Source organism: Cryptomeria japonica, chromosome 2 (genome assembly GCF_030272615.1).
Source record: "Cryptomeria japonica chromosome 2, Sugi_1.0, whole genome shotgun sequence".
NCBI lineage: Eukaryota > Viridiplantae > Streptophyta > Pinopsida > Cupressales > Cupressaceae > Cryptomeria > Cryptomeria japonica.
Genome location: NC_081406.1, coordinates 324,053,033 through 324,197,211, shown reverse-complemented (window position 1 = coordinate 324,197,211; position 144,179 = coordinate 324,053,033). Strand labels below are relative to the sequence as shown.

Below are 144,179 nucleotides of genomic sequence, written 5' to 3'. Positions count from 1 at the left end.
TAAAACCACCCACCAAAGTTGAGCCGACCTTATCTCCATTCTAGATGCTTTATGATGTGTCAAAACACACATCAACACATTTTCCTCCCTTTTACAACTCATTTATGTGTCCGATACATTTTATATTTCCTATTTTAGGAGTCCAAACTTCGGGAGGCCATAACTTGTGAACCGTGTGTCCGATTGATGAACTGTTGGAAGCATCAGAAAGCTCGCAAATTTCTCTATCACCTCATAAATTTATATGACATTTACACCCTTTTTAGGGCATTTAAGAGCCTTTAAATTCCTCAAAATTAAATTTAAACCTTTCATCGCACCCTTAAAAAAACAAAACTTTAATATCTTCAAAACCAACTACGATCTTGTGACAAAAATTTACCGACATGCTTATCTAGCCAAGTAGAATCTTTGGGGATAATTTCACACCATTTCATGTTGAAATGAAAACTTACTATAAATAGTAACCTCAAGTAAATGTAAAGTTGAGGCACCATTTTCATAACAATCTGCCACTTGTCAAACACATTGCAAGAGAAAAGGGAGTATCAACACAATAATTTAATTACTAGGGGTCATGAGGCCCATAGACTCTGAACACCATTTGAACTTATATGTGCTCACAACTTTAGTTAAAGAATATGCAGCTTTAGTTAACTAGCTTGACGTTGCCATCTTCAACCATATCTATGACAAAATGATACTGAACATCAATGTGTTTGGTCCACGCAAGAAATGTTGGGTTCTTAGCTAGGCAAATTACACTTTGACTATCACAATAAACTGTCACTGCACTTCGTTTTATTCCAATATCTAAACATATTTTTTAAGCCAAATGGATTCTTTACAAGCATGAGTAGCTTCCATGTACTTTGCTTCTATAGTGGATAGAGCAACCATAGCCTCTCACTTATTCATCCAGCTAATTGCACCACCAAATAAAGTAAAGACATAAGCACTGGTGGATCTTATTCTATCAATATCACCTACCCAATTTGAATCCACATAACAGTGAATATCAAGGGAAATTATGTCTCCAAGCAAATTACCATGATAACATAAGGAATACTCTGAGGTACCCTTCAAATATCTGAAGACTCTTTTGACTGCATCCTAATGAACTCTATCGGGATTAGACATATATTTGGAAAGAACTCCCACTACTTTAGCAATGTCTGGTCTAGTACAGACCATAGCATACATCAAACTTCCAACTGTACTCTAGTAAGGCACTCTACTCATATCAGCCAACTCTAATGGAGATGTAGGACAATCTGAAATAGATGATTTCATTCCAACTATGAAGGGAACACATAATGGTATACAATCTTGCATGTTGAGCTTCTGTAATACTGAATTCACATACTTACTCTGGCCTAGCTATAGCTTTATGTTCACTCTATCTCTTATAATTTTCATCCAAGAATGTGTTTTTCTACACCAAGATCTTTCATTTAAAATTTAGCATCAAGCTGAGACTTTAGTTTTGAAATCATACCTTTCCCTTTACCAATGAAAAACATATCATCATATAATGCAATGTATAAGAAATGATCACCATCAGATTTATAATAAACACAGTGATCTGATTTAGAATGCTCAAATCCCAAACTCAACACATATGTATCAATTTTGTGGTACCACATCCTAGGACTCTGTTTGATTCCATACAAAGATTTCTTAAATTTATAAACCAAATTACATTTACCTTTCACCACATAGTGCTCTGGTTGTGTCATATAAATATCCTCCAAATCACCATGAAGGAAATCAATTTTCACATGCATTTGCTCAACCTCTAAATCATAAGTAGCAACAATAGAAAGCAAAAATCTAACGGATGTCATTTTTGCAACAGGAGAAAATATCTCACCATAATCAACACCCTCAACTTGAGAGTAGCCTTTTGCAAGCAACCTTGCTTTATACTTCTCCATGCTTCCATTTAAACCAATGTTTTTCTTGAACACCCATTTACAACCAACAGGTTTATGTCCTTCAGGAAATGGTACAAGATCCCACGTATCATTCTTTTTCAAAGTTGTTATTTCTTCTTCCATAGCAATCTTTGAGGATCCTACATCATTTATACCTAATGTCTCTTCTATCGATGTAGGTTCATCCATATTACTATTCAAAGCAAAAATACATCTCCAATCATCAGGTGAATACCTTTCAGGTGGCTATCTATGTCGTGTAGACCTTCGAACAAGCTAAGTCAGAGGTTCTTCCTCTTCTTCTAAAGATTCAGAGTCAGATGAGCTTTCCTCAACTTGTTGCCTATCAAGTGGTCTTGATTCAACTCTTTCAGACATAGAAGGGAATTGAATCACATCTTCTTATTTAGTATGTTCTAGCTGCACTGTAACAGAAGGAGACTTAACTTCTCTGAAAATAACACTTCTACTATGAATTATCTTTTGTGCAACGTGGTCCCAAATCTTGTATCCTTTCACACCATAACTCTAGCCAATGAAGATACATTTCACAACCTTGTTTTCCAACATGTGCATATGCCTCACAACCAAAAACTCTAATATGTCTCAATGAAGGCTTGTGACCTGACCATTCTTCCATAGGCATTTTATTAACAAGAGCTGATGTAGAAGACTTGTTAATCAAGTAGCAAGTGGTGGTGACAACTTCAACCCAAAACTTTTGTTCTAGACCAGCACCACTCGACATACTCCTAGCCTTCTCAATCAATGCCTATTCATTCTTTCTACAACTCCATTATGTTGTGAAGAATACTGAGTTGTTTTATGTCTATTAATGCCATAGTCTTTACAAAATCTATCAAAATCATTAGAACAAAATTCACTACCATTGTCAGTCCTCAAACATTTAATTTAATTTTTTCTAGTCTGTAACTCAACCATTGCTTTAAATTGTTTAAATGATAGAAAACTTTAGATTTACTCTTTAGATAGTATACCCATATCCTTCTACTAAAATCATCAATAAATGAAACATAATATGTAGATTTTCCAATTGAAGGAACATCTACAAGACCAAACACATTAGAATGAATAAGATCCAAAACACCACAACATTTATGAGAACTCGAGTAAAACTAAACGCGATTTTGTTTTCCATAAATGCAATGCTCACAGAAATCAAAGTCTATATTACAATCATTCAAACCTTCAACAAGGTTTTTATTTTTCAAGGTCCTTAGACCCTTTTCTCCAATGTGGTTAAGCCTCTAGTGCCATAACCTATTCTTCTCTGTAGGTAATTTTTCTTCAGAATAAAGAGCATCCTTAGGTACCCAAAAGCCATGTCCATATGTTGAAGGTGAAACCGTCAAATTTTCTGACGAAATATCCACAAATTTACTTTTTACACAAGTTCTATTATGCTCAACAATGTATGATTCTAGCTTATACAAAGTGTCGAACCTGACACCTCTAGTAATCACCATAGAAACCTTAATCAGCTTACATACTGCATTAGAAAAGACTACCTGCACACCCACATCTTTCAATTTTCTCACAGAGAATAAATTTCATTTTAAACCAGGGATATGCATCACACCGTTGATATTTTATATTCTACCATCTGTAAAACTGATTCTAACTTTACTTCGACCAATAATGTCTAAATGTGAATCATCACCCAAGTACACCTTACCTCCATTAAATTCTTCATATTCATAAAACTAATCTCTATTGAAAGTCATGTGAAAAGATGCAACTGGCTCAATGAACAATGCATCATTACTTGCATGAGTAGCCAAAGTTGCAATGAATGCATCACCATATTCCTTCTCAGACTCAAATCAAAATTGAACTTCTTTTTTTTGTTCTTCTTTTCTTCTTTGCAGTCCTTACGGATGTGACCTGAATTACCGCAATTCCACTAAATGACTTTGGAATTTTCAGGAGATTTTGATCTCCCTCTGGATTTGGACTTGTTGTGCTTCTCATTCTTCTTGTCTTTTTCCTTACGTCTTCCACAAACAGTTAGGGCTTCCTTCAAATTGATGGATACCTTCCTCCACATCTCTTCACCAAGTAGGGCACCCACCATATCTTCAAACTTCAAAACAACAAAAGTACTGTCGATAGCCATAATACAAAAATCCCATGAATCGGGCAAAGAACAAAGCAAGATTTTACATTTCTTTTCTTCATCCATATTAACACCAACAAATACCAATTGAGCCACCAACATATTAAATTCTTCCAGGTGGTCTGCAATCCATCCACCTTCTTCCATTTTTAAGGAATACAATTTCTTCCTCAAGAAAATCTGATTTAATAAAGATTTAGCTTGATACATCTCACCAAGCTTAGTCCATAACTTCTTTGCAGTGTTCTCTTCATGGAAATTGATCAGAATAGAGTCTACCAAGAACAATCTGATTAGACCCTTAGCTTTTCGGTCAATAACACCATATTAAGAAGGTGCAGTAGGATCTGTAGGTCTTGAGAGATTCACATCAACAACATCCCACAAATATCGATCTATTAGCAGATCTTCCATCTTCAACTTCCACATCTCAAAATTACTTCCATTAAATTTCTCCACCTTTATTCTCCCTAACGAACTTGTCATTTGAAAATTCCTACAATAAGATAAAAAAAGTGTCTTCTGCACAAGCTCCCACTCAAATCTGGATTAGTTCAAAAAACCCAACAACCCACAATTGAAACCAAAGGTGATCAGGCTTCGATACCACTTGTAAGGAAGTTAAGTAGCAAAACAACTTCCTACACTAGCTTTAAGAGGAGGGTAATGCAAAAATTTAATAGATCGTTATAGTAGTTACAAAAAATTAATAGAAATAAACATAAAACTGTGCATACCATAACACAACAACACAATGATTTACGTGGGGAAAACCCTTTCGAGAGAAAAAACCCACACTCCAAATGTAGCTAAATATATTATTTAGCAATCAATAGAAAATTAAAATATAGTTGTAGAGAAAGCTCTTCACAAGAGTACCACTAATCAGTGACTCAAAGGTAACTCAATCACCATAGTACTCTTACGCACAACCTCTATCTCATGCATCTCATATATAGGAAATACAATACAAGAAATCATCAAACGGTATTACAAAACCATGAGCTAAAACCACCCAACAAAGTAGAGTCAACCTTATCTCCATTATAGATGCTTTATGACGTGTCAAAACACACAACAACATGTGTTTATACCTTTTACAACTCATTTATGTGTTTGATGCATTTTATATTTCCTATTTTAATAGTCCAAACTTTCAGAGGCCATAACTTGTGAACCATGTGTTTGATTGAAGAACTGTTTGAAGCGTCAGAAAGCTTGTAAAGTCTTATGTCACCTCGTAAACTGCTACACCATTTACACCCACTTTTCAAGGTATTTAGAAACCTCTAAAGTCCTCAAAATTAAATTTAAACCTTTCATCACACCCTTCAAAAACCAAAAACATATTTTCAAAACCAACTACGATCTTGAGACAAAAATTTATCGGCATGCATATCTAGCCAACCAAAAGATTTGGGGAAAATTTCACAAAATTTCATGTTCAAAGGAAAAAATACCATAAATAATATTATCAAGTAAATGCAAGGTTAAGACACCATTTTGCTAACATCATTATCAAAGAATTCAGCTTGCTCATTGGAGAAGAGGTGGACAAAGAAATTTCCTCCTTCTCTTCTAAAGAAGCACAAAAAGTGTTATGTGAGCCTCAGAGATTCCATCTCTTAGGTCAAAGTTATCATGAGTCATACCGAGGGACCTGATGAAGAACAAATGAAGGTTTCTCTTCAAAAGTTTGAATAGTTCATGAAGCTAGATAATAATGGAATGTCTGGCAACACTTAGTAATTTTAAGTTGTCGGTGCATTTTTCCATCTAGAATACGCACAAGTTCTAAGTCAAGTAGGACTCATTTTTTCCTTAGTCATTGTTTATTATAGCTTTCCTATATTAGCTCATTGCACCTCACCTGTATATATGAGGTTGCTCATTGTAATCTTTATCTTTAATTTTCTGCATCAAAACTTTGCCGATTTGAAAAGCAAAGTGAGACTTTGAGTTCATATTGTTATATTTGAAATTTGATCAAATTAGAAGGAACTGTTTGATAGTTCTGATACTTACTGTTAAGTACAAATGCCAAGCTAACAAGATGAGAGTGGGGGGGGGGGGGGTGAATCATACAAACTTAATCTTCCATAAAAACAACAGATTCAACCTCGGTAACATATACTACAACAATATAACCAAAAACTGCTAAACATGCAAACTCATAAGCATAAAACATCATAACACTCATAACACCAAATTTAACGTGGAAACCCAAATAGGGAAAAACCACTGTGGGATTTCAGACCCACTAAGAAATATACTCTTCTAGAGTATGCTCGGTTAAAAGCAAATCCTGTTAAAGATTACAAACACATTGCTAGATGTGACCCAGTTAAGGGATTTCCTTCAGATCTGTTAGGATCTTCACCTTGTTAGAAGTGACCTTGTTAAAGGATTTCAAACACTCAATCAGAATGTCACCTTGCTAGAGGGTTTTACAAATAAGACTGTTAAGTCCACTCGGTTAAGAGATTTTCTGTCACTTTACAAAATAACAGTAATAAAATCTATCTGCAACTTCACATCTAAAATGCTAAAGCAAATTCTTATTTGCTCAATACAATTTAGTCATAGGACTTATCTTGTCCATCTGCTGGGCTCTATACTTCATTATTCAAACATGTCTTCAAGCTTCAGTGCTCGGTAATCACTATGTAGCATCCCTGTGCATACACTTGCCCGCGTGCATTATTTATCAACAGTTCCTTATTTATAAACAATTTGCCAACCGCTTAATCTCCTTGATCACATTTCCCATGATCAATCATAGCCATCAGATCTTCAAACTTGACCAGGTTCAATGTATCTTTCGATTTGAAAACGTTTTACCCCGCCTTGGAACTTGCATACATTTCTTGGAACTTGTGCTAGGGTATTGCGGTTCAATTTGAGTTGTAGATCTTCCTGCCGATCTTCCTTTGCCATATATCCTTAACAACCTTTATACATGTTGTAACAATTATTTAATCATAACCAGCTCATCAGCTTCCTTCATTAAATAATACTTTTATTCATTTAATGCATTATGTTATTACTCGGTTGCAACTCGGTAAATACTAAACTTCACTCGGTAGACATTCTGCTTTCGTTAACCAATAGCGATAACCTTAGGGTTTACCGACTAGGTTCTTTAGGGTTTACCGACTAGGTTCTTTGCTCGATAACAGTGTAGTATTAACCTTACAATCAACAGCATATGTAGGATATCAAAATAATCTAAACATCATGATCTCATCATTGTCTAACTCGGTAATAGTTGCCCATTGAATAACTTGTTCCTCCCCTTATTCATCACATTCTTTCTGTGTCTTTTACCGACATCTTTATACTCACCAAATCATACTTCTTAAGATATGGCAACATCATACTGAATTAGAAAATCAATTTATTGACATCAATGATAAAATAATAATATTAAGACAATAAACATCCTTAATCAATTATATCCATAATCATCAACAACCTTCTCAATATCCTTATAGAAATGCCAACAATCTCCCTTTGTCTGTTATAATGCCAACACTGTTGGCATTCAGAATTTGTGTTGAATACATTGTGGTTTATGGTGAGTGTGTTCTTATGTCATTGTTGTTATAAAATATAGTTTTGATTAAGTAAAATCATTATGGAAAAATAGTATTAAAGAGTAAAACATATTTTTTCTTGTAAAATTTGTGTTACATTTTAGCGTTTGTGAAATAGAATTAGTACAAGAGATAGCTATTTGAAGACTTTGAGCTTCATTTTGTTATTTCAAGTAAATATTATCAAAATTGCAATTAAATACTAATACAAAGACTTTGTGCTTTGTCTTGTTATCTTAGTAAATACCATAGGTTACAGAAGTTATTTAAAGGTAGAAAGGATTATAGTGATTGTAAGACTTTGTGCTTGAAATCTATTTTCTCATCTCGGAGAAGCAGTGAAGGATTTTGCGCCTTTATAGAAACTTTGTTTCTCTTTATATGTATTTTTCATTAGAATACTTTAGAATTATTACATAGTAGTTTCAAAGTTGTATTATTCATCACAACTCCAAATTATAAATTATTTTCTAAAAAAGGAGAAAAGAATAACATTTGTTCTAAAAGAGAGAACAAGATGATGTACTGCCCAAGTTTAGATTAGGATTCATAGTTAGTGTTTTGATCTAAATAGAGGAGAGTAGTAAGCAAAAGGGGGAGTCTTCCCTTATAATTAGGAGATATTTAATCTTGCATATTGTGGTTGAAACCACAATTTTGTGAACTTCCCCAGTTTATAAAAATTTTACCCAACACTTTCCATGTGAATGAGACCTTTGTCTCTTTGGATTCCCATTCCCAAAACTAGACCTGAAAAAATATTCCATGTTATCATTTTTATTCTCTCTAAAATTTGGCAATTATTAGCTCTTGATTATCGATGTAATTATTCACAACTGTCAACCACAAAACTTTCTCATTTCTTTGGTTGTTGAAAAACTAGTATATTTATATTTTAAAAATATAGGTAAATTATGCTAAGAGATATCTTATAATAGAAGGAAATCTCACAATTGCAAGAATATTAGTAGTATATAAGAGTTTCAAAAATCTAGATAATAATATAGTTGCTTAAGTATGACACTCTTCCACTATCATTTGAATGTAACAGTTTCATATAGTTGGAGACAAGTGGCAAGGGTTCTATTTTATTTGGAGTAATAAAATAACACCTCCACAAAACCAAAGATGGCATATTTCATGCATTTGCTCGTCATTTGCATGTCAAATTGTTTCAAAATTGAATTTTTATTTATGAACATTTTGATGTCATTGTAGATGCCTCTCGACATAATTACATTGCATAAAAAAGTATCTCCCTTTCTTACAAATGGACTTTAAAAGATGACATTGTCATGCAATAAATGCGTAAAATATTCAAATTCTACGCCCTTAATGAGAGGAGGTAGCATACATGCTTGAAGAGCTATTTTGCCAAAGATTTGGAAGATTCGCTTGGGGATTTCTACAACTCACACAATTTAAACATCAATTACTATAGGTTGGGTCATTGCAAATCTTTCAAAATGGACAAAATTTGAAAAGGGGGGACAAGGTGTAAACAATTGGCTCAAATCCAGTAGTTACCAAGTACTTGTGTTAGCAACACTTATTAGTAGAAATCAGGAAACAACAACAAGAAAGGGAAACTTACTAATTATGTACAAGAAAGACCATTGAAAAATTATTTGAAGTATTTTAAATAGACCCCATTTACCAGGATCTAGAGGGTATTACCTTCTTCATGCTCCAATTAAAATGTATTACTTTATTTATAATTAGCAATATGGAAGGACCTCTCCATAAGGAGTCAAATTTTGCACACTAACCTAGCTTGGTGGTTATTTCCTTGTACTTTAGGACTAAGTCACCTTCCTTGAAGATAGGGTCAAATGTCTTTTTATCAAACCACTTTTCCATCACTTGCTGAAAAATTTTCATGGCATCTTTTAACATTTTCTCTTATTTCCTAGGGGATCAACAGTTCAGCTAGCCAAACCTCCATAGCTCCATTTTCTTCAATTTCATAATCTTTAAACAACTATGAAGTGGAAATTTCTATCAAAATTGGCATAACCACTTCCTTCCCCATATACTAACTAATATAAGGATGCTTTAAGGATTTTCTCTATAGTGGTTTGATTAGTCCAAAGGGCTTCCTTTAAGTGTTTGTGTCTTTCCCATTGGCAGTCATCACCTACTCGCTCAATCAACCTTATGAGGTTCTTGTTACTGAACTTAGCTCTATGGATAGTAATTGGATGAGGTCTTCAAGAATATACCATTCTTAAGTTCTGCCTCTAAAATATTAGAGCTAATAAAATCTCTCTTTTTATCTAATATTATAGTCCCTGGAGAACCAAACCTTTTAACAAGCTCTTCCAGGAAGCCAAGTATCATAATTTCAATTGCATCTTTCAAGGGGATAACTTCATACCTCCTTATAAAGTAGTTGGTAGAAATGAGTATCCATTTGTGACTTACATTGGACATGGGATTGATTATCCCGATGAAGTCTAGTCCCCATTGTGCAAATGAATCATCCACCATGATCAGATTGAGAGGCATGTAAGCATTCTTCCATTTGCCAACAAAGAATTGACATTGTCAGAACTTTCTTGCTAAATTGTGGCAATAAAAAAATAGTGTTAGAAAATAATATCCTGCACACATTATTTTTATTATGGTGGTTTTTGTTGGGAAATGGCCACCCAAATTTCCATTATGCATTCCATTTAGGATCTTATTAGCTTGGTCTTTTTCTACACACCAAGGTAATATACCATTAAAATTTCTCTTGGAGAGAACAACCTAAACTAGGTAATAATTGGCCCCTAAAAATATATAGGATCTTTTCTCATGTCAAGAGAGATGTTCTAGATATTGGTCGTTTTCCATGAAATAGACCCTATAGGAAACCCATGAATATAAAGTCTTGTATTGGCTCACTAACATTGCTTCTGGTGCACCATTTTCCTTTATCGAAACCTCTAGGCCTTAGGCCAAGTATTCATAAAGCCCTTTACCTTGAATTACTTTGGTTGGCCTAAATTCAATATCATATTTAAAGTGGTGATCCAATTAGCCCATTTTTTTGTTATATCTCCTTCCATGATGTATTCTTTGATGCTAGAGTGAGCCACATACACCATTATCTTATTTCCAACCACCAAATGCTTGAACTTGTAAAGCTCTTTTATGATTGCAAAATCTTGTTTCTCAACAAGGTTATACTTGGCTTCATATCTTTGTAAGGTTCTCAAATAGAAAGCTATAGGATATTTTCTTTTTCCATCTTCCTCCTTTTGCATCAACATGACCGCTATGCTATGCTCGCTACCATGGATATACATGATGAAATATTTAGAAAAGTATAGGTCAACCAACACTAGAGCTATAGAGATTGCATCTTTAAGCTTTTCAAAACAATTCCTATCTTCAGAGGTCCATTTGAAGACCTATTCCTTCTTTAGCATCAAGGTGATTGGTCCAACCAAATCGACACATTCATATATGAATTGGCTGAAAAAGTTAATCTTTCCTAAGAAATATTGAGCCCCCTTTTTGTTCACTAGTAAGGTTGATTCCTTGATTATTTTCACTCTATCAAAATCAATGGAAAACCCCTTTAGACACAACATAAACCAATAGCTTGCCTTACATAACTCCAAATACACATTTCTTAGGGTTTAAAGATACCCCAAAGTCTTGACATCTTTGAAAAAAATTCTCCAAATGATCAAAATGATCCTCCTTATACTTTGAGAATATTGTGAGTTCATATATGTATATAAGGACGATCAAATTGATTAAGCTCTAAAAAGCTACATCCATTGTCTGTTGAAAAGTGAAAAGTGGCCCCTATATTAGAGAGACCAAATGACATTTTAGCATATGCAAACGTTCCCCATTTGGTTGTAAATTTTGTTTTATGCTATTTTTGCTTTTTAATCCATACTTGGTTATATTTAGAGAAACCATCAAGCAGAGAAAAAATTATTCTCCCACAACTATTTGAAAGATTTGCTCCATTTGAGCGAGGGGATAATGGTCTTTCAAAGATGCTCGGTTCAAATCTTTGAAGTCCACACAAAGCTTGATTTCTCCATTATTTTCCTAATAAGAAGAAGGTTAAATACCCGATTTGAATGCTTGATAGGGTATATGATCTTTGAATCAATCATCTTTTTGAGTTATTGAGCCATGAGTTCTTGAGGTATTTTTCTTTATTTGGCAACTCTTCACTTTTCTTTTGTTCCAAGAGGGGTAATGGCCATGGCCCTAGATTCCTCAAGAAAGTTAATTTGGGTCTTAGGATAACTTCCTTATTCTTAGTTGACTTCTTCTTTGAGTGAGTGTAGTAGTCTTATTGGACATGGCGTGCCCTTAATGTAGGAGCATCATTAGCGAACATTGTTTCCTCTTCTTCCACCCAAGAGAAGAGCACATGATCTAAAGAAATCTCTTCATCTTGCTCTAAGGACATGCCCTGCACTTGAGCCATCAGATAGCCATTTTCTAACCCCAGAGACTTGTACCCACATGTGGTTGACTTGAGTGTAATCCCTTATCTCTGTTGCTCTACTACTCTTTGTTTTAAGTTACCCCTAGGATAATTCTAGGGTGTATGCATTTATTGCATGATAAACACCACGAGTTAGAATAATTCACCAAATTGTTTTGGATTGCGACCAATTCTCTATTTGGATAAAGGAGTGGGAACTAGGACAATCTAATTTGTGGGTTTTGTTTGATGATTCCACCTTTGACCTCCCTAATATTGGTTGTGCTGGTAGGGAGGCCTTCCACCTTGATAGCTTTCATAAGGAAGCTTCATGTGCATAGATTATTGCCTTTCAAGGTTAATGATCTCATTCAAGAAACTCCACAAAATGCTCTTCATTTCATCCATCTCCATGGCTAGAGATGATGAGGTAGGTACATTTGTTTGGGAAATGGGATATACATACATGGGGGAATTTTCCTATGAAGTTATTAAGATTACTTCTTGGGGTCGCATTGATAGCTCTGTGTTAGGAATTGCATGCAGAAAATATCAATTATATGCAGATAAATATTGAACAAAGGAATGAAAAATAGAGAAATAATAACAGCGAAGAGATAATCTTTAATGTGGTTCACCCAATCTTAGGCTACATCCATAAAACATAGAGTCCAATATTATTATCTAGTAAATCAAAACCAATTACAACCAACAATCCCCTTGCAACTCAATACTGCTACAAAATGCTACAAAATTTTGTACAAAAAACTCTAACCCTTAGCCTTTTTATCAAGACTTATGTTGGTTACAAAATTAGGGTTACAACATGTCAACCAATAGAAAAATAACACCTAACGCCTTTATAAAATAACAAGTCTTTTTGGCCTCGCGGGGTGCTTCCCCTCGACCTCGCCTTGTAGCGCGACAGGGAGCATGCTCGGGGCACTGCCCTTGGACCCTGCAAGGGGCACTACCCCGAAACCTCTGTCAAAAAATATGGGGGGAAACCACGTCGATAGAAGGGAAAATTTAACATTCGAGTCTGATTGGGCTCCTTATAACAACACTAGGAACATAGGCAAATGCGGTTGAGGTGGAAGTTTTCTCGCATCTATTAAATTATTCTCTACTCTTACTACTAACTTGTATGCATCTAGAAGCATTTGGCCTCAAGAGATTTGATCATCACAACTATATTCAAGTTGAAAGCGTTAAGATAGAAAATGATATCTATAGCCATTCCCACTATGGGTTTGGCCATTGTCAAAATTATTGTCCAGAGTTATTAAACTTGGTATTGAAATCAATGTTGGCCTCTTGTAGGGCCCTTTTGATTGTTATCTGTCATTGAAGGAGAGATGAATGATCACCCTTTTCATTGAATCTATCAAAGAATTTGTTGCCAAGTTGATCCCATGTGGTGATTGAGTTAGGTGGCAAGGACCATACCAATCACAAACTTTTCCCTTGAAATTCACAAACAAGTAACCTTAAAGCCACATTATGTGTGATGACATGATGTATGAGGCATACATCCACCACATCTTCTAAGTGCTCTATTAGAGTTTTAAAATACTCCCTAGTAAACATTGGGAGTTATTTTAGTACATTAGTGGGAATAGGATCCCACACATCCCGACGGGTTAGAGGAATTAATGGACTGCCACTATTCCATGCAACAAAGTTTCTCAATGCTACTAGAGCAACTGTAGATACTCGTGCTTGTGTTCAGCTAATTTTGTTTGCCCTTCTTCTAGTTATAACCAACAAAAGGTGGTAGAAACAAACCTAGATTTTGTGGTGTTTGTGACCTTGTAATGGGTCCTTGTCTCATGCACCTAGCTTTTGATCAGAAATGAAAGGTGTCCATTGGGTGTGCTAATTAAAAATCATTGATATATAAAGCTTTCTTTTAATGAGTTGTCTGAAAATTTCAAATGTGTGGGACTATGACCTATGAAACAACCTCTGAGATTTTAAAAGTTGTCTCTTCATAAATTGAGAGGTAAATGGAAAGGAAAAGAGATATATTGAAAGAAATAACACATAAAACTATTACAAGGCATTGCACCAAAACTTAATGAGCTTCACTTTTAATGTTGCATAATGTAACTCAAATGCATAAAAAATTTCACAAAGACTTGTTCAGAGAAAATGCATGATTTGATACTCTGAAAAATAACATAACCATGGAGCTAAAGATTATTGAAGCAAAATTAGAAACAATGGAAAGAAAATGATTCCATGATATTGAACACAAAACAACACATCATCTTCATTTTTGGTGGAGAATAGATTAGAAAGGCCTTTTAGACAATTTAAAATATTTAGAATCTTTCTCGCGAGGGGAACTTATTAAGGTTTTGTGAAAAATGTGTTGGAAAGATTAGGAGCCCATCATGAAGATGCAGACTTCAAGGGATCGACCAAGAAATAAACCAACCACAAGAGAATGTTGTAACATGAGCAAGAATGAACAATGAAGATCACAATGCAATTATTGAGATGAAATTGATATGATACAGTGTATAAAATAGCCTTTCTAATAAATACAAGGTGATGAGGTAGAAATGCAGCTACTTGCTTACAATATTAAATAATGAGCTATGACTCATGTCTATCTAGAATGAAACCTAAGATAACTAACATGAACAATATTAAAGTATTAAATGAATGCTACATGTGACATCTAAGTTATCTGAAGTAAACAATGTGAATAGGTGCTAACTATGAACCCGTTAGAATAGAACCTTATTCACACCAACAACCCCCCTTAAGTGCAACTTAGGGAGAAAAAATATTATGCAAATAATGCAAGACTAATATGAACATGAAATATATGGATCCCAACAACTAGGCCATGTTAGGTACCCATGCACAACTATCATGCAGCTAATCTCTCACAAACAGAGGAAATGAGAAAACCCCAAGGGACAAAACTCCTCTCCAAAAAAGAGCTATACAAAATATGTCTAATTGATATATCATGTAATATATGGAGGTCTCGCATCAATACCCCCCTAGAATTACATCCATTACAAGAATACAATACAATCACCCCTCTAATGAAGGGAAATATAGAGACACCACTGCCACCCCATGATGAAGTATCATCAAAACCATTGAAGAATGTCTAAAGACAAAAGAGAATCTAATGATGACAAACAAAATATCTCCCGTTGGGAAGAAATAAATCCAATGATGTATGTAGAATAAACTCCATGTCCATGATGAAATGAGAAGGAAGAAGTCTCAACAATGAAAGTTTTGAAGAAGAGTCAAGTGCCTCCTCGAGTGTCTCATCAAGACTAGGAAGTTCCCCAATCAAAGAAGAAACAATGGATGCAGAAGACTCAAGAACATCCTCCAATGTGAAATTTTCAAAGAGAAGTGATACCTCCTCAAGCATGTCCTCCAAATCTGAAGTAGAAGAATGAGAAGCCATGTTGGATAGACTTGAAATGAAACCATCCCAGAACCACAAATTTGAAAAACCAAATATCTCTTGTTGTGTTAAAGTCTTGGAATCCTTGTCAACTATCTATTTTGATGTAGAAGGTAATAGAGGAATCATGATTAGATCCACATGGTTCCCCATAAGAAGATCCATAAAGCCATTAAGAGGAAATCCATTACTCCCCACACTAGATGAAGGAGATAAAGGAACATAAGAGTCATCATCATCAATTAAGTCAAAGGTATACTCTCTATGTAGATGATCAATCCCACCCTCTGCAATGAGATCACCATTCTCTCAACGAATGTAAATTGCCTCTAAAGTGAACTAAACTGTGTTGCACTCCTATATAAGCTAATATATTGAAAGTAGGTTATGTGCAATCTCAAAAACATAAAAAACATTATGTACTAGGCCAATACCCAAATCAATATCACCTATTGAAACTGTAGACGTCTAAAACTGGTCAACGCTTGCGGAGTCATATTTTAACATTGGCGCATTGCCTTATTTTAGGGTTTTTGTGTTGCATTAACATTTCTCCTATGTCACACACTTGGTCTTTATCATTTGCGAGCATCGAGTCCTTCTTCTGCATTCTTCATTCGTCTCGCTTTCGAATTAGGTCTTGTCGATAACAATATTTGTCATGATTTTGGTTGATCTTATCCTGTCGCATCAATATGCGTGCTCATTTGTCATATTTTGGACATTGTCAATCCGAATTAGGGTTTTGTCCTCTTATCAATCTTATCATTTTGCGATCGATTTGTCATCGATCATTGTCATTTTCAATCTTGTCATCTTGCGATCGATTTGTCATCGATCGTGGTCATTTTCAATCTTGTCGTTTTGCAATCTATTTTGTCATTGATCATTGTCATTTTTGTCATTTTGCGATCGATTTGACATCGATTGTCGTCCTTCTCAATCATGTCAATTTGGATCAATTAGTCATTGTTCCTCGTCAATTGGTGCATTTATCAATCAAATCATTTATCAACATTGGTCTTTTATCAAGTCAGAATCATGATCAAATCGATTCTTCAATCAAGACCTAATTGTCATCCTTGCATTTCTAATTCATCTTCTAGGGTTTCATGATTTATTCATTTAACCTTGTTTGTCATTTCTCCCTCTAGGTTAAATAATTTATTTATTTATCCTAAGTCTTCTTGTCACAATTAAATGTTTATTTAATTGGCTAACTAATTCCTTCCTCTTTGTGAATTAATTAATAAATGAAAAATTGTTAATTAATTCACTTAATTCCTAATTTCCTCATTTTCTAATTTTCCTAATTCCTAATTTTCCAATTTTCTAATTTCCTAATTTCTAATTCATTTAATTTTCAATTCTCTCCTAATTTCATGGGAATGACATAGCAAATTTGTCATAATTTGTCATAATTGTCAATCAATCAATTTTGACATAGCAATTTGTCATAATTATCAATCAATCAATTTCACATAGAAAGTGTCAATTTGTCATAATTTGTCATTCTTGATTTGAAATTTCCTTTCAAATCTCTTCATGCTAATCTTGTCATCTCTCTAATTTGTCTATAAATTAGATGAATTTATTCAATCAAAGGGTCGAATCAATCACGCTTCTAGTACCCTTATGCTGTCGTCTTGCTTTCACATTATACTCATGCACTTGAAGGTGAGATCCACAAAACAAAGCTATTTGAAGGAGAAAGAGGGGCAATGGAGCCACATGAAGGAGACATCTGCATTTGGTTTGCTTAGTTTTCATTTTGAATGTCTTGTTTTCATGTTTTCATTGAGTGTAATTAGGATTGGTCATTGCAATTGAGTTTTCGTGATTGAACTAGGCTAATATTGATTTGCTTTGATGATTTCCACATTTCCTAGCTACAACAACCACATTAATAAGTTTATTGCTTGTAGTCAAGAGCCAATCGTATGGTGAGGCACAAAGAGAGAACCTAGAACCATGTAGTCAGATGAATTGACAATGTGTTTAGATGCTCCTGAATCAAGGATCCAACCAATGTTCCTAGGTGCATGAGTGGTAATCAAGACATGACCCTTTCCTCTATAGATAGGGGAAGTGTCCTCATGTTTGCTAGAAGGAGAAGAAGGTGAACTAGATGAAGAAGTAATGAAAATATTATGCTCCTTTAGTAGTTGTTTCAACTCATGATTTTCCTTCCTATAGCAATTTTTTTCACCATGCCCTTCTTTGTGACAAACACCACATGTTGGTCTCTTCTTCTTAGGTTTAACCTCTATGGAAGAGGGGTTGGGAGTCTCTTTAGATTATATCTTGGGCTTGTTCTTTTCCTTCCATTTACCTTTGTCTTGAGATGGAGTAGCAACTAATGCATGAGACTCAGTGACATCATCTTGATGAATTTTTCATTGTTCCCTAGTCAGCCTCTCACAAAAAGTCTCAAATGATGGCATAAAAAATTGTGTGCCCAACCCATCCATAGTGGAATAAAAGGAAGTGACAAAATATGAAAAGATATTTATCAATTTAAACAAAATAAAAAATATACAATCCTTAGCAAATTTCTCTTTCCCACACCCTCTTAACTGAGAATGAAAAGACTTGAACTTAACCAAATAGTCCTCAATAGAAGGAAATGTATCAAAGAAAGACATGCCAATTTTTCCTCTAGTTGCATAGCTACTAATTTCACTAATTGAACCAAGGAGACTCTATATTTGTCCCATATCTCTCTAGGTGTAGTGCACTCCTCAATATGGAAGAACAAGGAATCTGAAACATGCATAGCAATTAGGCCCATTGTGTTATCACATTTGTTCCAATGTGCAAAGTGCTCATACTCCTTGATAAAGGTAAGTTGTTTCTCATTCAATGTAGACCATAAAATTTTTGATCAACGTAAATGTTGCATCCTCACCTTCCATGTGCGATAGGTGTGAGGAGTGAGAACCTCAAATCTTGGTTGACCCATGTGAGCCACACCCAAAAAAAAAAAGACCAAAATGGAAAGACCAAAATAAATTGATCACAAAAAAGCTCTCTCAACCAAAAAAAAATAGGTTATGAGGCCGAATCAGAGCAACATGATCAAGCACAAAAATGGCGGCAGGTAGGTTAGATAGGCCAATGGCAGGAAATGGGGCTCGCTATGGACACAAAGCATGCGAGGTCGATGTCAATTGACTAGCGTTAGAAGCCTAATTTTAATCATCTCTAGCCATTATGATACTGACTCAAAGCAAGAACTCCACCAAATAATGAAATCATAGTCTTTGGAATGGATTGCACCAACTTCTATGTCTGCAACAATATCTTATGTATCACACTCTGTGCAGCTAAAGAGTTATCAGAAGTTCAGAATAATATTTGACCATTGCAAATAGGATTTGGCTCCATGACTGCAAAGGACGAATATAGAAGAGCTTCGAACCAAAAATGCCACAACCTGATGCCAAAGGTGTGTAAAATTTAAGGATCTAGCTAGAAAAGAAGAAAAGCAAACCTGCAGATAATAGCACAGAAGATAAAAACAGAGCAGCTACGAAAGGAAATTGTATTAACCATCTTGTCAATTACATTATGCAAAAATGCATATTAATACAGAGAACCATCACATTAGCAACGGAGGAAACAAATTCATAACAACTACTCCATGTTGAAATTACAGTGAAGGAGGCAAGTCGATAAAACCAATGCATTAGCATGTCATCTTGCAGAAAATGTTGGAGTGGATCAGACAAGGCAGAGTGAGAGCTCACAGTTGACACCGAGTGATTATCATGTCGATCTTGCTCTTTTTAGTTAGCTTATGCAAGGCAGAGCAGACTGCGCCCTTGACTATCATGCAACATGAGTTCTCTGTGGATTACGGTAGCGAACAAAGTGTTAAATGGTCAAACAAGAAGATTTGCGCTAACACCCCCCCTTAAGTCTAACTAAGGAGACAAGCCTAATGAAAGGAAAGAGGAAAGAAGGAAAACCCAGTGGGAACAAAACCCCCCTCAAAATAAACACTAACTCTACATGACACTTAATATGTTACAATGTCTTGCAACAAAAAAAAAGGTCTTGCAAAAAGTGGCTATTTGTGCCTTCACAAAGAAGAGAAAGAATGTCAATACAGAATGTAGCAAAACGAATGTTGTAGTAGGTTCCCCTGCAACAAATGATGCCTCTTCCTTTTGGAAGATAGAAACCTCGAGTTGTCAAATTGCTGAATTCCCACTCAAGTGAAATGTATGAAGGAATCAAGATGAATGGTTCTGAAAAATACTCATGTTTCTCCAATCCGATGCTGAACTGCGACTTTGCCATACAAGATTCCAGAACAGTGACCACTGAAATGTGAGATTTGTTCGGATATGAATCAGGATGAGTCAGGATAGTAGCATGGAGTGGTTGAGAGAAAACAAGAGAATCCAAACCAAAAGAAGATGCAACTTGATGTGAGTTGACATCAAAGAGAAGACATGTGTCCTCAAAATTGTCATCATGATTAGAGAGAGATTCAACAAACAAATGATAATGTCTGATAGGATGATATCTCGCTCATCAAGAGGATACAAATGAACCTGCTGAAAAGAATCTGAAGTAGCATTCGAAGAAGCCAAGATCTCTATCAAACTCGTAGGTGAAGGTGAAGGTACATCAACTATTTTTGTAGGTGGAGAAGGAGTAGCTTGCGATTTTGATGCATTCCCAAAAAAGAGTAGAAAGGCATTATGTGAGAAATGGGGACACCATTCATGCCCATGTTGATTGCTCCCACAATACCTGCATCTGCAACCCTTATACATATACATCATTCACTCCTTAAAAATATCTCCAAACAAATACAAAAACAAAACCTTCAATACAATGGTTATTCCAATCTAAAACAACTCTATCTTCAGTGCCTGCAAATAAAAGTGTTTAGTTTTTTTCTTCCTAACAACCTTGCTTTGATACCATGTAAAATTTAAAGATCTAGCTAGAAAAGAAGAAAAACAAACTTACAGATAACAACATAGAAGATAAAAACAGAGCAGCTATGAAAGGAAATTGTATTAACCATCTTGTCAATTACATTATGCAAAAATGCATATTAATATAGAGAACCATCGCATTAGCAACGGAGGAAACAAATTCATAACAACTACTCCATGCTGAAATTACAGTGAAGGAAGCGAGTTGATAAAACCAATGTTCATGGTAAAACCAATGCATTAGCATGTCATCTTGCAGAAAATGTTGGAGTGGATCAGACAAGACAGAGTGAGAACTCGCAGTTGACACCGAGTGATTATCATGTCGATCTTGCTCTTTTTAGTTAGCTTATGCAAGGCAGAGCAGACTGCGCCCTAGACTGCGCCCTTGACTATCATGCAACATGAGTTCTTCGTGGATTATGATAGCGAACAATATGTTAAATGGCCCAGGAAGATTTGCGCTAACAAAGTGAAGGTGCCTAAATAAGAAACGACTCGACAAAACTATGTACTACCAAAGAATGAACTCAGACCCACAACAAGGATCAATGAATTCAGACCAGATGTGAATTGCAGTTCCCAGCAGCATCAATCTTGATTTATACATGGATCGATAGAACAAGGCTAAAGTCAGTTATAAAGAACGCCTCAAACTAAGAAAATAGTAGACCACCTTTAGTTAATATTTGCCTCAAACAATAAATAGACAACCCATTGTCAATGTAATTGCTATGACATGATTCAAATAATCCCAACGACTCAAAATATTACTATGAGCTCTGACCATGTGCTATATATCGCTTCAAATATTAAATAGATACCCAATCCAATAATAATTAATCACTGCCAGATAGATTCCACGAGCAAAGCCAAAAAAAAAACCAAAAGGCCTCAATAAAAAATAATGCGATGTCGGCCTTGTGTGAAATAAGAAATCGTTGCCAATGTATAATATTTGCCACCAATCAACAATATGCTTTGGATATAAGCAAAAATACACTAGACCAAATACCGTAGATAATGAAGTCAACTAAAACGATATGGATTCCGTGCATACAAACTCACTACGAATGATGATGTAGCCTCAGCTAGTGCATGGATGCAATGATATCAAGTTGGTCTGAATAGGCGATTCAAGAAAATTTGAAAAAATTCAAACGTTGAAATGCTTGATATCGACCACCGTATGAAAGATGCCCAGTAATTAGACCAATTTCTACAAAAAGGAGCTAGATGGAGCCATTTTTCCTACGAATTCGTCTGGGGTAGGGTATAGTTTTTCACCTCTAATGGATCTCTATTAAATGCTCAATTTATCGATATGGGATGGAATTTTGTTTGACAGAGGTCTAATATCATGTTGGAAAGATTAAGAGTCCATCATGAAGCTATAGACTTTAAGGGATCGATCAAGAAACAAACCAACCACTAGATATTGTTGCAACATGAGCAAGAATGAACAATGGAGATCACAATGCAATAATTGAAATGAAATTGATATGATACGATGTACAAATGAGCCTTGCTTATAAGGACAAGGTGATGATGTAGAAATGCAACTACCTATTTACAATATTAAATAATGAGCTATGACTCATATCTATCTAGAATGATACCTAAGATAACTAACATGAACAATATTAAATGAAAGTTACATGTGACATCTAAGCTATCCTAAATAAATTTAACAATGTGAATAGGTGCTAACAATGAACTAATTAGGATATAACCTTATTCACACCAACAAATCAAAGTACTACTATTCCCTACTATATATATTAACTACAAACTCCTAGAAATCACAAATACAAAATTCTACAATTCTCAATTTGTGAACCCCTTAGAAAAAGAAAAAGAAACAATATATAGAGCCATTCTACAGTAGCTCAATGGGTATCCCAGGTAGCAAAAACCCAGTGGAACCTCCAACATGAAATCCCATAATAAAGTTCGTTGTAATAGACTAATTGTCTCATGATTAAAAATTTGAGATATGGAATGTGCAGGATGAGGGCCATTGCAAAAGAAACAAAAGTGCAACATACCAAGGCTTTGATCATTTAGTTGCTAGAGAAGAGTGGCTTGATTATGTGTGTTCCTTTTCTCTCCTCCTTGTAGTTGCTTTGTGTGTTGGTTCAACCTACAAAGCTACCACGTGTTTCTATGGCGTTGCTTGAAGGGAATTTAGGGATTCTATTGAAAGAAAAGAGTGAGGAGCTACCACATGTTTCTCTCTCGAAATACTTAACTTGGATGATAAAACAAAAAGGGACGTTTGACAATAAAACCTACACTACAAGAGGCTCGTCTTGCTTACAATTTCAACATTGTTTCTATCAATGCCACCTAATTTAAAAACTACAAAACATAGATTTAATCCACAATAACCATGGAGATTGATTTAGGCCTTACGAACAACATCATTTCAACAATAGAAAGAAATCAAAAAGTCTTTGACTAACAGCCATAAAGATAGAAAACATGCTTTTAACAAACATGACCCAAACCAAGGAATTTCCAAATTTTTCATCCAATAGTCTTCTTAATGAAGTCCACATAACATCTTTTTCTATATGCGATCTATTTGATTTGTTTCAAGCATTCAACAAAATATATTAGTACTCCTGAAAATCGACATCTAAAGCTTATTTTATTCTTCTTAAAATGCATTTTAAACGACTTCATTATATATAAACTATTAATGACAAAAATAAGGAATTAGTATAAATATTAAATGGATAAACTTAAGGACAAGGACTTAAGATTATCAAATTCTAGGCAATTTTTTAGCCCATTAGGTATTTTGCATTAATTTCCTTAAGCAATTTGCCACTCTTGAGAACTCCTTGGAAACCTTCATCGAATGTGTCCTCACAAGTATTCCAAAAGGTTTGAAAAAAGATGTGGGGCAAACCATTTGGTCGTGTGTCCTTATTTATTTTGAAGAAGAAACCATCTTTAACTTCCTCATTGGAAATGGGTTTTGAGAGAGAAAATCCATCATAGACCATCTCTAATTCTTAGAATAGCTCAAATCCATTATATTGAATGAGACCATCTAGCATGAGATCCTCCAAAAGTAGATTATGGAAGAACACAACTTTGTCCTTGGTTTCGTTCTAAACTTTATAAAGGACACCATTTCCACAAATTTCGTTAATTCTATTGGATGACTAGTGCTTGAAAGCAATCCTTTAGAAAAAATCTAGTATTATTTTCTTCCTCCTTCAACTAACGAGCTATGGATGTTTGCTTCAAAAAATCTTCTTCCTTAGAGTCAATGGAGTGGAGATTACATATAATTTTCTTTTCCTCATTCATTAACTCCTCATTTTGCTCCCTGTTTTGGATTTTTCTCTAAATAATATCTAGTTGCTCTCTAACTTCTAGTTTTTTCTCAAAAATATCACTAAAGGATCCCTTATTCCACTTTTTAATATTTATTTTTACATTACTTAGATTCTTAACTTACTTGAAAACATTGAACTCTTCCACCTTCATGCCCCACCATTTAATGGTTTTGGACAAAAGAAGAGGGTGTTACAACCACATTTATTTGAATCTAAAAGCAAAACCTTTCTTCTTTCCCAACCTATCTACGTAAACAACAATATGAGAGTAATTTGATTTTTTATGAATGAATTATGTTGAATCTTCTTAGCTATCCATAGAGCTATGGGATCAATATTTTTTTCATTTCCTTTCAATGAAGAATAAAATCTTCCATAACCATCCAACTTAGAGAAGGATACATATTTTTAGAATAAGACAGACATGACCACAAATTTTTTCTTGCACTTCTCACATTAGGTGTATATGCATTAGGGATAGCAACATGATTAGGGTCAACAACAACGAGCATGACTTTCAACATCAACGGGTTCCAAAGTGTGACAATGCCAATGTAAGCCCCACAAGCATCGACATCCTTATAATCACCATCCCTGAAAATTCTATTTTTGATTCTAATAACTTTCTCAATATGCATTTTAGTTTCTTGGACAAGCATGATGTCTAATTTTAGTTTCTTGGACAAGCATGATGTCAATAAGTTGTAAAGGTACTTGGCTTCCATTAACAATTTCTTTATTTTTTCTCTCTAAGTTCCTTGTGGCTTGATCTTCTACTTCGTTTTTGATTGGATCCACAATTTGCAATATATTTACTTTTGGTATTCCTTCCTTTGATATCAATAAATTCTTCTCTCAATCTCTTTGCTATCCTATAATCTATGTTAAGAGTCAATTGAAGAACTTTTACCAAATCCCAAGATACCAAGCTTCTCAACCCAAACGAGTTGGGCTAGGACACTACTTTTCTTTTAGTTTCAAAGGATCTTTCCTACCATTTTTCTAATTTGAATGAAGGGATTTTGATGTCATTTGTAAGATCAAGAAATATAAAAGACCAACACACACAACATTATCATATTTTCAAGTACCCTTGTTTGTGGGAGAACAACGGATCCAATCTTCCACCTTGCAATAAACTTGTAACAAAATATTTGCCAAAATACCCTCTAAAACTCAATGTAAATGAATGAATGAACGAATGAATGAAATAATTTTAATGATGTTCAGAGACCAAAGAACACAACATTAACACATTTTTCAAACTCCTTTTAATATCGACCCTACCATTTTATGAGGACCATGCCTACCTAAATAAGTCATTCACATTGTCCATCAATATTATTATCTTATATGCAGCACATTAAGGAAATCCAATTAATGTCATAAAGAGGGTGGTGATGGCCGTTCGAGGGGAGGTAAGAGAGGTTCACCTAACACACTCCTCCAAAGATGTAAAACAGATTAGACGGAGACGTCAACGATGCGCAATGGAGCTTTAAGAATTGCCGCCTTTTCGCCAGTGTATGTGAATGCGGTGCACAAATTTGATATACGTGTTGGTTGCCTACTATGCTCATCAGCATGCCAGAATTGGTTACGCTGCTACCCCAATTTGGCTTGAATTTTGTCTCATTCATGCCATCATCGCACATGATTCTCAGTGATTAACATTCAAACGCGTTTCGCACCCCCTCAATTTGGCTAGCTTTTCATGCTGTAAAATCGATTACATTGATGGCAGGTAAGCCCACTAAATGTTAACTCCATTAATTACTCTCTTACGTTATTGGAATCAATCAGGAACTGAACTTGGTTTCTGGAGATGTTTAGCTATGATGGGTAAAATGGTTTCTTTCTTCTTCAAATTTTGAATATTTAGTCTGTTTATATTCAAATGTCCAATTTGATTTTGTCATGTCTCTGAGTTTCACCGGAGGAAGTCCAATTTCGGTGAATTACAAAATTGTATTAGTTTTTTGTTGATTCTTGAAATAAAATTGGATTTAACCGTGCACCCCATCTCCGTCTCCGTAAGAATTTCTGTTTATTTCAGCTTTATGATTCAATTTTTAAAGATTACCCTGCAAACGATAAATTGCATTGCTATACGAAAGGATTTTTTTTTGAACTGGGGAGTTTGAAAGTGAAACTCATGATTCGCAGCTTATATTATGCATTTGCTACGAGGAGTGAAACAAAAGGCGAGGAACGACCAATGACAGCCACTACAGCCATGTGTTTATCCAGTTTAATTGATCCAAATTCAAAGATTAGCATCATGGTTCAAAAAAATACCATCCGTGCCCAAAGGCCTAAGGTTTATAATGCATTACAAACAGTGCAAGCACCATGTAAGGTGGAAAATCCTCAATGCACTGCTGAAATAGCTGGAATAAGTCCTGGAAACTCTCTTGAAGCCTTTCAAGTTATTCGTTCCGGGAACCCTTCTGCTCGACGCCGCCGACTCAGTATGTCTAGACAGAAATATGGAGATAGAAAGATGTATCCAGTGCCAAATAGATTGAGGCAATCTGCCTGTGTTGAAGCACATGGTTTGCAACATTGCATGTCAGAATATGTGAATGACGGTCATAATCAAGGATTGCTTAGTCATGAACAGGTCATTTACTTCGCCAAGAAAATCAGAGTTGGAGTTCTATTGGAGGACTGCAAAAAGAGGTGCAGATTTTTAATGTTTAATTTACATTTTCAATATCATAATAACATTGTTCTGCACTCATAAGCTCAAAACATGATGCCAAGACTCAAAATCAATGATATGTAGGGAAGAACTGATTCTAGGCCATTGTTGAATTTCCATCTCAATCATTTATCCTGCAAATTGAATCTTTCAAGAATGCAGTGTTGCTTTTGAGCCTTTGATTCTCTTTGTCAGAGTATTCTATTCTGCTTGTGACGAATGTCTGTCAAAATATTTTTATAGAAGCAAGAATATGCCTAGGTTCCTAAACCATTCAACACCTTCTAAGTGTGCATTCTAATTTCCTTCATGATGCATATTGTCTACATCTAAAAGTGTAAGCCTCATTTTTAAACAGAAAATAGATAAATTTGTCAGTTTCACATCTACATCCTTGTTTATTTTGGTATCAGATACCTTCCAGCTTGGAGTGGTTGCATATCCCATAATATAGAAGGTTAATTGGTTTTGATTATAATTTTTCATAATTAGAAATGTCATTGCTTTGATTTACCAAACTGAAAACAAGAATCTAGGACGTTATATAACATTTACTAGATTTCCTTTCAGTAGAAATGTTCATAAATCTTCCTGATAAGTTATGGGCAAAAGCACAGAGACAATACAAAGAAATGTTTAAATACAATCCCTGTGAAGGATTATTTATTATTATTATTTTTTATTGGAGTCTGTGAAGGATTGTTGATTGTGTTAAGTTCTGATTATTTCCAGGTTGCAGGAAAAATTAGGATATGAACCCTCATATATACAATGGGCTGCTTATACGAATCTCTCTCCAAAAGAGCTCAATGCAAGTCTCTTTGAATCAGCGAGAGCAATAGATAAATTGGTTAGGGTTAACACCCCTCTGGTGATTTCAGTTGCAAACAAGTACAAAAACATGGGTATTGATATCAAAGAATTGACTCAGGTACTGACTTTCAACCATGTAAAAAGGATTTCAAAATGAATATAGTGAATTCCAAAAGCCATTGCTAACAACTTTATTTTGGGAATAAATAATTTACACATTCTATCTCCGTATCTTATTTTTCAGGAAGGTGTGATTGGACTTGTCCGTGGCCTAAGAAAGTTCGATTACACTAAGGGAGTCAAGCTATCAACATTTGTGTATTGGTGGATTCGCCTGGTAATTTATTTACTCTTTACTCCCTCCTTACATATTATATAGGCTCATACGAATGTACTCTTTTAGCATTTGCTGTTACTTTCTAAACCCAACTTAATACTGAAGTTCTCTTTAGGCATTGATATTGACTCATGCTAGAACATATGCTAGAGCTTAGAAGTCTGTCCTTGTTGAAATTTTTATTCATTTGAACAAGAAAGGTTGATTTGGTAAGGGGTATGTGTTTTCTTTGGAGTGATATGCAACCTAAGACAGAGAGATTGTTTTGAAAACAATTTTTGCCCATGCTTGGCTAGGGAAAAATAGAATCGGGGAGGATAATTGGTAGGGAGATAGAAGAATACACAGATGTATGCACCAATGTCCAAACAATATATGAACAATATGACTACTTTATATTGATGTTCATTACATTTGACTGCTGTACTTTATTTATTAATTTGAATTATCAATCTATCTAAATTCTTAGAGTTCATAAATTAATCAATTTATCATCCTACAAGCAATCACATATGAGATTAGTAAGGAAACATGTTAGGGAGTGGCAGTAGACCAGTTCCCACAATGTAAGTAGACCACCCCAAGTTGGATGGACTTGAGGTCTTACCACTTGTGGACCAAGGGGTTGAATTGTCTTGATTAGATGTTCTACGCCCTTGGGCTTAGTTATGGTAAACAGTCTTTGAGTGTCCTAGCATGCTTTCCCCTCCAATCCCTAATATGGTTGGTTGTTGGAAGTGAAACTATAAAATGGATCCAAATAGGTGATGTTGTTTATCAGTTCATTAATGTTAATTACTTATAAGTTCAATAGCTATTATATGATTTAGTTATAGAATACTATTTGTAAACAAATTGTATTGTTGGAATTGTAACTTTTGGGGAAAAATCAGGTATACCCCAATAGGGGACTGTTAATTTTTATGTATCAGAATTAACAACTGCAGAGAAACACAGTAATCTCTCTGATATTACCTTTTATTATAAATAAACTGATTATTTATTCTTGTCCTCACAATATGTATATCTCAGCATATATATTGTACTCAGAATATATATATATATATATATATATATATATACAGCTTATATAATGCTATCGCAATCTTTATCTGATCATGCCTGGCACATTAATCACCCAGATTGCAATATATAATCACACTGATCTTCATGTAGCATAAACACGCAGAGGTCTACACGCACAGTTATATATATATATCTGCCCCAATAAATGTTATACTCACTGCTGTATGTTACCCGCACTGCTCTCTATTATGCACTTGATTATCATATACACACCCTCTATCTAGCCATTAATAATCCTGATCAAGGGTATATAAATATAAGTCATTGTCAATGAAATGACACGACTTTCAATTTGGAAGGAACATGACCATAACCTGAAGGTTGCGATTCTCTTAACAACCCATAAACATTATCGCATAGACTTAACAACTGGTTAAGATATGAGGGAAAATGTTTTTAGTAAGACAGCAATTAGTTAAACAAAGAGCTATTAACAGAAACATAATAGATAAAGAAAAGATGAAGTCGCTGATATAGGGCAGCGATCATAAATAAATAACTGTTAAATAGGACTGCGACAGTTACGAGAAAGATATCTCCTGTCGCTACAACATCAACACTCCCTCTTAGCTAGGGAGGTATCTTTCCATATACATACTTGTCATGGAGTCTCTCAACATGACATCCACAATGGCTACTCCCATTTGTGGAAAAGAGTTCATCATGGAGTCACTCAACGTGATGTCCATCATGGCTACTCCCATGTGTGGAAGGGAACAAGTGCACAAATGCCTATCACGGAGTCACTCAACGTGATGTCGTCATCGAGTCTCTCAACATGACGTCCACCATAGCTACTCCCAGAGGGTGGATAAACACAAGCACAAGAGAATCATCACGGAATCTCTCAACGTGATGTTGTCATGGAGTCACTCAACATGACATCCACCATGGCTACTCCGAGAGGGTGGAAAGAACCACATCTCAGTCTTCGAGATGGACAAGGGCTTTCACCTCAAATTTCTCCGTCTTAGAGAAAGATGCATTAACAAGGGCATTCACCTTAAATTTCTTCGTCTCAGAGAAAAATGCATTAACAAGGGCTTTCACCTCAAATTTCTCCGTCTCAAAGAAAAATGCATTAACAAGGGCTTTCACCTCAAATTTCTCCGTTGCAAAGAAAAAATGCTTTAATAACAGATAACACAAATTACTGATGCTTAGCCTCCCTCTCAGCAAGGGCTTCAAGTACTAGTATCAACCTTCTCGTCCAAAGCTGCCTCTGTTGGTTTGTTAGACTCCCTCTGAATGTTAATTCCTCTTCTTCGAAGAACCTGATCGATTTTAGAATAAGAAACCTTTTGAATCAACTTTAGAGCTTGGCTCCTTCTGAGATTTCCCCATGACAATTTCCGCAGTAGAAGCAAGTTGTGTAGGTCTTAATTTGCAATCTCGAGCAAAGTGACCATACTTGTCACACTTGAAACACTAAATGTGAGAGAAATCCTTCTTCTTTGGATCTGGGGCAAAATGTGATTCTCTGTCTCTATTCCTTTTTCTTCTTTTACCTCTTTCTCTAGAAGTATGTGTAGCAAGAACTTGATTTTCTACATCATGATGGTTTCACCCAACTCCTCTTGTTGCCAACTTGGACTCTTCTTGAATACAATCAGCTCGAGGATGATCATGTTGATTTTATACTTTCAGATTAATGCAAAATCTTAGAAATCAGAATTTAGTTTCTAATTAATTTGTTTGTTGTTAAATTTTAGAGATTTCTAGATCTAGGCATAGCATAGAAATGAACAAATAAGAACAAAACACAATTACCTTGGGAAAACTTCCTAGGAGGAAAAACCCAGCCAAAAAAGATCCTCAGATCTGATTATGGATTATATTCATATAACAGTTACAACAATTATCTCAAGTTCTTGAAGATGTCTGAAGTGTTTACACTTAGGGCTGATGGAATCAACAACATGTCTGCACTTTTATCTGCCCCTTAGACACACCAACCAACACTCAGACTCAAGCCCTATATCTGCACTCTTGATGTATCTTAGGTCTGCATTTATGCTTGAAACTGATCCGTAACCCTAGCACTTTAATTCTGGAACAACTTGGCCTCCTTTGTGACAGTATGAACTTGATGTTTGCTTCTTCAAATGGCAGGGATGATTCACATAAGTTCCTTCACCAATCTTTGCATTAATCAGATGTGTACTTCGCTTCATTTGGCATATATGAATTTCACATTATCAGCAGATATATATTTCACATAAGGATGCATGTGTTGTTTTTCTAATGGAGTGAAGATGCCATTTATTTATATGGAGTGCAAGAGACTAATTGAGTCGGCTTTTAACTTAATTGGTGGTTTTAATTATTAATATTTCCCTTTTATCGAAATGCCATGTTAGGATAGGGTTGGCCCTATTTGTGGGAGCACGCTACCTTGTATGTGGCGTGGGGTTTTATTATGTAGCATGGGGTTTAATGGAGTGCCGTGAGGTATAGGGCCCAGCCCTACACGTTGGAGAAAGGGGCTGGCCCCCTTGGGCGGATTCCAATATTGCCCAAGGCAATTGGAATCCGCCATTTCCCTAATTACAATCAACACTCCCTCTTAATTAGGGAGAAAGATAATCTTACAACCAGGTTACAAGATTAGGGCCCAACCCTAAGTAATGCATACAATGTTTAAATTGTAATCCGAACTTAGCTGTCAACTTCAAATACTCCTGAGGGAGGATCACAACAAGTAGCCACAAATAGTAGCCCATAGTATCCATCTTGTACTGCCTGTGGAGGGTGAAAAACTTTAACATGCACACTTGCAATTCATGAATATATACACAATTACTCATGCACATCATGGAGTCATTCCATGCCATCGATCACTCATATCCATCATTCATTTTCTTTACCTCAGTCTTCTCCCAAAGAAGAATGTGACATCATAATCTTCCATCTTGCACCCAAGCATAGAGTGGAGTTACATAATCATGGTTCTCCATAAGCATAAAATGAAAACATAGTCCTCCATCTTGCACACAAGCATAGAATGGAATCTAATAAACATAATCCTCCATCTTGCACACAAGCAAGGAATGGAATAACCATAATCAGAATATTGTAGTCTTCCATCTTGCACACAAGCATAGAATGGAACTACATAACAGTCTTCCAGCTCGCACACAAGCATAGACTGGATCCACCTTACATTGCCCACAGAGGGTGGAGACAATCTTTTCTACCATCTTACATTGCCCGCAGAGGATGGTAACAATTACTCTTCTCCCCGAGAATATTACACTACCACCTTACATTGCCCGTAGAGGGTGGTTGATACAACACAATGTATCACTGAGGTTGAGACTCCCTCTCAACCAAGGCGGTGTTCTCCACAACTCCAAGTCTATCTTTTGAAGTACTCAAGCTTCAAGAGACTTGGTGAGAAGATCTGCAACACAGGATTGTCCTGCCATAAAACACTGAATTGTCTGGTATCTCTATAGAACCCCGATAATAAATCAAAACAGCATAACAAGAAATTTGAGAAACCACATTGCTTCTCTTGATGCAACACTTGCAACAATTTATTTAGCTTCAGCAATACTCAATGCAATTGAGGACTGTCCCTGTAGGTCCAAGAGATCGCAGCGGGTGAATGCTTGAAGTGTTTTCCTTGTCCGTAACACTTTTTGACCAATCTGAACCTAAGTAGCTTCAACCCATAATCAATTGTGTCTTGCAAATATCAAAATATGCTTGGCTGCAACAATATGCTTGGCTGCAACAATATGCTTAGCTTTTGATTAGCTGAAGCACTCACCAATCAACCTGCCTCTATTCAGATGAATCTGCAAGATCATAGTTGGCTGCAGACATACTCAACTTCTTCAAGTTAGTTTCCATATAAGCTTACAATCCATAGTTCTAACATAACAATAGAAAACTTGACTTGGAATAATTTCATTAGATCCTTGCCATAATTCTAACCTAGAAGTAATGCATTTTAGGTTTAGATCTTCCATCTCAATTCTAAGCTAATTCTTTCTTATATTAAATCATGAGACTATCTTTATCAGTCAGAGTTAGGTCATCCACATAAGGAATCAGAATTAGCATTTCAAGTACTTTGAGGAATAGGTTAGAGTCTTTACAAAACCCTAGGCTTATCAAGTACTCTTTCATACCAAGAGTTTTATTTAAGATCATAGAGCTCCCTCTTAATCCTCAATATCACACTGATAGCCAGGCATCATAGATCATAAGTATTCATAAACAAGGATGAGAAATGCCAACTTCACCTTTTATGAGTTGGACCCATGGAGCAATTATGATCAGGACATATCCTCAACTTCTTCTAATTGAGTGTGAAGATCCTTATGCCTTATTTCAAAGCTCCCTTTGAAGCCACATTAATCCAAGCTTATGGATTTCAGATGTCAGTATGGCCTTGGCCCTCGACATACATCACCTATTATATGAGGTTATATAAAAATGACCTTGGGTGAGGATCACAACATTCATGATAAGTTAGATGCATCCTTTTAACAATATAACCATTGATACATAGAATGTTGAGACAATACTTATGTGACACAAATTAAAGGAGCCAGCCAGTAACACACAACTTTGAAAACTTGTACATCACCATACAGGTTATAACAAAAATCTAATTTTCATAAAGAAACTCACAAGGTTTAAGTCATGATCATTTTCTGCCTCACCAGGGTTTCCACAGATTTGAGAGTACATGCATACAACCATTAGTATGACCTAATAGAGTCTACAATTAGCTCACAAAAGTACGATAGTTATCAACTAGAATAATTCTAATTCAGCAATTGAGGATATAGTGTATATTATTAATTTCACACTTCATGATAGCAAATACTCAACTAAAGAGTCAGTTTTATGTAACTATTATAGAATCATTCAATTGATAGTCAAAACTCAATCAGATCATAGGTGAGGAAGTACTACTAGAATGTTTACAAGGAGAGTGAAGTATACTTACCAATGAAGATACTAACCAAGCAATGATAGTGAGAGCCTATACTTCCATGAATCAATAGCAATTAGTAAGCTGCAGTATATATAATCAAAATAATTCTGATAAAGGATTTCAGATCAAACCCCTAGACATCCAACAGCAAATACATCAAAGGAATTAATCTTCGGATCAAACATTGTGAAGAATAAATTCCTAGCTCACTTATTTATGACATTTATTTAATGAATACTTCATTTACTCAAGTAGCAGCGATACTTATGTAGCTGGCTTATTTTCCCTTACGCACATAGATAAAGACATACACAAATTAAACGAAGTTCAAAACAGAGAGGAAATATTCAAGTTCACAATGTCTTTACAAATATATGAAGTTCAACTTTTCTTCTTTGTTTTGATCTCACTCATTGGAACAATTAAGCACTAGATATTTAATGTGGGCATACATTCCATATTTAATTTTAGTATTTAATTGATTAGGCACGTACACAAAATTTCCCTTACTAGGCTTAGGCCTGTTTTAACCATAATTAATCTATTTCAAAATACTTATGACTTCAACTAAATTGATTAGAAAACAAAATCTATCTTAACATGAATCAAATTTGTGATATTCCATAGTTCAATTAGTTTATCATCCATAATTCTTAATGCAAGTGTCAACCTACGTTACCACTTCAGTTCTAAGGAAGAAGGGGATGACTATGTTACCAAAGCGTTTAGAGACCAAAATACAATAGGCTTCCTCAAGGTTTATGGTTCCAAGCCCTTACCTTATCTTGGGAATCATCCTATTGATTGGATTTAGACTGCCCCTCTTTGAAAACAACTCCATTCCCAACTTTCTTAAATACTGATAGTAGTAACAAGCATTAGGCTATAAGTATACTAACTTGTCATGTATTATGAAATTAAGTATATCTGTCATACATATTGCAGTCCATATTAATATTAAATTCTGCATAAGAACATTATCAGGTATCATATATTAAGCATCCATATTAAGCACATCCCCATGCATACCACCTAGAACAAAGATGTTACTGCCTGTAACTTAATAACAGTTCTGACCTGATCCGATCCGTGGTGATATCACTGGATGCCTTGATTCCTTTCCTTTATGTCTCTCAATATGAGGGAGAGGTCACACCTCCTCATCATGTATGCTCTTTGGCAAGAGACACACCCTTTCACCATTAGCACCATTTGAAAGTGTGCAACTCTTCATTATTTCTGCCCTTTGAAAGGGACACAACCTTTCACAATCAAATCTGCAACTCTTATTTAAATCAGATCTTAACCACTACATAAGTATGCAGCCCAAACGAAATAATAAGCCCTTAACAATAACCTTAATTAACCAAGAATCCTCTTATAATATTTGGTTTAACAAGGACTAAATAAAAGACTCGTTCATTTAACATTTAATGTTTTCATTGTCATCAAAGTCGTCTTATTGAGAGATCCTTATATTTACTAACCTGTCACCAAAGAAGGAAGGAACAAGAGACTAAAATTACATGATTAAATCTGATCACTGGTTAGTACGAACCTAGCTCTGATACCATGTTGATTTTATACTTTCAGATTAATGTAAAATCTTAGAAATCAGAATTTAGTTTCTAATTAATTTGTTTGTTGTTAAATTTTAGAGATTTCTAGATCTAGGCATAGCATAGAAATGAACAAATAAGAACAAAACACAATTACCCTGGGAAAACCTCCTAGGAGGAAAAACCCAGCCAGAAAAGATCCTTAGATTTGATTATGGATTATATTCATATAACAGTTGCAACACTTATCTCAAGTTCTTGAAGATGTCTGAAGTGTTTGCACTTAGGGCTGATGGAATCAACAATAGGTCTGCACTTTTATCTGCCCCTTAGACACACCAACCAACACTCAGACTCAAGCCCTAGATCTGCACTCTTGATGTATCTTAGGTCTGCATTTATGCTTGAAACTGATCCGTAACCCTAGCACTTTAATTCTGGAACAGCTTGGCCTCCTTTGTGATAGTATGAACTTGATGTTTGCTTCTTCAAATGGCAGGGATGATTCACATAAGTTCCTTCACCAATCTTCGCATTAATCAGATGTGTACTTCGCTTCATTTGGCATATATGAATTTCGCATTATCAGCAGATATATGTTTCGTATAAGGATGCATGTGTTGTTTTTCTAATGGAGTGAAGATGCCATTTATTTATATGGAGTGCAAGAGACTAATTGAGTCGGCTTTTAACTTAATTGGTGGTTTTAATTATTAATATTTCCCTTTTATCGAAATGCCGTGTTAGGATAGGGTTGGCCCTATTTGTGGGAGCACGCTACCTTGTATGTGGCGCGGGGTTTAATGGAGTGCCGTGAGGTATAGGGCCCAACCCTAGACGTTGGAGAAAGGGGCTGGCCCCCTTGGGCGGATTCCAATATTGCCCAAGGCAATTGGAATCCGCCATTTCCCTAATTACAATCAATAGATCAAACTTGGGCAACTTAGATCTCCCATTGATGCTTTGGATGAAGGGCTCCCAAGATTGAGGAAAACCATTTAGTGCCAACATAACAAGATTTCTGTTTGCAATTATGTCCCCAATAGTGCTCAACCGATCTCTCAAATCAGCAATCTTCATAAAGAATGAGATGACTGAATCTTCTTTATCCATTTTAACATGGTGAAGTTGTTGTCTCAAAGCAAGGGCTCTGCTGGTGTTGTTGATCTCATACATGCCTTTTAGAATATCAAACATTTCTTTAGCTGACTTCAAATTAGAGATGATCGGTACTAGGTGATTCATCATAGATTCTATCATGATCTCTCTAGCCTTTGTGCCATTTTTCTTCCATTAGATTTTCTCAGTATCATCGAAAGGCTCAGGCATATCATTTTCCATGAAATCAAGAAGATCATTCTCCTCTAACACAATGAGTACTTTGGGTTTCCAAGAGTTGAAGTTTGAGGTTCCATCAAGCCTATCTTCTACCTTGACACCGTTCACCATCTTTGAGACTTGGATAAAACTCGCTTAGATGAGAAGCGTAGATGAATTCTCTGTTGTTTAAACAATTCTGATCAAGATTTTGGTTAAACCTGCTCTGAAACCATGTTAATTTTTATGTATCAGAATTAACAACTGTAGAGAAACAGAGTAATTTCTCTGATATTACTCTTTTATCATAAATAAACTGATTATTTATTCTTGTCCTCACAATATGTATATCTCAGCATATATATTGTACTCAGAATATATATCTATCTATCTATCTATATATATATATATATAATCGCAGGATAGATATATATACAGCCTATATAACTCTATCACAATCTTTATCTGATCATGCCTGGCACATTAATCACCCAGATCGCAATATATAATCACACCGATCTTCACGTAGCATAAACACCCAGAGGTCTACACGCACACACGCACACACACACACACACACACGCACACACACACATATATATATATCTGCCCCAATATATGTTATACTCACTGCTGTATGTTACCCGCACTGCTCTCTATTATGCACTTGATTATCATATATGCAAACTCTATCTAGCCATTAATAATCCCGATCAATAATATATATATAAGTCATAGTCAATGAAATGACACGACTTTCAATTTGGAAGGAACACGACCATAACCTGAAGGTTGCGATTCTCTTAACAACCGATAAACATAATCGCATAGACTTAACAACTGGTTAAGATATGATGGAAAATGTTTTTAGTAAGACAGCGATTAGTTAAACAAAGAGCTACTAACAAAAACATAATAGTTAGAGAAAAGATGAAGTTGCTGATATAGGGCAGCGATCATAAATAAATAACTGTTATTAAGGACTGTGATAGTAGTTAGGAGAAAGATATCTTCTGTCACTACAACATCAACAGGGACATTACAGTGTCTCCACTTGTGCTATAGTGGGTGGCCCTTTTTCTTTTCAGATTTACCTTTGAAGATCTTATCACTATCTAGACCTCTGGACCTTGGACCTATGGTAAACACAACCTGTCTCTTTGCCGCTGGAAGTCGGGTTTGATCCTGCTACTGACCTTAACAAGATGTCTCCTATTTGGATTCGTTTGCCACGTCTCCCATTAGAGTTTTGGGATGATGAAATCTTCAAATGGGTTGGCAACTCCCTTGGGCACTTTGTCTCCATTGACAATGTTACTAAAGCTAAATCCAGATTAGTATTTGCTTTTTTTTTGTTAATATCGACATTAACAAAACCCTTCCTAATTTTATCATTCTTCAGTCAAAGTTAGGAAAGTGGACCCAACCTATTGTGTATGAAAATGCTCCAGTTTATTGCCAGAACCACTCTTAATTTGGTCATTTGATCTTTGACTGTAAGGCCCATAAAAAATAGAATCCTAAACAACAAAGAACCTCTTCATCCGCAATCAAATGAGTGGGTGACTACCCCTTCAAAGAGGATCTTCTCAACATCATCCGCTTTCTTGCTAAACAAACCCCTCAATCCACTTTGGCTAATGGAGCCCCCCCAGTTTTGTAACTAGTTCTAGTTCTTGTTCCCCCTTTGGTCACAAACGTTCAACCCTATGATTCTCAAAAGTTGGCTGATGCCACTACCCCCATATCTACTCTGGTTCAAGATCCATTCCCCCCACCCATTATGGGTGACTTGGAAGTTGGTGAAATTGCTAGCCCACCTTTTGTTGGCCACTTATAGAAGAACATTGGTTCCTCTTCTTCTGTGGTTTAGTCCCCAAGCAAAGAACTTTTGCTATCCCCTTGTGCTAACTCTAGCCTTCCCACCAATGATGAGGGGTGGACAATTCCAAAAAATAAAACAAGAAACAAGAAGATAGATGTGGGTCTTGACTCTAAAGTTGGAAGACCCTCTCAATGACAAACATGACAGAAGGAGATAGCAAAAGAAATTACTAGTGGAAGGCAGAAGACCTTGGAGTCCTCCTCTATCAAGAATTGTAAATGAAATTCCTCTCATGGAATATCTGAGGCCTGAATAGCCCTCAAAAACAGTTCTCTTTAAAGAATTGCATCCTTGAGAATAAAGTTGATATCCTCCTAATCCAAGAAGTTAAAATGACTCAAACTACTTTCTTGCCAATTGCTAGCTATATTTGGCCCTCGGCCAAATTTCTTGTAAGTGATGCCCATGGTGAACCCTTCTTTCCCTCTCTGTTAACAATTTGGTAATCAATTTTACTAGTCCCCTTTGTTTCTAGTTCTTGGTCAATCTCTATGCTCCTAACACTCACAATGCTAGAAAAGCTATTGGGAATGATCTCTCATAGATTTTGGCTGATAAGGACTCATTTTGAATGATCACTGGTGACTTTAATACTCCCCTCTTCCCTTTTGAAAAGCTTGGGGGACTTATTGATTGTACAAACAACATGGTTGATTTGGCGGACTCCATCAACTTAATTGGTTTAATGGACATTGATGTTCAGGGGCAGCCCTTTACTTGGTCTAATAACAGAAAAGGTAACAATCTCATACAGGTTAAACTTGAGAGATTTATGGTTTCCCTTAATTGGGATATTGGTTGTAAGTCCAACTTGGTGGCCATGCCTAGGACAGTTTTGGACCACAATCCCTTGCTGTTCTCCTAGTCTGATAGTCCCCGTAGGGGGCCTTCCTTGTTTTGTTATGAAATCATGTGGGCTACCCACCCTGATTTTAGAGATTGCATTGTTAAATGGCGGGGTACCCCCATCCAAGGCACAACTATGTTCAAAATTGCCCAAAAATTGAACTTGATCAAATTAAAGTAAAAGGATGAAATAAATTATGTTTTGGTAACATTTTGGTTAAAATGAAGGATTTGGCCTCTAATCTTGCCAACATCCAGCTCAATATGGCCCTTGGGGACAATTCTGAGGAAACTCATTGTGCTGAATACTCCTTAAGGGTTAATTGGAAGGAGATCCTAAAACAAGAAGAAATTTTTTGGAAACAAAAATCAAGGGTTCAATGGCTGAAGGAAGGAGATAGGAACTTGACTTTCTTCCACAAATTTGCTATCAAACACAGGAAAAGAAAGACTATCTCGTACCTTACCAATGAGAATGGCATACATGTTACTAATGATGATCAAATTGGGTAGCTCGCCTCTAAATATTTTTCCAGGGCTTATGTTGAATAGACTCTTGCTTGTGACTTTGCCGTGGAAGAACAATTGTTAAACTGCTTACCCCCTAGCTGTCCTTGGAGAATAATGTCCTCCTCCTCTCTTTGATTTCTGAAGATGAGTCTGAATTACTACCTTCTCTATGGGGGCTAATAAGGCTTTGGGGTGGGGGCAAGCCTCGTAGTGCAACGGTAAGTTGCGATCCTTGTTGATAGGGAGGTTCAATGTTCGATCCCCTGCAAGTACCCTTGCCTTGGTCTGATCAATGAGGTATTGTCAGCGAAGCGCGGTAGACGAAGTAAAAAATGGGACATTAATGCCCGAAATCCTTGGTGCTGACTTGGCTTCCCCATGGAGTCCTCGTTCCTGGTGGTGTATGCTAAGCTAGTCGTTGTCAAGGAAGGTGCGTTGCAGATGTTGTACTGGTCGAACCATGTGGAGAGATAAGGAGTGGAGGTCGTGTGCTATCGGTGGATGGCTGTGGAGTGATAAGGAGGGGAGGCATAAGGTTGCAGAGTGATAAGGAGTGTTATTGTGGAGTGATAAGGTGCGGGGAGATATAAGGAGTTAAAGTGATGTGGAGTAAAGTTGGAGGTGTTAATACTTCATAATGCCAATGTAACCACGGGGAGGGGGTCCCCCAATGTGACCCTCACTGGTTAGAAACTCCAGTATAAAAAAAGACATTACTGATCGAAAAAAAATAAGGCTTCGGGGCCTGATGGTTTCTTTCTTGCCTTCTTTCAAGATTTTTGGGACACTGTTGATTATTATATCACCATGGCGGCCAATGACTTCTTTATAACTAGTAAAATCCTGAAAAAGCTCAATAACTCCTATATAGCTCTTGTCCCCAAGATACAAGATCCTATAAGATTGTCGGACTTCAGACCTATCAGCTTATGCAGTACAGTTTACAAGATTTTCTCTAAAATTTTGGTTAATAGGATCAAACATTTGCTTGAAAAAATGATCAATGTGAATCAAAAAGGTTTTGTCCCAGGGAGACAAATTCTTGTTGCTGCAATTTTTGCCCATGGAATCTTGTATTCGATTGATAGAAGCCTCCTCCCTGGTATGGCTCTCAAACTTGACATTTCAAAAGCATATGATGGAGTTAAGTGGGATTTCTTGTTTGAGTCTTGAGGAAATTAGGTTTTTGTGAACATTCTATTAGCCTGATATGTGTGTGACCATTGTCAAGTACTCTATTCTTGTAAATAGAATTCTAAGGGGATTCTTTGGGGCTGGGAGAGGTATCAAACAAGGGGATCCACTTTTCCACTCTCTATTTATTATGCTTGCAGAGGTTCTTGGAAAAAATATTTTAAACCTGGTTGATTTTGGAGCTCTTAAAGGTATCAAAGTTGCTTCCACCCTCACATCCCTTTTGATGTTGCTTCTGTTATTGAAGCTAGAAATTGGAAAAATGTCTAACCAACTATGCTGTTGTCTTTGGCCAATGTATTAATTATGAAAAAAGCAAGATCTACTTCAATACCACCCGTAGCTTGTAGAGGAAAATTCAAGACACAATGGGCTGTCAATGTGCTAACTGTTGAACATATGTTGTCATTGATGTCAAAGGAGTGTTGTCTTTGATGTCAAAGGTGTCGTAGATGTGCTAGTTATTTTGTTATTGATGCAATGGCATCCAAAAGAATGAAGAATGCATAATACTGCCATGTCATATTAGAGCATTTTGAGTTGCGGAAGTATGCTGGCTAGCCATGATGGTGGGATTAGTTGAGGTATATTTGTTGTATCATCTTGCATCTATTCGTGTCAGTGGAAGTGATCTGGAAGTGTATGAGGTAAACCTAGACAATGAGCTTGCTTTGGTAACTTGTTATGTTTTGCGTTCCTTCATAGTTTTGAGTTATGTTTTGCAATTTGAAAGGAGAGTATGCCCACACATGATTCAACATAATCTGGAGTCTCCGGAGTTTATCTTTTGCGGTCAGTGATTTTGAAGCAAAGAAACAGGACTCGGACTTAGACTCGGCAAGGCCGACTCAGACTTGGACTCGGGACTTGGAGTCAGACTCGGTTGGACTTGGGAAAGTGAAAAACTCAAGAAATTTAGAGATTTTTAAAGAATTAAAACTTGTTTCATGTACCCTTTATTGAATACACCTTAAAGACACAATAACATCATCAAACTCGGCTCATTTGATTACATATACAAGCATACATCAATCACATAAGCATAAACACAAATTGTAGCTGAAGGAAATAACAAACATAGATATATAAATATTGTCAAATGTATACAATATTACAAAACTCGTGGAATAAAAAATCCATGTCATCATCAAATGTTCCACACAAATACCAAAGGTAAATACAACTACAAGTGTATGGCTCAGAAGAGCGTGCACCCTTTGGCCCTGGCCCCTTGCGAAGGCGTCTAAGGTAGGTCCTGGATGATTCGACAACCATAGCCACTCCCCATGACACCATGCCATGCTCACCAACATCAAGAACATCTGTGTCACTATCAGTATCTGCCTCTGAATCTCCTGTCTCTGCTCATGCTCTCCGCTCCTCCTCTGCCATGGCTACAACCTCAGCCTCTATATCTACCTGGTCGATCCAATCAGTGTCATTATCACTAAAGACAGTCGCAGGATTTGTCTAAGTGGGCCCACTCTGCATCAGGGTCAACCTCATCTAGAATGATAGGAGAGATGTCAGCTAATGCATTCTTTCTCATTCTCAAGCGGAGGTTGTAGTGAACAAAGACGAGATCATTCATCTTCTCCACAGATAATCTATTGCGCCTCTTGGAGTGTATGTGCTCAAACATACTCCAATTGCGCTCACAACCAGATGCACTGCATGGTTGGCTCAAGATGCAAATGGTCAACTTCTGAATATTTGGTGTCATTGGGCCAAAAAAGCTCCACCAATTATTTGAGTTTGAAATGAGAAAAATAAATAAAATCAGTCTCACTCATAAACTCATTTAACAATATACAATAAAACTAAAATTAAGCCTTAAAATTTATTTTTCCCTGGCATCATAGTTGTCCTACTTTCTTTGGTGATAGGACGAGAGAAGGTCTCCCCTGATGCATTTGAGAACAACTGTAGCTTTCGAATAAGCTTTGTTTGTGTAGAACCAGCAGGTGCCATCTTCTCCATGATCGAGTATAGCCCATTAAGGACCTCCACATCAGCCTTGAAAGAAGGGATAAAATGGAATGTCGGATTCAGATAATAGGTTGCTGCATGGATGGGCCTATGAAGTTGATGATGCCATCTCCTATCAATGATCTCCCAAATGGAACCATACTTGCTTTCATCTCCTTCATAGACAAATTTGATGCCCTCCTTCGCCCTATCCATGCCCTCATAAATGTAGCTGATTGCGAGCTTTTCTCCATCCGCAACTCGCAACAAAACCACCAAGGGCTTAACAAACTACAAAATTGAAAATATTATGTAATTTAGAAAAATTAGCAAATAAGAGAATATGATGAATAAGTTATAAAACAAAAAGTTGAATTGTAGAATTTATAAAAAATTTACCTTCACTATCTCATCACAAGGGACCCAAAAGTCTCGCTCATCAAAAATGCAGTCTGCCATATCTTTCCCTGTAGGGGTGGCAGCATAGGATGAGGAAGACCACTCCTCACCAACAATCATACGTCTCAAGGATGACTTACAGCGAAGCATGGACTGCAATGTGATGAAGTTTGTGGCAAATCTTGTGATTCCTGGACGAGCTAACTCCTTCTGCTCTGTGTATTGTCTCATAAGAGCCAACACCCATGAACGATTATATACAAATTTGCACACATTTCTTGCCCTTTCTACACATCTCTTGACCCATGGGAGTTTTCCAATATCCTCCAACATGAGGTCAATGCAATGGGCAGCACATGGAGTCCAAACTATAGATGGGTGCCTCTCCATCAATAGTCTACCTGCAACAACATAATTTGTTGCATTGTAATTAATGAAGTTACAAAATAGTAATTAATTTGCAAACAAAATTAGTTTGTAATCAAAAGTTTACCTGCAGCAACATAATTTGCTGCATTGTCGGTCACCACCTGTACCATGTTCTCCTCACCCACCTCATCAATCACCTCCTCTATCTGCTCACATAGGTAGGTGGCATTCTTGCAATGGGCGGAGGCATCAATGGACTTGATGAAAACAGTGCCCCCTGAAATAAAAAAAAAAGCAAGATCAATGATCATTTAATAAATCATTAAATAAAAAATAAAAAATTAATGACTAAATGAAACTAAAATTAATCAATCATCTGCGGAAGAAACAAGAAAATTAAGGAGAGTTCTATTTCTCTTATCCGTCCAACCATCAGTCATGATGGTGCAACCTTTAGTGCTCCATATCTGGTGTTGTTCACCTAATTCCTTCTTCACATCATTCACCAATTGAGTCAAAATGGGTCCCCTCAAATCAGACTCAGAAGGGGCTTTGAACCTCGCCCCGCATATGGTAAGGGTATCAACCATTTCTTGCCAATAAGGAGACATGTCACAAATAAATTAAATGAGATAAGTTAAGTATGTACGAGTAAAAATAAAACGAAGAATCAAAGTATAAAAATTAAAGCAATCAAACATAAAACATTCACCTGGCTGTAAAGAATGGAACACTGCCATAGACCCAAAACCTGCCAACTGCCATTTTAGCGGCATCGTGGACCTCCTTGTTCCAACCCATGCTCTCAAGCGACTGTTGGGACCCAGGAGTAGTGCGAGGCACAAAGAAGGTATCCAACCTAGATTTACGAATCCTAGGTCCAATGCTAACACTCCCACTACAACTACTAGTGCTAGGAACATGAGAAGTGGCAGTGGCACTGCCACTTATAGAAGTAGAAGCGGAAGCACCAACACTAGCAGTAGCAAACTGAGTGGGACGATATGGAGGTAAGGAAGAAGGGCCTCCAACACAACCTAACTGTGTTCCTCTTCCTAAAGTTGCCTCTCTCCCAATTGCCGCTCGATCCTCCTTTTGCTTCTTTTTCCTTTCAATTTACTCAACCATTACATAACAATCACGTGTGACCTGAGGGAGTGCTTTTAGGCATGGTTTGGGATCATGTCCACGCACACCAGAAATATGGTATTATAGTCTATATATACCTCCATGAAATATTGTTTTGCAAAATGTACATTTTGTTTGCCCCTTTCCTTGCCCTGGAAAATCTTCGTGATATTTCCAAGCAGGGTCCTTTCTAATGGGGGGTCTAGAAGCTAAAGTAGACATTGTAGGATAGTTTTGTGAAACTTGAAGTTGAGGCAAATAAGAAAGTGAAGTTTGCTGCAATAAAACATTACAAATACAAAATGAAATTAATACATACATTCAAAAAAACTAAGGTAGGGTTTGTAAATTTAAAAAAAATAAAAATTGTAGGGTTTGTCAAACCCTATTTAAAAAAAAATAAAATTTACAAACCCTACATACAACCCTACATAGTACAATTACATACTACATACTACATACAAACATACAAAATATTTTGGAAGAAAATGTAAAACTTTTAAAATAAATGAATAGAAAATGGAATTTTTGCATACAAGAAACAAAAAAATCTTCAAAAAAACAATCTTACTTCTTACAACAAGCTTGAAATGAGCTGCAAACTCTTCCTATCCAACTCTTGATGCACCAAATCCAAACACAATGCAGCCCCAATGTGATAAATTGAAGAAAACTTGAGCTCCTCCTTGCTGGTTTTTCTTCTATGCACCCTTGTTTTTCTTCCCAACTCACTTTACTCCTATTTTTGCAAGTGAATGAAATGAAGTTCACTTTTAGGGGTTAGAGATAAATAACCAAAAAAAAGAAGTTGAAAAAGCTTTTTAAAATGTTTATTTTCGATTTGTTTTTGACCTTGCCGCCGACCGAGTTTGAGGCTCGGGACTCGCCAAGTTTGGCGAGTTTATGTCAAACTCGCCAGACTCGGCCAAGCCCGAGTCCAAGCTCCAAAGACTCGGCGAGCATGTCTCGGGCTCAAACTCGTCGAGTTTGGCGAGTTTCGGGCGATTTTTTTAATCTCTGGTTTGAAGTGACAAAGTGGTCACCATGTTTATTAATCTAGTGAGTTACTCTTCCAGCTTGCTAGAGGTTTGTAGCGTGTGCTCACTAAAGGTAGCGTGTGGATGACTGTTGGGACCAGCTAAGGCTATATTGGGAACTACATAGCGTGTTCTTTCTTTTGGAGTAGCTTGTGGGCTATTGGACTTGGCCTATTACACGTTTTTTTAAGGAAAAAGTTGTGGCTGTCTTGCGGAATGTAATGTCCCCTTCTCAGTGATGTTCATTCAGTGATCCAGTGGCCTATTCCGGAGACCTGTAGGCTATGTGGAAAGGAGAATTAGGGTTTCCTACTTTTGTGGAGTTTTGTACGAGCTTTCTAGGGTTTGTCAGGATGGAATTCTTCAGTTCTGTTTATGGTTTCCTTCTGGGTTTTTCATGAACTTCAGGGTGGCATAACATGCGTTTGATTCTACGGTGAAGTGTGAACTTACTATTTTTAGTAAGTTAGGGTTTGGCTGACTGGATGGTACAGTTTCACCGAGCTTTCCAAGCTCTTTCTTTGGGTGCGAAGATCATGTTTTTCGGAGTAGTATTTCATGACTTACTATTTTTAGTAAGTGGCAGTTGGAGCATTGCTATTTTGGCAGTCTTGGGTAGGGCTCTGATCCAGTTCAATTCAGTGGTTCTCATTGCTCAATTTCATCATTGATTTTGATGATAATCAGTATTGGAGTTATAAGTTATTTAATTAAATATTATTTCCTTATTCTAAGGTTTAATAGTTAATTATTTTATTACTAATTAATTTTATTGTGGGTGACTTATGGAAAAGATATATATATCTGTTGTTAATGGTATTATTTTCCTAATTCAGTAGCGTTAGTGAAAAAAGAGGCATATTTCATGTGTTTATTATATTTTTAAGTTGCAAACTATTCACCAAGGAAAAAGTTTGAACTTTTTGCCTAGGAAGGGGGTGCCAAAAACATGAGGGGTGTGGTGAAATGAAATGCAACGCCATGTTGAAGTACGATGAAATGTAATTTGATTTGAGGCAAATTTGGGTGCCATTTGCATTTGAATTTTAGAGGGAAAAATCTATAAATACAGGTGCTTGGCCTCTCATTTGGTTATCTTGAAGAAATCATATTGTTATGCTGCCGGAATGGTGAGTGAATTTGAGCTTTGGAGTTGTGGCTCCCTAGTTTAGCCAGTTTCGTACTTGAAACATAGTACCTAGCTGAGTGTTGGATTGTGGTGTAGTTTCAGTGTGCAATTTTCAGAGTTTCTGTGTGTGGTGGATTTCAGTGTTGCTGGTTTTTGGTGTGGCTGAAGCAAAGATTCGATCCTACCTCCCTGCCTGTGTGACCTATCATTCTGGGTATTGGCTCGAATTATTTTTGTGCTTTGGGTGATATGATTTGTAAGTTTTTAGCCCCTAGTTTGGAGTCTTTAATTTTATAATGCAAATGGTACATTTCCAGCTTAGGTGTACTTTCTGTGAGTGCATTAGGATGCATGCTATGCGTTTGGGGGCATATAGAAGCTCATTTCCAGTTTGTTCTTAGTCGCTTTATGCTTAGTGTCAATTTGGGTGTGTTGTGGGGTGTTTTGAGTGAGTTTGGAGCGAGTTGGGAGCATTTTGGTGTGGTTTTGTGTTGCTGGTTATGCATTTCCTGCCTGCTGTTATCTATATCAGATTTTTGAAAGTTGGTGTTTGAGCTGGTTTGGTGGTAGTTATCTTTTGTGATCAACATTGTTCTTGTATTCTATCTTTCCTCTCTTTTTGTAAGGTTGAATAGTAGTACTATCAACCACTTCTAGATTGGAAAGCATACCCCGTTGAAAATTGGAAGAGGCTGGCTTGCTGCCTACATTCGATATTTGTAATTTAGTCCTCCCGTTGCATAAGCGGTCGAGTGATATCTGTTTGTAATGGTCCTCACGCTGGATACGCGGTTGAGTGATATTTGTTTGTAATGATCCTCCCGCTGCACAAGCGGTTGAGTTGAGCTTTGTTATGTGTGTTCAGTCCTCTCGCTGAAATATTGTGGTAGAGTGATTCGTGCTTTGGAGTGTTTGTTCTCTTGGCTGGTTTACCGCCAAGTTTCTTTGTTTACCTGCTGGATAAGCGGGAAGGGCTGGCTTGCCGCCCATTATTGTATTCAGTACTTTAGCAATTTGCAACTAACGATCCCCTGCTACCATATGCTCTCACCCTCCCAGTTTGAGCTCTCGGTGATCAAAAGGTGTAGGGTTCCTTCTTGCTGGTTTTGGATTTCTTATTCTAACCCCAACGGGTGTGGTTGTGTGTGTAATCTTGTTAAAAAATCAAAAACAAATTAAGGGGAATATAACACGGAATTTTAATTATGTTTTAGGCTGACATATTAATGTAATTGTAATTGTAATGCATATATATTGTGTTCTAGGATTTGTCTTGGAATGTTGGAAAGCTATGCAATTAGGTCTTCAATGTAATTATCTGATATGTGTTTGATGTGCAAAGTTGAGGGTGCTATAATGTGAGTTGCATTTCCAATCATTGTGCAGTTTCATCAGAAGAGCATATGCAGTGTGGGAGAGTGTCTAAAGGTTGATTAGATCAAGTGCAGGTTGAGTTATCAGTCTGGAAGGTCCACGATTCATATCTTTGTATTCTGGTAGGAGTGGCATCTTACCTTTTGAGTTGCTGCTCAGATTTTTGTATAGGGGATTGGTATCCTCAGTAGGTTGATGCCTACAAACACAATTGGGGATTTGTGTCTTCGGTAGGTTGGTGCCTACTTCATGTTGAAAGTGATCTATTATTTTTGTGAGGTTAGATTTGGGTACTAGATCCAAGCAGCTATTCTCATAGTGGTTTTTCCCATCTTGAGTTTCTACATAAATCTGGCGTTTCTTGTGTGGATGTGTGTTTTTATGTGTTGTTTAAATTGGTACATCATTAAGGAGATTTATAAGAGCTGCTTTGATGTTTTAATGTCCATGCTTGAAAAGTTATTAATGTCATTTAATGTTTAATTAAGTGCAATTTTGGGATATATTGATTCACCCCCCATCTCATTATATTGTGTGGCCTTCACTGTCCTCCCTGGAATCTACTTGGGCCTCCCTCTCACTATGAAATAAGTTCCTCCCTAATTCTATTTTGGAACACCTATAGAAGAAACTTCCTGGTTGGAAGGGTAAGATCTTGAGTAATGCAGGCAAACACCAACTCCTTGTTGCCTCCCTCCAATTTATCCCTATCTACTTCCTTTCTCTATTCAAAATTACTATTTATATTGCTGAAAATTTTGAAAAAATACAGAGAGATTTTCTTTGGTCCAGAATTGATAAAAGAAAAAGATTGTTTTTGATTAGTTGGGATAAAGTCCGCTTCCCAAAATACTAAGGTGGGTTGTGTATACGGAAAATCCATCTCCTAAATAGAGCCCTCTTATCCAAGATTGGTTGGGATCTAAACTTGAACAACAAAGATTGGTGTGCCATAATGAGCACCGAATATCTTAACCATACTGGGTTGCACAGTGTTCTTTCTGAACCAAGGTTCCCTAGTGGCTCTTGCATTTGGTATAATATCCTCAAATCTCGTGGTTTGATCTTGATGGGTCTCAAATTGAAGGTTGGTGATAGTAGTGCCATCAGCTTCTAGGAAGACTCCTGGCTCAGTGACTTGCCTCTTCTCTCCCATTCAACTTTTAGGGAACTTCATGGTCTGGTGAGGGGCTTCATTGGGGGCATAGTCTTTGACTACTTGTTGAATGATAAAAATTGGAAAAATACTTAGAATTGCTCCCAAAATCAAGACTACATAATCCAAAAAGGCATTCTACTGCAGCAAGAACTTCAAAAAATTAGCTTCCCTCTATTCCTTAGATTGGACTGCTTCTTTTGGTCCAAAAATTCCAAAGGGATCTTCTTTGTCAAATCTGCTTACAGACTGTTGTTGAATGGCAACAATGAGAATGTCTTATGGAGAAATCTATAGAACAACCAACTTATCCCCAAAAATATTTTTTTCTGGTGGACAACAATGCATAAGAAAATCCTCACCCAAGATAACCTTATCAAGTGAGGTTTCCAAATGCCGAATAGATGTGTTCTTTGCAAGAATGATGAGGAAACTATCCCACACCTTCTGCTACATTGCTTTTTCTTTCATGCTATTTGGGGTCCTGTGTTGCAAAAACTCCAGATAAGTTGGTCCATGAATCATGTTTTGCATGCTTTCATTGAGAAATGGGTTTGCCCTTTCCCACACCCTCTCATTAAAGAACTTTGGATACAAATTCCCACACTATTGTTGGTTCTTGTGGAAGGAAAGAAATAGTTGGATCTTCAAGGGTATTGAAAGAGGCTCAGAAGAGGTGTTTGTTGTCTTCTCTAAGCTATTATTGGAATATATTTGTGCAAGCTCTTGGTCTTGTCTAGATTCCACCTCTCTAGCTTTAGAAGCCAGCATTGCTTCTAAATGGTTTTTACCTCCAACCTTCTACAAATTTGACATTACTAAGAAGATGGCTCGTTTCAAAACTAAATGGAAGCCACCGCCTATCAACTTTGATGGTGTGATGAAGGGTAACTCAGGCCTCGCTAGTGGTGGTGGCATGTTGTGTTCCCCTTCTGGAGCTGTAGTGGTTGGTTATGTTGGTGGACTGGGTATAACCATGAACAATGTGGTAGAAGGTATGGCTCTCCTCTGGGGAATCAAGATTGCCCTCTCCATTGGGATCAAATACCTTCTCATTGAGGGTGATTCCAAGCAAATCATTGATGCGGTGAAAAGGATACAACCACCCTGCCTGGGCTATGGAAGACATTATCAATGGCATTCAAAAACTCCTTATGGGTCTGGATGAGTTTGAGCTTGTCCACATAAATCTAGAAGGAAATAGGGTCACAGATGGTACAACCAATTTAGGGATTGGTCAAATGACTCTAAGGCGCTGGAGAAGTGTCAATTGCTTCCTAGAATAAGTGAGAAACCTTTTTTCCATAGAGTGGAATATACCCATTGTTAACAATGATGATTAATTATGTCCATATTTGGGGGGTCTGGTTCATCCTTCTTCACCTCAGTGCCTTGAGGTTTGATTTGGGTTGGGTCTGTGTATTTTTGATGCCCTTCTAGTTGGTTGTGGGAGCTGGTCTGAAATGTTTGATCAATCTTTATGGATGCTAATTCATTATGTTGTCAAAGTGGCATCAACAAGGAAGTGCTTGGTGCAACTCTGTGAGGCCTGTGGCATACGTGGTTCTATATCGACATGGTGTCGACTAGGTGGGGCCCGTGTGCTACTATATGGGGTCGACAATTAACTTGGACTTGTGCTGATGTGGTGGCAACTCTCTGGGGCCTTCGGCTGACTTGGATTTGTTTCATGTGGACGACTAAGATGACACCTAACTAAGCATGACCTTGTTACCACATGTGGGCTTCCTTTGGTACTAATTGCATGTGTACTTGGTATTCCCATTTGAGGATTTTGGATATCCTTTATCTTTACTTCCGTAAGGCCTTTTTTCTTAAATGATTGTTTGATTGTGACTATTGGCGTGTGGAGATCTCTCTCCTTGTGCACGATATGTACTGTAGGTTATTGGAATCGTGTTTTGTTATTAATTTGGATGGTTGGCACACATCTCAAATTAATTATCTCCCCCTTATGGTGTTATTAATTAATTAATTAATTGTGTTTTGTTATTAATTTGGATTTGTTTTGTTATTAATTTGGATGGTTGGCACCAGTTATTGGGATAATAAAAGGGTGAGTGTTAGTGGGGTTTCCTTTGAGATTAGTGAGGAAATTATTGCTCAGGCCATAGGGATGTCCACCAAAGGTCGTGTTGGTGCGTGTTTTATGGCACACCGAACACAGAATAAAGAATGCCCAAAAGATACTCTATCCTCTCTTGAATAAAATCACCCCATATGCTAAGATTGCAAAGAAGATCATATGGTGATTCCAATGTTTTTACTGCGAACTAGCGACTTTAATGTTGGATGTAGCTCGTTTGGTGATGTATGCTGGTAATCCAAGGGGAACTTTGGGAATTTCATTTACAATGAAGACTTTCAACTATGGAAACTCTTTATATTTGGGATATTCGATTTTGGATTTCAAAAAAAAGGAAAAAGGAAAAGGATTAAGGAATTCTATACTATTCCTAGGAATTTAAGAGACAGTAGTGATTGGGTGAATCTAAACCATGCTTTAGTTCGCCAACTTAAACAAGTAAATAAAGTGAGTGCAATCTTCAAGGGTTGTGCTTAGAATTTTCATACCATGAATAATACCATGAAAATGAACAATACTTATCCGAAGGTAGAAGTTAACATCCACAAAATGTGCTCAGGCTAACTTTTCATAATGAACAAAAATCATCTGTTCATCAAAAGCATGAGCAATGATTTCGCCAACCAATATTGTCAAATCTTGCATTCATTTAACAACTTTATAAAGCAAATTCTATTCTATGTTGAAGAAAATATGAAACCATGCAACTATGAGATAACATAGAGATTCAAAGTAATGCAAGTGAATTTTATTATCATAATAGTCTTAAGCAACAATTTCACCAATCTCTCCCATACAAATGAGAGAAGAGGGGTTTATATAGAGTTTTTGAAAATGAATGAAAGGCCCAAATCAAACAGAGATCAACGGACGAGATCAAAACACAAATACCCTGAATAAGGTTTACAATAGTTATCCAACAAGAGCAAATAAAAGAAAGACATGTGTCACAAGGAGATTTCTTCTAGAAGAATGCATCCCTCATCCCCTTTCTATGGTGGCATATTCGATGAACCTACACACAAGAGGATTAACCTCTTCCATTGTGACATGTGGCAGCATGTTTATCTTGAATTCAATCACATCCAAGTCATCAACATAGGTGGCAAAAGCATTCTCCCAAACCAATTCTTGTTTTTGGAAGGCATTCTGGATGGAAAAGAAGGTGGCTACCTTAGTCAAATTCTGCTTAAGGATCGGTTCTGTGAAAGTGAAGAAATTCTCTTGAGCTTTGGCCTTCAGATTTTCCATGTTCATTGCTAGTATCCTTTCATTAGGTGCCACAATTTGCCATGTCTTGAATTCTAGATAGTAACAAAGAAGTTTGCCGATATGCTAATATCAATTCTTCCTTGAACGTGACAACTTCATTATTGATGTTTGCCATCCATTCCTTAGTTTCTTTAGTTGTCACCTCCATCTCTTCAAACTCTTCAATTGTTTCCTGTGGAAGAGCCAAAGGCAGGGGAACTGTTGCATTTCCTTGAGCAATAGGATTGATCAAGTGTTGGAGATAATTTCTCAGTTGCTCATTCTCATTCTTTAATTCTTCTTTCTTTTCTACTTCTCTCTTTAATCTTTCCTTGATTGTCTTTGAAGTCAACATGACCATGGTTCGTGTTACCAACCCTCTTCCACTTTGAAGTGATTTTAGATTCTGGTTGTGCTCCCTTGCTAGCGAACTTCATTCAAACTTTCCTTGAAAGTCCTCCTTGAGTGGTCACCTATTGCCTGAAAGATACAAAGAAATTAAGTTAACTTTTCTTTCAGCATGTGAATTCTATGTTTGATGAGATTTTTTATTCTTGATTTTAAACTTTGTTGTCTCAACTTTTCACCTTCAGCCTGTCATAAATTTGAAATTCTATGAAGAAATCAGACTATAAATGAAAGAATATGCTCAACACTTAGAAAAATTTGTGAAAATCAGCCCTGGAAATAGAAAATTGATAAAAAAATTAGTCCACAACTTGAACATTGGACTGATAATTATACTTTAGCTTCAAAAATTGGTGGAAAATCTGCTTCTATTTCTGAAAGAAGATGAAATCTTTCCAAAAGTCAATCCAATTCCTTCACAAAATCAAGGAATTCTCATGTTATTGCTCTTCAAATGCTCTCTTTCCTTAGTAAATTTGAGAATTTTGATGAAATCTCCCAAATTGCTTTAAGGAATCGCCTTAATCTTTGTACTCAAGCGTAGAAATTGGCTTGAAATCCACCTAGAAGTTGCCTTGTACTTGTAATTTATTTCAAAATTTGCTCAGAAGTTTAGGAAAAATTGTTTCTTAAGCTTCAACTTTCAGTCTTGAGAAGTAAATTGTGAGAAAATGAAATGCCGATGCTCATGCTTATAAAGAAGGCGAACTCGTGTTTTCTCCTAGGAGTTTTTCTTATTGGCGAACTTCATCTTGATTTGAATTTTTTCCAATCCATCAACACAATGCCAAATTTTTGAATTTTGTTTTCTCCAAGGTATCAATACTTAACCAATATTTTGAGTTTTTCTCCCCGAGGTATCAACACTTAACCAATTTTCTTATCCTCTCCTTGGGCAGACTTGCTACTTGGACAAGGAATTTCCATCATGTTGGACGAACTTTATCATGCTTCAAGACATTTTCTACAAGTGATGGGCAGACTTTACCTTGGATTAAGATTTTCTCATCTAAGATGGGTGGACTTCATATTGCTCTCGGATTTTTCTTCTCATGTCTTGGCAGACTTGGGCTTGGTCTAGGATTTTTTCTTTTCATCCCTTTGCGGACTTTAGCATGTTTCAAGACATTTTCTCAAGTGATGGGTGGACTTTGCTATGTCTTGAGACATTTTCTACAAATGATGGGCAGACTTCATCATGTCTTGAAACATTTTCTTCATGTGGAGAGTGGACTTTGCCATGTCTTGAGACATTTTCTCGGTTTGGGTGGACTTTGCCTTGGTTCAAGACATTTTCTCAAGGTTTGAGTGGACTTCATCATGTTTTAAGACATTTTCTCAAGGTTTGGGTGGACTTTGCCTTGGTTCAAGACATTTTCTCAAGGTTTGAGCGGACTTCATCATGTTTCAAGACATTTTCTCAAGGTTTGGGTGGACTTTGCCTTGGTTCAAGACATTTTATCAAGGTTTGTGCGGACTTTCCCTTGGTTCAAGACATTTTCTCACCTTGAGATGGTGGAGTTCAGCTTGTTCTAAGACATTTTATCTTTGCCATGGACACTTAGTAAAATTTCCTGCCCATCACCATGTTTATTTGGAACTTTTTGGATCAACGCCTTGTCTAGAGAATTTTCTTGATTTTTTACCTTGAAAATACAAAACTTTCATTTAAAAACAAGAACCTCATTTCTATGACCGGAATGATCTAATCCCAGGTTAACTTTCCAAAAAGCTGGTAAAAAGCAAAAAAGCAAGCAAAAAAGCAAGCAAAAAAGCTACTTCCCGTTTGGTCCTAAAGCGCCAAAAATGAAAAAGCAAAAAGCAAAAAAGCAAAATCCCACAAAAATAGGAAGTTGTCAGAATTGGCCTTAAGCAGTTGCATTTTTCGTCCTTTGGCTTGCCTTAGCACTTCTGTGATGTCAAAATGCCCATTTGATCATGATTGGTCCAATTGACTTGAGGACTTAAGAAAAACTCTTTGAAAAACCCCTAACTCTAGACTTGCAAAGATTGGCAACTCAAAACACTACCCTAAAAAGCGAAAACAAGGGGGTCCTCATTTGCAATGGGGCGATGTGTGAAAATGTCACAACAGGTCACAAATAGAAAAAACGCAACAAATGTAATGTCCCCAATTTTAACAAAGTGACTTAATTAAGTTAATTAATTAAGTGGTCCTAAATTTTAAATAATATTGTAAGGACTTATTTAATTAATTAATTTAATTACTAAATAAAGGGGCCCAAATTAATAAAATAATAAACTTTTGGTGTCGTCCGTTTGTAACCCTTGGGGAAACTTCCTGGAGCCCATTTATAAGGCCGAGTTTGGCATAGTTGTAGGTATGGTGAATTTGATGTTTTCTTTATATTTGCGAATTCCGCTTGGAGTTCCGTTTTGTTGCAGTTTCGGAGGTGCAAGATCCTCCCTATTTTGTATTTGCAGTTTCGGTGGGAGTCACTCCTCACCCTATTCTGCTCGTGGTCCGAATTTGTAATGCCTTCATTTGAAGACACATTTGTAATCGAGTCCTAGATGAAATATATGATTCTAGAGCTTTCATTTTGTGCACTAAACTAATATAAATATATATATTCAAAGTGGTATTTGTGTGGACCTCTGTAGTGCTTCCGGAGATTTGTTGTGTGCAATACGTGGTACGGTACATATTGCATGTGGTCTGGAGAAGTAACACCATACGGAGGTGAAGTAGACTTCACCGTACGTGTAAGGCGTCGCCACCGTACGGGTGAAGTAGTGTCCCTCTCGCCGTACGGGGAGTGTAGCCACCGTACGAGCTTGTGTAGTCACCGTATTGATTGTTTCCGTACGAGCAACACGATTGGAGTTTGATGTACGGGGTGAGAATCTACGTAGGGAAGGCCGTCGGGACATTGCAGTGGTATCAGAGCCAAAATCCTGCCAGTTTGTGGAATGCTTGGGATGACTACAAAAATGGAAGAAAGGGATATAATGAAATTGCTGCCAATAAAATCACCAAGTGGTATAACAAATATCAAAAGAGGAAGAATCTTTTGACATTTCAAGAATATCTAGTTCTGTTAGGAAAAAATATACCTGTGCATGAGGAGGTTATCAAAATCTTTGATGAATACTCAAGTGAACCTGAGGAGATCAAGGTTACCGAATCCTTTGATAGGTACTATGTAAGGAAAAGCAAAGAGGAGTTGGATCCTGAGTGAGGAACTCAATCAAAACCAAAGAAAGATGACACCCCAGCGACAGGAGGATATGGACAAGCTAGAGACAACAGTTTCCCCTTCAAGTGGAGAACATATAAACTTTCATGACAACTACAAGGATGAAGATGTATGTATGAATTTTGTCAAGCCAACAGTGGTTAATCAACTTCATGGAGATGCGAACTCTAGCAATGATCCCTTGCAGGAGCAATCTCCATAGTTGGTTGAATATGGACTTTACCCTTTGGTTGGGCATGAGGTGTGCATGATTGTCATCTCTCCTTGTGAGTGGCATCTATATGAAGAAAGGAAGTTGGATTTTGACAAGTTATTCCTCAACTCCGAGCAGGGCAATATTTATATCAGAGTGGAGGAGCGCAAGCTGGTTGGGGATTTGCAGGTGGTGCTCGCAGTCATGGTGCGGCGTCAAGCTCTTAGCGGATACGGCTTTTAGCATCCGTGCATGGTTTGGGATCCAGGAGCCTGTCAGTTGGCAGATAGTTACAGATTGCTTGAGGGCAAGCAATCTTTGGGCCGGGAGGACTGTAATGTCCCCAATTTTAATAAAGTGACTTAATTAATTAAGTGGTCCTAAATTTTAAATAATATCATAAGGACTTATTCAATTAATTAATCTAATTACTAAATAAAGGGGCCCAAATCAATAAAATAATAAACTTCTGGTGTCGGCCGTTTGTAACCCTTCGGGAAACTTCCCGGAGCCCATTTATAAGGCCGGCTTTTGCGTAGTTGTAGGCATGGTAAATTTGATGTTTTCTTTCTATTTGCGAATTTCGCTTGGAGTTTTGTTTTGTTGCAGTTTCAGAGGTGCAAGATCCTCCCTATTCTATATTTGCAGTTTTGGTGGGAGTCACTCCTCACCCTATTTTGCTCGTGGTCCGAATCTATAATGCCTTCATTTGAAGACACATTTGTAATCTAGTCCTAGATGAAATATATGATTCCAGAGCTTTCATTTTGTGCACTAAACTAATATAAATATATATTCAAGGTGGTATTTGCATGGACCTCTGTAGTGCTTCCAGAGATTTGTTGTGTGTAGTACGTGGTACGGTACATATTGCGTGTGGTCTGGAGAAGTAACACCGTACGGGTAAGGTATTGTCCCTGTACGCGTGAAGTAGTGTCCCTCTCGCTGTACGGGTGGAGTGCAGCCACCGTACGGGCTTGTGTAGTCACCATACAGACTGTTTCCTTACGACCAACACAAATGGAGTTTGACGTACGGGGTGAGAATCTATGAAGGGAAGGCCGTCGGGGGGGCCCAAATTAATAAAATAATAAACTTTTGGTGTCGGCCGTTTGTAACCCTTCGGGAAACTTCCCGGAGCCCATTTATAAGGCCGAGTTTGGCATAGTTGTAGGTATGGTGAATTTGATGTTTTCTTTGTGTTTGCGAATTCCAGTTGGAGTTCTGTTCTGTTGCAGTTTCGGAGGTGCAAGATCCTCCCTATTTTGTGTTTGCAATTTCGGTGGGAGTACGCCCTCACCCTATTTTGCTGGTGGTTCGAATCTGGAATGCCTTCATTTGAAGATACATTTGTAATCGAGTTCTAGATGAAATACATGTCCCCAAAGTTTTTCTGTGCACTAAACTAATATAAATATATATATATTCGAAGAGTATATTGCGTGTATCTCTGTATTCAACATCAAATTCGAAAGTGCTTCCAGAAAGATTGCTACACAGGCAGAAGAGTGACTGTATGGAGTACGGTGCATACCATGCGTGGCCGGGAGTGGTAACCGTACGGTACTCAGTACGGAGGTGCCGGTAAGACTTCACCATACGGGTGAAGTATTGGAACCCACTCACCGTACGGGTGGAGTGTAGCCACCGTACGGACTTGTATGCCGAGAGTAGTCACCATAGGGATTGTTTTTCGTACGGAGTAGCATAGCTTGGGGTTTGTCGTATGATACGGTATAGCACCGTACATTGAGTTCTTAGCTACCATACGGGGTGAGAGTCTTCGGGGGAGGCGTCGTATGGCTGGGGTGCCATCGGGACATTACAACAAATTTGCGGATAAGGAAAGCCCCACCATGTTCTTCAAAGACAATGAAAGACCGGTTAAACTTCAAGGTGGTTTTGACAGGATTGAGCTACCAAAATCGTGGGACAAGGCATGCCTTAGGCTAATGAAGTTTTTCAACCTTCAAAGGAAGATTTAAATGCGATTTTTTCTATTGCTTTCCCCTCGATCATTTTTACCACAATGTGTTGTTTAGTTTTCCTTTCTATCTACTTTCTTCCTTAGAAAGTTCTATTAAGGAAGCTCTAGGTTTGGATCTAAGACCACTGAGAAACCCCCTATTCCTTTGCACTAGGGGCTCATCCTTCAGCTCTACCATTTTCATTTGGCCTTGTGCCCCCTCAAGTAAATTGTTGCCACTATTGTCGAGGACCCCTTGTATATTGACTCCCCGCCCTCTACTCCTGCTATTGGAGCCTCTGCTTGCAAAATCTCCTCATTGGCTAAAGGGAAAAATAAGCTTTTGTACTCGGATTCTAACTAGGCCTTCCCTTCTATCACTAAAGTGACCTTTAAAGTCCCCTCCTTGCATTGCTTTGAGGGTTTTCTTGGCCCTCATGGCAGTGATTCCTTCTCAAAACTCCCCATATTGCCCATTGATTGGCTGCCCAAAGTATTTGTGATCTTAAGAACAGCCTTGGTTCTTTGAATCTCAGCAAATGAGGCCACTCAGGGAAGAATAAATCCCTAAAACTAGAAAACCCAAAACCTCCACGACTCAGTTCCATGTGAAGGAAATCACTTTGGAGGAGAGGGTTTGGGATAAAGTCCTGGTGGATAAGGTAGAGGTTGTTGTGGATGTGGGTGTTGACCAGTCGGTGCAGAAGGAGCAAGATATTGTGGATGTGGGTGGTGCATATTTGAGAAGGTCCAATAGGCTTGTTGGACACCCTAACACTAGTACTAGAAATTTGGAGAAGATTGGTGATTTGGATATTGAGGATAACTTGACAAACAAGGATGAGAATGATGAAACAAATGATGTGATGGATGACTCTGATAATGTTAATGATAGCCCTTCCTAGGAGAAAAACACCTAGGACTCTTTCAGTACTGACACAGTTCCTATTGACCGTTTTGCTCATACTATTCCTAGCTGTCCTAAATTTGATATGATGACTGGGGAGCTTTCTATTCCCAAGGCTAAAGTCCATGAATTGGAGAAGAAGATGATTAGCCTGTCCAAGTTCAGTTCGAAGGTTATGCACAGATCGACTTTCACTCTTTGCCTGCAGTAGGATAAGGAATTGGGAATCATGGAGAAGATACAGAGTCCCACAAGGAACTCTACAAGTTCCTTACTGAAGACTGGGGCCAGCATTTTGGCTAGCTCTTTGTTTTTCTTCCCTAGCGTCTTTCGTTATGCTTTTATCTATACTATGATATTGTTTCTATGACTCTCTGTGCTGTTAATGCACTGTTGGTGGTCAGTTGACCTGTTTTGCTGCCTATGGGGTTTTTGTTAATAGGGACAAGATCCTTGTTTTTCTGCGTTTAATATCAAAAACAAGGAGAAAAGAGGCTGAAGCAGGGGATCTGCCCAAACTATTCCAAAAATCAAACAAGGATGTGTGATGAATATCAGTTCTGTTCCAAAGTTGCCACCGAAAATTCCATAATTTTGTAGAGAAATGGCAAAGAAAGAAAAGGTGATTCATGTCTTCCTCATTCTCACCACACAAAAAACAAAGGGAAGGCCATGAAAGCCCCTCGTTTGGATATTTTCCTAGGTGAGGCATTTGTTGTGACTTATAGCCCTAAGAAGAAATTACACTTCAGCCAACCAAACTTATTCCAGATTCTCTCCCATCCAAGAAAATCCACATACCTTCAGCAAATATAATTTTTCTAGCAGCAGAAATTGAAATAAATCAGATTTGGGGTTTCATATTGTTGTTTGCAATTGATATCTGATTGCTGTTACAAATATTTCCATTCAAATTAGAGCATAATTGCTACTCTAGGGTTTTGTTGTGACCATTTCACACATCGCCCCATTAGGATGGGGACCCCCTCTTTTTGCCTTAGGTTTTGCTTTCTCTTTGCTTGTTTTTCTCTCTGCTTTTAGGGTTTTGAGTGAGTGAGTGGTCTGCCTGGGCTGGCTAGATTAGGGCTAAACCTTGGAAGCTCGTTTTAGGGTTTCTTTCAGGCTAAGTCTAGTCTTGTTTAGGGAGGTTGTTAGTCGTCTGCCTGAAGCCTCAAGATTGCCAGAATGAAACATGCCTTTCAGGAGAGTCAAGTTGGTTAGATCAAGGAACAGGGAGAATAGGTCTCAGGTCAGGTCTAGATTGAAAGAGGGTTTTTCTTGTCAGGGTCCTGTTTGTTTCCTTGTCTAAGTCAGTTGAGCAGAGCCAGTGAAGAAAAGGAGGTGGTTTGATTAAGTTTGATGGAGGATGAAGCGAATCAAGGTAACATCTAGCCTGGAAATATCAAAATCGCTCCTGACCCTTCTAGAGGGTCCAGGGCGAGAATCCTTGTAAACCTCTTTTTCTCCTCATTTTTGACTAAGTGATGCGTTCTAGGGCATGTTTGGAGGTGAATTGATATGTTCTTGCCTGGAGAGGGATTTGATTTTTTTTTTTGAAGAGCAAGATAATGCCTGGAAGAGGATTTTCGCTCCTGACCCTTCCAAAGGGTCCAGAGCGAATTTCATCCTAAACACTATTTCTTGCCTTGGATAGACTAGCAATCCTGTTCCTAGCTTAGAAAATGATCTAACTTTGCCTTGTGAGGTGGTTTGAAACTTGAAGACTTAGCAATCTGGCCTGGAATGGAGATTTCACTCCCGACCCTTCCAGAGGGTCCAGAGTGAAAATCTTATTAGAGCTTATTTTTCACTAACTTTGGCTAAGTTTTGATGTGCAGGGTATCTTGGAGGGAGGATTGAACGTTCCTGTCACATTTGAAGATTTGGAAGCTTGCAAAATGGAAGAGTTTTGGACAAGAAGGGAAATTTCGCTCCTGACCCTTCCAAAGGGTCCAGAGCGAAATTCCCAAAAGCTCTTATCATGCAGTGAAGAAGGTCAAGTTTTGGGCATGAATGAAACGAGAATAACTTGCTTTTGCCTCCAGAAGATGTTTTAACTTGGAAAGTGAAGGATTTTGCCCAAAAGGAGAATTTTCGCTCCTGACCCTTCCATAGGGTCCAGGGCGAAAATTTTTCAATCACCTATTTTTCTTGCAAAATCAAGTCCCTCTTTGGTTTTTATGGCTTGGATGAGAGGAGAGTAGTGTCTTTTTTCCTTGAGAGGTGAAATCAACTTGAAATGATGATGAATTAAGCTTGAATTAAGAAATTCGCTCCTGACCCTTCTAAAGGGTCCAGGGCAAAAATCTCTATAGGAGACATTTCTTGCTCAGTTTGGTCGAATTGAAGTGTCAGAGGCATGATGAAAGGAAGAATGAGCATGTTGGAAACCTTGGGCATGTCTAGAAAAGAAGAAAATTAAGGATTCTGGCCAGGAAAGGCAATTTCGCTCCTGACCCTTCCAAAGGGTCCAGAGCGAAATTCCTTATAAACACATTTTTTAGCCTTTCTTGGATATGAAACCTTAATCCTAGCATGATGAAACATGAAATCCCACTTGGCAAAGAAGTTTTAAGGTGAAAAAATGAAGATTTTGGGTCAAGATTGTAATTTTCGCTCCTGACCCTTCCAGAGGGTCTAGAGCAAATTTTCTCAAAATCACCTTTTGCTATCAAATTTTGTTAAGCCAAGTATGGGATAAGGTCAAACATAGAAAGAATTACCCTTGGGAGTGAATTGAGGTTGCAAGAAATCATCAAAAAGTGAAGGAATTGAGCCAAATGGTGAATTTCGCTCCTGACCCTTCCAAAGGGTCTAGAGCGAAATTCCTAAAAACACCTATTTTCTTGCAAGGTCAAGGCAACTTTTTAGTTTTTATGGCTTGAATGGGTGTGAGGAAGTGTGTTTTGCCTTTTGAAGATGATTGAGATTGTCAAGAGGAAGCAATTAAGCCTAGAACATGATTTTCGTTCCTGACCCTTCCAAAGGGTCCAAAGCGAAAATCCTCAAAACTATCCTTTCTTCCAAAGTTTGGGCAAAGTTAAGCTTAGACATGGGTGTGAGAAGACATTTGAATTGCCTTGAAGTGGAATTGGATTGCTAAGAATGCAAATTTTGAAGCCAAAAGGGAAATTCGCTCCTGACCCTTCCAGAGGGTCCAGGGCGAAATTTCCAAATCCTCCTATTTTCCTTGCAGTTCAAGATAAGATTTTGGTTTTCAGGACTCAAAGAGGAGTAAGGCATGATGTTCTATGTCTTGGAAATGATTTGAAGTTGAAAGGATGAAGGAATTGCCCTAAAACCTAAAAATCGCTCCTGACCCTTCTAGAGGGTCCAGGGCGAAAATCCCAAAACCAACATGTTCCTTTCAAGTTTGTGCTAAGGAAAGACTAGACCAAGGTAGAAAAGGCCTTTGAGACCACTTGTGAGTAGATGTTTGTTTCAAAATTTGATGATTCTAGGTCAGAGAAGGAAAATCGCTCCTGACCCTTCCAAAGGGTCCAAGGCGAAAATCTCAAAATCCCCTATTTTGCCTTGCAAGAACAAACCAAGCTTGGGTGGAGTGAATGAAGAAGACCATTGCCTAGCTTTGAGTGAAGGATTCAAGACAAAATGATGAAGGAGTAAGCCTAAGCAAGAAAAATCGCTCCTGACCCTTCCAAAGGGTCTAGGGCGAAAAACCCTAAAATCACCTTTTTCTTCCTGATTTGAGTGAGACTAGGCCTGGACTACAATGAAAGAACCTATTTGGAATGCCTTGAAGAGGTTTTGGACCTTCAAAAATAAGAATTTTGAGCTCAGGAGAGAATTTCGCTCTTGACCCTTCTAGAGGGTCCAGAGCGAAATTCCCAAAAATACAATATTTCCTTCAAAGTTTTGATGAACTAACCCAGTGATGGAGATAAATGAACCCTGGAGATTGCCTTGGAGGAGTTTAATGATCAAACTAAGGTGAATTTTGGCCTAAAATGTAAAAATCGCTCCTGACTCTTCTAGAGGGTCCAGGGCGAAATTCACATTTTCACCTAATTTCCTCATGTGAAAGACTAAAAATTGAAATGCAAGACTTTGATCTGGGCAAAACAAACATGAACTCGCCTTCCGGGAGATTTTGGACTAAAGGGAATAAGGTATTCAAGACCTAATTTGAAAAATCGCTCCTGACCCTTCCAAAGGGTCCAAGGTGAAATCATCAAAAACCTATCATTCAACCTTGATTGATTAAGTTTAGGGCAAATTGCAAGATTGTAAAGACAAAGACATGGACATTTGCAAATGTAGGTTGAGAAAATTTCAATTTCATCAAGAGAACAAGCGTGGATAAGGGGTTCAAACAAGTCTTGAAGTGAATCTAGACCTTCATCACTTGGAATATTTCAAAACTTAAGGAAAAAGGAAATTTCATTAAGCCTCAATCAAACCTCCGTATTCCTAAATTTTCACCAAATTTGCCAAATTCTAGACATTTGGGAGGTTAAATTAAGTTCGCATAATTTGAGGCCTTTATAATTGAATTAATTCATTTTTAAAGCCTTAAAGCAAATATAAAATCCACTTTAAATTAAGTTCGCATAATTTGAGGCCTTGAAATTAATTTTAAAATTTAAAAAATAAAAGGAGAGCGCTTGAACTACATTTATTTGCTTTTACAAGCAAGTCGGCCTCCTTTTAAGTGGGATTTTATCTCATTTTATTGCTAAATACCTAAGTCGGCCTCATGAGGAATAGGGTGAGCGCCCTATTTAAGGGAGATGCTTTGTGGTGAATCCAAATCATTCATTCATTGTTCTAAATGCGATCTTGAGGAGCAGATTGGAGGCGAATTCTTACTAAGTTGGAGGCTAAATTTCCAGAATTTGCCAAGTGGTTGGAGGTTAGTGGAAGGCGAACTTCTTTTGAAGGTTAATCAAGACATAATTCATCTAAAGGGAGACCAAAAACCACTCGTTATCCAGCAAGATCTGATCTTTTTCCTTCCATTTTCTAAGGTTGATAGTTAAGCATTCAAGAAGAGGTATGAAGAATCAAATTGTTTGAAGTCCTTATTCAAGACTTATTTTGATTTCATAGCAATCTTTTAAAGTCTAAGTCTTGAAAAATCTAATTTCCATTCATAATTAATTTGAAAGTTTATAATTCTTGGATTTGTCATTCTCAAATTAATGTTTTGAATTATTCCCTTGGAAGGTCTTAAATTCTATGCTTTAAGGTATGATGCTTAAAGACTAATTTTAAATTTTTGTGTAGGCATCAAATGACGACCCCCAAAGCCGGAGGATCTACTAGGCGGCAGGCTCTCATCAAGGAAGATCAGAGGAGCGACGAATTGGAGACCAGGATCGTGTCCAAGTGGAATAATATCGGAGACACCAACTTAGGAAACTTCAATGTGAAGAAGTTTCGAGAGGTCCCCTACATTGGCAAGCCATCACTTGTTGCAAGGAGGATAATTGAGAGTGGCATCATCAAGGCTGCAGGTTTCCCTCTTGCAGTCAAGTGTCATGAGTTGATGATCGAGTGTGCCCGCCACTATGACTCACAATCAAGGACGATTGTAACCAAAGACGGGAACATCTTAGCCTACCTTTCAGAGGAAGCTATAGGCGAAGCTCTTCATCTTCCGGACCATAAAGACATGATCTACAAGAGCTTAGAAGGAGCAAGGTCGATCTATGAAGATGATCCTGAGTCTTGTTTGAACTTCATCAATAAGAATTGGTTGCTCAAAAGTCGGCCTCGCCTGAACAAGATTCCCAATACACCACATAGGATTGACTTTCAGGAGGAATACAGGGACTTGATAACTTTGCTCAATCGAGTTACGGGTGCTTCTCAAGCCTTCTTCTTCAACAAGTGGATGTTCTTCTTCATACAAGTGATCGTCCAAGGAAAAGGAATGCTTCATTGGGCCAGAATCATTAGCAATTGTCTGGACGTGCAGTTGAGAAGGCTAAGACCCACCAAATCATTCCACATGAGCTCATATGTTATATATGCCTTGGTCAAGAGTTTCGAGTATGCAGGGTTACCTCACAGAGGAGTGATTGGAAGAGGACCCAGAGAAATAAGAGTTTGTGATTCTTATGTTCATTTGCATCATCTGCCTAGAAGTGACTACAAGCTAGTCAATGACACCTTCACGATGAACATTACCAGGATATTGCAAGGTGGGATTCACAATCGACTGTCTCTGGATGCACAAGAGCTTGTGAAGAAGTATGGTGCATGGTTCATTCAGTTTCAAAAATTCACATACATCAGAGTTCATGGGTGTCCTTCACCTCCCTACATGTTGCTAAGATATCCAACAGACAGGATAGTACTACTTGAGGTGACCAGACAGTTGGTAGCTTATGCGAAGGCATCCAGACACAAGCATGGAAATGGAATCCCGTGCCCATCATACTAGGGAATTCAGTTGAAGTGTGTCCTAATACTCAAGCCGCAGAAGATGCAGAGAAGGAATTATCTCTATACTCATTCACATCCTTTGCCTCGAGAGAGAATTTTGATCCTCATGGTTATATGGAGGAGACAGTCGGCAAGAAGTACAAGCATGAGTTTCAGGTGGAGGACTTTTGGATGAATGTCCCAATCAATTTAGAGGTCAAAAGAAAGATGCATTCCAGGCTACCCTTAGATCTCATCAGGAAATGCAAAGTTTATAGAGTAGCCGATCAAGCCCGGGATAATTGTAGATACCTCCAGTCATCCTATGAGAAAGAAGACAAAGAAGTGAAGATAGATTGGAATGAACCCGAGGTTTTAGACTTGAGAGCTTTGATGGCTCCCGTTTTATCTTGCACTCGCAGATGGGTGGATGTACATCATCAAAAGTTGAAGGAGCAGAATGTATCAATGACATTCACTTTGGAGGCAAGACCAGAAGAAGGAGAAGCAAGTGTGAGTGAGAATACTTCTCATTCCAAAGGCTCAAAGAGGAAAGAAGGACCTAAGAAGAGAGAACCTTCCAAGAAGAAGTAGAAAACAAATCTTGATCACCCACCAAGCACATCTTCTAGGCATGAAAAGGAGGCGAGTCAAGGGGAAGATCAGAGGCAGATGGTATATGAAGTTGATGAGTCTATGGAATCCATGGTACAGAATGATAAACAAGAGAAAGGATAGACACCTCAGCATTCATCAAGTCAATCTCCCCAAGTTGGTGCTAATGAGCAACACGAAGAAAAGAATGATGATGAAGCGACATCTCCTTTTCGGGAAGATAGACCACTACCTAAAGAAATACAAGTGAGGGAAACAAGATCCGCCATTCCTGATTGGCTGAAAGAGAGACTGACAAGGGTAGTTGTGGTTGAAGAGGAAGAAGATGTGTTTGACTTGGAAAGCCTTATAGGAAATTCTCATGAGGTAATGGAGAAGAAGAAGGCCACAAAGATGTCTAAGGTAATTAGAGATGAGACAGGATCCAGGAAAGTGCAGGTAGCTACACCAGTGGTGGACAAATATGAGGATGAGATTCTTGCAGAAGAGTATGACTTAGAAACATTTGAGCTTGGTCCACTTACCTCCAAGCAAGCGATGGAAGAAGCAATTGATTCATTTCAAGCACTTAAAGACAAACTTAAAGAAGAAATGGAAAAGAATAAGAAGCTTGACAGGGAGGTCAGTGCTTGGAGGAACTATTTTAGTCATCTTAATCAGCCCTTGAGACATCAGGATCCAGCAATATCTCCTTTACAAGCACTCCCTCTTGAATCAGTAGGTGAGGCAGAAAGGGTGAAGAGCTTGGTTCAACTTATGAGTTCTTGGATCGATAAATCCCACAAGGTAGCCGCTGAATTTGCAACAAGAATGATGAAGACAGTTCATCGAGCTATCCAGGTCCTTGAGATTATCCATAATCTAATGATAACTGTAGTTGCATTCACTCACACTAGAGATGTTATCATTCCAGTCTTACAAGTGATAAGAGAAACACCAAGACGGATTCTGGCACAAGAAAAGATAATGGATGGAGGAACCCATAACCTCCTACAGTGGTCAGCTCTTCTTCAGATAAAGGAGGTCCTTTTTGAAGACGTCAACACCAGATGCAGCCGAGTTGAAGGCATCATTCATCCAATTCAAGATAAGGTGTTTGAGGTGTTGTGTACCATTCTTGACAGGCGGATCGAGATCGAGATAGATGTGGACATCCAAGAGTTGGAGGATAGAATCAAGGTCATCTTTTGCAAAGAGGAGAACATCATCACAGATAAGCAACGAGATCAAATGTACACTACTATGTTCCTGATTGAGAAGAGCAAAGAACCTGAACTTGGATGGGAGACAACTCTTCTCACTGCTTTTGATCAAGTCCTTCACTTGGAAGAATGAATGAAGAATCTTCTTGAGATTCCCATTGTTGAGATTGAGGGAATTGTGTCCAGATTCATTGAATATGCTAAGAAAGAGCATAGGAAAGGGAACAAAATTCTAGATGAAAAGTTGTTATAGGATGATGTGGCAACTTAATTCCTATTGGTCTGTCTCCTCGGTATTTGTGCCAATCCTTTATTGGCTATGGATTAGTGATGTTTATCTAAATGGGGACCTTTTTGTAACAAACCCTAATTAGGGTTTAGGTGTCAAAATCTCAGCCGTTGATCTTCTTTTGATCCAGGCCATTCATTGTATTTGAGGATGCTATATATACCCTCACTCATTTCATTTTAAAGAGTTAGAAAAAGTTAGAAAAGAGAGAAAGCTTAGAGAGAAGAAAGTTAGAAAGTTATTGTTGTAGCAAGATTGAGTAGTGAAGAAAGAATTTCGAACAATTGTTGTCCATTTGGCTATGAGATCAATAAAATATTGAAGTTATGGTGTTTTATTGCAATACTTGTGGTTATCTTCGTGATTGTTTATCTTCTTGAATCACTCTCAATTGAAATAGCATTTAGATTTTAAGTTTGAAGGGCAAATTGTTGTGCTTGACCTTTGATAAGATTCATATTCCAAACCACTAGCTTCTTACTGATTGTAAGGACGCCTTGTGTGGTTAACTGGAAACATTGATATTGATTAAGAATTCAATCATTCTTGGAAGTATTGATATGTATCTCTATGATAGTATCTATATCCTTGATGATTTGAAAGATATTGAATCCCCTTAGAAGATCGCATAAATTCCAGTAGAGCTGTAATTTCTTGGCGAAACTGAAATTGGTAGAATCTTATCAAGTCTAGTCTTCATTGAGTCATTCTTAGGATTAGTATTCCTTCTTTGAAACCCTTATCTTTTGACATTTTTTGAAAATCTATTAGTGTTACGAAAATCCTGTTCCTTCATTTGGAAAGAGAGTAAAACGGACAAGCTTTCTTTGAAAGTACGTAAGGCCCCTTGAAGAAACATCATACACAACGACCATTGGTGCTTATCCACACGTAGAGATCCTACAAAAAAGAACCTTGAAGTCACCCCGATTGATCCTTTTCGCAACATCTTCAGCATTCGGAGACTTTAATCAAGAGAGGATAAGATACCTTTGGGTATTTTATTCTGTGTTTGGTCGTGTACAAAATACACATCAATAGGTTTCATGGTTGTTCATACTATATCAGTCATAGATTAGCAAGTATATTGGTTTTAATTTGGTATCTATTAGTTAGATCTGCTCTATTTACTGCAATTGGAGCTGCATACCAGCATTAGGAGGGTTTGAATTGTGGTTAGAGCCTATTGTTTTTTATTAAAGCAAAAACAGGTTTTGAAGGGACCCGAAACCCTTTACAAAAGGAGATCAGTTTGGACTTAACAAGACATTAAGCCAAAACAGACCACAACAACGAAACAGCCCCATAGCTAAAGATATTCAAGAGTAACCACTAAATGAAGCTGAACTAAGACGAGATGGAACAAAGCCAAGAAAGGGGATCGAAATAGATTGGCCCCTCCAAAATGAAAAGTTGCCTTACAAATAAAAACATATGCATGGAAAATCTGCAGGTAGTCCGAGATCCAAAAGGAGATACATCGAGCAGTAAAAAAGAAAAGGCAAAATAAAGTTCCAACTGCCCTAAGGGGTTTTAACAACAGGCACCCCCAACCTGGAGCAAACAACCATCATTAGGATTTCCCTTTGGATCCCTTCTTTTGGGATCTAAGAGTCATGTCAAAAGAAAGCGAAGACCTTTTAGAATGTTTTCTTTTAACCGAAGTCCAACCTTCCTCAATCTTAGCAGCCTCAGCTTGCCAATCCAACGAATCCAAGGCAGGAAACCCAACGCCAAGGAGAGGCCTGCAAACATCGAAGAGCCAGCAGGACCAACAGAGCCAAGGCAAGGCACATCCCTCGAAGAAGAAACAGACAATGGGACAGCTCCAACAGATGCATTAGAAGCAAAAACAGGTATAGGGGCAGCTCCAACAGACGCATTAGAAGCAAAAACAGGTATAGGGGCAGCTCCAACAGCCATACCATCCAAAATCCTGACACACCCAGCAATAGGGACAGATCCAACAAGTAATATATCAGGGCCACCAGATGGCTCAGAAGGAGTCGAAGCAGGAACACCATTTGAAACATCAGCAGAAGGGACAACACCAACAACAACATCCACTGAAGGAGTATCATATCCCGTCCCAGGGACCAAGGGGGCAGATCCAGCAGAATCTACCACAGGTACTTTAGAGCCATTGATGGGAAGATCCTGCCCAACTGTCTGAGAAGAGCTCTTGAAAACTGTATAATGTTGAGAAGAGACACCTTTCCACCATGAAGAGGGCTTCTTCACTTTAACTTTCTCTAAATCACATTTAGCCGCGACTTGCCCAGTCTTGAAGCATCTTCTACATTTGAAGGGAATCCCTTCATAATCCAAAGGTTGAATCCAGAAACCCTTGGGGGTCGAAAGTTTGATCTCTGCTAGCAGCCCCTTAGAAGCATCAATATCTACCAAAATATGAGCATAGGTGGAATGGAGGATATCAGAGGACTCCACATCCACCATAAGAAAATCTCCCAACGCCTCACCCACTTCCTCAAGGAGCTGCTCCACCCAAAGATGAAGTGGGAGGTTGGGGAGTCTAACCCAAATCGACATTTTACAGAAGGATTCAGATGAGGGATTAAAATCCTCATGCCAGGGTTTAATCATCAAAGGGAAACGATTCTCCTAAGTAAAAAAATGGTCACATAGAATGATCTTTCTATCTACCATTTTATCAAACTTGGCAATAAAAAAACCTTTGGCCAAAGGGAAAATCTGAACCGAATCTGAAATGAGGGGTTCCCAATGCTTAGAGATCCAGTCATGGACTCTCGGGAGACTGGGCCAAAAACCCCTAAACCGGCATATAACCGCAGTAGAAGAAATATCAGAGGCAACCTGATCAATCTCTTTAACCGTCTCTTCTTCCAGATTAATAGCAATAGACTTACAAACAGGAAAAGGAGTCTCAGCATGAGTAGGTCCCTTACCCCCACCAAAAGCCAAACGATCCGCATAAGATCCCCTAGAGACCCCAAAAGTTGAACAATCTGCACGATCCTTCCCTGCACCGCCTACGGCAGATCCATCCGCAACAGTGGGAGCAAAAGCGGACCCATCACCGTTCAAAGCAGCTGCAGCAGGGGCAATCTTGTCCACTCCGGTGGGAGAGCCATTGGACCTGCACAGACATCGGGCGGGAGAGCTATAGAGCCAATTCTTGTTGTCAACATTAATTTTAAATTTCAGTTAGTTATTGCAGTTTTGTATTTGTTTTCAAATCAGAAAAGTAGATCAAGATTGCTTGTTTCTGTGTTATCTTCAATCCGGACATTACATAGTGTCAGAGCTTTGATCTTGCTAGCCTGCAGGGTTAGATCTAATAAGTTTTAATGCAGCCCAGTGATAAAGAATTCAAAGCCTATTAGAAAAATAAAATGAAAGATCCTGAGATGGAGAAAATAGAAATGAAACAAAAAAGAAAGAGGGTTTTGATAGATGACGAGAAGGCTGAAGACAGTTTGGCACCATTATTAGCATGAGACAAGCTCAACAACAAATGGCAATATCTATAGTGTAGCTACTTTAGAAAATGCATATTGAATGCCACAAAGGCAACAACATTGCCTATAGGCGAAGGGAGTGCTACAACAAATCACAAAACCGTTGTGGGATCCACATCCAGACTTGTCTAACCCAATGCCTTACGAAAAGAAGAAGAGCCACATGAGGAAGAAATGCTAATTTAGGATGAAGATAGTTTTACAATATATTTTGAGGAGTATAGAGCTCTTGGACCAGAGTTTCATGCTAAAATGCTTCTCAACGATTTCTGCAAATTGAAGATGGAGTATAAAAAAAAAAGTGAAAGAAGGGAAAATACACACCATCGTCATAAGGCTCTACAAAATAGATTGGGTAAGCTAACCATTCCAACTTTTGATGGTTTGAATAGATGTATTGGGTGCTTGGACTAGAAGCCAGATACATATTTTTCACTAATCATATGTATGAGGAGGAAGCTATCGAATTTGTGTTGTGATGTATTCACACATCGCCCCATTGCAAATGGGGACCCCTGCTTTTTGCTTTCTAGGGTTAGTTTTCTTGGTCTTTTAGGTTCTTGGCTATTAATCTTTGCATTGGAGAGTTTCTAGAGAGCTCATTAGGGCAGGATGGTCTGCTTAAGTTCAAATGGGTTAGTAGGTGATCCAGGTTAGAGTCTCTGTTGAAAGTTTCCTCTTAGTTAGGGCTGGGTCCTGCTTCTAGGGTTGAGTCTTGATTGAGTTTGAGGAAGTCTATGTATCATGCTAGGAATCTTGCCTTTTGAGACCTATGTCATTGAGTTAAGGAAGTGAATGGAGGTATGTGAGCAGGTGTTCTCAAGGATTCTTCCCTTTGAGGGTTTGAGATTGGTCTAGTTGATGATGAAGTTCTTTTACTTCTAGGCATTGATTGATGTGAAACTGACCTATTTATCCTTATAAAACGCCTAATGACCAAGCCTAGACTTGAAAACTTGGGAGTTGAATGAAAATTTGAGCACAAATGCAAAATTCGCTCCTAACCCTTCCAAAGGGACAAGAGCGAAATCTTCCTTAGCTCCCTTTTGACTCCTATTTTGGACAAAACCTTCACTTTAAGGCGTGGATTGGGAGGAAATTAGCTTGAATTAAACTTTTGGATGCCTTTGATCAAACTTAGAATTGGAAATTTGGAGAAAAGGTCATGAATTTGAGCATTATTGCTTCGCTCGTGACCCTTCCAAAGGGTCCAGAGCGAATTTCCTTAGACTCTTCTCTTGCTCCCAGTTTAGACCTTAAAGCTTGCTCCTACGCCTTTACTGAGTGAGGAATGACCTATCTATGCCTTGTGAGCAAGTTGAAACAAGATGGGATGAGGAAATTGAGCCTAAAACATTAATTTCGCTCCTGACCCTTCCAAAGGGTCCAGAGCGAAATCGCTCTTTAGGTCCTGTCCTTCCAAAGGTACCTAGGCGAAATTGTTAAGATGCACTTTTGATCCAACGTTTTGAGCTAGGCACCTCCTTTAGGTGATTTGTTAGCATGTCCTAAGGTGAGAGCAATGTGAATGAGGGTGAAGTATTGAATGTTTGAACGATATCTAAGGCTAATTCCTCAAATTCTCTCCTGACCCTTCTAAAGGGTCCAGAGCGAATTTCCTTAGATCTCCCTTCTTTGCATCAAGCTTAGGTTCCAAAGCTTTAATTGAGGTTGATTGAACTTAGAGGCACCCTTAGGCATGCATTTGAGTAGGTCATGATCACTAAATGTGAGGGATTTGAGCATAATTGTCAAATTTTGCTCCTGACCCTTCCAAAGGGTCTAGAGCGAAATTCCCCAAATGATTTAATTCCTCACTAGAAGCATTGAATGGTGGTCACGCATGGCAAGGAGAGGATTCAAAAATAAAGTTTAAGATAAAGCCAAGTGAAAAGGGATGCGAATTAAGCCTAAAATGCAAAATTCGCTCCTGACCCTCTCAAAGGGTCCAGAGCGAATTCCTTCTAAGCTCCTGACCCTTCCAAAGGGTCTAGAGTGAAATCCTTAGAAAGATTTATTTCCTCACCAAAGGCATTGAGTGGACATCACCTTGAGAGTAAGTTGGCTTGAGTATGATAAGGTAGGGGTGGAAAAGACAAGTCCAAGGTAAATTGAATGAGAATTGAGCCTAAAAATGCCAATTTCGCTCCTGACCCTTCCAAAGGGTCTAGAGCGAATTTCCTAAAACCTCTATTTGCTCCTTGTTTGGGGTCGAAATCTTGGTTCCTAAGGCATGTTTGAGAAAAGATTGATGTATACTTGCCTTGAGAAGTGATTTGAGGCAAAGAGATGATGAATTTGAGGCTAAATGACAAAATTCGCTCCTGACCCTTCCAAAGGGTCTAGAGCGAATTTTCCTAAGACCCTCCTTTTTGCTTCAAATATGAACTAATTTCATGCCTTGGAACCTCAACTAGGATGTTATCATGCCTTGGAGACAATTGAAGTAAAGAAAAATGATGAGAAAGTGAAGAATTTGTGCAAAATGCAAAATTCGCTCTTGACCCTTCCAAAGGGTCCAGAGCGAAAATCTCATTATAGGTCCTATCCTTGGAGAGGGTCCAAAGTGAAAATCTCATTATAGGGCCTGTCCTTCCAGAGGGTCCAGAGCGAAAATCTCATTATAGGTCAGACCCCATAGGAGAGCCATTCCCTTGGCCTGAGTGATAGTATGGTTCTTCAGGTTTCTCTTGTATGCTGCAATAGTATTCCCCAAATGGTCATGGATGACTCCACCTCCAGCTTGGCAGGCATTTTGGGGCAGACCCATCAAAGTTCAATTTGTACCAATGGGGTTTTGGGGCTAACCATTTGGTCTTTTTCATATTGATTTTTGCACTGTTGTTGAAGACTTCAAACTCCGGGGGGAGCTTCCAAAGTTCAGCAATTTTTTTTCCATCGAATTAGGAGGTTTGGGGAGGGTTTTCCACTTAGTCACTGATATATTATCTAAACTCATTTTTAGAAAATTGTAGAAGACTCTATCCGGGGGTGCTTCAACATCTCTGAAAATTCTGTTGTTTCTTTCTTTCCAGATACCCCAACAGATATGCGGTGGGATCTCCCTCCATAATTGAAGGATCAGGGGGTGGTGGGAAGGAGGATTCCATCCAGTTACAAACTGATTAATGCTATCTTGAAAAACCCATTGCAAACCAAATTTATCAAGATTAATGGTCCACAAGTGTCCAGCGAAGGGGCAGTGGATGAAAAGGTGGTCAATTGTTTCCTCTTCAGCTTTACATAAAATGCATCTATTGGAAAGTTGGAAACCCCTCCTTTTTAGATTGTCCCGAGTTAAGATTTTTCCATGCATTAGGGACCACCAAAAGAAGTTGACTTTAGGGATCAATTGTGAGTTCCATATCTTCCTTCAATACTCAACATCGCCAGTGGGTCTCAGGAGCTGTTTGTAAGAAGACTTGACCGAGAAAGCCCTCGACTAGGTCCCCTTCCAAATGAATCTGTCTTCCTAGGGAGCTAGGGGAATTCTGCATTCCAGCATAAGATCCTGTAGCTCCAGAGCAATGGGTAACAAGCTAGGCTGATTAGAGAAGATCCGGGCTATGTTCTTCCATCTTCCTCTTCCCAGTTCCATATAATCAGCAATGTATTCCCCTAGGTGCTCCTTTAGGAGATACATAATTTGGCGGAATCGAGTGTCTACTAGAGGTTTGTCATCCACCCAAGAGTCTTCCCAGAACCTAATCTTCCTACCATTTCCAATCTTCCATTTCAGTCCTTCTCTGATAACCGGTCTGAGTTTCAGGTCTGTCCCTGGTGAGGGTCCATAGTGAATTTCATTATAGGGCCTGTCCTTGGAGAGGGTCTAGAGCGAATTTCATTATAGGTCCTGTCCTTGGAGAGGGTCCAGAGCGAAAATCTCATTATAGGGCCTATCCTTCCAAAGGGTCTAGAGCGAAAATCTCATTATAGGTCCCGTCCTTGGAGAGGGTCCAGAGCGAATTTCATTATAGGGTTTGTCCTTGGAGAGGGTCCAGAGAGAATTTCATTGTAGGGCCTATCCTTGGAGAGGATCCAGAGCGAATTTCATTATAGGGCCTTTCCTTCCAGAGGGTCCAAAGTGAATTTCATCATAGGTCCTGTCCTTGGAGAGGGTCCAGAGCGAAATTAATCCTTATGCCTTCTTGTTGATGATTTAAGGTAAGAAATGCTATGTTAGAATGAATATATTATGTATACTTAATAATCTTTTGTTTGTTTTGCAGATCAACAAGACCAAGTTGGAGGAAGATCACGCAAGGACAAGGACTTCTTCAAGATTCATCCACATTAAGGATGCCTTAGATGCATGAGAAGGTACTCAAGGTGCTACTAAGTTGAAGGACTTCAAGTGTTCAAAGAGTTGCATGTAATAGACCAAGCTATCCTCAAGGACCTCATTCTACCACATGGAGAAATCACAAGATATCAGAAGAAGGATCTTATAAACACTTCAAGGCAAAATGAGCTACTAGAGAAGGAGAGACTTGACCGTGAAGAGGCTTCATCAAACACAAGAGAGCCAAGGAGAGGTACATCATTCATTAGGCACATCAAGGACAAAGGAGGATCAACCAAAGTCAGTGCAAGGGTACGTTGAAGAGGCAGATAGTTTCAAAAGAGTTAATCAAAGTTAAGCTTCTCATCGAATATCAAGAGATACAAAGTTCCCTGACCAAGCACAAACGCAAGACAAGGTGGCATCCCAGTCACTGTTCCTCCAGTCATATAGGTTCACATCATCATGTCCAAATTCAATGTACTCGACTCACCAGTGATGGCACAAACTTCAAGGCACCGACCTCGGTTTCCTATTGGTCCACGCTCATGAAATGTAATTTTCTCATTGGCTAAGGGAGTTTGTTATAACAAACTCTAATTAGGGTTTCCATCTTGTAATCATAGCCATTGATTGTAAATCAATCAGAGCCATTGAAATGTAAAGAGCTCTTTATATAAAGCTCTGTCTCTTCATTTGTAAAGGTTAATAGTTAGTTAATAGAGGTTAGAATAGCTAATGATCAATAGTGAATAGTCAGTAGAATAAGCAATTAGAGTAGATTAGGATGAGAAGGCAAGAAATTGTTGCCTTGATTGTAAATGAAGTCCATTCTCATTGAAGTTATGGTGAAGCGTGTTGTTTCTTTGCAATATGCATGCTTTCTTGTTGAATCTTCATTTTAGATGGTAAATAATTAGATTGAATGAAGGAAGTTACTGAATGCACTCGCGTGGAATCTGCCTAGTCCAAACCACTAGCCTCTTGCTGATTGTAAGGGCACCCTGCGTGGTCAAATGGCATAGAATGAGCTTAATCTCGAGTCGTTACGCGTCTATTGTTCATACATTAATTTGAATGGTGATCAGTGTCAGATGGCATAACGATTTGAACATATTCGAAGCATCCCTTAGAGGATTGCATTGAGTTGGTGTCAGATTGTTCAACCTAATGGTGACGTCCAACCCAGTAGGACTCCACCTAGTCGTTCAACTATCTTCTTGCATTCTAGGTCTTAGAGTAGACTTTCTGAGCCTTTCACCTTTTGCTATTTCTTTATTTTCCCTGGTGATTAGATAGGACTCAAGCTCCAGCCGATTAAATGCTCAGGCAATCAAACGTAAGTCCCCTTGTGATTCCAGCACAATCACATCATACCACAAGAGCTTATCCACACGTAGAGACCCTACATATAAGAACCTTGGAGTTATTTCGATTGATCCTTAGGCAAAACTTCAACATTCGAATAACTTTGTTCAAGAGAGGATAAGATACCTTAGTATTTTAATCTGTGTTCGCATGTGCATAAAAAACACATCAACAATTTGCTACCTTACATTTGGATGGCATAGCACATGAATGGTGGTATTATGGGATTGTTACTCTAGAGCATAGTTCGATTCAAATCTATGATGAATTCGATTAAATATTGGTTGACAGGTTTGATGAGAAGGTTTCAAATTTTTGTTTTAGAGAGTTGGTTCAATTGAGAGAAAACAGTGTCATGGACAGTTATGTGGCAGAATCTTAGAGATTATTAATCATGGTTCATAATGTTTCAGAGAGGAGGTTCACAGTCCTTTTCATGGAGAATTCGGCTGAACCTCTTCAAGGTTAGATAAAAGCTTTTGATCCATCATCATTATTGGAGACTATTGGGAGACCTCTAACATTGGAGAATTTGATTTCTAAGAACAAATTTTAGCACAAGACATCACCTTTAGCACAGTAGAAGAAACCATTTCAGAAGGGAATAACAATACAAAAAGAAATGCCACAAATAAAAAGCAAGGAAGAGGAAACAAAAAATGAGCTAAGGAGGAAGAAATTGTCTTTCTTATGCAAGGAGCTATGGGAACTAGGTCATGGATGCCTTGGCCAAAGATAGATACATTACATAGAGGTACCACCGGATGCCAAATCATAAACAAAGGATTCTAAACCCAAAGTTGGAGAGATAGAGCAAGGAGAAACAAATGAGGAAGTTCAAGAAAGTACCTTTACCTAACTTCTAGGTGCCCTAAGTATCATACATTCAAAGTTTGTGGGCTTTTGAATGGAAAAAATATTATAGTATTGATTGTGGTGTAGCCAGCCAAAACTTCAGAGATGAGGATTTCGTATCTAAGAGGGCAATAGGTACAAAATACTTAAAATGATTCAAAGTTATAGTTACAGATGGCTTCACCATTCCTTGCACAAAAAACATTTATCAGCCTAACATCACCTTGGGAAGACATAGTATGTGTGATGATTTCTATATTGGTTAAGGAGAAATTGTCATGGTTTTGGGTGTGTGTGTGTAATATCCCACTAATTTTTTTTTTGTTTTTTCGGGCCAATAGCAATTCATCCACAACAATTACCCGTTAAGGTTAGAGTAATAAGCAAAACAACTAAAGGGAACCCTTACACCTTTTGTTCACCGAGAGCCCAGACTGGGAGGGTGAGAGCATACGGTGTTCTGGGGATCGTCAGCATCAATAAACAAACTGAACATTACAACTGCATGGGCGGCAAGCCATCACCTTTTGCTTATCCAGCAGGATAGAAACTAAACTTCTTGGCGGTAAACCGACCAAGGGAAAGATTACAAGAAATAGAAGTTCAATCACTCTACCGCGTATTTCAGCGGGAGGACATTACATTAACAATCACTCTACCACATATTTCAGCGGGAGGACCAAAACATTGAACTTTATCACTCGACCACTTATTCAGCGGGAGGACATTACATTAAAACATCACTCTACCGCATATTTCAGCGGGAGGACTATTTATCAAAGAAAACTGAATTACAAAACTGAGAAGGCGGCAAGCCAGCCTCTTCCACTTATGCAGTGGGAATTACAAAATAAAGCAGATAGAATGGGATGCTCAGTACTACTGAAACAATCCTTACAATATGGAGATGAGATGAGAAGATTAACTGCAGAATTCTACACAATACTGTAATTTTTTGTTACACTGCTCTGCAGGCTGAAAGTACAGTTCCAGCAGCCCATGAAAACATGAAAATACTCATAACTCACTCAATTTTTACCCGAATTGACTCAAATCAAGCCCAATCCCACCATACATCCAATACAATGACAACCAATCACAGCCACACCCCAAACAACCCTCTTTTTATTTTGCACGCATCCCAATGCAACCCAAAAAACCCACGCCTAGACTAGGAATTTCGATTTTGCATAATTAAATCAATACTCAAACAAATGTGCTAAAAACTTACAAACTTATTTGCCAGTGCTGGGAAGGAAGATAGGAATAATACCCATAACTATCAGACGCTCCAGCAGAGAGATGTGAGCAAAAATGTGTTTCAGCCACAGGCAAAACCAGCAAGTCCAGAATCGTTGCAACACCAAGATGTCTATGGCAAAGCTCTGAAAGTGATAGGAGAATACAAGGCACAACTAGGTACTGTATTTCAAGTACGAAACCGGGTAGCACTAGGGAGACACACTCCGAAGCCTCAAGTTCTGTCGCCAATCCGGCAGCATAACATTACAGATTTTCAAGATGGTGCAAATGGGAACCCAAGCCTCATATTTATAACTTCATTCTTCAAATCCAAATGACATCCCTCCAAATTCCACGCTTGCATTTGAATTTCATTCCACTTTCATGTGGACCCAAGAGTAGCGCCCAACTCCCTAAGTCAAAAGTCACGCCCAAGAGAGGGGAGGACCCACGTTGGACACTTAGGCACAAAATGGCGATGTAAAGTGAAATAATATCCCTTTTTAAAAAAAACATTTCACATCCCATAAAATAATTGAATTTCGCCCAAACTTAGGATTAAACAGGCATTAATCCCAAATTTAATAAACCAGCAGCCAATAAATAGATTAATTAAATATTAACCTTACGAAAGGAAATAATATTTAATTATGTTGCAAATATCTCCTGCACTGATTATTATCACCTCCAAGATGAAACTGAACCCAGACGACCACAAACTGCTGCAGAATTCAAACCCCTGACTACTGCCAAAAATAGAAATGTGCCACCCAGCCACTTACTAAAAATAGTAAGTCAAGAATTAATGCTTAGAAAAATATGATCATCGCGTCCAGAGGCAAAGCAAGGAGTGTTCGGTCGGACAATGGCACCAGAACGGTCATCCCCTGACTTACTAAAAATAGTAAGTCCTCGTTTCATCGATGCTAGACCCTGATTACTCATTCCACCTAGCCTACGGGTCTCAGGAATAGGCTAATGGACCTCTGAAAGAACATCAGTGAGAAGGGGACATTACAGTGTGGCTATATTCTCTTGGGGAATTCACCCAAAACTATTAGACTATGGAGCTGAAATTCAAATCAAAAGTGAAAGAGGTAGTGCTTCAAGGCATTGAAGTTGGAGCTTCAAGAGTTGTCATGGCTAAGAGGATGGGACATCAAATCACGACTTCATCCGTAGGCGAGACACTTTTATGATGGTGTTTGTCTATTTTGGATTAGCAATTTAGCACGTTATGGTGCTTGATCAGATAGCTGTAAGGTTGTCACCGAGAATTTCATCAAGAGTTAGGGAAGAGACATGATGGGGATATCTTTCCTATTGAAGAAGTTATTGACACCACAATAAGGTCTCATTGTGTTCACAATAATATCACAGTAGCGTAGCATAAACTAGGTGGAATAACTTTCAAACTGGATATTATTGCAAAGATCACCATGTCATAATGGGGAAGAGTAGTGATAGAGGAAACATATTGGGGACTGTGCCCATCATCAATTCTAGCTTTGGGGTTATTGTCATCATCATTTCCAGCCACTATATTTCACCATTTGCAGTTGTATACGTGTTTTCAGTCATAGCGTTACTGTTTTTTAAGAGAAATATGTTGCTTGTTATTGCTATTGAAGGGATTTCAGTCATTAATTGGTTATTTCAAGCCTCCCTATTTCTGGTATTACTGATTTCTGCAAAAGATTTTTAGCGTTGTGGCTACAATACCATCTTCATATTGTTGTTTTGTATGGTTTCATACTATTAGGTCCGTTGAAAACAATTATCATAGCAATTGTACTAATGATTTCAATGAGGTTTTAGATGATTTATGAGTTTGCAAGTTCATTCCAGCCTGCATGCAATCTGTTTTGCCCCAAATTATGAAGGTTTCAGTTTCAAGTATAGTTGTAAGATCTGAGATTCAAGAAAGTTATTGTAATGTTCAATTGAAGGTTTTAGATTCTTCATTATGCAACCTTTGGCCTTGTTAGAGTGTTGGGAATTAAGGTGTCTCAACCTTGGTAATTCCGGAGTATTTATTTATTGTTATTTTACATTTTCCAATGGTTATTTGACATTTATGCTATTAAATAATTGTGCTGAATCATAGGGGGCATGAGTCTTATGAGTTGGCACTTTTGCCACTTGTCAGTGCCTTTAAAATCAAGTTATTAGTTGTCAAAAGGTACCCATCCACTGGTATAACATGGAAAGCCAATTTTTAAGGATGTTATGATAGATTCTATGACAATTGTAATGGCTAAAAATGGGGTGAATCATTTTGGACATGAGAAATAGTTAGTATTACATGCGTGAGACAATCTTACTTAAGTCATTGATAGTCTTTGATATATGTAAGAGTATCTCCTATTTTGGGGGTTTCTTGTGACAATCTGTAAGAAGCATGGTTACTGAGAGACCTGTCTCCTACCCCCTAAGACATGTCTCCGATATCGGAGACGTCCTTGGAAATTTCCCGACGAATAGGATGCTTTTGGCTGCTGTCTCCTGCCATCTTCAAACCAAAAATTGATGTCTCTTGTTAGAAAACTTAGGGCAAAATGCAATAAAAGGCAAATAAATAAAATAAGCATGTAGCAAAGCAAGGTCGTAGGAAAATAACTAATAAGGAAACCGCGTTGTAGGAAGACAAAAATCCATGCAAAGTTATAGTGATCAGATCTAATGACAGCTTAGACTTTTTGAGAGGGACACAAACAATTGTATAGCTAATTTATTATCATTGTGATGGTTTAAAGAGGGATTGCCTTTACTGTTTATCTGGCAATATTGAGTGTGCTCAACACTTATATTACCTTACTACCACTAAACCATTTAGACTAGCTATGGTACCAACAATATAAGCAATTTTAATTTCATTTTTTGTTCAATTTTAAAGTTAATGTCAAACTTTACCACTGTTCTTGTTTTCAAAGTTAAATGTCATGATATTTTCTGAAAATTATTAAATTATATTAAAAAAAATTGGTGTCTCCAAGTACCCCTATCTCCTAGTTTTGAAAATTGGCCGTACCAGTACCGATATCAATCACTGCAGTCTTCAAGTGCCCCGACTCCTAGTAACCTTGGTAAGAAGGTATAATGTCATGTAAGAGACTATGTTTGGCATGCAAGGGCTGTATGGATTTTTACCATATTATTTTGAAACCTTGTTTTGACCTATGGTAATGTTTTATGGTGGTATTTTGAGCCCCCATGAGTCTATATATTGAGGGGTTGAGTTGAAGACAACATGAGTTGTTTTACAGGTACACAGATGTTGCTGGATTCGATGCAAGATTGAGGAAATCTCTATGTACTGTAATCTCTTTAAGAGTAATGCAAATTTTCCCTCTTTTCTTGGTAGAGTTTTTTCCCAAAATGGTTTCTCCATGTAACCATGGTGTCATATTTTCAGTTTTCTATGGTGTTATCTTTTTGTTGTTATAGCTGATTTGATTTCCATTTGGTAAACACTATTAAATCTGATTTACAATAGATTCAAAGCTTCCTATATTGCTACCCACCTCTTATTTTCTAACAAAGAGATTGAGGATGTCCTCAAGTATTCAAGAGAATGCATCATTTACCAATGAATAAGGAAAGAGCATAGTATGAGTTGGTCACATTTCTTGCCTAATCCTAGTTAGAAGTGGAAGGGTACAATCATGGATCTTCTCATGGATTTCCCTAAATTTTGTATTCATATCATGAACAAGTTAAATTGATCTTGCACACTTTTTTGTTATAGTTTCTCAAGTGGCCAAATCATTTTTCAAAGAGGTAATTAATTTATATAAATTGCATAAAAATATGGATAATGGAGAAATAGAATCCAAACCACTTTTTGGTAGGAGTTATTTCACTTGTCAAGTGCGAGATCAAGATAAAAATGGACATTACATCACGAGTCATAATGTTGGCATGGTGCTACTCGAGTATTTGGGTTTGCATAGATCCTATGGTGTTTTATGGTAGGAGCTCTTTCAGTTAATAGGTATAGATTTGACTCCTAGCACTAGCTATCATTATCAAAAGAATGGGTAAACATAAATTGTGAACAAGTGGATTGAATGGTATTTGAGGAAATATGTAGTAGGACAAAAATCAACATGGATCAAATGGCTCTATCTTGGAGAACATTGCTACAACACTTCACATGTTGATGGGTAAGGCTCCACTCAAAGCTTTGTATGGATATGATGCTTTATCTTTTGTGGATTTGGTGAATATAGATAACAAGGTGCAGACTTGGTATAGCAAAGCCAAGACATTTTGAAAGCACTTAAGGAGAATCTCCAATGAGCATAAAATCAACAAAAGATTTGTTGGTGCTCAAAGTTGTAGGTTCCCAAATCTTAAAAGCTGGGTCATTCTTTGAGTGTTAGGGGTGTCAAACCTAGAACAACAAACTTCCTAGCCTATAGCCAGGTAGGACAACAATGGACCAATTGTTGAGAGTGGGAAATCTTTCCTTCACTTCAAGCTCATATATATCCAAGGGGGGCTTCCCTAGAGGCATTCTTAACAAGATTAATCACGACTCAAGCTGAACATATTGAAAATGTTGCTGTGGTACCTAGTGTATGCTTAGCCTCAAAAGCTATCACTAGATCAAAGCCTAACCTATTGCACATAAGACTTGTTATTAAGCTAACAAGCACATTTTTGCATAACAACAAGATGTGGGTATGCAACACAATTCTATTAAAATATTTTAGGATAGCTATCCATTTTTCCCTTGATAAATCACTGAATCATGAAGTGTATACAAAGTATAGTCCTACTCCTAATCTACTAGTGAATGGTATTTTTAGTTTAAGCATGTGGTGGATTGTCATATCTAACACGGTACCCATTAAATTACATACCATTAGAAACAACATTTACAATCACAATAGAATATGAGCAATGCATATACAGACACTGGATATAATGATCAAATAATTGAACGACGAGCTATGCATATACATACACCATAGATATAATATCAAATAGTTGAATATACTTAGTAATCTATCTCTAGATTGTAGAAATCTACATGTAATAAGGAAAAGACCATTACAAAGCTTGTAACAAATTAGAATGTTGTGATATTCATCAAATACCTATTACGTTCATATTAGCACATGTGGCAAGAGAGAATCTAAGCATATAATTCTGTTGAAGATCTACAAATGGAATTTTAGGGACATTCGGTTACAAAAACCTACAATACAAGGACCTCCTTGTGATTGACAAAAGATGCTCTAATGGCAATTGGATTTGTAGGAGTTGAAACCCTAGAAGCTCCGTGACACTTGTTAGTTAGGTGTGGAGTAGAAATGATTGACCCTTTGATTGTTGAAATCTTGCAAATATGTATCGCTTAACACCACATAGTAGCCTTGGGAAATGAATAGGCTGTCTTCAACTACATAGGTTGCCCATGCTTTTATGCATCACTAATCCCATGCCTTCGTACACAAAATCTTGCCTTAGAGGCATCCATCAATACCTTGAGACGTGCAAAGGTCCTCTTTTTTATCATAGCCATTTTGATTATTAATGGTGTCCTATTTAGGTGTGCTTGGTAAGTTTGAGCTTGCGAAATTTGTGAGGATACCGTATTATGTGAGCAAGGACCATTGGGAGTTGCAAGTATTAACTTTGGTTGTTAAGGCATCTTGGATTTTGTAGGGAAGTAGGTAGGACTGAATGGGTTAGAACGTTGGCATTTTAAAGCGGCACTGAACTCTATCAACATTTCATGAAGTTTTGAAACCTTCAAAAACATTGAATTTGAACATTCTTAAACTTGGTGGCATTTCAATGGTTTCCCTAACTCACAAACTAAGTGATGTTCAAATATTTGCCTCTACTTAACTTGGAACCTGGAGTGAACTTGTCAATGATTTTGAAATCTCTAGATGCTTGTTTGCATTTTGGCGAATTTGTGAACTTGTTGCCACCTCATCAATTTGTCAACACTTTGAGTTTGTGAACTCGTTGACATCTTTAACCTGCCAACACTTTGGTGAGTTTGCAAACTTGTGAACTCATTGATGCCATTAACTTGTTAGCCTTCAATTGGCATTTTAGGCTTGGAGCAACAATTGTTTGCGTTTTTAGACGTTCACGAGTCTTGAATACCTCCAATGCTCTACTTGTTGGCACTTTGACAAGTATTAAAATCTTTGAAAAGTATAACATATGAAGAAAGTAGTTATCAGCATTTCGAGTAGTTAGAGAACTTATGGAAAGGCCAACACAACTCCATAGAAACTTTTTAATGTCAGCAGCTTTTAACTCTTGAAAGGAACATGGAGGATGGTGGAAGTGATCTAGAAGTAATGCAGAAGTTTGACATGGAGCAGGATAGAGAATGGGAGAAGGGGGGCTTGATGTGGCACTACACATTGGAAGTGGATATTGGACAGGCAAGAAATATCTGGTTCCATGCCCAAAGTCTGCAACATCATTGAGTTTGCAGACACTTTAACCTGCCAACACTTTGGTGAGTTTGCAAACTTGTGAACTCATTGATGCCATTAACTTGTTAGCCTTCAATTGGCATTTTAGGCTTGGAGCAACAATTGTTTGCGTTTTTAGAGGTTCACAAGTCTTGAATACCTCCAACGCTCTACTTGTTGGCACTTTGACAAGTATTAAAATCTTTGAAAAGTATTAACATATGAAGAAATCAGTTATCAGCATTTCGAGTAGTTAGAGAACTTATGAAAAGGCCAACACAACTCCATAGAAACTTTTTAATGTCAGCAGCTTTTAACTCTTGAAAGGAACATGGAGTATGGTGGAAGTGATCTAGGAGTAATGCAGAAGTTTGACATGGAGCAGGATGGAGAATGGGAGATGGGGGGCTTTATGTGGCACTACACATTGGAAGTGGATATTGGACAGGCAAGAAATATCTGGTTCCACGCCCAAAGTCTGCAACATTATTGAAGTAGGGACCGTAACACTCCTCAACTTAGGATTTTCTCAGATTCTTGCAACTACATCTAGAACCATGGGAGATCCCATTGGTGTTCGGAGAATGGGAGTACCCCATACCTCATGCAACAGTGTCATGCTAGAGGTATCCCTGCATCTTTCACTTTGAAAAATATGAGGGAAATTCGAAAGTTGTGGACCAGGGATACTGAGGAACTCATGCCACAAGGCATGCGGGCAAAGGAATGCCAGAAACTGTTACTTCGAAAAATAACATAGTGAAAATTATTGTGAATCGGGGATTGGGAAAACCAAGGAACTCATGTTGGGATGCTAGGGTGAGAAAGTCTGAAATCTTGACAAAGTAAAGGTAAAAGATGGCAGTTGGAGGAGAGGCTTGCCTGGATGGAAAACTCTGAAATTCTTCCCAGTCCTTAGAAATTGAACTAAAGACCTATGTTAATGTTTTGTAGCTTCGGTCAGATAATTCTAATCGATGAAATCAAATGCTTAATTGGCCTATCGGCCTTAAGCATTTGATATCTATCCTCTACAAGTATTAATCCATTATTTGCATTATGTATTTAATAAGATTCTTGCTTAAATATTAATCTTGAAATATGATTATGAATTAATCATATGTATATATTTAATAATGTACAACTATACATTATTAAATATACACATATAATTAATTTGATTATATCAAATAACATTTAATCATATGCTTATCGATATTTACTATCTATCAGATTATGTGCGTTTAGCAAATCATATTAACAATGTAACAAATGCAAATTGGTTACCAATAATTATCGACCGCATTACATTACGTATCGGCGTGTTCTTACACGGCCGAGAGACATGTCTCCGTAGAGACATGTCTCTACATGGACATGATCCACGTAGAGGCATGCCTCTACGAAGGCATGTCTCTCTCCTTATATAAGGAGGGAGACAATCGTATTGTGGATGTATAGAATAATTACAGTGCAGAAACAATATCGACCGCCTCCCAGAATATTGCAAGCCATTTGCTGTTGGAAATTTAATATATTAATTGATTCTATTTTCATGTAAAATTGCAATTAGATTAATATCAGTTTTAATTGATCATTGTACAACAGTTCATGTTAAATTAATTGATATACAAAGGAATCCTTATATTTATATAAGAAGTGGAAATTGCATTAATAAGATTTAAAAGATCCTATATTCAAATCTGATATAAACATCAACACTCTACACTTACAATTTTTGTATTCCTTGCAACTTCCAGCATATGACAATGAACAATTTGGTCAAGGGGGATCTATTCAGAGTTTTCTCTTTTCTCAATATAATTTATCTTTTTTGCCCAAGAAGAAAAGCATCATCAACCTAGGTCAATTCCTCAGCTCCAGGAGTGAATAATTTATAATTAAATATTATTTCAGAAAAGTCTTGGTGGAGTGTACTTGGTGACAGTCAGCACTGGGACTAAGTGATAATATTTGGAGGGCTTGTTATGGTTTGATATGAAAGGCTATTTTAGCTTTTGCACTTGGTGGTTGACAACTTAAAAAATTCTGTAAATTAAAAGAAAAAAATTACTTTGAATTTCAACAGGACTAGGTTGTAGCCTGTGGCTCTAAAAGACAACTCAAATTCAACAGTGCTTAGCCATGATCAAGGAGAAATGTAACCAGAAATATCCTTCAATTGCAATGCTGCTAACAAATTTAAAAGCTTTAATGGATTAAGCAAAGACCAAAACACCAAAACACCAAAATATGTTTAAAATAAGCTATGCTGAATCCGAAAGTATGTCTTAGATGCTAATCAATATTCCATGTGGCATGTGCAGTTTTTGATAATAAGTACATTTGCAGCAAAACAACTACCATGTGGTAAATGCTGCAATATGATTAGCTTCAAGTATTTTTTCTCTTGGGGGTTGACAACTTCAATAATTCTGTAAATAAACAGAAAAAATTTACTTTGAATTTCAACAGGACTAGGTTGTAGCCTGTGGCTCTAAAAGACAACTCAAATTCAACATTGCTTAGCCATGATCAAGGAGAAATGTAACCAGAAATATCCCTCAATTGCATTGCTGCTAACACAAATTTAAAAGATTTAATGGATTAAGCAAAGACCAAAACACCAAAATATGTTTAAAATAAGCTATGCGGAATCCGAAAGTATGTCTTAGATGCTAGTCAATATTTCATGTTGCATGTGCAGTTTTTGATAATAAGTACATTTGCAGCAAAACAACTACCATGTGGTAAATGCTGCAACATGATTAGCTCCCAGAGGCTGCCAAAATATAACTTTTAGTAGCATGAATGTTATCAGAGAATTGCCTATGTGCTAGATATTAGAACCCACAATGCTATGCAGCCTGCAAGACAAACATTTCAGAAAGTCAACACTAATAGCTTGCAAACTGAAACATCATACCTCCAAAAGGGAACTGCAGAAAGGAACTTTGAAAATGGTCACTGTGAATGTGAAAGGATCACCTTGAAACACATTGGACATCGGAATTGTACATGGTTATCACATGTGAATGGTTCACCCATGTTTGACTCTGAACAGCCACAACAACATTAAATTTCGACATTTGTTGAATTGTAGTGAAGAATTTTGATATCTACTCCATGTAACTGAAAGAATGTTGAAGGGAGGCTCTATAAAAAAAGTAAGCATGAAAAAGGTCTTGTCTATGTTTTTCGTGGTTCCATGCTCATGGACACATTCTCTCCTGAATATCTCCATGCCATAATGAAGGTGTTAGCCCGCTCTAGTGCCATCAAAGAACTTCCAAACATTCCATGGTAATACCAAATATATAATAAACTCACACATAAGACACATAAATCTAAATTGGATAACAACACAGTTAAATATATCATGCAAACTACCACAAAAAAAGACCACCAACTGAAGATTACTGTGGCCTGTGGATGCCCATTTAAACCCATTTAATTGACAATGCCTAGTCATTAAGGTAAGAAAGATTAACTAAAGAGAAACCTATACTTCTTCGTTCTAAAGTTGGCTTGGGATGGCAACTCAAGGGCCACAAGTCAAATGGGAAGATGATCCTGAATGCTAGTTTGACAATTTAAAACATATTAACCATCGTATGTCCAAGATCCTATTTCCCTTTGTAATTTAATATTATATAGTCTTTTCATAGAAAAAGAAGTGTGATGAAATTTGCTTATGGAACCAAATCTTGGTTACGGCCATATTTTCCAATCCAAGAATGTCATGTATAGTAGCTTTTGCCAACTAGCTAACAATGTCTATTTTGGAGCTAATTGTATCTTGTGATTGTTTTAAAAGTTTTTCCTTAGGAATGTATAACTGCTTTAACAAAGGACGGACACTTAACCCACTATTAAGCTACTTCAGCAACCTTAAGATTTTGTTCAATATACTTTTGTCGAATCAAATCTAAATTTAATTTTGCTTTGTATTGATATGATGCATTAATAAGGTAGTACACTGTGGAGGAGGTGCTTATGGTTTTTTCTTCAATAGCATAATTATGTAAAATTAACTCCACTAGAAAATGTGTTTGTTATAGCACTTTCATGGTGTCACTAACCTAAAATTTACTTAATTCAAATCGAGATAAAACACCAGCTACATTACACACACTCAAGAAGATCCTATGGAGTATTTAGGGAAATATGTAAGTCAATTACTTAATCTTCACTATCTTTGAGAGATGCCTTGTTTCAAAATTCATTTTTGGTGCACATGAACTCAAGGAATATGAGCTTAACTCTAATATTAACATTTGAAAGCTCAACAATGAGAATACTTTTGTGTGCTCTAATTTCTTGCAAATAATTACAAGTTATGGTCATATTTGTGATGGTAGTACATATTTAATTTATGTCTTCTATATTTGAAAGAGGTGACACAAATGCCAAGGTACATGCATTTTTTAATAACACACAATTCAATTACATGTATGATTTTTGGAAGAGGTTAATACACACACACATGCTGCATTGATGGGTTAAGTCTAAAGTGTTTTCATTATATTGTTGATTCATCACATGGTGTGTGAAAGGTAAGATGGATTTGACTTAATTGTTTTTAAAACTTAAGCCTTATTTTGAAGTATATCTTATCTCTGTGTACACAAACTCGCTTTTTGTCAATGATATAATAATTTGGTTTATAGGCTATATCGAGGTTCGTTGTTAAGCATTCAAGGATCATACAATTACCTGATTACCTTCACCATTTTTTGGGTTCAATAAATAATGTAAAAATGCTTCTAAAAGAGGACAATGCAACTACTACAATTGAGGTGCACTTTCTCTATTTCAACTTAATGTGATAGATTTCAATTTTTTCAGTAAGTTATTTTTTGTTGATTGCATATAATTTATTAGTTAGAGATGGATTACCATGAGATATAATTGAAATGCAATGCAGAGGATTGCAATGACCTTAAATGTATCGGATGCCAAAGTGAAGAATGCTATCAAGGTAGGTCACGTGATTTTTTTAAGATGTAAGTTTATCTATTTAGAAGATGAACTTGATAAAATGTACTTTGTATAGGCTCAAAAAAGGATTATTTCCATGGAGGGACAAAGGCATATAAATGATGAACCATGTGTCATTTCAAGAAATGTAATTACAACACCCCTTTCATAAAATCCTTCAATTGCTTTTTATATTAATAAAAAAGGTGTCAATAATCATGAGATTTTGACCTCAGGTTTTGATTAATTCAATATTTTGTTGTGTACAGTATATAATTGATTATAGTCTTGAAAATCAACCGTGGTTTATTGAAGGAAATAGGATTTTAAAGGTGAGTATTCTAAGGTTTGTAAAGTTTGTTAGAAGAATGTTAGATTAGAAAAAAAAAAAATCTAATTAGAATTTATCCTGAGTAAAATTATTTTGTACGTCACAATATGTTTTGATTATTGTCATTTTATGCAGGAAGATATTAATAATTTGATCAACTCCACTTTGACTGATAGAGAGAAAAAAATTATTAGACAATATTTTGGTTTAGATGCAGGTGGTTGTTTGTGGAAGGATATAGGAAAACGGTAAGATTTTTTTTCTCTTAGAATAAGAAAATTATTATATTACTAATTTACTTTCTAGTTAAATGAAGTGCTTGATCTAATTTTTATATGATGTTTTAGTCAAATAGTGTTTGATCTATATGCAATGTACGTTCAGACTTGGATTATCAAGAGAGACAGTGAGACAATTGGGCATAAGAGCAATTCAAAAGTTGAAGTATTCAGCGATATATCACAAATTGGATCCATTAAGTATACATTACTTAAAATAGGATACGGCAAAAAAGTATCATAGTCAAGGGGTTAAAAATCTCTTAAGAAGAATTTTGAGTCTATATGTATTCTAACGTGATTAATTAGTTATCATTGGATTGAATTCTTTAAAAAGTTACAATAATGGGTGGGCATCTGCAGCCCTTGATACCTGTAGAAAATTGACACTTTTTTGTATTGCTACACCATAGATATGAAATCTTTCATGTTAATTATTCTAGTGATTGTGTATTAATATATAGTCATAATTCCAGGAAAAAATTGAATACTAATTAATCTTGTAAATTTATATTTTGGATATTAAATAAATGACATTTTCTTGTGCTGCCACAACATGAATATGATAATTTATTTGTTAATAATCCCATGCACTTGTGTATTAATATATATACATATTTTACGTAGTAAATTATAAACTCATATAATAAATTTAATGGAAAAAAGACTAATTAACCTTTTAAATTATACCTTGGACCAAAAAAAGACATTTTATCATATAAGTAATTTTTTGATTGATCAAAGGTGGTAGAGCCACTTTGTATTAATAAAGAACAAAAACTTTTACATGAGGGCTAGGGACTACCATGGCAGCAACATAACAATTTTTAAGGAAAAAAAAAGTTTATGAACTAATTGTACAAAGCATAAGATTCAAGAACAAAGCTCATTTCTTCGAACACAAAAGACTCAACAAAGTTAAACCAAAATTTGAGCTTGAGCATTGGAAAGAACATGTTACCATCACATCTCCCTGAGAACTTGCAATATCCTTAGGAGTAGACAGAGGAGGGTGCACAATCTCCAAATGTTTGAGAAGGTGGATAACATTCAACAAGCTAAGATCATTGAGATATAACTCATCCTCCAACGAAATTTGCATGCAATCTAGAGTAAAAAGAGAATCCTTAGCAAAATCACCAACTAGATCAACATTCATAATAGCAAAGATAGTAAGGAAGGTTGGAGAGGAAAGGAAAGTCTACCATGGAAGAATACCACCAACCAAAGCCTAGTCAAACTTTGAATCATATGAGGAAAGTGCTACCTCTTGAGACGATAAAGAGAGAACAAAAGGTTGATTGAGGTTGAATGTAGGTCTTAGTAAGCGAAAAAACCATATCACATCTAACAAAACATCCATTAATTAGATAAATGGAAGCAAATTCAAAGAATAGAGAATTTGTGTTTTTCAACCAGTCTTGATCAACTATGGCTTAAATTTCCACCTCCATATCGAAGCATGGAATTAGGAAAGATCGGCTAAGATTTTTACAGTCAAAAGGAAGAGCCTTGATGTTCCCAGAAGCAAGAAAGAAGCAATATCCTCCATGGCAATGCCATAGCAAATGAGAAACACCACAAAATAGAAATGAGCAACACAAACAAGGGAATTAAAAAATAAACAATGGGAAGTAGCACAACCAAGATAAATGATGCAAATATTGACATTATTCTACAATGGATGAAACCGAAGTATAGGCTCAAAAATCCAAGATCGAAGAGAGCTAACTGACACATTGCGAGACAAAGTACCAACAAGTAATGCAATGACATGGACAAGTTAGTAGAAAGATAACTAACACCACTCACACATGTGCAAGTAGCCACTAAGAGGTACATCATATAGAGGAAGTACATGGACAATAAATACATCAAACATTGGGACTAGAAAAGAGGAAACTTTGCAACTACATAACAAGAAAGATCATTAGGAATAAAAAATCAACTCCTTAATGCGAGTGGGGAGTGTTGGATAGTAAGGCACAATCAACGAATGCATCAGGGAAAGGAAGAGATCTTTCCAATGACTCATATTTGAGCTTTACAAATAAGAAGAATCATTCTCAATAGCCAAATTTGAGAGCCTATTAGCTGCTTTATTTGCCTCTCGATAGCAGTGTTTAAATTTCATAAAACTCAAACCTGGAAAGCAAGAACCAAGTATATTTCATCACATTTTAAAGCTTGCAAGAATGAATTTTCCTCTCCATAGCATTGATTACAATTATCAAGTCCTTGCTAGAACATAATGTTATTAGGGGTCGCATCCTTATAACATTTATATATTTTGTTCTAATAAAAGGAGTAATAACCCACTTACTTAACCCAACAAAGTTTGACCATTCTTTTTTTTTGTTTAATTTAATCATTTGTGTTTGATTCAATTGCATACTCTGGGCATCCATCCATTAGGATTAGGCATTCATCCATCCGGGATGAGCATCTAACCATACGGGTTAGGCATTTGTCCATACGGGGCAGGAGGTTTCATCTATCCAATACGGGATAGACATCTATCCAATTAGGATAGGGGGTGCTCTGGCCAGAGACTTAGACTCATCGGGACCGTTCGGGTCCTGAGTCACTCACTAAGTACTACACTCTTCTAATAGGAGTGCACCGAGGTCACCGTCCTTAGGAGTAATCAGAATAACATAATACAAGCTTGAATTCCGCCTCGGAATTTGGCTTAAGGCCTCGGAAAATCAAGCAAATCCATTCGGGATTCCTTCCGAGTATGCATTGAATTACTTTTTCCTTTTTATTACACTTATCTTTCAAATTAGGATTCTTACCAAGTCTAGACCCCACCCACAAACGCCTGAGTACTAGGGACAACTCCATCCCTAGACTGCCTACATACCCGTTTCGGCATGGGATCAAGGCGTAAAGTATGTAGTTCTATTTTCTACTCTATGATTTGATGTAAACTGATTAGTGGGTACACAACCCTTTCTAGGGTCAATGTCCCAGATAGTTTCTCTGCGGTTGCTACCCACGGTGGTAGCTCTTAAGCAAAGACTCAAGATGGCCCATTGCTTGTGGCCTAAAACAACTAGCTCCTAATACCTATCATAAGCGTCACCCTTGACCAAATTGCCAATCGCCAATATCTTTTCAAGATTAAGTCAATTTCATAAAAACATTTCACTTAACCAACCCTAAAGGGGGTTTACTATGGTTTAACTCAACGGATGAAAAATCATTTAAGGATTATCTTGTTAGATTATCGATCCAAGGGGGATTACCCGCCCTTTGGATTTTAACTTCCAAGTGTCCCTTATTACTCCTCGACGATTTATAGGGACGATGCCACAGACGTCGTTGATGCAGCTTTATTAGGCATTAAGTGCAGTATTTCAACACGACGACATTACCTGTAAGCGTGACCCAGAGGCACTGTATATACCGAACGTTGCTAGGTTTTGGTTTTCCAACTTCCTTTATTTAGTTTTCTTAACTAAGAAACTTATGAAAACATCATGCTTGAAACAATTATGACTTGAACATGCGTAATTAGACATTGCAAAGCTCGATTAGTTGAAACAACTACTTGATGCTCTACGTGGAATAAAAACATAACTAAAATTATTTAATATTCAAAACTTGAAAAATAACTTACATAATAATGATAATTATGAACTCGCATATTTAATGATTAAACGCGTAACTTACATGGAGATGGTGAAGACGTCAATAAATGCAATTAATGTATAAGTACTTTACATGATGCAAAAATAGTGTAGCTTACATGCAAGATTAAGCAATGATTTATTCCTACCACGACAATAAATAATTATAGTCACCGGTTCCAAAATAGCAATTAGTTTAGACAGACAAATTTTGGGTCAAATCATAATAATATGATGTAATTGTTTTCAAAGAACCTAAAGTTACCGACCAAGTAACCCAATAAATTTCAAATGGATTGAGAGATTCCAATACCTTAATTTAAAATTACAAATTTATTACCCAAAAACCCTAATTATTTATGAATTTTTTTCTCTAAGTTTAATTTACTTAAAATTTAAGCTAAGGCAATTATTAATCCCTAAGTTTAATTTACTGACTTAAATTTATAACAAATAAACTTAAAATTTAACTAAGCAATTATTAATAATTCTTAAACTGCAATTTAATAATAATAAAAAAAGCTAAATAACTAAAAGGGGTACGAGGTTTGTTTAATATAATGGGAAGTGGGGAGTGGAGGGGGGGCCCACCGGTCCCATCATCACTACAGGCTTGCAATTTTTTTTCATATCCAGTTTCGCTTTGGCATATATATATATATATATATATATATATATATATATATATATATATATATATATATATATATATATATATATATATATATATATATATATATATATATGTGGTTATATATATATTTTTCTAAGTTTATTTAAAATATAAGAGAGATATAAATAAAAGGTACATGTACAAAAGAAATATTATTATGTGAATATGAATTTAATCACAGAGATGAAACAACACAGAGATAAGTAGGACTGCTCTTAAGGAATTGAGATTTATGATCAAATCTTCATTCAGAGAGTGAAATGGATTTTTACTCATAGGGAAAAGAAAAAAGAAATATTCAATTAACTTTATATGCAGAAGCTCAAACTTGTATTTGCATAGAGGTATGATTATTCACAGGGAGGTCAGATTTAATTAAAGAAAATGAGATTTACATTCTGTTTTCCAATCCAATAATGGATTTAAGAGAAGAATAACAAGGATAAGATTCATACACAAATGGCTATCATTTAATCACACAGGGAAGATTTTTTTTTTTTTTTTTTAATCTCAGAAAAAGAATTTTAAATAAGGGAAATACGATTTTTGCACAGATCTAGAATCTTTGGAAAAGCAAAAGCAAGATCATAGGTATATTTTTCTAAAGGAAATAAAATAAATAATAAAGCTATCTTTTATATGCATTATGTGAAAGTATTTTATCAATATTTATTCCTAAATAAGAAGAAAAGATTTGCAATAAAGGAAAATCTAGAAACTATATTTATTTGATAATGCAAATTTCTTATATGTAAATGAGAGATGACAAAAAGAGAGAACCTGGCTTATCGAAGCTCGATGTTGAATCCTCTAGCTATCCTTTTTAGATCCTTCCTTGCAACTTGAGAGAAATTTTTAAGAACAACTTAACAATCCTGCAACGAAAAATGAGACTACCAAGAAGATCCTACTACTAACAACAAGGAAACTTGGAATTTTTTTTCAAAAAATAATCAACTCCCTTTTTTGAAAACTTGCATACAATATATAGGAAAAATCCCTAAATCCCACTATCTAGAGAAATTAATTAAAAATGAGATTCTTTTCCAATATTGGACTCGTGCAAATTGATTAAAATCTAGTGGGGGAGTTACATGCAAGGCATTGAAGATTCCTCTAGAAGCTTCTAATTCCTCCTACAACATGTGCCATATTTGGGAGTGGGAAAATAAAAATAAAAATAATTATATTCTCCAAGTGTGTGTGTGTGTCCATTTTTATTTTATATTATTTATTCAATCATTTTCAATAACTCAACCAAAAATATAATAGAATTGTACCAAGTCAAAAAGTGATAAAGGAGGGTTGTTACATCCTCCCCCCCTTAATTTGTGCATCGTCTCGATGCACTTATTGAATGTATCCAAAAGAGTCTATAGTTCATGATTAGTTTAAAACAAAAAAGAAAACAACTGTTGCATTTCCCTAGTATCTTCCCACGTGGCATTCTTTTCATCATACTGGTTCCATTGTACTTTGCATTGATCAACCTCTTTGTTGCGCAATTGGCACTGGCGCCTCTGCAAGATTTTGAATAGCTCTATCATTATTCCTCCCATTTCCTGGACCTGTAAAGCATCCCAATTCAAAACATGTTTCTCATTAGGTACATATTTTTTAAGAAGAGATACATGGAAGACATCATGGATTCGGCTCAACTGGGGAGGTAAGGCCAACCGATATGCAACTGGATTAATCCTTTCCAATATTTCAAAAGGTCCAACATAACGAGGTACAAGCTTGGTCTTTTTCCCAAACCTTATGGAACTCTTGTGTGGCCTAACCCTTAGGAAGACTTTCTCTCCCACCTCAAACTCCCTTGGTGTCCTGTTTTTGTCTGCATAACTTTTCTGCCTATCTGAGGCCTCCTTCAATCTTTGCCTAATTTCCTTAGTTTTCCTTTCCATCTCCTTTAGCATATCTGGTCCAACAATTACTCTATCTTCAAGACTATCCCAACTCAAAGGTGTTCGACATGGTCTACCATACAATGTTTCGAAAGGTGCCATTCCCAAAGATGTTTGATATGTATTATTGTAAGCAAACTCTACCAGAGGTAGGTAATCTTCCCATTTCTTCTGTTGGTCCATGCAGTACATGCAAAGTAGGCCTTCCAAAATCTGATTTGTCCTTTCTGTTTGACCATTGGTTTCAGGATGGTATGCAGTGCTAAAATTTAGCTGAGTTCCCAGAGCTGATTGAAGAGTTGTCCAAAACCTTGAAGTGAATCTAGCATCTCTATCTGATATGATTTTCTCTGGCATTCCATGCAACCTAAATATTTCCTTAATGAAGCGCCTAGCCAAGGTAGGTGCATCATCCATCATATTCCCCAGAATAAAGTGCCACCTTAGTGAGTTTGTCAATTACCACCATTATTGTATCATGCTTAGAAGGTGACATGGGTAACCCTTGCACAAAATCCATGCTAATAACTTGCCACTTGTGTTGAGGTACAACATGTAACTGTAACAATCCAGCTGGATGTCTATGTTCTGCCTTTACTCTTTGACACTCCAAACATTTAGCCACATACTTAACTATGTCATTCTTCATCCCTTACCAAAAGTATAACTTCTTTAGGTCTGCATAAAGTTCGTTAACTCCCGGGTGTCCTGAATAAGGGGCATTATGGGCCTCTGACAAGACTACTTCCCTTAAGTCTCCAGAATTAGGAATATAGATTCTATTATTGTATCTGAGCAACCCATCTTCGTCTAATGTATACCTTTCAATCTTAGGATCGGTTGGATCGTACTCTAAAGTCAATTTGACTTGTTCATACCATGGGTCATGTTCCTACTCATCCATTACTTGTCTTTTGAAAGAAGTTTCAAATGTTGTTATAGTCATCAAGTGTCTCCTCCTACTTAAAGCATTTGCCACCCTATTTTCCTTCCCCTTAACATATTCAATTTCAAAATCTTATTCACTTAGAAACTCTAACCACCTTCTTTGTCTAGCATTTAAGTGGGGCTAGGTTAAGATGTACTTTAGTCCTTGGTTATCTGACTTTAACTCAAAGGGCTTCCCTAGTAAGAAGTGTCTCCATTTCTGTAGGGCATGCACAATCGTTGCTAACTCTAAGTCGTGGGGTGCATAGTTAACCTCATGAGTCTTTAGCTTCCTGGATTCATAAGCTACTACCCCTTCATCTTGGACAAGTACTCCTCCCAAACCTTCGTTAGAAGCGTCAGTTACGACTGTGAAGTGTCCATTCGGATCTGGTACTTTTAGAATGGGTGCTGAAGTTAGTTTCCCCTTCAAAATTTGGAATGCCTTATCACTTTGTTCTGTCCACACAAACCTTTTACCCTTCCTCTGTAAGGAGGTGATGGGGTTTGCTATCTTAGAGAATCCTTCCACAAACCTCCTATAGTACCCTGGTAGCCCCATAAAGCTTCTTACCTCAGAAACATTTTTAGGGATCGGCCATTCTACTATTGCCTTTATCTTATCTGGATCAACTGCTATTCCTTCCTTCGATATTATATGCCCAAGGTAGTGAATCTTTTCCTCGAAGAAGGCACATTTTGACAGTTTCCCATATAACTTATGTTCCCTCAATCTTTGCAAAACAATTTGTAGGTGTACTAAATGTTCCTCCTCATTCCTATAGTAAATCAATATGTCATCCAGAAATACCAAAACAAATTTGTCCAAGTAGTCATGGAGTACACTATTCATTAGGTTCATAAATGCAACTAGGGCATTGGTTACACCAAAAGGAACTACTGTGAATTCATAATGCCCATATCTAGTCTTGAAAGCTGTCTTTGGAATGTCGTCCTCTTTAATTTTGAGTTGATGATATCCTGATCGGAGGTCTATTTTTGAGAAAATTACTGCTCCTTTCATTTGATAAAAAAGATCCTCTATTCAAGGTAAGGGATACCTATTCTTTATTGTGACCTTGTTCAACATCCTATAGTTGATGCATAGCCTTAAGGTTCCATCCTTCTTTTTAACGAACAAGACTGACGCTCCCCATGGTGATACATTTGGCCTTATTAATCCCTTAGCTAAGAGTTCCTCTAATTGCATTTTGAGTTCTTGTAATTAAGTTGTGTTCATTCGGTAAGGTACCCTTGACACTGGTTCAGCTCCTGGTAGTACGTCGATAGAAAAGTCAAACTTCCTTTTAGGAGGTAAGCCGGGTAATTCTTCTGGAAATACATCCTTGGATTCTTTTAAGAAAGGGGTATTTTCAAAATTTGGGGTATTTTCCTCTTTTCCTTCATCAATTTCAACCATATAGATTTGGCCTCCTCTTCTTCTTTCCTTCTTTAATTGCATGGCTGATATGGTTTCTATATTAATGGGGTTAAACTTTCCTTGGATTTTGACCCTTTTCCCCCCATCATCCAACCATTCAACAACATTGTTGTAGCAATCTACATTAGCTTGATGATATGTTAACCAACTCATTCCAATAATTACATCATATAATCCTAGGGGTGCCACATAAAGATCTACCCTTTTTTCAAACTCAGGAAAATGTACCCTTGCCCTCAGCAAACACTTAGTTAGTTCTTGATTTAAGATTTTTAAAATTTTATTTCTACCATTGCAAAACATTCCCTTAGTTGTGTAAATTGAAGTGAGCACAAGGCCTAGATTTGAACCTTTGCTTTGATACCACATGCAATAACCCACTTACTTAACCCAACAAAATTTGACCATTCTTTTTTTTTGTTTAATTTAATCATTTGTGTTCGATTCAATCGCATACTTTGGGCATCCATCCATTAAGATTAGGAATTCATCCATCCGGGATGAGCATCTAACCATACGGGTTAAGCATCTGTCCATACAAGGCAAGAGGTTTCATCTATCCAATACGGGATAGGCATCTACCCATACAGGGTAGGCATCTATCCAATTAGGATAGGGGGTGCTCTGGCCAAAGACTTAGACTCATCGGGACCGTTTGGGTCCTGAGTCACTCACTAAGTACTACACTCTTCTAATAGGAGTGCACCGAGGTCACCGTCCTTAGGAGTAATCAAAATAACATAACACAAGCTTGAATTTCACCTCGGACTTTGGCTTAAGGCCTCGAAAAATCAAGTGAATCCATTCGGGATTCCTTCCGAGTATGCATGGAATTACTTTTTCATTTTTATTATACTTATCTTTCAAATTAGGATTCTTACCAAGCCTAGACCCCACCCACGAACGCCTGAGTACTAGGGACAACTCCGTCCCTAGACTGCCTACATACCCGTTTCGGCATGGGATCAAGGCGTAAAGTATGTAGTTCTATTTTCTACTCTATGATTTGATGTAAACTGATTAGTGGGTACACAACCCTTTATAGGGTCAATGTCCCAGACAGTTTCTCTGCGGTTGCTACCCACGGTGGTAGCTCTTAAGCAAAGGCTCAAGATGGCCTATTGCTTGTGGCCTAAAACAACTAGCTCCTAATACCTATCATAAGCGTCACCCTTGACCAAATTCCCAATTGCCAATATCTTTTCAAGATTAAGTCAATTTCATAAAAGCATTTCACTTAACCAACCCTAAAGGGGGTTTACTTTGGTTTAACTCAACGGACGAAAAATCATTTAAGGATTATCTTGTTAGATTATCGATCCAAGGGGGATTACCCGCCCCTTGGATTTTAACTTCCAAGTGTCCCTTATTACTCCCCGACGATTTATAGGGACGATGCCATAGACATCGTTGATGCAGCTTTATTAGGCGTTAAGTGCAGTAGTTCAACACGACGGCGTTGCCCGTAAGCATGACCCAGAGGCACTGTATATACCGAACGCTGCTAGGTTTTGGTTTTCCAACTTCCTTTATTTAGTTTTCTTAACTAAGAAACTTATGAAAACATCATGCTTGAAACAATTATGACTTGAACATGCGTAATTAGACATTGCAAAGCTTGATTAATTGAAACAACTACTTGATGCTCTACGTGGAATAAAAACATAACTAAAATTATTTAATATTCAAAACTTGAAATATAACTTACATAATAATGATAATTATGAAATCGCATATTTAATGATTAAACGCGTAACTTACATGGAGATGGTGAAGACGTCAATAAATGCAATTAATGTATAAGTACTTTACATGATGCAAAAATAGTGTAGCTTACATGCAAGATTAAACAATGATTATTCCTACCACGGGAATAAATAATTATAGAGTCACCGTTTCCAAAATAGCAATTAGTTTAGACATAGACAAATTTTGGGTCAAATCATAATAATATGACTTAATTGTTTTAAAAGAACCTAAAGTTACCGACCAAGTAACCCAATAAATTTTAAATGGATTGAGAGATTCCAATACCTTAATTTAAAATTACAAATTTATTACCCAAAAACCCTAATTATTTATGAATTTTTTTCTCTAAGTTTAATTTACTTAAAATTTAAGCTATGACAATTATTAATCCCCAAGTTTAAAATACTAACTTAAATTTATAACAAATAAACTTAAAATTTAACTAAGCAATTATTAATAATTCTTAAATTGCAATTTAATAATAATGAAAAAAGCTAAATAACTAAAAGGGGTACGAGGTTTGTTTAATATAATGGGAAGTGGGGAGTGGAGGGGGGGCCCACGGGTCCCATCATCACTGCGGACCTGCGGGTACAGGCCCGCAGTGATGAGGGGACCGCCGTGGTCCCCTCCACTACCCTGCGGCCACTGTCGTAGCAGTGACCATAGGGGGGGGGTACCACTCCCGGTGGTTACCGCCTCCCTTGCACGTTGCCTGACAATAATAAATTTCGACGGCTTCTTTACAATAAACGCTTTGCAATTTTTTTTCATATCTAGTTTCGCTTTGGCATAAATTTAATAATATATATATGTGTGTGTGTGTGTGTGTGTGTGTGTGTGTGGTTATATATTTTTTTTCCCCAGTTTATTTAAAATATAAGAGAGATATAAATAAAAGGTACATGTACAAAAGAAATATTATTATGTGAATATGAATTTAATCACAGAGATGAAACAACAGAGTGAACTTAATTCGTTTCAGCAATGTACAGGTAATTAAAAAAAAATAGATGATTAGGTTGAGATAACAAAGCTTTCAAGAAGATTTCTAGGAGCTAATATTCACGAAGGGATTTATATTTTATTTCCACAAAGAATAATGGGTACAACGAAGTTTATTTCCAGACGTTTTCCTGTTCACAAAGAAGTAGGACTGCTCTTAAGGAATTAAGAATTATGATCAAATCTTCATTTAGAGAATGAAATGGATTTTTACTCACAGGGAAAAGAAAAAAGAAATATTCAATTAACTTTATATGCAGAAGATCAAACTTGTATTTGCATAGAGGTATGATTATTCATAGGGAGGTAAGATTTAATTAAAGAAAATGAGATTTACATTCTGTTTTCCAATCCAGTAATGGATTTAAGAGAAGAATAACAAGGATAAGATTCATACACAAATGGCTATCATTTAATCACACAGGGAAGATTTTTTTTTTTAATCTCAGAAAAAGAATTTTAAATAAGGGAAATACGATTTTTGCACAGATCCAGAATCTTTGGAAAAGCAAAAGCAAGATCATATGTATATTTTTCTAAAGGAAATAAAATAAATAATAAAGCTATCTTTTACATGCATTCTGTGAAAGTATTTTATCAATATTTATTCCTAAATAAGAAGAAAAGATTTGCAATAAAGGAAGATCTAGAAACTATATTTATTTGATAATGCAAATTTCTCATATGCAAATGAGAGATGACAAAAGCAGAGAACTTGGCTTATCGAAGCTTGATGTTGAATCCTCTAGCTATCCTTTTTAGATCCTTCCTTGCAACTTGAGAGAAATCTTTAAGAACAACTTAACAATCCTGCAACGAAAAATGAGACTACCAAGAAGAGCCTACTGCTAACAACAAGGAAACTTGGAATTTTTTCAAAACATAATCAACTCCCTTTTTTGAAAACTTGCATACAATATATAGGAAAAATCCCTAAATCCCACTATCTAGAGAAATTAATTAAAAATGAGATTATTTTCCAATATTGGACTCATGCAAATTGATTAAAACCTAGTGGGGGAGTTACATGCAAGGCATTGAAGATTCCTCTAGAAGCTTCTAATTCCTCCTACAACATGTGCCATATTTGGGAGTGGGAAAATAAAAATAAAAATAATTATATTCTCCAAGTGTGTGTGTGTGTCCATTTTTGTTTTATATTATTTATTCAATCATTTTCAATAACTCAACCAAAAATATAATAGAATTGTACGAATTCAAAAAGTGATAAAGGAGGGTTGTGACAAAAGGTTATAAAACCTTATATATTATATGCTTTACAAGCATATCCCATTTGAAATAATTATAATCTAACATCTGTTAGATTATTAATTTTTTGTGAATAGGGGTATTGAAAAGGTGTGACTAGTTAAGTCACCGTTCCTCCTATATTTAAGGAGGTTCTCTCTCATTTGAGAGGGGTGTGAATTTTGAGCTTTATGGTGAGTTGTATCATGATGCACAAGATGTATTACTAGCCATATTGAAGTATTGGAGTAATGTCCCCAGGTTCTTGTCTATTTTATGATAGACTACATTTGTGTTGTAATAAAATGACACTTTATGGGTTTTTTTACCCAAAAGGGTTTTCCCTTGTATATCTTATGTAATGTGTTAATTTATAGTCATATGATTCTTAATACATTTATTTTATATCTTGTTTATAATTATTAGTATCCTAAGATCCTAATTTCTAACAATCGCCTTCAAACCAAATTTCTCACGAACAACAATGTTGATACACAAAAATAGAACCTAAACTTCCACTTCATTATTCGAGCCATCTAGTAGCTTCTTTAAAGACATGAAGAGAACTTTTTCATTATGTTTACAAATAGAACACCTAGCACCAAAAGGACTAAGGTTACCCTTGGCCGCACCATCAAAATTGATCTTTATAAGATTAAAGGGGGATGAAACATTTTGCATTCAATCTCTTATTCTTAGACTTGCATTTGAGAGCATCAATTGGAGGAGGGAGTTTCAGGGTAGGTTAAGTTTTGAGAATGCTATGATTCAAAAACATATTTATCCTTTTGGAAGGAGACCACATGGGATAGCCTTGTCTCATAAATAGATAATTCTAGTTTATAGACCACCAATTCCCACTCATTTGCATGATCTCTAATTTTTTAAGAATTTGTCTCTAGATGTGTCATATGAGCAAAGACAAGCAAACTTTCAAAAGGCAACCAAAAGTGGAAGAATGGAACAATAACATCCAACTAACAAAATGTTGATCAAGATTGGAAGAGGAGCTTTGAACCACTGCAACCAACTCCAAAGCTAGACCCAATATTAATAAGAAAATTTGCAATTAAGAAAGAGGTGGTCAACAATTTTATATGCCTCGTTACAAAAATGGGCATTTGAGATTAGCAACAATTTCCAATTTTTGAACCTTTTTACTAGTTAAAACTTTATTTTGAACATTAAGCCATGTAAATGAACTAATTTTAGGAAGATGAGATTTGTCCCAACACATGTTATATAACCAATAATGGTGGGAGCAAGGGCAAGAAGAGGAAACTTGTTTGTTATGCCCTTCTTTTACATAATAGACCCCAAACACTTAGCTAGCATAGTTCATCTTATTTACTTGTAAAAAAGATTCTCCTATTAACTAGGATCACTTCAAAGAAATTATTTTGGTTCTTTGGCAAGGGGCAAGAAGAGAATTCTTTCAATTTTGCGATTGGAATGTCATTTTCCCATAAAAATTCAAAATAATTTTCAACTTTATCTCCTCATTTAGATAAAAGATAATTTTTGCATCACAGATATTTAGTTTTCTATTCAAAACCTCATAACCGTTCCATGAATCAATCTAAAAAATAGCCTTTTTGTTATAATTATATTCCAGGACAAATCCACATTAATTTTTTATCTACATTTAACTATAAAATTCCATATATATGAGCTTTTAGGAGGATTTGAAATAGTAAAAATGTGAACTATATCAAAGGAATTCAGATACTTTTGGTACAAAATTTTGTACCATTTGGAGTTAGGAGAAGAGTACATTCTTTAAGCTAGCTTAGCTCCCAAAACACAATTCTGAATAGCCAAATCCCTAATTCTAGAAGTGTCATATAGTTTAGGTTTACATACCTTCTCCTTGGCTAAAAGAGGAAAGTTGTTTGTTATACCCTTGTTTTACAAAATAGACTCTAGATTTAGCACCTAGCTAGCATAGTTCATCTTCTTTAGTTGTAAAAAAGATTCTCCTATTAACTTGGATCTCTTCAAAGTGATTTTTTTGGTTCTTTGGTAAGGGTCAAGAAGAGAAGTCCTTCAATTTTGCTATTGGAATGCCATTTTCCCATAAAACTTCAAAATAATTTTCAACTCTATCTCCTCATTCAAATAAAAGAATTTTTTTGCATCATAGACATTAGGTCTGCTATTCAAAACTTCATAATCATTCTATGAATCAATCCAAAAAAGAGTCTTTTTGTTATCATTATAATCTAGGACAAATCCACATCAATGAGTTATCTGCATTTAACTATAAAATTTCACATACATGAGTTTTTAAGAGGATTTGAAATAGTAAAAATGCGAGCTATATTATTAAAGGGAATAGATAATAAGATCAATTTTATTTGAATAATTATTCAAAAAATAAGCCATTTACTTTTCCATGAGGAGAGCCTTGCATGGAAGACACTACTTTATCATATTAATAAATAAATAAATAATTAAAAAACCATATTCTTTGCCTATGAGAATAAAGTAACACATAAATATGTACATGGAAGGGCCTTTTTTGAATGCAAGCAAAATTCTTTTCGTTATCACAACAAGTGTATTGAAAAAAAGATCTTGGTTTTCCTCTTGTTTACAAAATGACCTGATATTTAACAATAGGATGAGAGAGTCATTATCTATGTTTGAAGCTTCTTCAAATTTAGACCACCCAAAATGTAATGTATCATCAACCAATAAGCAGTGAGTAATAGGGGAAGCTCCTTACACACTCTTAATACCTTTCCAATTCTGACGTAGACGAGCGTGAGGATATGGCTAGATAAGCAACTTCCCAACAGACAAACAACTGAAATCTCACAACAAATCACACAATTACTTGCAATGACCTTCCAAATCACACTTGATTCTTTATTTCCTAATAATCAAATTACAAATTATAACATATGAATTCAAATCTACATCTTATCAAAATAAGAATTTCTTGCTTTGTTAGCTTTAGAGCCCACACTCAACCCAAGACCCTCCATTTATGATCACACTCTTCACTTTCCTCTCTTGTGTTCTATTCTTCAATTTAAATTTGCTACCATTTTCTTTCTCTCTACCTTTATGCCTCCCTCAATGCACCTCTGCTATAGACTTTGAATCTACAAATTTTATAATCTCTTTCCTTATATCTCTTCTGTGTGCACTCTCTTCCCTGCATTAGCTATTTTCATTTCTTCCTGCTTATTCTTGCTACACACTCCTCTCTCTATTCTCCCCTTTAATTTCCAATTCCAAAACAATTTTAAATTCATCTATTCTTTCATGTGCACACTCCACAAAATGATGTGCTCAATCTATCTTTTCCTACCTCGCACTCTCCTATATGTTGCCCATGCATCCTCCACACTATTTTCCTCTATCCTGTAATAACCCACCTTAATTAACTCAACAAAATTTGACCACCTTTTTTTGTTGTTGTTTAATTTAATCATTGTGTTTGATTCAATCGCATACTCTGGGCATCCATCCATTTGGATTAGGCATTCATCCATCGGGGATGAGCATCTAACCATACGGGTTAGGCATCTATCCATACGAGACATAAGATGTCATCTATCCATTATGGGATAGGCATCTACCCATACGAGGTAGGCATCTATCCAATCGGGATAGGAGGTGCTTTGGCCAGAGACTTAGACTCATCGGGACCATTCGGGTCCTGAGCCACTCACTAAGTACTACACTCTTCTAACAGGAGTGCACCGAGGTCACCGTCCTTAGGAGTAATTAAATAACATAATACAAGCTTGAATTCCGCCTCGGAATTTGGCTTAAAGCCTCAGGAAGTCAAGCGAATCCATACAGGATTCCTTCCGAGTATGCATTGAATTACTTTTCCTTTATACTTATCTTTCAAAATTAGGATTCTACTCAATCCTTCTTCTTACCAAACCTAGATCCCACCCACGAACGCCTGAGTACTAGGGACAACTCTGTCCCAAGACTGCCTACATACCCGTTTCGACACAGGATCAAGGCGTAAAGTATGTAGTTCTATTTTCTACTCTATGGTTTGATGTAAACTGATTAGTGGGTACGCAACCCTTTCTAGGGTCAATGTCCCAGACAGTTTCTCTGCGGTTGCTACCCACGGTGGTAGCACTTAAGCAAAGGCTCAAGATGACCTATTGCTTGTGGCCTAAACAACTAGATCCTAATACCTATCATAAGCGTCACCCTTGACCAATTGTCAATCGTCAACAATTCTTCGAGACTAAATCAATTTCATAAAAGCATTTCACTCGATCATCCCTATAGGAGTTTACTATGGTTTAACTCAGTGGATGAAAGATCATTTTAGAATTATCTTATTAGATTATCGATCCAAGGGGGATTACCCACCCCTTGGATTTTAACTCCCAAGTGTCCCTTATTACTCCCCAACGATTTATAGGGACAATGCCACAAACGTCGTTGATGCAACTTTATTAGGCGTTAAGTGCAATAGTTCAACACGACGACATTACCTGTAAGCGTGACCCAGAGGCACTGTATATACCGAACGCTGCTAGGTTTTGGTTTTTCAACTTCCTTCATTTAGTTTTCTAACTAAGAAGCTATGAAAACATCATGCTTGAAAATATTTATGAATTGAATGTACGTAATTGCAAGGTTTAATTAATTGAAATAACTACTTCGATGGCATTCAATTACTACTTGATAGAATTACCATTCTTCTACAACTAAACTACTTAATATATGATTGCACGATAAAGACAATTATGAACTCATGTATTTAAACGTGTAATTTGCATAAAAATGATGGAAATGTAATAAGTAATTCGATGATGTAAAAACAATAGTGTCATTTACATGCAAAATGAAGCAAAGTTTACTTCTATCATGAGAATAATTAATTATAGCATTACTAGTTCAAAATGAACAATTAGTTTAGACTTTTGGCAATTTTGGATCAAATCATAATATTATGACTTAATTGTTTTAAATGAATCTAAATATTATCGACTAAGTAACCCAATAAATCTCCAATGGGTTGAGAGATTTCAATTATACACATAAATTTGAAATTACAAATTTACTATACAATGATCCTAATTACTTATAAATTTTCCTAAGTTTAAATCTACTAACTTAAAAATTTATAACAATTAAACTTAAAATTTAACTAAGCAAATATTAACAATTTTTAAATTGTTATTTAATATACATAAAAAAAAATTAATTAACAAAACAAGGCACGAGGTTTTTGTTTAAAGTAATGGGGAGTGGGGAGGGGCCCACGGGTCCCATCATTACTACGGACCTGCTGGCGCAGGCCTGTAGTGATGAGGGGACTGCCGTGGTCCCCTCCACTACCCTGCGGCCACTGTCGTAGCAGTGATTGCAGGTTAGTGGAGGGTACTATTGGGTACCACTAACCTGCGGCAATAACTCCGCCTCGTCCCCTCCTTGCGTCGGTCCACTATCCCATGCAAATTAATTTCGTCGTACGGTTTCGCGTACAATGTGTTTGCATTATATATATATATATATATATATATATATAGCTTCCAGTTTTCAATTTATTTAAGCATAGAGAGATATATATAACCAGATGTATGTGAAATAAAAATATTAATGTAAACAAATGAGAATAAGGATTTATTCATAGGAATGAATAACACAGAGAACAAAGAGAATTATACCTCATTTTCAACTAATATTCACATAGAGATTTATACCTCATTCTGCACAGAGAGATTTATGCTTCTTTTTTTTTTCACAGAGAGAAATGAATACAATGAGGTTTATATTTTATTATCAGACATTTTCTGTTCACAAAGAAGTAAGATTGAATGTAAGAAACAGATTTATATTTAAATTCCCAATCCAGTAATGAATTTAAGAGAAGAATAACAAGGATAGATTCATACAGAAATGGTTATCATTTAATCACATAGAGAAGATTTTTAATCTCAGAAAAAAAGAAATTTAAATAAGGAGAATATGATTTTTTTTTTTTGCACAAATAAAGAAAAAGATTTTTCTTTCTTCTTGGAAAAGCAAAAGCAAGATCTGATATTTCTCTAAAGAGATTAATCAAATAATAAAGCTATCTTTCACATGCAAGCAAGATCTGATATTTTTCTAAAGAGATTAAACAAATAATAAAGCTATCTTTTGCATGCAATATATGAAAATACTTTAATCAATATTTATCCCTAAATAAGAAGAAAAGTTTTACAATCTAAAAAGATTTTTTTTTTTATAAAAGAAGATCTAGAAGCTATTTTTTTTTTGATAATATAAATTTCTCATATGTAACTGAGAGATGACAAAGAAGAGAACCTGGCTTATCGAAGCTAGGAAACTTGGAAAATTTTCTTCAACACATAATCAACACTCCCTTATGAAAACCTGCATACAATATATAAGAAAAATCCCTTAATTCCACTATCTAGAGAAATTAATTAAGAGTGGGATTCTTTTCCAATATTGGACTCATGCAAATTGATTAAAAACCTAGTGGGGGAGTTACATGCAAGGCATTGAAGATTCCTCTAGAAGCTTCTAATTCCTCCTACAACATGTGCCATAATTGGGAGTGGGAAAATAAATAAAAATAACAATAATGCCTTTTGAATTATATTCTCCAAGTGTGTGTGTCAAATTTTTATTCTTTTATAATATTTATTCAATCATTTTCAATAGCCCAACCAAAAATATAATAGAATTGTATCAAATCAAAAAGTGATAAAGGAGGGTTGTGACATATCCAACACATTCCTCCTCTTTTTAGTCCTTATCTCAACTTCCCCTATGCATTTATTCTTTTCTCTTTATCCTCATGTTGACTCCTACTTTTTCTACGTTGAAGCCCATTTCTTTATTGTTCTCTGTGCATTTTAAAATATCCTATGTGCATCCCTCTGTATTCTCAACATATTTTTCTTTAATATTTGTTTCCCCATGCCTTTTCACCTTCAACTCGCTATTTAGAACCTCTTCCTTCCAATGCAAGGAAAAGCCAAAAGTCTCCAATGCATTTCTTGAGCCCTTCAAAACATGGTGCTTTGTTTTCCTACACACACCTCCAGATGGTCCTGCATCAGATGTTCAACCAAATATTTCTATGGAAAAATAGGGTATTGAAAAAGATCTATTGACTAACGTCGAAAATCTTGCAGAAGAAATGCATTGCATTATTGATTTACACTAATGTTGACTAAAGCCAAACTTGTGGAGAAATTTGCTTAGGAAGTTTGAATTCATTGTATCTGTTTTCAATGCCATAGCGTGGACCCTTTTCTCTTGAATAGAAAGAATAATCCCAAGTGCTAAGAGTATACCTTATGCTTCTAGGAACAAACAAACCTTGTTCCATTGAGATCAATTTCGTAATCATTTTAGTCAATATTCTTTTTGTTATGATATAGTGTATTACATAAAGAGATTGGGTTGAGATTGGATGAAAGTATTGTTCAATTATTTTAGAATCCTCCAATTTCTTCTTTCCATTTCAACAATTAATTACACATCATACTTATTGAAGTTTCAACAATTGTGGAAAAAATAGGTGGGAATTCATCCGACCCTAGAGCTTATTCTCCTACATGAAAAAAACAACAGATTTGATTTCATCTAATCATAAAAGTACAATTGATATACTTTTGAAATATATAATTTGATGAATGATATGAAAAACATAACCACTGTTTATAATAAAATAAAAAATAAAAAATATCTACTAACACACTTTCTATCATTAAAATACAAAATGTAAATGTGAAGTTTTTAGCTTTATTTTCCCTAGATGTCTAAAAATTTAAGATACAATGATTGTTCATAACATTTTCTACATTGCTTGTGGCACTACAAAACTCATTATAAGAGATCCCAAAATATCATTTGTTAAATATAAGTATACTATTGTATAATGCTAATAAACTATAAAAGTTACTTCAAAATGTTTACAAGGAAGAAATACAATGTCATTTGTAAGATACATGTTAGATATTATACATTGTTGATAAACTAGAAAGCTAATTCTAAATTTTTTAGATTAGATAAAATAAATACAAGTTTTAGTGTTATAGTGAAGCTTTTGAAATACAGTTGCACACATGTAACACATCAATAGGTGGAATTATTGTTTGCATCATGCATGTCCTCATATTCATTAAATAGTAATGATAAAGATTCCTGATATTATAAAAATTGAATTTGTAACACTTCAATCTACCAATTTTAAACATGGCTTTAAAGGGTGATATCAAAGGCGAGCTAATTTTTATTCCTCTTTTAAAATGTTTTTATTAACTTACATTAATCATACATAAAAGAACACTAAATGTTAATCCTTATGCTACTAATAAAATCTCACCTACAAGAACACTTCTTAACTTTAGGATACACTTTCTTCCATTTTAAATAGTGTATTGCATATCTCAACTTAGTGCATTCTTCGTGAATAATCCATAATGTTGAATGTCGCTCATCAGCTATAAAATATTTATATCCCAAATGGTGTAGAATATCTCTTACAACTCATGCTTCTCATATACTTTTTATTACAAAAGTAGCATTAACTAGGGTGCCGACCCTTAACATAGTCATAAACTATCAAAAGAAAAGCCCTTAGGCAGTAAAAAGACAACATATGGGAGTAAGCCCCAAACAAAATAGGTTGGACAAAAGAACTTGTTTGACCTTCAACAACCCAAACCCGACTCAAGGATGGGAGTGGACACTTGTGCCTTGACAAAGAGGGGTTTGGAGTGGCGAGGAGGACTTCCCCTTCCACCTGCGACCAACTATAGTCTAGGCGATACTGTCATTGGGATTATAAAGAGAATGAACAAACGAAAAGGATCCCGCTTGGAAATCATTAGTAGAGTCAACAAAGTGTTACCACAGGATAGCAATCGACTACTACAAAACATGAGGGGGTTGTTGTAGAACAACAACAAGCTACTACAGAGGAGCGACATCAGGAGCAAAACCAGTAGGTGTAGAGCGAAGGTGCAAGTTGGAGGTGACAAGAGTTGAATCCACTAGGGTGGTCAAAACAAATTTGACCGCAAAATCAATAGCAAAAAGAGGCACATCAAAATCTCGAGAGGAACAATTCGAATCGGGATCAACAACATGGATGGTCAAATGATCAATGGTAGCATCCTTCCACCAAGTAGCAACACCTTTGTGGCATGAAATAGAGTAGTCTGAAGCAAGATGACTCATAGAGAAACATTTATGATAGCGAAAGGGGAGGCCCTCAAAATCCAACGATTGTGTCCAAGGCTGATCCCCAACCATGAGAACCACATCTCCTGGGAGAGGCGAGGAGATGTTAATGTCAACTAAGAAGCAAACAAATGTATAATGGTCCATAGAAGACGTAGCATCATCAACCTTTAGAAAATGACCAATAGACTTACCAATAGCCTCATAGTATGCTTCCCATATGTTAACAACTATATATAAGATGATTACTTAGGTAAACAACTAAATTTGCATGGGGAAATGCAAAAGATTTGGACCTTATACTATTATTTTGAGCTTGTGTTTATATCTTTAACTAGGATGATAGTATAAGATAAGCTTTATGTGATGTTAGTGTTGGTGTGTTATTTTATTTTGTTACATTTCGGCAATTTCTTTATTGCATATTATGCACCTAAGATAGGAAAAATTTGGTAGTAGGTTGTAATTACATCACATGACTTATATTTTCTTAGTTTGGTGAAGATGTGCACACATACAAATAGATCTCTTTTATTTATATATTGGTTGTATGTTCACTTCTCTTGGTGGTGTATTTGATAAATATCTTCTTGTATCTCTCATTTGAGCAATTCAATCTAGAACAACATTCTTTGATAGAATAGAGTTTTTTTTTTTTTTTTACTTTGGGTCTCTTTTGTGGTTTCATTAAATCTCATTGATTTTGGTTGTCTATCTTCATAGCTAAATATTGCTTGGTATTCGAGTTTGTGGGATTACTTTTTTTTTTGTGGAGATCTAGGTTGCAAAATATTATATTTTCTTGAAAAGTTGAGTATACATTTCATGGTTTGAATTCATGGTTTGCAGATTTGGTAGTGTTTGGGATGTCCCGGTGTGTCCTCAATTCAAATGGTTCATGATTTTGAGGTCTGCAAGCAAATCTTTCAATTTAACAATCATCACAATTAGTGCTCTTTAAGTTTGGTATAATGATGATGAAGGTTCTAGTAAGTGGTGTTGGTGCAGTTGTTCTTGTGGTAATTCATGATGTTGGTGGATGTTTCTAGATTGTGTGTTATTCGTGTTGGTGGTCCATATTGATCATTGTTCTTGTTATTGATTATTTTCCCTGATTTGGTGGTGTTCTTCATGTTCTTGGCTGACATGTTGATTGTAATGTGTTGCAGATGTTTGATGCATAATTCTTGGAGGTTTTTCATGTTCGAGGTGTTGATTTAGGTCCATACTATGTCTTAGCCGACATTGGTCTGGTCTACATATAATATTGTAGTGTGTATGGTTATATCTTTGTAATTTGTGATGTGTATTGAGCTGACCTTGAAAGATAGGTTGATGATATGTATAATGTAATACTCATGTGAGAGAGGTATCCATGTGCGAAATATGCTTTGATTTTTTAGAAGAAGTGAAGTAGTACAAAGAAGTGTGAAGAAGTGTGAAAGAGTAGAATATGTGACTAATTGGAACTATAACCGGGCATTAGGAGATGTTATTTTCTCAGTTCATGATATTCCAGATGTAATCTGAATATGTTTGTAAGACAGTGAGTCTTCCTTGGGTTGTAGCCCTTTGTTGTTTTTGAGCAGTGAGCTCTAGACAATGTGCTTGAATGCATGTTCATTGTCCATTGTAATATTTCATATACTTCTAACAGGGTATCATCATATTGTGGGTAGGTTCCCACTGTGGTTTTTCCCTTAACCGGTTTTTCCATGTCAAAAATCTTGGTGTTATGTGTGTTATTGATGTGGTGTTGATTTATGCTTTCACTGTTAATTATCAGATCTGAAATTGTGTTTGAGTTAAGAAAAGATTTTGAGAAAACTGATTCACCCCCTTGCCCCTCTCAGTTTTCTACCTTGTTGCCAACAATTGGTATCAGAGAAAGTTGCTCTGAAGAAGTTTGATTTCTTGAGGTGATCCGAGATGGCAACTTATAAGAAGGATAGTCCGAGATTTGATGGATCAAACTACACTCTTTGGAAAAACCGGATAGAATGCCACTTGAGATGCATTGTTGAAGATTATTGAAAAATTACTAAAAATGTGTATAACATTCCTCTAAATGGTCCTACAACTCTAGATGAGATAAAGGAAGTTGAATACAATATTAGAGCTAAGGAAGCATTGTTGAGTGCCTTGATTGATTTTGAAATGATAAATGTGATGGATTTGCAATCTGCTCATGAGATATAGAGGAAGTTGGAAACTTTGTATGAAGGTGACAATCATGTGAAGATTTCCAAGTTGCAGAGCTTGAAGGGAAAATATGAGTTGTTGAAGATGGGCGAAGATGAGAACATTACTTCTTTTATACAGAAAGTGAATGAGCTTGTGTGCAATATTAGATGTGTAGGTGGAGTATTGGAGGAATCATAGATTGTTGCTAAAGTGTTGAGATCATTGCCTCATTCTTACAAGCACAAAGTTGCTGCTATTGAGGAGATCCAGACCGTGACTAATGTGACTAGAGACATGTTGACTGGCAAACTTGCTGCCTTTGAATTGTGTGAGTTTGGTGACTCTCTTCCTACGACAGAATCTGCGTTCAAAGCTACTATTTCCAGAAAGCAAAGATATGATCCGAGAGAAAGTTCTTCAAGAAGGGTATCTAGATATGAGAAGGAGATAGAAGAAGAAGAAAAAGAACTCGGGGAACTTGAAGCCCTTATTGCCAGGAGATTGCCTAAAGGAGTTGGTAAGTATGAAGGAAAGATGCCTCTTAAATGCTTTTCATGTAATAAAATAGGACATGTTGCCTCAAGGTGTTCAAAAAGAGTTCCTAGGAAGCAATACAAACCGAAATTTTAGAGGAAATGTTATTATGTTGCTGATGAAGGTGTGACAGATGATGAATTTGAGAAAGGAAATTCAGGTGATGATGAATGGGTATTTATTGCTATCAAGGAAGATGATCCAGTGCCTACTGATTTTGCTAGCTACATTAATGAGGAGAAAACTTTCACTACTAAATTTGAAGAGAAAGATGAATGGGTTATTGATAGTGGCTTCTCTCTTAATATGACAGGTGATAAGACTAAGTTTGTGAGTATGGAAAAGTATGATGGTGGTGTAGTAAGGTTTTGTGATGACAAAGATGGTATAATTTGTGGTAGAGGTTTCATTTCTCTTGATGGTAAGTACAATACTGATGATGCCTTATATGTAGAATGCCTAAAGCATAATCTTTTGAGTGTTGGACAAATGGTTGGCAAAGGATATGATTTACAATTCAAGAATGGCAAGTGTGTAATTTTAAGTGGTTTCAGAATTGAGATTGCATCAGGGACAAAGACTAAAGGTAATATCTTTCACTTGAATGCTAGTGGTAAAAGTTGTTTGATTTCTCAGATTGATAAAAGTTGGTTATGGCATAGGAGGATGTGTCATGTGAATATTGATTTCATGGTTAAGATAAGTTCTACTCAAGCAGTGAGCGATCTTCCTATGTTGGTAAATCCTACTAATTTGGTATGCAAGGAATGTCAGTTAGGGAAGCAGAAAAGAGTTACTTTTAAAAGAAAACAATATTGTTCTAATTGATTATTGGATTTTGTGCATACTGATTTGTGTGGTTCTTCTAGAGTGAGAAGTTTGTAGGGAGATAGTTATTTCATGTTATTGATTGATGATTATTCAAGGATGATGTGGATTACTTTCTTAAGGGAGAAGTTTGAAGCCTTGGAGAAGTTCAAGATTTTCAAAGCCATGGTTGAGAACAAGACAGGATTGAAGCTAAAGCGTTTGAGATTTGATAGAGGTGGTGAATTCACTTCTGGTGAGTTCAATGCATTTTTTGAAGAGCATGGAGTGAAGAGACAATTATCTGCACCTAAAACTCAACAAAATTATGTTGTACAGAGGAAGAATAGAACAATTCAGGAAGCTGCTAGAACCATGATTTTGAAAGGAAACGTTCTACATATCTATTGGAGAGAAGTTGTGAGTATTGTTGTATACACTCTTAACCAGGTGCATATCAAAGGTGATACCGGTAAGACTACTTATGAGTTATAGTTTGGTCATGTTCCTATAGTTAGATATTTTAGAACTTTTGGAATTAAATGCTATATCAAAAGAGATGAAGATCTAGGGAAGTTTGATGCTAGATGTGATGAAGGAATTTTTCTTGGTTATTCTACTAAAAACAAGTCCTACCAATGTTATAATAAGAGATTGAGAAAGATAGTTGAAAGTGCTAATGTGAAAGTTGATGAAAGTAATGAGAGACAGATAGGATCCTGCGGATATAATTCTGATGATCAGAATTACAGATTAGATAAAGGAAAGCAAGTGTAGACCAGAAATCTAATTCAAATTATTTCGAAAAAGCAAGAAAATCAAGGAGAGATTAGTGCTAGTGCAAAAGAAAGAACTCAAGAGTCTGAAAATCAAGAAAATCCTAAGACTCCTAGGCATGTGAGGTTAAATCATTCAAAAAATCAGATCATAGGGGATAAGAATAAAAGGGTGATGACTAGAAGAAGAATTGTTGAAGAATATTACTTGATTTTTAAGATTGAACCTAAAGATGTTAATGAAGCATGCAAAGATGAAAATTGGGTTAAAGCAATGAAGAAGAAATCAACCAGATTGAAAAGAATAATACATGGATTCTTTTTCCCAGACCTAAGGTTAAAAATGTAATTGGAACTAAATGGGTCTTTTGAAACAAATTGAATGAACAAGGTGAACTTTTTAGGAACAAATAAAGACTTGTTTGTAAGGGATATTCTCATATGAAAGGAATTGACTTTGAGAAGACTTTTGCTCCAGTGGCAAGAATTGAAGCTGTTAGATTATTTCTTGCTTATGCTACTTACAAAGATTTCAAAGTTTATCAGATGAATGTCCAGTTAGTATTTCTTAATGGTGAGTTGGAAGAGGAAGTTTATAAAGAGCAACCAGATGGATTTCAGTTAATAGATCATGAATATATGGTTTGCATATTGAAGAAAATATTATATGGATTGAAGCAAGCCCCAAGAGCTTGGTATGCTAGATTGTATAAGTATTTGTTGAAGCTTGGATTCAATAAAGGTACCGCTGATAGTAATCTATATTTTAAGATTGATCATGATAACATTTTGATTGTTGAAGTTTTTGTTGATGATAATATTTTTGGAGGGAAAGATAGTTTGTGCAAGAAGTTTGTTGATTAGATGCATAATGAGTTTGACATGTCTATGATTGGTGAGATGAAATTATTTTTGGGATTGCAAATTACTCATTTGGATAAAGGCATTTTTTATATCTTAGTCCAAGTATGTGAAGGAATTGTTGAAGAAATTTGATTTAGATGATTCAAAGCTAGTTGGCACTCCTATGGTGACCAGATGTAATTTGACAAAGGATGATGAATCCCCTAAAGAAAATCAGACTAGATACAGATCTATGATTGGTTGATTACTATATTTAACTTAGACTAGACCAGATATTATGCATGTTGTATGTCTTGTTGCTAGATTTCAAGTTGATCCTAAGGAATTGTTGGATATTGTTGGAGATTGTTGGATATTGTTGCTGCTAGGATATGTTGTTGTCATTTATGTCAACACATTCTTGTATTTTTCTTCGGTGTTTGCAGATTGAGAAGATCCTATGATCCAGTTTGCAGTTTTGTTTTTGTTGTGTTGGTGTTATGCAGAGTTTAGTATTTCCTTTGATATATTTTGGTGTGATCAAATCTTGATATGATTTTTGGGGATGTTGTTTGGGACGATCTTGTGTATCTTCATTTCAGATGGTTCATGATTTGGTGCTCCACAAGTTATCTTTCTTCATGAGAGTTGTTGATTGGTTGTGTGTTCTTGAGTTTTCAGATGTTGATCGATGAAGATTTGATAAGTGGTGTTGGTGCAGCTGTTTTTGATGATTCTAGCATGCTTGTTGGTGTTTCCTAATTGTGTCCTATTTTTTTTGGTGATCCACATTGATCGTTGTGTGGGTTATTGGTGGTTTTCATGAACCGGTGATGAGTTTTGTGTTATGCAGTTTCTCTAGTGGTGTAGCGTGTTGCGGTTGATCTTGGTGTGATTTCTGGTGAGTTGTGCATTTGAGAATTTGAATTAGGTCCATGTTATGTCATGTAAATCATTATATTGGTTTGGTGGTCGATCTGTGTATCGTGTGATGTAATTTTATATTTGTGAGTTGAGGGTTAGCCAACCTTGTTATCAAGGTTGATATTTTGTATATATAGGTGATATTGTCATGTAATTTGGAGACAAAGGTTGTGTTTGCATTATCAGAAAGTGATTCATCTTCCAGTGTTATGATTGAGGAGAGATTGGTATTGCTAAGCAAACAACTCTGCTTAACCAGAATTGTAATCAGGCATTTGGAGATGCTATTCTTTCAGTTCATTTCTTTCGGATTGTAGTCTGAATCGTGTCGTAAGTCAGTAAGACTTCCCTGAGGGTTGTAGCCTTCCAGGTCATTATATTTGAGTAGTGAGCTCTAGGCAGTGTGTCTGAATGCATGTGCATTCCCCATTGTAATATTTTCACATACTACTGCAGAGTGTCATCTTACTGTGGGTAGGTTCCCACCGTGGTTTTTCCCTTAACCGGGTTTTCCATGTCAAAATCTTAGTTTTGTGTGTTGTACTTTCAACTTGCTTATCTTTGTTATTGCTGCAGTTTATCAAATCTGTATTTGTGATTAAGTTTGTTGATCCGGTGAAGACTGATTCACCCCCCTCCCTCTCAGTTTTCCTTAATTGTTGTTGCTAACATGAATCTCATGTTGTAGTTGTGAAAAATATTTTCATATATCTGAAAGGCACAGATGATTTTGGTTTGTGGTATCCTAAAGATGATGATTTTACTTTGAATGCTTTTCCAAATACTGATTGGGTTGGAGATGTGGATGACATAAATAGTACTAGAGGTGGTGCATTTTTCTTGGGAAAGAGATTGGTTTCTTGGATGAGTAAGAAACAAAATTCTATTTCTTTATCTACTGCAAAGGCTGAGTATATTATTGCTACTAAAAATTGTACTTAGGTGGTATGGATGAAGTAGACGTTAAATGATATTAGAGTTGTTTATGATGAACCTACTACTATATACTATGATAATTCATGTGCTATCAACATTTCTAAGAATCTGGTGTTGCATTCAAAGAAGAAGCATATATCAAACAAGTTTCATTTCTTGAGAGAAAAGGTGAATGAGAAGGAAGTCAAATTGGAGTATGTGTCTACAAAGAAACAAATTATAGATATCTTCACGAAGCCTTTGCCTAAGGATACTTTTGAGTATCTCAAAGAGAAGACAAGGGTGATTGCCCCTCTTGATAAGAACTAAGATGCATGGATTTGCATTAGTCTGGTGGATTTCATAGTCATATCTTGTGATATGGATTGATGAGTTGTGGTTGCTACTCAGGAGGAGTAGTAGTGTTGTGGTTCAGATGTTCAGTTTTGTGTGATCTGTGGTTTGCAAATGTGTCTTTTGCATTGATGTCAAAGGGGGAGAGAATCATGTGAAAAACTATCATATCATATGCTATATCTCAGAGGGAGATTGTTGAGAGTAGTTCTTTCTTTGTCATTGATTATTTTTCACATCATGTGTTGCCTTCAATGCCAAAGGGGGATATTGTTAGGATAATGTGCAGACATGTGTTTGGATTGACTGAGTGATGTGTTGTCATTGCTATCAACATATTCCTCTGTGTGTTCCAGTGTTGCAGTCAGATTAAGTGAGTTGGTTTGACTAGTGTGTTGAAGATGAGTTGTTGTGGATTAAAGGGTTTTGAGATAAGTATCTCTAGTTGATTTAGCTCAAGTTTGAGTGGTTTGCATGGAGAATTGATCGAGTTGTGAGATCCGATATTGCAGATGGTTTTTTAGTTGTTTTGTGTTGATCAATGTTCTAGATTTTTCTCTACATTGCAATATCTTGGTTTGCAGATTTGGCAGAGTATTTGGGACGTTCTGGTGTGTCCTCAACTCATATGGTTCATGATTTGGAGGTCCACAAGTGAATCTTTCAGTTTGATAGTTATTGCAGTTAGTGTTCTTGAAGTTCAGTATAATGATGATGAAGATTCTAGTAAGTGATGTTGGTGCGGTTGTTCCTATGGTAATTCATGATTCTTGTGGATGTTTGTAGATCATGTGCTATTTATGTTGGTGGTCAACATTGATCGTTGTGCTCGTTATTGATGATTTTCCTTAATTTGGTGGTGTTCTTCATGTTCTTGACCGACATGATGATTGTAGTGTGTTAAAGATGTTTGATGCATAATTCTTGGAAGTGTTTCATGTTTGAGATGTTGATTTAGGTTGATACTATGTCTTAGCCAACATTGTTTTGGTCCACATAATATTGTAGCATGTATGGCTATATCTTTGTAATTTGTGATGTGTGTTGAGCCGAGCTTGAAAGATAGGTTGATGATATGTGATAAGTCAGTGTATTGACATGTTTTTTATCAGGACTCTTAGGTTTTTGGTATCTTTTGGGTTGTATTGTGACAGTAAAATATTGTGAATTGACTATATGTAATCCATGTTTTAAAACTGAACCTAAGAGATCATGTTTGAACCTTGTCTGTTAATTCCTGCAGTCATACCAATTTATTCCTGCAGCCAAATGGTTTGTCCCTATGATATGCGAATTATTTAGGATGATTTCATATGTGAATTAATGAATGTATTAGTTAAGTAAGATACATATGCATGTCCTTGTATATTGTTTCTATTTTAGTGCAGATAATAATTGATGCTGCGGTGGAGAAATCTCTTTCACGCCTAAGGACTAGAGAATCACGTCAGATAGCTGGAGGTCAAATTGAAGGAGATTCAAGCGAGCGCAATCTATGGCTTAATCGAAGTAGTTGTACTTTGCCATGGGAGTTTAACTCTGGTACATGTTTAATCTACAAAATATCTCTTTGGTGTGCAAAGACCGTGGTTCGGTTTCAGATCCATAGTTCCTGCAACCAAGGTCTCTATTATCCCCTTCATCTGATAGCGATCCACCTTTTCTTCTGGTCGTAATTGGAGTTTCCCATTGTAGTTTTTTTTTTTCTTTATAATAAGCTCCTCCTTCTTTTTTGAGAGTTAGACAAAATGGAAAGGGATTGAGCAGAGTTTTTGTCAAGTATTCTGAACTTTTCTCTTTTTGAATATGTAATCGTTCTTCAGGAAGAAATGAATAAAAATATCTTATTCTGGTCTATTAAGAGTTCTTTGCTGAGAGTTTGTTATCACTCATCCAAGGGGGCCCACTTGGTGAGTGATCTCGTGTTTATGATTATTGAAGTTAGTTTTTACTTAGTTGCAGTAGAAGTTCATGACTGGGTTGTTCCTGCAGCCACTGGAAATAGATCCTTTGATTGTTCCTGTAGCCAAGGCAGAACGGTGTGATTTCTGTTATTTCCATTAGTTCATTTCAGCAGAGTTTTGAAAAGCTTTCATTTAGTCTTTATGATTTCCATTCCTACCTTTCTTACAGTAATTAAGAATAATCATTTAAGGAGCTTAGTGCATATGTATTGCAGACCCATTTCAAGTTTTACGTTCCTGGATTGACAACTAAATGAACACCAGCCATGAGAATAGTAAACTCTACCATATGAACGTCCAAACTTTGGATTGAGATTTCAATTAGAGGTATTATTGTCATTATAGTTGGAGGAGACATTTTTGGCATCGTTGTCGGGGATGGTGTCAAGCTAAGAGCCTTTTATGATTATTTTAGTTTCTAGTTAATTGTTTGAATTTCATGAATCTGCATGCATAATAGAAGAAGACATGCCAGAGGTAGATTTTTACCCACTCATACTACTCAAGCAGAAGATAGTTCTTCAGATATAAACCCTTTTTCTGAGTTGTATCAAGTCCCACAAAATTTGAATCACCTTGAGTCTGAATTTCTAGAAGGTAGTCTTCAGCTCCTTTTTGGTCCACAAGAAGAAGAGTTGCCTATTGTAATAACCCCCATAAGTCCAATGCAAGGGAACCCACCTCCTGGTGGAAATAATCCACCACCACCACCTAGTCCAACATTTGAGTTTCCCATCTCTAACCAGCATGATAATGCTAACCTCAAGAACTTTCCAGCATCTTCACTTCCTAAGTTCTATGGGTTGGTCATAGAAGATCCAGATACATTTCTGTTTGAGTTTGATGTTCTCTATATGAGTTTTGACTATACTGCAGATGCCCATAGACTCAAAATTTTTCCAGCCACTTTGAAGGAGTCATCCTTGAGATGGTTCATGAGCTTGGGTAGTAGCACAATCAATACATGGGATGAGATGAAATGGTTGTTTCTTGCAAAATATAAAGATTATTGTAGAGGCACTAATCGGCATGGAGAAGATATCTTTAGAATGACACAAACTGAAGATGAGAGACTTGAGGATTATCTGGAAAGGTTTTTGTTTAGTGTCAAGAAGTCCAAGCATAGTACTTTGAATGAAGATTCCCTCAAATTGATATTCTTGAGGGGTATTAGTGATGAATGCACTGATTCCTTAGATCTAATGGGGGGGGGGGGGGGTGACATTACACAATCTACTTGGGCTGAAATAGAACAAATTTGCAAGAAGTATTCCAGATCTACTTCTAAGAAGAATAGGAGATTTAAGCCAGGAGCACCATCATCATCATCTGGAAATGGAGTTTCTAGGTTGGAACTTAGTCATTTGTTAAAAGATTCCAAGGAGGACATTATAAACAATATGGCTACTCAGTTGGATACATTGGCAGCTAAGAAGAAGCATGAGGAAGCTGATGCATTTCTTGCAGAATTTTGTCCTCATTGTAAGCAGTGAAAGAAAGATTGCAGATGTAAGATGGCTACAAATGTTGAAGTACTTGATTTCAAACCAATTCAAGGGGAGGATGAACAAGTCTTCTATGTTGCTTAGAGAAGACCAAACTTTCCGAGACAAGGTATGCCACCTGATCCACTTTCCTTTTCTGGTTATAGTGGTAATTCTTATGCACCAAATAACCAATGACAACCACAATATTTTCAAAATTTTGGTAATTATCCACATTGGTATGGATCACAAGGCCAAGGACAACAATTTGCTAATCAGATACCCCAGTGGCAGCAGCCACAGGGAAACTGGTATCCACCTCAAGGTGCAGGGAACCAATTTCAAGGGAATTGGCAACCTACCTCTCAATGGAGGGGAAACCCATCATGGTCATCCCAATCTTCTGGATATCAGCCTCCTGCTCAACAACCACAACCTCTTGCTTTAATGCCACCTCCTATAGCCACAACAACACCTCCCAAGCCAACACAATTGCCTACTCAACCGTTGCCTAATCCAAATATCAAATCCCAGTAACAACAACAAGCTTATTCAGCTGATGTTAATCAATACCCAGCCTATTCCTTATCACTAGATGATATTCACCTCCGATTTGGAACAACACTACCTAATCCCTCTCAGCTAGTTATTACTGAGGTACAAGAAGAGCAACCAATCTCTGATCCTAATGATGTAATACTTTAGAATCAACTATTACCACCATTTCCCCAAAGATTGAAAGACAAAGAAGTTTCAACTGATCAACAACAAAGCTTTGATATTCTTGATCAACTAAAGCACATTTGTGTTAAAATTCCATTGCTGCAAGCAATAAATGATGTTCCAATATATGGTAAGGCATTGAGGGAGGCATGCCTAAAGAAACTTGGTAGAAAGAGAAAGGATCCACAAACAGTCCATGTTATGGGTTAGTTAGCTGATATTATGTTAGAAAAAATTGCTATTCCAAAGTATTCTGATCCAAGCAGTCCTGTTGTGAGTATAGTCATTAATGGTAGTCAAATAAAGAATGTTTTAGTTGATCTAGGGGCAGCCATTAATGTAATGACAAAGGAAGTAATGAAACATCTAGAGATAGATAGTTTAAGGTCTACACCTACAGTTCTTCAACTTGCTGATGGCTCTGCAGTAAGACCTGATGGTATGATAGAAGATATAGTGGTCATACTAGATTCCTAGGAATACCTTGTAGACTTTATGATTTTATCCCCAAAAGCAACATTGGGGGGATATCCAGTCATTTTGGGAAGACCATGGCTTGCCACACCAGATGCATATATTGGGTGTAGATCAGGAGACATGACGATTTTAGATGGCAGTTCCACAAAAACATTGGCCTTGTATTCCCTTGCACAACCTCAGCATGAGCAGCAGTAGGCTGTTTGGCCTATTTTAGGAGAGGAATCTAAAGAAATTGACTCTATTAATGATGATTAATCGGGTGCCACTCATGCAGTTATATGATGAAGAATCAATCCTTTATAAGGTTCTGACAAATGAATTAATAGAAGATCGAGAATTGTAGGAATGTGTTCCAAGTATTGCAGGATTGGATTTTCCTGCAGCCACTGATATCTTGCATACCTTGTTGCCGCAAGAATTGTCATATTCTCATGTTTATGATATAAATCAGTTTGATCTTACTATGAAGATAGAAGTTGCATTGAATAAATATTTGAATATCAACAAGAATATAGCAGATACTTAGAAGGATAGCTTGGTAGACTTGCTAAAACTCCATAGAAATGCCTTTGCATGGGATTACAAGGATATGAATGGAATTGGTCTAGTAGTTTGTACTCATCGCATTTACATAAAGGATGAGTGTTGTCCCCTCAGACAACCTCAAAGAAGAGTCAATCCTGCCCTGAAGGAGATAGTTAAAGAAGAATTGTAGAAAATGTTGAAAGTTGGATTTATCTATCCTATTTCTGACAGTCAATGGGTATCACCCTTGGTGATAGTTCCTAAGAAGGGAGGCAAATGGAGAGTATGTGTTGATTATAGAGCCTTGAACTTAGCCACAAGGAAGGATCATTTTTCACTGCCATTTGTAGATCAGGTATTGGATTCTCTTGCTGGTAAGAGATATTTTTCATTTTTGGATGGATTCAGTGGCTATAATCAGATACAAATAGCTCCTGAGGATTAGGAGAAAACAACATCTACTTACCCATGGGGCACTTATGCATATTTTGTTCTTCCTTTTGGGTTGTGTAATGCTCCAGCCACTTTTCAAAGGGTAGTCATCAGTATTTTTTCTGATATTTTTCAAGACATAATGAAAATTTACATGGATGACTTTACAACCTATGGTTTTGAATTTGATCAAGCATTGGATAATTTGAAGAAAGTTTTGCAGCGGTGTGAAGACTACAATTTGTCTCTAAACAATGAAAAGTGTTTTATTATGATGGAAGAAGGAATAGTCCTTGGTCATCATATATCTGTACAAGACATACAAGTGGATCTAGCAAAGATTGAGGTTATTCAGCAAATTAACGACCCTGTGGAGTAGAAAGATGTGAGAAGTTTTCTTGGCCATGCTGGATACTATAGAAGGTTCATTAAAGAATTTAGCAAAATTGCAAGTCCCTTATATACACTGCTTACTAAAGATGCAAAATTTAAATGGACCTCAGCATGCAATGAAGCTTTTTTAAAGCTTAAGCATGCTTTGACTCAGGTACCAATTCTTAAAGGACCTAATTGGTCTCTGCCATTTCAAATCCATACTAATGCATCTAATTATGCTATAGGAGCAGTGTTAGGACAAAAAGTTGACAAGTTGGAAAATGCAATATATTATATTAGCAAGAATTTGCAAGGACCTGAATTGAATTATACAGTTACTGAAAAAGAAATGCTAGCTGTCATATATGCCCTTAACAAGTTTAGACACTATATTACAGGGTACCCAATATTTGTGCATACAGATCATACTGCAATTAGATATCTTATGAATAAGCCATCCATCACCGGTAGACTGGCTCGCTGGTTATTGTTGATGGAGGAATTTGATATCACAGTTGTTGATAAGCCAGGGAAGTCTAATGTTGTTGCAGATTATCTTTCACATCTTCAATTACAGGAAGACTCTACAATGATAGATGACACTTTTCCAGATGAGCATTTGTTTCTCATACAGGCTCATACTCCTTGGTATGCTGATATTGCCAACTATTTAGCTGCAGCTAAGATGCCAATTTCTTTTTCTCCTAAGGAAAGAAGGTTGCTAGTTGAAAAAAGTTTTAACTTTTCATGGATTGCTAATCGTCTATTTTATACTGGACCTAATCAAGTTATGCGAAGATGTGTCAGAGAAGATGAAACATATGACATCTTGCATGCATGTCATGATGGACCATGTGGAGGTCATTTTGCTGCCAAAAGGATAGCACTGAAAATACTCAATACTGGTTATTATTGGCCTACACTACACAAGGATGTAGCTCAATACACAAGGAAGTGTGACAGGTGTCAGCGAATGGGCAGACCTACAAAATCTGATGAGATGCCACTATATCCTCAAATATCTGTTACACCATTTGATAAATGGGGATTAGATTTTGTTGGACCCATTGATCCACCTTCTAATGGCAAATCTTATATCTTGGTATGTACAGACTATGTGACAAAATGGGTAGAAGCTAGAGCTATGCAACATGCAAGAGATAATAAGGTAGCTGAGTTTCTCTATGAGAAAATATTTACAAGGTATGGAGTACACAGAGAAATTGTTTCAGATCAGGGACCTCAATTTACATCAACATTGATAAAAGCTTTGATCAATGAATATAATATAAGACACATGAAATCTACTCCATACCATCCACAGTCTAATGGCCAAGTAGAGGTTACCAACAAAGACCTTGAGGCTATTCTTACAAAAACAGTGTCTATCCACAAGAAAGATTGGTCTAATCGGCTTTCAGAGGCAATTTGGGCATATAGAACAACATGGAAAACACCAATTGGATTCACACCTTTTGAGATGGTCTATGGCAAAACAGTAATGATGTCTATTGAATTTGAGCATAAAACCTTGAGAACGACCCTGCAACTGAATATGACATTGTCTGAAGCACAGAAGGAACGCATTCAACAGTTAAATGCTCTTGATGAATGGAGAAAGATAGTTGTTCAACAAACATAATTGATTCAAAACCAAAGAGCCAGATGACATGATAAATATATCAGAGAAAAGAAATTCAAAGTTGGTGACTAGGCACTCTTGTATGATTCCAGATATAAGGATGCTATGGGAAAACTCCAAACAAGGTGGTTGGGTCCTTATGAGATAGAAGAAGTTTTTCACAATGGAGCAGTTCAGTTGTCCACAATAGATCCTGTTCGATTTAAACTCTTAGTGAATGGACATCGACTATGACTTTATCACAAGCCAGCTACTAGAGAAGAGTTTTTACAGCAGTTTGCTCCTCAAAATGAAATACAAGTTCCTGCAGCAACTGGTGATGTTCCTGCAGCAACTGCCAATGATTCGGTAACAATTCATGAGCTTCCTGTTGCACTTGGGCATGTTGATAAAGGTGATGTTCCTGCAACTTTTACAGTGAACTTATTTACCGTATCATAATCAAATATTTCCATGTGAAATATTGTTCTCTGTACATAAAGTTCCATCCACGACATTCCATCACACTCTCTTATCTGTCACTTCATTTCATTTCGCCATCATTTTCACCCAATTGTAGGTACGTGTATATTGTACTTTATTTTAATTTTGCATTTATTAGTTCATTATGATTTTAATCCTATTTTAATCCGCTTCAAACCCGACATCTCGTCAGCCTGTGTGGACACGTGCTAGGTTAAGTTTGGGGGGGGGGGTACTTTATGGTCCTTTTTCCCAGTAAGATTTATTATCCCGAACTGATTTCCTAACTGACATTACTTATGATAATTATTATTTCACGCGAGTGAATAATAAGTTCTCTCACCAAATTTAAGCTATGTAGATTTTAGCCTTTGTGAATCTGTCAAACATTTTGGTGAAGCTGCGGAAGTATTAGAGTAAAAGATGGGAGGTGATCTGATTCGCCATGAACCGACTGTACATGAAGGGTTGTTGCAGGATGTTGTCTGTGTGCATTATTTCCAAAACCACGGATGGCTAGATTATTTCTTGAAGATTAGGGATTTTAATGACGAAATAGCTGCGGAATTTATGCATTCTTTTGATGAAGGAGAAGCTACAGTTAAGGGGTTGAGGGTAATTTCTATAGAGCAATGAATTGCAGAGGTCATAGGGTTGCTGCAGGAAGGAGAACTCTTTCCAGAATCGAAGGATGCAAGGAGTACCAGGGCAAAGTTCACAATTTCTACATACAGACCCTTAATGGTGGATAGGCAAGGGACTAGAAAAGTTTCTTTGCCAGCACATTGGCCTCAGGTAGCTCTATATATTATGAAATATATTACTTGTGAAGGACGGTATTCAAATCTCCATTCGCCTCACTTCAAGTTACTCAGTCATCTGCGTCATGACCGGTGAGTTAATGTCCCAAATTTCTTGTATCATCTCATTTCTATAAGTGCTAAGGAGACTAAAAGATATGGAAATCGCTTTGTTAGCCACCATGGACTGGTGAAGTTGCTGGTACAACGGTCCCTGAGAGATGTTTCATAGATGGAATGGGGTGTGTTTGAAGATATTCTGCAATTTAGGGTAAATGAAGACCCTATTGAAAATAATCCGCCGGTTCAAGAAGAGATAGTTGCAGAAGGTCTTTCTAGTGAAGATGAGGGTTTGCTGGTTGCTGAAGGAGCTGCAATGATTTTAGAAGAAAATGTTGAAGCAGAGCCAATTGAAGGACAACCCTCTACCTCTCTTCAAGGAGGTTCACCTGTTTTGCAGAGGGAAGGAAAAGAATTGGAAAAGGAGGAGTCAGAGGAAGAATTTGTTTTCTGGTCGCAGGAAGTGCATATCCCTCCTATAGCCAAGAGGCGTCGAGCAAAAACAAAAACTCCTACATTTGTTTCAAAAGTTTATGTTAGGAGAACAAGAATGAGGACACGAAAGACTCAACCAGTGAGTAAGCCAACAGAGGTGATAGCAGTAGAAACTTCAGAAGAAGAAGATGCTGCAGAAAAGGAAATTCAAGAAAACCCTACAGAAGAGGAAATTCAAGAAGATGCTACAGAAGAGGAAATTCAAGAAAATGCTGCAGAAATGGAAATTCAAGAAAATCCTGCAAGAGAAGAAATCCAAGAAGCAATTTAGGAAGAAATTGTAATGGATAAGCTTGCAAATCTGGCTTCAGTGGCATTGCAATGTGAGGAGATTATTAATGATGTTCCACAGCAACCTGAAGAAAACGTGGAAAATATGCCAATCCAGAATGAGGAAGTTATTGAAGAAATTCCACGGTCTAAGGTAGGACCCATAAGAACTCCTTCATCCCTAACTAGCTTATCAATTGCTTTAACATTCTTTAGGCAATGGGAAATAGAGAAGGATAGGTTGCAAGGAATAATTAATAAGCAACAAAAAGAGATTGAGAAGAAAGATAATAGAATTAAAGGATTGGAGACTAAGGTAGAAGAGATCTATGGTATGGTTCCTGAGATAATGCAGTGTAGGGCTCCCCCAAGAATTTATGCAGTGCACTTGAAAGAATGGTATCTGAATTTTAGATTAAACCGTATCGTAAGGGACCTTAATCCATCCTTGGAAACACTTGAGGAATTCTTTCATGCTTATCAAACCTCCCCACATTCTGTAAGGAACCTGTTATGTGAATTATATTTACATAATTATGCTGTACCCCAGGATAGAGAATGGAATCCTTTGTTGTACATTGGGGATATCCATCTCAGAGCTCTAATGTCTTGGATACAAAATGAAATGATTATAGGATCACAAGCCAGGGAGTTTGAAAAATTGGAACTTGATTGTCCATTGCCATTGAGGAGGGAATCAGAAGCACCCAGGGTTCTGTATTATGACTGGCAAAAGTTTCTAATAAGGGATGATGTTAGTAAGATAGTACTTCCAATGAGAGAGGAAGTCTATCAAGCGTATGAGCAATTAGTTCAAACCCACAGGACAACAACACTAGAGGGACTAACTCAACGCTGGAATCATCTACCAGATCATTTAAAACTGGGAGAACCCTACTCATTACAGAATTTTCATGCAGCTATATAGAGAGCCTCCAAGTACATACGGCTAGGAAGGGAGAAATCCAATAATTGGTTACCATTAATCTTTCGGCCTCCTATCCTAATGTGGCCACTTTTGGCATGCCAACCAACAAAACATAATTATGATGTAGATGTTGAAGAAATAGCTAGATGGTCCAGGTTGGAGAAAATGAAAGAATTTTATTGGAATTTGCCTTCCAAGGGAACCAGACAGAACACTGTTGGTGATTTCAGAGTTTCAGCAAAAATCAGAAATTTTCCTTTTGCTGTAGGAGCAGCAAACCCTTAAAGTTGGGGGGCATGATAAGTCAGTGTATTGACATATTTTTTATTAGGACTTTTAGGTTTTTGGTATCTTTTGGGTTGCATTGTGATAGTAAAATATTGTGAATTGACTATATGTAATCCATGTTTTAAAACTGAACTTAAGAAATCATATTTGAACCTTGTCTGTTAATTCCTGCAGCCATGCCAATTTATTCCTGTAGACAAATGGTTTGTCCCTGTGATATGCGGATTATTTAGGATGATTTCATATGTGAATTAATGAATGTATTAGTTAAGTAAGATACATATGCATGTCCTTGTATATTGTTTCTATTTTAGTGCAAATAATAATTGATGCTGCAGTGGAGAATTCTCTTTCGCGCCTAAGGAATGGAGAATCACGTCAGATAGTTGGAGGTCAAATTGAAGGAGATTCAAGCGAGCACAATCTAAGGCATAATCAGAGTAGTTGTACTTCTCCATGGGATTTTAACTCCAGTGCATGTTTAATCTACAAAATATCTCTTTGGCGTGCAAAGACTATGGTTCAGTTTTAGATCCACAGTTCCTGCAGGCAAGCTCTCTGTTATCCCCTTCATCTGACAACGATCCGCCTTTTCTTCTGGGCGTAATTGGAGTTATTCATTGCAGTTTTTTTTTCTTTATAATAAGCTCTTCCTTCTTTTCTGAGAGTTAGACAGAATGGAAAGGGATTGAGTAGAGTTTTTATCAAGTATTCTGAATTTTTCTCTTTTTGAATATGTAATCGTTCTTTGGGAAGAAATGAATAAAAATATCTTATTCTAATCTATTAAGAGTTCTTTGCTGAGAGTTTGATATCACTCATCCAAGGGGGCCCACTTGGTGAGTGATCCCATGTTTATGATTATTGAAGTTAGTTTTTACTTAGTTGCAGTAGAAGTTCATGACTAGGTTATTCCTGCAGCCACTGGAAATAGATCTTTTGACTGTTCTTGCAGCCAAGGCAGAACGGTGTGATTTCTGTTATTTCCATTAGTTCATTTCAGCAGAGTTTTGAAAAGCTTTCATTTAGTCTTTATGATTTCCATTCCTACCTTTCTTACAGTAATTAAGAATGATCATTTAAGGAGCTTAGTGCATATATATTGCAGACCCATTTCAAGTTTTACGTTCCTGGATTGACAACTAAATGAACACGAGCCATGAGAATAGTAAACTCTACCATATGAATGTCCAAACTTCGGATTGAGATTTCAATTAGAGGTATTATAGTCATTATAGTTGGAGGAGACAATATGTATAAATAAATGTAATACTCATGTGAGAGAGGTATCTGCATGCGAATAATTGTTTGATATTTCAGAAGCTATGAAGTAGTGCGAAGAAGTGTGAATAAGTACAAAAGAGAAGAATATGTTCCCAACCGAAACTGTAACAAGGCATTACGAGATGCTATTTTCTCAATGCATATTCTTCCAGATGTAATCTGAATATGTTTGTAAGACAATGAGTCTTCCCTGAGTTGTAGCCCTTTGTTGTTTTTGAGCAGTAACGCTAGGCAGTGTGCTTGAATGCATGTGCATTCTCCATTGTAATATTTCATATACTTCTAACAGGGTATCATCATATATTGGGTAGGTTCCCACCATGGTTTTTCCCTTAACCGAGTATTCCATATAAAAAATCTTGGTGTTATGTGGTATTGATGTGGTGTTGATTTATGCTTTCACTGTTAATTATCAAATCTGAAATTGTGTTTGAGTTAAGAAAAGATTTTGAGAAAACTGATTCACCCCTCCTCTCAGTTTTTTGCCTTGTTGCCAACACTTGGACCCTATTGGTGTGACTTTCTCAGTCCTTGAGGGTTTTACTCATGTTGGTCTTGTTTTATGGTAATAGTATGCTCATGTTGAGTCTGCTCTAGGCGTTTTTTTGCAACTATAGTATGCTCTAGGTGCTAATAGAAACTTTGAGGAGATTTCCTTGATTGTTACCTCTTGTGATGATGTTCCTAATAATAGATTTGCCTTGATTGTTGTTTGTCGTAGGCGTACAGGTAAGTCTCCTGTCCTCCAAACTCATCTATGTCAAGTTTTGGATGATTCTCTCCTCTTGAGGTGGGCTTTTCTTTTGTGTTGTTGGTTGGACAGGCCTTTGATTTTCTATTTTTGGTTTGCTTGATCTAAGCTTGTATAGGGTCAACACCCTTGTTTTGTTGCCTCTCTTTTATGTAGCCTACGAGCTATTTGTATACAAGACCAACACCCTTGTTTTATTTTTTATTTTAATAAAATTCATGATATAATAATAATAAACACTCCAAATCTAATATGTGTTATATTGATCTACCTAGGTTTAACAAAACCCTTCTTAGATCCATCCTACTTGGAAAAAGTATAAAATATCTCAACAATTTTCAAATAACTATAATTTAGTAAGAATACATTTTTACAATCAAGAAATCATGGGTAGTCCACTCATATTCATTTAGTAAACATTATTTACTAAAATCTTAATTATTGTAATGAAGTGTATTTAAAGAAAATGGAGAAATCAATCATACCAATCAAAAGGTTAAAGTTTTACCATCAATATATGAAAGGCTAACATAAATATCTATAGGATTTGCTTAAGATAAAATAATACTTTTTAGTTATCCCATTATTAAAAGAATATAGCATAATATAATATCATAGCTATAAAGACAAGAGTTCATGGTGTATATCAAAATAGATATTCTCTAACATCTATCAAATCATAAATTACATGATATAATTTGTCATTAAAAGATATGACCTTTTGGATGTAAAATCAATTAAGCAAGATCACAATGAAATGAAATAAAGTGAAGATAATATTAAGGAGGTAAATTTAAATTCTTTAAACAAATGAAGATTATATGAAAATAGATTAGTGGAATAGATTTTTGACAATTCTAATAGATATGCGTGCAAATTAATTAATTTGTAAGCTCTTAAATCAAAATAAAAACTAAAAGTAAAAAATTCTAGTAATCATTATAGACACCTAAAATTGTCTTAGCCTAATTAAATAAATATTTTATTTATTTAAGTATTTTATCCTAAGCCTTCTATTAATTAAATAGATTTTTTTTTATTTAATTAATCCACTAATCTTTTTCTAGCCTTTCCTAATTTAAATAAATATTTTTATTTATTTAAATTATCCTTTCTTTAAATTAAATAAATATTTTAATTTATTTAATTGACCCCAACTCTTTTATTAATTAAATAAATTTAATTATTTCATTAGCTTTTTCCTCCATGACACTTATCATTCATCTCTTAATTTACCTTTAACCACCTCTCTAATATTTTCCTATTTTCTATACCTACCCTCTAATCCAAGTCAACCATCTATCCCTCCACCTCTTAATCCTATCCCTCCATTTCTAGGGTAATCTCTATAAGAGAGACCTCTTCCTTATCCTTCCATATAGATTTCAAGTACAAGCACCTACACTCTGTTGAATTCAATACACAACCACAATTTGTTCTCTATTGAGCTCTTGTGCACACAAAATCTGAGAGCAACCATACTATCAAGCAAGATCAATGGAGATAGGAGGACAATGGAGATCAAACCCTAGGAGCATGTGAAGGTATAACTGTAGACACTTAAAAATAATTATTTTAATTATTTTTTAATTCCTCACATAATTAATTAATTAATTATGTTAATTAAAATTCTTCTCAATATTAATTAAATATAATTAATATTGTCACTATAGCATATGATTGATTTATTTAATAAATCAATCCCTTTCTTTATTCTTCTAAAAAATCAAATCCTCACAAATCTTTCTCTTAGCTAATTAATTTCAATTAATTAGTTAACCTACATGATTCCTACAAATCATCTTCTTAATTCATTATTAACCTAATAAATTCTTCTAGAAACTCCCTAAACTCACTTAACATTATTCTTTTAGTCAAATTCTCCTACAAATATAAATCCCATCTAACATTTCCTCTAATTCCCCTCCTAATGAGTCGTTAATGGCTAATCATCATGATTAGCCACAAAGTCAACTCTTTGTCCTTTCATCCAGCCACTAGCTTTAAATGCTCTTTTTCTAGATGAATGTAAGATTTTCAAAATCTTACATTCCTCTAGGCATTTCCCTCTCCCAAGGAATTTTTAATTCCTTTTTATTCTTCTAATCCCCATAATATCCATTTTTGGAGAATTTTTAATTCCTCCAATGCATCTTGTAGAGTGTGGAGATACGAAATGCCTTTAAGGCATATTTCTTGGTCTCCACACCCTCTCTTGGACCTTGTGTGACCTCACAAGTAAATCTTAGCCCTTCATCTCGAATTCATCCTAGCCATCCGTTTTCCTCTCCTCTTCCTATAAAATAGGGTTCCATCCCTTCATTCAAAAGATCTTGAAATTCAGTAAGCTTATGTTGCCCTTTTGAGCCCAGGAAATCATCTTGGCAACTTGATCATCTCATCCTTATCATTTGTGCACAATATTGGAGAGCCATCCACATCCAGCAATCAAAGGAGCACATCAAGTGGAGCATTATCAAGGGGCGCCTTCACTTCATCAAGCTCAATCCGAAGGAGAAGGTAAAATAGCCAGGTGAAATGGTCTTTTTATGATATTTTAGCATTCTGCATGTTTATTTCGTTATGTTTTGATCAGTTTACCTTTTAAATCTATTTTTCCCTCTTCAATAACATCTTTTTATTTGATATTTGCATGATCTAGGTTCTCTATGGGTTTTATGTCAGATTCATTATAAAAATAGGTTTAGTGGTTGAATCTGATAGGTTTTGCAATAATTTTAGTTTCCAATTTCAATATAAACAACCACCACTAAGATTTTTTTTTTTTTTTTAATGTGAGTGAAAAGCCACTTATTTTCACCTCAAAATTAAGATTTGTTTTTTAATGCGAGTGGAGGAGGCCAATGACATGATAACCATCATGAGAGTGTAATCCTATTCATTACATTGCCGATGAGAGGGGAATCAAATAAAAATTGAAAAAAAACCCTTTAAGTTGCAATGTCTCTCAAGAACCACCAAAATATGACAGATATGAAGGATGATTCATGCAAAATATTTGACAAAATATATAAATTCATGCACAATTAAAATGGAATATTTTTATCTTCATAATTTTTTTTTTAATCTTTTAATCTTTTTGTATTTTGTATTTTTCTTTTATGAATATGTTGAGTTCCTATGATGTTATCATTGTAGAGTTACGTCTCTCGAATGATTTGACAATATTGAAAGAGAATTAAATTACTATTGGAAATTGTTTTCTCCTTAAGAATGGGGTTGCTTAGAATTGAATACCATTTGAAAAAAAATTCAATCTAAGGGAATGAATTAAGAAACATTCATCTTAAGGGAATGAATTAAGAAACATTTGTAAATGAGAAATATTCATCATAACTCAACCACTATGAAAAAATCAAGATCTGTATGGATAAAAGAAAGTAGCAGAAACATAAAACTATTCCAATTGAATAAACTTAAATATAAAAAACTAATAGAATAAAGGAAATGAAGGGTGGCAATAAGAATATTTTATTGGAGGAGGATACAAGAAAACAAATTATATTTTTCTTAAAACGTGTCTTATGATATGAGAGTTTTCCAATTTATTGAATCTTATTCTCTCTTTGGTATAGAATAAGAAAAATGAAGTGTTATTGGCTTTGGTCATTGAGGAGGAGGTCCATTTTGTCTCATTTTCCTTACTTGGATATAATACCCTAAGGGTTGATAGGTTCCCTCATCACTTCTTCAAGGTCTTTTGAGAAATGATCTTTACAACGTTGTGAAGGATATCTAAGAATTTTTCTTTTGGTAATTTTTTAAAGGATTTCAATAATACTTTTCTTATTCTCATCCCTAAAAAGTCTAGTTTTTTTTATAATTTTAGTCTTTTTTAACTCTTTTTCGAAGATATATAGTAAAATTGTGGCTATTAGATTATATGGTGTCATCGAGAAATTATAATTGACTTAGAAAAGTGGATTTATTAAAAATAGATATATTTTATACTTCATCATTATCATCCATGTCTACAAGAAAGAGTAAAATGACTAGCTTAAGGTTAAAGATGGATATGTATGAGGCTTATGGTTAGGTATCATGTAATTTATTGAATGATATTTTGGGGATATTTGGTTTTGAAAAGAGATTAAAATATGTAATCATGAAATATTTTTACTCTTGTATTTTTCATGTCATTTAATAAGTTCCCTTTGAGTTTCATTAGTTGTAGAGATGGCAGTAAGCAACAAGATCTCATTTCCTTTTTTAGTAATTTTTATTGAATATCTATTCAAATATATCAATCTTATTATTTCTTTAGAGAGGGTAAAAATTTTTGAATCCTTCTTTTAGGTAAAATTATGTCCCCCATCAAAAATTTGTGGGTGGGGCAAAAGCATGAAGTTGTGTCGCACTTGGGGCTAACTAGGGGTAGTCCGGTCAATCTGAGTTCCGTCAAACTAAGTCTGACCAAACTACCACCTAGCCATGTGGCGCCTCATGTCACTGGCATGGCGCCAAGAGTTCAGCTAAATGAAAACTACAAAATTCAACTATGTTGGACTTAAAAAATTTATTACAAGAAAGATATACATCAAAATTTAATTTTTTTTTAACACTGTATATTTATGTCCTCTATTTGGAAAATTAAAACCAGAAAAAAAAAAGTTCATTTTCATTTTGTTTGGTGACACCGACTAGAACCCCTAATTTTCAACATTCAACAATAAAAAATTTGCCTTTGAATATATTAAGCAAATGTAAATTAAAATAAATAAATAAATAAACAACAGACAAAAAATTCATTAATATTTCTATATTTGATTAGTTTACATCATTTTGAAATTCAATTTAGAAATGTCACTTTTATGCGGTTGAAGTTAAACAGTTTTAATTGTGTTGGCCACTTCCTTTATAAAGTGTGACACAACATTGTTCTTTTACCCAGTGATATATTTATTAAAGGGGATGTCTCTATAATTGAGATACGATAAGAATTTAATTTATATTTTGAAGAAAATTTAAGTGACAAGGTTAATATTTTATAATATTTTTATACTTTCTAAGCAATCTCATCATTGATATCTTTGGTTGTTACTCATAGGTTCTACCATCACATAAGTTAGACTACCCTTATTCATAAATTTAATTCCTAAACCATTTTGGCCTGTTCTAATTGAAAGGTACCAAAATACTTACTTGCTAGAAGGGATTTTTAATCAACTAGGTTGGTGAATTGTTACTTATTAAATTATTTTCAATAACCAAATGTTTACTTTATGTCTATTTTGAAGTTTCTATCCAATGTTTTTGAGAAGATAGAGTATTTTGAAAAATGTTTCTTATGCAAACATGTTGAGAAAAAAAACATAATCTTTCTTTTAAATGCTAGGACCATGTCTCTCTTTTGAAGATGGGAGGGTTAGGAATGAAAAGTTAAGTTGTTTAATTATGTCATACACACTATATTAGGGTGGAGATTGATCAATGCAAATTTTAGTTGGATTAGTATAATTGGAGTTAATTATTTTGAGAATGGTAATTATATTTTCTTACTTTCCAATGTTGAGCTCCCTTAAGGCCCTAACATTAGGAGGTGTTTGGTCAAGAGAAAAAAAATAACATGAAGGGGTGAGATAGAAAGTGGGAGAGAGAAAATTGCTTTGGTTTTTAGAGGACACTTAGATACTTGATCATCCTTTGGACACTCTTTATTAGATTACTCTAGTTTGTGTTCTTTTGAAGGAATATTTGGTACCCGTGTTGCATATTACTTAAAAATTTAATAACTCTATTAGAAAATGGAAGAGATTCACCTTACCCAACTATTTACCATATTCTTCCTTTCTTCTTATAAGACTTCAAAATATTCTAGCGGGATTCTATATTCTACAAAGGGTAAAATAAGACACTTTAGTTTGGATAGATTCTTTTTTGAATGTTTTTCCATCTATAGTTATTCTTCTTCTCTTACTCCTATAAGAGATCACCATCCCTACTCTAACTTTTGATTGAAGCCTCTCATACAACAAAAATATATCCATTTTTGTACACTTCCCAAAACAAAACCATTTTTTTAAATAGTCTTGCTAAGAGAAGATTATTTTACCTAATCATTGTGCCCTTTGTTTGTTAATTTGAATTGAGGATCTCATCTTTTTTTGGCCCATGATTTTTTTGGGAGTTTTTTGGGTTGTCCTTTGCAAGTTTGGCCTTTCCTTATGTTTTACCCTTGTCTCTTTGTAAGAACATCTCCCATTGGTCTTCTCCCTTATCTAATCCCTTTCTTAAGCTACTTTGGTACCCCCACTCTCCCTCACATGTTGTGGTTTCTTTGGCTTGAAATAAATTATAGGGTATTTAAAGATGTGATGTTTGAGGTTGATAGAGAGGCTTTGAAATTTTCTTTGGCAATAAAATAAAAGTACTTGGTGACTTATAAGGATCATTCTTCATCTTCCAAGATTATTTGAATTCCTAAGAAGGATTCCTTTATTATTGATATTTAGGATTTGGGTGTGGATAATGGTATCTCTTTATAAAAGGTTTCCAACTACTCTCTTGTTAGATGGACCTTACTATCAACTAGGAAAAATTTGAAGGAGCATGAATCATAAGAGCAACTTGTTGGTTCGCAAATCGACAAATCATTACACTCTAAAGGCATGTCAAACCTTATTTTCAAGTATAATGACAAAATTCATGAACGAACAAAAAATAACCAAGAAGGTTAATATCATCTACTCTTTAGGCTCTGCCAAACTTTGCTAATGAGCCAATATCACCACTATTTGATAACCCTTCTAGATTATATGATGATATGTAAGAAAACAAAATATCACACAATTTTCAAAGGTTTATTTGATCACAACTTCAATTCAATTATCCCTTTATTATCTATTTTCCACAACCATGAGGTGAAAATAGAAAAATGAAACTAAACTAAATCCTACCAACATAATTCAAAATTAAGATTATTTTATATTTGATCTATTTTGGAGTTGAAATTGATTGGTGCCTTCTTCACAAGGCAACTGAGTCTAACCATATAATTAATACATGTTCCTTCAATGGGGGGATTCTAGATATTTGACACTGAATTGTGTTTATGCATGACATAAACGTGCAAGTAGCTCTGTCGTAAAACCCTTCTTCTTAATCCAAATTGAATTTTTTAATCACTGCAATTTATTTAATAGAATTTAGCTCTCACTTGAGGAAGCCCATTAAATAAATCACACAAAGAATAAAAATTTGTCAATAAATCAAATATATCATTAAAATACTAATTCATATGAGAAAGAGAAACACAAATTAGAGACAACCAAATGATGTCTTTTCAATAATTTCATCAAATAATTGACATCAAATCAAGTATCATTGCAAGTTATCCATTTCTATATAGAAATCTTTTACAACATACACCTTTTGTCCCAAAATAGAATTCAGAACCCTTCTATACGGTCTTGGTTTCCTTCTTATAGAGATGAAGGAAGAAAACAAGCTACAAACCATTTACATTTAGTTACTAGTTTAACAATTGTTCAACTTCCTAAAAATATAAAAAACTCCCTTATACAATAGCATATAAAAGTGATGCCAATTTGACTTGTTGACGATGAATACAAATGATCATTGCACATTTGAAAAGAGAAATAAAAGACAAAATGAACAATAATAAATTTGAAAAACACATGAGGAACTGGTGAACACAAGTATACACATTCAATATCTTGCATTTTCAAGTAAATGCTCGTGACTACATGAGTCTGGCAAGGCACTAAAATTTATGGAGCGTCACCTTATACTATATTCACCATCACACCGATTAAGCAATGAATAAGTTTACTTGGGAAATATTTTCAATATACTTCTAGCTCACATACATGTCAACTCTACCAATAATATCTTTCATTTCAATTTCAAGGGAAAACAGTCCTTTGAGATGGAAATGACTGTTGTCAACCACCATTTGTGCATCATTAATAAAATTTAGAGCTCAAGGCAAAAATTGAGCCAATTCATCTCTCCATCTTCTCTGTTCCTTTAAATAACCATTCTCATCAAATAAGTAAGGCAAAGGAATATCCATCGTCTGATCAAATTCACTAATTTCTTTAGTAAGCATTGCATGAAATCTACTATGCTTATCAATCCATTCATCTAGAGCCTTTAACATAACATCCTCACCATCACCTTTTGATATAATTTCTTCCCTTTTTGACACCAACCTAAGCTATAGCAACATTGATGGAAGGTTAACAATTTCTACCAAATTTGTGTTACCAATCCTTTGCACAAGAACCTAATGATATATTTTGCTAGGATCTTCAATAGTTAATGGTCTATTACCAAGTTGATAATGTTGGCAACAAGGCAGAAAATTGAGAGGGGGGTTGAATCAGTTAAATTCATACTTGTGGTAGACCTAAACACCTAAAAATTCAAGAGAATTAATATACAAATAATATGATCAAGTCCTTCAAACAACAAGAACACATATTGAAATGAAGATAAGTGAGGAGCAACCTTCTAAACCATCTTGTTTGAATGATAGTGCCGGTTGTACTATGTAATCCATTGAAACATCTTCTTAAACTTTTGTGACCTAAAATGAGAAACATATATACCACACATCCTCCTCTATCTCACTTATGAATTGTGAAACCATATCTTCAAAAGTAGAGAAATGTGATACAATCTACTAGGCTAGAGACACCAAAACTAGCACTACATACTTGAGTTTTTTCATTGCAACAATCTATCAATAAAATAAAATTTGACATCCAACCATGAACTTCAAAAATCACATATATGACATCCAACCATGAGCTTCAGATCAACATATTTTGACATCCAATCATGAGCATCAAATTGGCATATTTGATCAGAATATTTGATGGTTCATCCAACATTTGATCAACATATTTTGACATCCAACCATGAATATTCAATAATACAAACATAGGTTGATATGAATGACAACACATTGTCACCACAGCTACAATAATCTCCACCTTTGAACAATCAAACAAGAACATTCAACATCATAGGTTGACATCAATTATATCATGGGTTGACATCAATGACAACACATATTACCCTTAGAGTAATGGTCAAGCTGAGGAATTTAATAAAACCATACTAAAAATCTTCAAAAATATTATCAATGAAGTTGGTCATGATTGGCGTATGCAACTCAATCCTACCTTATGAACCTACTAAACTAGTATTTGCATGCCTAAAAGTGCTACTCCATATTCCCTATTCTTTGGTGTTAAAGCCATCTTACCTATAGAGGTCAAGTTACCATCCCTAAAAGTCTCTTTACAATTCTTTACCAATGATGAAGTGTGTGTCGAGTTGAATTTCATCATTAGAATACTACCTGCAACATGTTAGTTTCACAAAATACAAAGGAAATGCTACAGGATTTATCCAAACTCAACCAATGCAACTACATGAAATTGATATTAAATAAAAATACTATTTTTACCTTCATTATTTATGTCTCATTGTGTCCTAACTCCACTATTATTGGTTGCAGATGGTGTGCTCTCAGACAAGCAATGATAGCTTCCAAGATGGCATATGAATAATGGACTAATAATTGATAGTTAACTGATACTATGATATGCAATGCTAAATGATTATGCTATTTGCTTCAAGATTAAAACTCACGGATGCATAAGTTTTCACAAATGATTAGCTTGAAAACTCACTTGAAGACTAACTCTTTCTCAACTCAAACTCCTGATTTTATAGATTTTGAGAGGATAAGATGATGTGGCTTGGATCAACGGTCACGATCAAATCTGCAGATTTGGATGGCTGTGAGCAAAGATGAAGGTTGAGAGAAAGGGGGAAGGGGAAGACAATTGTCACTCATCTCACCTTGACTGGGTTGCTAACTGAGGGAATCTAGGGATGGTTGGAGAAGATTTAGGCATGAGAGGACAAGTGGACTCAAGTCCTTCCTAAGATGTAGGGGTGTTGGAGATAATATAGAAGAAGGTTAGGAAATATGTGTACGTACACAATATTTCATTAAATTTGGAGGTTGGAGTTAAATGATGAATTAATATTTAAGAAATATTAATATATTTAGCCACATGATTGATGAGTTGGCAAAGGAAAGATGAAGTGGAGATGGAAGGTGAGTTGGAAAAGGGATTTAAATAATTTAGAAATTATTTAATATTTGAGACTATAGGATAGAAGAATAATCATTAAATATTAGATATTCGAATGATTGGAGGAAATAATTAAATATTTAGATATTCAATTAATTGATCAGAAGAATAATTAAATATTAGATATTTAATTAATTAGAGGAATAGGATAGGTGAATTAATTAATAGAACATTTCAATTAAATTAATTAATAGAAAGACACGAAATGAATTAAATAAATTAACCTTTTCAAATTAACTATTTAATAGAAGAATAAACATTAAATAAATATAAAATATTTATTTAATCACTCATAGCCATTTTTATGTGTATACATTTTGCCCCTCTTTGAAATGATGTCAAGACAACATTGTTTCAAAGATTAAATTAAGTCTCGATATAATGTGCCTGATGAAAATTGAAAATCTTGATTGTGTGTCCCCTCGAGAGAGTGATCGTGAATTTGTTGAAAAATTTGGATAAGTGATAGATCTCAC

General features: G+C 36.3%; 1 protein-coding gene across 3 annotated transcripts; it reads left to right on the top strand.

Annotated features, from left to right (window-relative positions):
• The first annotated feature begins 25,301 nt into the window (after window positions 1–25,301).
• On the top strand, window positions 25,302–92,017 carry LOC131027203 (RNA polymerase sigma factor sigA). Of its 3 annotated transcripts, none has more exons than XM_057957205.2 (10): window positions 25,302–25,611; window positions 26,034–26,549; window positions 27,304–27,502; window positions 27,629–27,721; window positions 90,548–90,676; window positions 90,805–90,858; window positions 90,934–91,005; window positions 91,127–91,189; window positions 91,324–91,436; window positions 91,573–92,011. In XM_057957205.2, exons 2-10 carry the CDS (start codon window positions 26,086–26,088, stop codon window positions 91,685–91,687), a joined length of 1,302 nt encoding a protein of 433 aa, XP_057813188.2. In that variant the 5' UTR covers window positions 25,302–25,611; window positions 26,034–26,085; the 3' UTR covers window positions 91,688–92,011. The 3 variants fall into 3 exon arrangements, with proteins under 3 accessions (XP_057813188.2, XP_057813187.2, XP_057813186.2); XM_057957204.2 differs by having other exon boundaries at window positions 25,605–25,709; window positions 91,573–92,017; XM_057957203.2 differs by having other exon boundaries at window positions 25,605–25,709; window positions 91,536–92,011.
• The last annotated feature ends 52,162 nt before the right edge of the window (window positions 92,018–144,179 follow it).

Bases quoted from the DNA above. Each gene is read 5' to 3' on its own strand.
- LOC131027203 (XM_057957203.2), top strand. The intron at 27,722-90,547 runs GTAATTTATTTA...TTTGGTTTATAG, and splicing joins TGTATTGGTGGATTCGCCTG to GCTATATCGAGGTTCGTTGT. The intron at 91,437-91,535 runs GTAAGATTTTTT...ATGATGTTTTAG, and splicing joins TGGAAGGATATAGGAAAACG to TCAAATAGTGTTTGATCTAT.